The following is a 144,179-nucleotide window of genomic DNA, read 5'->3' as shown; positions in this document are numbered from 1 at the left end:
CCCTGTCTCTTTTTCTCTACCCTGTCTCTTTCTATCTACCCCTGTCTCTTTCCCTATACCCCTGTCTCTTTCTCTCTACCCCTGTCTCTTTCTCTCTACCCCTATCTCTTTCTCTCTACCCTCTTTCTATCTACCCTTGTCTATCTACCCCTGTCTCTTTCTCTCTACCCCTGTCTCTTTCTATCTACCCCTGTCTCTTTCTCTCTCTGTCTCTTTCTCTCTACCCCTGTCTCTTTTCTCTACCCCTGTCTCTTTCTATCTACCCCTGTCTCTTTCCCTATACCCTGTCTCTTTCTCTCTACCCCTATCTCTTTCTATCTACCCATATCTCTTTCTCTCTACCCTATCTCTTTCTATCTACCCCTGTCTCTTTCTCTCTACCCCTGTCTCTTTATATACCCCTGTCTCTTTTTCTCTACCCCTGTCTCTTTCTATCTACCCCTGTCTCTTTCCCTATACCCTGTCTCTTTCTCTCTACCCCTATCTCTTTCTCTCTACCCCTATCTCTTTCTCTCTACCCTATCTCCTTCTATCTACCCTTGTCTATCTACCCCTGTCTCTTTCTCTCTACCCCTGTCTCTTTCTATCTACCCCTGTCTCTTTCTCTCTACCCCTGTCTCTTTCTCTCCCCTGTCTCTTTTTTCTCTACCCCTGTCTCTTTCTATCTACCCCTGTCTCTTTCCCTATACCCCTGTCTCTTTCTCTCTACCCCTATCTCTTTCTATCTACCCATATCTCTTTCTCTCTACCCTATCTCTTTCTATCTACCCTGTCTCTTTCACTCTACCCCTGTCTCTTTCCCTATACCCCTGTTTATTTCTCTCTACCCCTATCTCTTTCTCTCTACCCCTATCTCTTTCTCTCTACCATATCTCCTTCTATCTACCCTTGTCTATCTACCCCTGTCTCTTTCTCTCTACCCCTGTCTCTTTCCCTATACCCCTGTCTCTTTCTCTCTACCCCTATCTCTTTCTCTCTATCCCTATCTCTTTCTCTCTACCCTATCTCTTTCTATCTACCCCTGTCTCTTTCTATCTACCCTGTCTCTCTCTATCTACCCCTGTCTCTTTCTCTCTACCCCTGTCTCTTTCTCTCTACCCCTGTCTCTTTCTCTCTACCCCTGTCTCTTTTTCTCTACCCCTGTCTCTTTCTATCTACCCCTGTCTCTTTCCCTATCTCTTTTCTCTACCATATCTCCTTCTATCTACCCTTGTCTATCTACCCCTGTCTCTTTCTCTCTACCCCTGTCTCTTTCTATCTACCCCTGTCTCTTTCTCTCTACCCCTGTCTCTTTCTATCTACCCTTGTCTCTTTCTATCTACCCCTGTCTCTTTCCCTATACCCCTGTCTCTTTCTCTCTACCCCTATCTCTTTCTCTCTCTATCTCCTTCTATCTACCCTTGTCTGTCTGTCTCTTTCTCTCTACCCCTGTCTCTTTCTATATACCCCTGTCTCTTTCTCTCTACCCCTGTCTCTCTCTTCTCTTTTTCTCTACCCCTGTCTCTTTCTATCTACCCCTGTCTCCCTATACCCCTGTCTCTTTCTCTCTACCCCTGTCTCTTTCTCTCTCTATCTCTTTCTCTCTCTATCTCCTTCTATCTACCCTTGTCTATCTACCCCTGTCTCTTTCTCTCTACCCCTGTCTTTCTATCTACCCCTGTCTCTTTCTCTCTACCCCTGTCTCTTTCTCTCTACCCCTGTCTCTTTTTCTCTACCCCTGTCTCTTTCTATCTACCCCTGTCTCTTTCCCTATACCCCTGTCTCTTTCTCTCTACCCCTATCTCTTTCTATCTACCCATATCTCTTTCTCTCTACCCTATCTCTTTCTATCTACCCCTGTCTCTTTCACTCTACCCTGTCTCTTTCCCTATACCCCTGTTTCTTTCTCTCTCTTCTCTTTTTCTCTACCCCTGTCTCTTTCTATCTACCCCTGTCTCTTTCCCTATACCCCTGTCTCTTTCTCTCTACCCCTATCTCTTTCTCTCTACCCCTATCTCTTTCTCTCTACCCTATCTCCTTCTATCTACCCTTGTCTATCTACCCCTGTCTCTTTCTCTCTACCCCTGTCTCTTTCTATCTACCCCTGTCTCTTTCTCTCTACCCCTGTCTCTTTCTCTCTACCCCTATCTCTTTCTATCTACCCCTGTCTCTTTCACTCTACCCCTGTCTCTTTCCCTATACCCCTGTCCCTTTCTCTCTACCCCTATCTCTTTCTATCTACCCATATCTCTTTCTCTCTACCCTATCTCTTTCTATCTACCCCTGTCTCTTTCACTCTACCCCTGTCTCTTTCCCTATACCCCTGTTTCTTTCTCTCTACCCCTATCTCTTTCTCTCTACCCCTATCTCTTTCTCTCTACCATATCTCCTTCTATCTACCCTTGTCTATCTACCCCTGTCTCTTTCTCTCTACCCCTGTCTCTTTCTATCTACCCCTGTCTCTTTCTCTCTACCCCTGTCTCTTTCTATCTACCCCTGTCTCTTTCTATCTACCCCTGTCTCTTTCCCTACACCCCTGTCTCTTTCTCTCTACCCTATCTCTTTCTCTCTACCCTATCCTTCTATCTACCCTTGTCTATCTACCCCTGTCTCTTTCTCTCTACCCCTGTCTCTTTCTTACCCCTCTCTTTTTCTCCCTGTCTCTTTCTTCTACCCCTGTCTCTTTCCCTATACCCCTGTCTCTTTCTCTCTACCCCTGTCTCTTTCTCTCTACCCCTATCTCTTTCTATCTACCCCTGTCTCTTTCCCTATACCCCTGTCTCTTTCTCTCTACCCCTATCTCTTTCTCTCTACCCCTATCTCTTTCTATCTACCCTATCTCCTTCTATCTACCCTTGTCTATCTACCCCTGTCTCTTTCTCTCTACCCCTGTCTCTTTCTATCTACCCCTGTCTCTTTCTCTCTACCCCTGTCTCTTTCTCTCTACCCCTGTCTCTTTTTCTCTACCCCTGTCTCTTTCTATCTACCCCTGTCTCTTTCCCTATACCCCTGTCTCTTTCTCTCTACCCCTATCTCTTTCTATCTACCCATATCTCTTTCTCTCTACCCTATCTCTTTCTATCTACCCCTGTCTCTTTTCTCTCTACCCCTGTCTCTTTCTATATACCCCTGTCTCTTTTTCTCTACCCCTGTCTCTTTCTACCCCTGTCTCTTTCCCTATACCCCTGTCTCTTTCTCTCTACCCCTATCTCTTTCTCTCTACCCCTATCTCTTTCTCTCTACCCTATCTCCTTCTATCTACCCTTGTCTATCTACCCCTGTCTCTTTCTCTCTACCCCTGTCTCTTTCTATCTACCCCTGTCTCTTTCTCTCTACCCCTGTCTCTTTCTCTCTACCCCTGTCTCTTTTTCTCTACCCCTGTCTCTTTCTATCTACCCCTGTCTCTTTCCCTATACCCCTGTCTCTTTCTCTCTACCCCTATCTCTTTCTATCTACCCATATCTCTTTCTCTCTACCCTATCTCTTTCTATCTACCCCTGTCTCTTTCACTCTACCCTGTCTCTTTCCCTATACCCCTGTTTATTTCTCTCTACCCCTATCTCTTTCTCTCTACCCCTATCTCTTTCTCTCTACCATATCTCCTTCTATCTACCCTTGTCTATCTACCCCTGTCTCTTTCTCTCTACCCCTGTCTCTTTCCCTATCTGTCTCTTTCTCTCTACCCCTATCTCTTTCTCTCTATCCCTATCTCTTTCTCTTACCCTATCTCTTTCTATCTACCCCTGTCTCTTTCTATCTACCCTGTCTCTCTCTATCTACCCCTGTCTCTTTCTCTCTACCCCTGTCTCTTTCTCTCTACCCCTGTCTCTTTCTCTCTACCCCTGTCTCTTTTTCTCTACCCCTGTCTCTTTCTATCTACCCCTGTCTCTTTCTATCTCTTTCTCTCTACCATATCTCCTTCTATCTCTTGTCTATCTACCCTGTCTCTTTCTCTCTACCCCTGTCTCTTTCTATCTACCCCTGTCTCTTTCTCTCTACCCTGTCTCTTTCTATCTACCCTTGTCTCTTTCTATCTACCCCTGTCTCTTTCCCTATACCCTGTCTCTTTCTCTCTACCCCTATCTCTTTCTCTCTACCCTATTCCTTCTATCTACCCTTGTCTATCTACCCTGTCTCTTTCTCTCTACCCCTGTCTCTTTCTATCTACCCCTGTCCCCTATCTCTTTCTCTCTCTATCTCCTTCTATCTACCCTTGTCTATCTACCCTGTCTCTTTCTCTCTACCCCTGTCTCTTTCTATCTACCCCTGTCTCTTTCTCTCTACCCCTGTCTCTTTCTCTCTACCCCTATCTCTTTCTCTCTACCCTATCTCCTTCTATCTACCCTTGTCTATCTACCCCTGTCTCTTTTCTCTCTACCCCTGTCTCTTTCTATCTACCCCTGTCTCTTTCTCTCTACCCCTGTCTCTTTCTCTCTACCCCTATCTCTTTCTCTCTACCCCTATCTCTTTCTATCTACCCCTGTCTCTTTCCCTATACCCCTGTCTCTTTCTCTCTACCCCTATCTCTTTCTCTCTACCCCTATCTCTTTCTATCTACCCTATCTCCTTCTATCTACCCTTGTCTATCTACCCCTGTCTCTTTCTCTCTACCCCTGTCTCTTTCTATCTACCCCTGTCTCTTTCTCTCTACCCTGTCTCTTTCTCTCTACCCCTGTCTCTTTTCTCTACCCCTGTCTCTTTCTATCTACCCCTGTCTCTTTCCTATACCCCTGTCTCTTTCTCTCTACCCCTATCTCTTTCTATCTCTATCTCTTTCTCTCTACCCTATCTCTTTCTATCTACCCCTGTCTCTTTCTCTCTACCCCTGTCTCTTTCTATATACCCCTGTCTCTTTTCTCTACCCTGTCTCTTTCTATCTACCCCTGTCTCTTTCCCTATACCCCTGTCTCTTTCTCTCTACCCCTATCTCTTTCTCTCTACCCCTATCTCTTTCTCTCTACCCTATCTCCTTCTATCTACCCTTGTCTATCTACCCCTGTCTCTTTCTCTCTACCCCTGTCTCTTTCTATCTACCCCTGTACCCTGTCTCTTTCTCTCTACCCCTGTCTCTTTTTCTCTACCCCTGTCTCTTTCTATCTACCCCTGTCTCTTTCCCTATACCCCTGTCTCTTTCTCTCTACCCCTATCTCTTTCTATCTACCCATATCTCTTTCTCTCTACCCTATCTCTTTCTATCTACCCTGTCTCTTTCACTCTACCCCTGTCTCTTTCCCTATACCCCTGTTTATTTCTCTCTACCCCTATCTCTTTCTCTCTACCCCTATCTCTTTCTCTCTACCATATCTCCTTCTATCTACCCTTGTCTATCTACCCCTGTCTCTTTCTCTCTACCCCTGTCTCTTTCCCTATACCCCTGTCTCTTTCTCTCTACCCCTATCTCTTTCTCTCTATCCCTATCTCTTTCTCTCTATCTATCTCTTTCTATCTACCCCTGTCTCTTTCTATCTACCCCTGTCTCTCTCTATCTACCCCTGTCTCTTTCTCTCTACCCCTGTCTCTTTCTCTCTACCCCTGTCTCTTTCTCTCTACCCCTGTCTCTTTTCTCTACCCCTGTCTCTTTCTATCTACCCCTGTCTCTTTCCCTATCTCTTTCTCTCTACCATATCTCCTTCTATCTACCCTTGTCTATCTACCCCTGTCTCTTTCTCTCTACCCCTGTCTCTTTCTATCTACCCCTGTCTCTTTCTCTCTACCCCTGTCTCTTTCTATCTACCCTTGTCTCTTTCTATCTACCCCTGTCTCTTTCCCTATACCCCTGTCTCTTTCTCTACCCCTATCTCTTTCTCTCTACCCTATCTCCTTCTATCTACCCTTGTCTATCTACCCCTGTCTCTTTCTCTCTACCCCTGTCTCTTTCTATATACCCTGTCTCTTTCTCTCTACCCCTGTCTCTTTCTCTCTACCCCTGTCTCTTTTCTCTACCCCTGTCTCTTTCTATCTACCCCTGTCTCTTTCCCTATACCCCTGTCTCTTTCTCTCCCTGTCTCTTTCTCTCTCTCTTTCTCTCTACCCTATCTCCTTCTATCTACCCTTGTCTATCTACCCTGTCTCTTTCTCTCTACCCCTGTCTCTTTCTATCTACCCCTGTCTCTTTCTCTCTACCCCTGTCTCTTTCTCTCTACCCCTGTCTCTTTTTCTCTACCCCTGTCTCTTTCTATCTACCCCTGTCTCTTTCCCTACCCCTGTCTCTTTCTCTCTACCCCTATCTCTTTCTATCTACCCATATCTCTTTCTCTCTACCCTATCTCTTTCTATCTACCCCTGTCTCTTTCACTCTACCCCTGTCTCTTTCCCTATACCCCTGTTTCTTTCTCTCTACCCCTGTCTCTTTGTCTCTACCCCTGTCTCTTTCTATCTACCCCTGTCTCTTTCCCTGTCTCTTTCTCTCTCTATCTCTTTCTCTCTACCCCCTATCTCTTTCTCTCTACCCTATCTCCTTCTATCTACCCTTGTCTATCTACCCCTGTCTCTTTCTCTCTACCCCTGTCTCTTTCTATCTACCCTGTCTCTTTCTCTCTACCCCTGTCTCTTTCTCTCTACCCTGTCTCTTTTTCTCTACCCCTGTGTCTTTCTATCTACCCCTGTCTCTTTCCCTATACCCCTGTCTCTTTCTCTCTACCCCTATCTCTTTCTATCTACCCATATCTCTTTCTCTCTACCCTATCTCTTTCTATCTACCCCTGTCTCTTTCACTCTACCCCTGTCTCTTTCCCTATACCCCTGTTTCTTTCTCTCTACCCCTATCTCTTTCTCTCTACCCCTATCTCTTTCTCTCTACCATATCTCCTTCTATCTACCCTTGTCTATCTACCCCTGTCTCTTTCTCTCTACCCCTGTCTCTTTCTATCTACCCCTGTCTCTTTCTCTCTACCCCTGTCTCTTTCTATCTACCCCTGTCTCTTTCCCTATACCCCTGTCTCTTTCTCTCTACCCCTATCTCTTTCTCTCTTTCTTTCTCTCTACCCTATCTCTTTCTCTCTACCCCTGTCTCTTTTTCTCTACCCCTGTCTCTTTCTATCTACCCCTGTCTCTTTCCCTATCTCTTTCTCTCTACCATATCTCCTTCTATCTACCCTTGTCTATCTACCCCTGTCTCTTTCTCTCTACCCCTGTCTCTTTCTATCTACCCCTGTCTCTTTCTCTCTACCCCTGTCTCTTTCTATCTACCCTTGTCTCTTTCTATCTACCCCTGTCTCTTTCCCTATACCCCTGTCTCTTTCTCTCTACCCCTATCTCTTTCTCTCTACCCTATCTCCTTCTATCTACCCTTGTCTATCTACCCCTGTCTCTTTCTCTCTACCCCTGTCTCTTTCTATATACCCCTGTCTCTTTCTCTCTACCCCTGTCTCTTTCTCTCTACCCCTGTCTCTTTTTCTCTACCCTGTCTCTTTCTATCTACCCCTGTCTCTTTCCCTATACCCCTGTCTCTTTCTCTCTACCCCTATCTCTTTCTCTCTACCCCTATCTCTTTCTCTCTACCCTATCTCCTTCTATCTACCCTTGTCTATCTACCCCTGTCTCTTTCTCTCTACCCCTGTCTCTTTCTATCTACCCCTGTCTCTTTCTCTCTACCCCTGTCTCTTTCTCTCTACCCCTGTCTCTTTTTCTCTACCCCTGTCTCTTTCTATCTACCCCTGTCTCTTTCCCTATACCCCTGTCTCTTTCTCTCTACCCCTATCTCTTTCTATCTACCCATATCTCTTTCTCTCTACCCTATCTCTTTCTATCTACCCCTGTCTCTTTCACTCTACCCCTGTCTCTTTCCCTATACCCCTGTTTCTTTCTCTCTACCCCTATCTCTTTCTCTCTACCCCTATCTCTTTCTCTCTACCATATCTCCTTCTATCTACCCTTGTCTATCTACCCCTGTCTCTTTCTCTCTACCCCTGTCTCTTTCTATCTTCCCCTGTCTCTTTCTCTCTACCCCTGTCTCTTTCTATCTACCCCTGCCTCTTTCCCTATACCCCTGTCTCTTTCTCTCTACCCCTATCTCTTTCTCTCTATCCCTATCTCTTTCTCTCTACCCTATCTCTTTCTATCTACCCCTGTCTCTTTCTATCTACCCCTGTCTCTCTCTATCTACCCCTGTCTCTTTCTCTCTACCCCTGTCTCTTTCTCTCTACCCCTGTCTCTTTCTCTCTACCCCTGTCTCTTTTTCTCTACCCCTGTCTCTTTCTATCTACCCCTGTCTCTTTCCCTATACCCCTGTCTCTTTCTCTCTACCCCTATCTCTTTCTATCTACCCCTATCTCTTTCTCTCTACCCTATCTCTTTCTCTCTACCCCTGTCTCTTTCACTCTACCCCTGTCTCTTTCTATCTACCCCTGTCTCTTTCTCTCTACCCCTATCTCTTTCTATCTACCCCTGTCTCTTTCTATCTACCCCTGTCTCTTTCTATCTACCCTTGTCTATCTACCCCTGTCTCTTTCTCTCTACCCCTGTCTCTTTCTCTCTACCCCTGTCTCTTTCTCTCTACCCCTGTCTCTTTCCCTATACCCCTGTCTCTTTCTCTCTACCCCTATCTCTTTCTATCTACCCATATCTCTTTCTCTCTACCCTATCTCTTTCTATCTACCCCTGTCTCTTTCACTCTACCCCTGTCTCTTTCCCTATACCCCTGTTTCTTTCTCTCTACCCCTATCTCTTTCTCTCTACCCCTATCTCTTTCTCTCTACCATATCTCCTTCGATCTACCCTTGTCTATCTACCCCTGTCTCTTTCTCTCTACCCATGTCTCTTTCTATCTACCCCTGTCTCTTTCTCTCTACCCCTGTCTCTTTCTATCTACCCCTGTCTCTTTCCCTATACCCCTGTCTCTTTCTCTCTACCCCTATCTCTTTCTCTCTACCCCTATCTCTTTCTCTCTACCCTATCTCTTTCTATCTACCCCTGTCTCTTTCTATCTACCCCTGTCTCTTTCTCTCTACCCCTGTCTCTTTCTCTCTACCCCTGTCTCTTTCTCTCTACCTCTGTCTCGTTTTCTCTACCCCTGTCTCTTTCTATCTACCCCTGTCTCTTTCCCTATACCCCTGTCTCTTTCTCTCTACCCCTGTCTCTTTCTATCTACCCCTGTCTCTTTCTCTCTACCCCTATCTCTTTCTATCTACCCCTGTCTCTTTCTATCTACCCCTGTCTCTTTCTATCTACCCTTGTCTATCTACCCCTGTCTCTTTCTCTCTACCCCTGTCTCTTTCTCTCTACCCCTGTCTCTTTCTCTCTACCCCTGTCTCTTTCTCTCTACCCCTGTCTCTTTCTATCTACCCCTGTCTCTTTCTCTCTACCCATGTCTCTTTTTCTCTACCCCTGTTTCTTTCTCTCTACCCCTGTCTCTTTCTCTCTACCCCTGTCTCTTTCTATCTACCCCTGTCTCTTTCTCTCTACCCCTGTCTCTTTCTCTCTCCCCCTGTCTCTTTCTCTCTACCCATGTCTCTTTCTCTCTACCCCTGTCTCTTTCTATCTACCCCTGTCTCTTTCTATCTACCCCTGTCTCTTTCTATCTACCCATGTCATTTTCTATCTACCCCTGTCTCTTTCTATCTACCCTTGTCTATCTACCCCTGTCTCTTTCTATCTACCCTTGTCTATCTACTCCTGTCTCTTTCTCTCTACCCCTGTCTCTTTCTCTCTACCCCTATCTCTTTCTATCTACCCCTGTCTCTTTCTATCTACCCCTGTCTCTTTCTATCTACCCTTGTCTATCTACCCCTGTCTCTTTCTCTCTACCCCTGTCTCTTTCTCTCTACCCCTGTCTCTTTCTCTCTACCCCTGTCTCTTTCTCTCTACCCCTGTCTCTTTCTATCTACCCCTGTCTCTTTCTCTCTACCCATGTCTCTTTTTCTCTACCCCTGTTTCTTTCTCTCTACCCCTGTCTCTTTCTCTCTACCCCTGTCTCTTTCTATCTACCCCTGTCTCTTTCTCTCTACCCCTGTCTCTTTCTCTCTCCCCCTGTCTCTTTCTCTCTACCCATGTCTCTTTCTCTCTACCCCTGTCTCTTTCTATCTACCCCTGTCTCTTTCTATCTACCCCTGTCTCTTTCTATCTACCCATGTCATTTTCTATCTACCCCTGTCTCTTTCTATCTACCCTTGTCTATCTACCCCTGTCTCTTTCTATCTACCCTTGTCTATCTACTCCTGTCTCTTTCTCTCTACCCCTGTCTCTTTCTATCTACCCTTGTCTATCTACCCCTGTCTCTTTCTATCTACCCCTGTCTCTTTCTATCTACCCTTGTCTCTTTCTATCTACCCTTGTCTATCTACCCCTGTCTCTTTCTATCTACCCCTGTCTCTTTCTCTCTACCCCTGTCTCTTTCACTCTACCCCTGTCTCTTTCTCTCTACCCATGTCTCTTTCTCTCTACCCCTGTCTCTTTCTATCTACCCCTATCTCTTTCTATCTACCCCTGTCTCTTTCTCTCTACCCATGTCTCTTTCTCTCTACCCCTGTCTCTTTCTATCTACCCGTGTCTATCTACCCCTGTCTCTTTCTATCTACCCTTGTCTATCTACCCCTGTCTCTTTCTATCTACCCCTGTCTCTTTCTCTCTACCCCTGTCTCTTTCTATCTACCCCTGCCTCTTTCCCTATACCCCTGTCTCTTTCTCTCTACCCCTATCTCTTTCTCTCTATCCCTATCTCTTTCTCTCTACCCTATCTCTTTCTATCTACCCCTGTCTCTTTCTATCTACCCCTGTCTCTCTCTATCTACCCCTGTCTCTTTCTCTCTACCCCTGTCTCTTTCTCTCTACCCCTGTCTCTTTCTCTCTACCCCTGTCTCTTTTTCTCTACCCCTGTCTCTTTCTATCTACCCCTGTCTCTTTCCCTATACCCCTGTCTCTTTCTCTCTACCCCTATCTCTTTCTATCTACCCCTATCTCTTTCTCTCTACCCTATAATAATAATAATAATATATGCCATTTAGCAGACGCTTTTATCCAAAGCGACTTACAGTCATGTGTGCATACATTCTACGTATGGGTGGTCCCGGGAATTGAACCCACTACCCTGGCGTTATAAGCGCCATGCTCTACCAATTGAGCTACAGAAGGACCACAACTCTTTCTCTCTACCCCTGTCTCTTTCACTCTACCCCTGTCTCTTTCTATCTACCCCTGTCTCTTTCTCTCTACCCCTATCTCTTTCTATCTACCCCTGTCTCTTTCTATCTACCCCTGTCTCTTTCTATCTACCCTTGTCTATCTACCCCTGTCTCTTTCTCTCTACCCCTGTCTCTTTCTCTCTACCCCTGTCTCTTTCTCTCTACCCCTGTCTCTTTCCCTATACCCCTGTCTCTTTCTCTCTACCCCTATCTCTTTCTATCTACCCATATCTCTTTCTCTCTACCCTATCTCTTTCTATCTACCCCTGTCTCTTTCACTCTACCCCTGTCTCTTTCCCTATACCCCTGTTTCTTTCTCTCTACCCCTATCTCTTTCTCTCTACCCCTATCTCTTTCTCTCTACCATATCTCCTTCGATCTACCCTTGTCTATCTACCCCTGTCTCTTTCTCTCTACCCATGTCTCTTTCTATCTACCCCTGTCTCTTTCTCTCTACCCCTGTCTCTTTCTATCTACCCCTGTCTCTTTCCCTATACCCCTGTCTCTTTCTCTCTACCCCTATCTCTTTCTCTCTACCCCTATCTCTTTCTCTCTACCCTATCTCTTTCTATCTACCCCTGTCTCTTTCTATCTACCCCTGTCTCTCTCTATCTACCCCTGTCTCTTTCTCTCTACCCCTGTCTCTTTCTCTCTACCCCTGTCTCTTTCTCTCTACCCCTGTCTCGTTTTCTCTACCCTGTCTCTTTCTATCTACCCCTGTCTCTTTCCCTATACCCCTGTCTCTTTCTCTCTACCCCTGTCTCTTTCTATCTACCCCTGTCTCTTTCTCTCTACCCCTATCTCTTTCTATCTACCCCTGTCTCTTTCTATCTACCCCTGTCTCTTTCTATCTACCCTTGTCTATCTACCCCTGTCTCTTTCTCTCTACCCTGTCTCTTTCTCTCTACCCCTGTCTCTTTCTCTCTACCCCTGTCTCTTTCTCTCTACCCTGTCTCTTTCTATCTACCCCTGTCTCTTTCTCTCTACCCATGTCTCTTTTTCTCTACCCCTGTCTCTTTCTCTCTACCCCTGTCTCTTTCTCTCTAGCCCTGTCTCTTTCTATCTACCCCTGTCTCTTTCTCTCTACCCCTGTCTCTTTCTCTCTCCCCTGTCTCTTTCTCTCTACCCATGTCTCTTTCTCTCTACCCCTGTCTCTTTCTATCTACCCCTGTCTCTTTCTATCTACCCCTGTCTCTTTCTATCTACCCATGTCATTTTCTATCTACCCCTGTCTCTTTCTATCTACCCTTGTCTATCTACCCCTGTCTCTTTCTATCTACCCTTGTCTATCTACTCCTGTCTCTTTCTCTCTACCCCTGTCTCTTTCTATCTACCCTTGTCTATCTACCCCTGTCTCTTTCTATCTACCCCTGTCTCTTTCTATCTACCCTTGTCTCTTTCTATCTACCCTTGTCTATCTACCCCTGTCTCTTTCTATCTACCCCTGTCTCTTTCTCTCTACCCCTGTCTCTTTCACTCTACCCCTGTCTCTTTCTCTCTACCCATGTCTCTTTCTATCTACCCCTATCTCTTTCTATCTACCCCTGTCTCTTTCTCTCTACCCATGTCTCTTTCTCTCTACCCCTGTCTCTTTCTATCTACCCGTGTCTATCTACCCCTGTCTCTTTCTATCTACCCTTGTCTATCTACCCCTGTCTCTTTCTCTCTACTCCTGTCTCTTTCTCTCTACCCCTGTCTCGTTCTATCTACCCTTGTCTCTCTACCCCTGTCTCTTTCTGTCTCTTTCTATCTACCCTTGTTTATCTACCCCTGTCTCTTTCTCTCTACCCCTGTCTCTTTCTATCTACCCTTGTGTATCTACTCCTGTCTCTTTCTATCTACCCTTGTCTATCTACCCCTGTCTCTTTCTCTCTACCCCTGTCTCTTTCTCTCTACCCCTGTCTCTTTCTCTCTACCCCTGTCTCTTTCTATCTACCCTGTCTCTTTCTATCTACCCCTCTTTCTTTCTCTCTACCCCTGTCTCTTTCTCTCTACCCCTGTCTCTTTCTATCTACCCCTGTCTCTTTCTCTCTACCCCTGTCTCTTTCTATCTACCCTTGTCTATCTACCCCTGTCTCTTTCTCTCTACCCCTGTCTCTTTCTCTCTACCCCTGTCTCTTTTTCTCTACCCCTGTCTCTTTCTATCTACCCCTGTCTCTTTCCCTATACCCCTGTCTCTTTCTCTCTACCCCTGTCTCTTTCTCTCTACCCATGTCTCTTTCTCTCTACCCCTGTCTCTTTCTCTCTACCCCTATCTCTTTCTATCTACCCCTGTCTCTTTCTATCTACCCCTGTCTCTTTCTATCTACCCTTGTCTATCTACCCCTGTCTCTTTCTCTCTACCCCTGTCTCTTTCTCTCTACCCCTGTCTCTTTCTCTCTACCCCTGTCTCTTTCTCTCTACCCTGTCTCTTTCTATCTACCCCTGTCTCTTTCTCTCTACCCATGTCTCTTTTTCTCTACCCCTGTCTCTTTCTCTCTACCCCTGTCTCTTTCTCTCTACCCCTGTCTCTTTCTATCTACCCCTGTCTCTTTCTCTCTACCCCTGTCTCTTTCTCTCTCCCCCTGTCTCTTTCTCTCTACCCATGTCTCTTTCTCTCTACCCCTGTCTCTTTCTATCTACCCCTGTCTCTTTCTATCTACCCCTGTCTCTTTCTATCTACCCATGTCATTTTCTATCTACCCCTGTCTCTTTCTATCTACCCTTGTCTATCTACCCCTGTCTCTTTCTATCTACCCTTGTCTATCTACTCCTGTCTCTTTCTCTCTACCCCTGTCTCTTTCTATCTACCCCTGTCTCTTTCTATCTACCCTTGTCTCTTTCTATCTACCCTTGTCTATCTACCCCTGTCTCTTTCTATCTACCCCTGTCTCTTTCTCTCTACCCCTGTCTCTTTCACTCTACCCCTGTCTCTTTCTCTCTACCCATGTCTCTTTCTCTCTACCCCTGTCTCTTTCTATCTACCCCTATCTCTTTCTATCTACCCCTGTCTCTTTCTCTCTACCCATGTCTCTTTCTCTCTACCCCTGTCTCTTTCTATCTACCCGTGTCTATCTACCCCTGTCTCTTTCTATCTACCCTTGTCTATCTACCCCTGTCTCTTTCTCTCTACTCCTGTCTCTTTCTCTCTACCCCTGTCTCGTTCTATCTACCCTTGTCTCTCTACCCCTGTCTCTTTCTGTCTCTTTCTATCTACCCTTGTTTATCTACCCCTGTCTCTTTCTCTCTACCCCTGTCTCTTTCTATCTACCCTTGTCTATCTACTCCTGTCTCTTTCTATCTACCCTTGTCTATCTACCCCTGTCTCTTTCTCTCTACCCCTGTCTCTTTCTCTCTACCCCTGTCTCTTTCTCTCTACCCCTGTCTCTTTCTATCTACCCTGTCTCTTTCTATCTACCCCTCTTTCTTTCTCTCTACCCCTGTCTCTTTCTCTCTACCCCTGTCTCTTTCTATCTACCCCTGTCTCTTTCTCTCTACCCCTGTCTCTTTCTATCTACCCTTGTCTATCTACCCCTGTCTCTTTCTCTCTACCCCTGTCTCTTTCTCTCTACCCCTGTCTCTTTTTCTCTACCCCTGTCTCTTTCTATCTACCCCTGTCTCTTTCCCTATACCCCTGTCTCTTTCTCTCTACCCCTGTCTCTTTCTATCTACCCCTGTCTCTTTCTCTCTACCCCTATCTCTTTCTATCTACCCCTGTCTCTTTCTATCTACCCCTGTCTCTTTCTATCTACCCTTGTCTATCTACCCCTGTCTCTTTCTCTCTACCCCTGTCTCTTTCTCTCTACCCCTGTCTCTTTCTCTCTACCCCTGTCTCTTTCTCTCTACCCCTGTCTCTTTCTATCTACCCCTGTCTCTTTCTCTCTACCCATGTCTCTTTTTCTCTACCCCTGTCTCTTTCTCTCTACCCCTGTCTCTTTCTCTCTACCCCTGTCTCTTTCTATCTACCCCTGTCTCTTTCTCTCTACCCCTGTCTCTTTCTCTCTCCCCCTGTCTCTTTCTCTCTACCCATGTCTCTTTCTCTCTACCCCTGTCTCTTTCTATCTACCCCTGTCTCTTTCTATCTACCCCTGTCTCTTTCTATCTACCCATGTCATTTTCTATCTACCCCTGTCTCTTTCTATCTACCCTTGTCTATCTACCCCTGTCTCTTTCTATCTACCCTTGTCTATCTACTCCTGTCTCTTTCTCTCTACCCCTGTCTCTTTCTATCTACCCTTGTCTATCTACCCCTGTCTCTTTCTATCTACCCCTGTCTCTTTCTATCTACCCTTGTCTCTTTCTATCTACCCTTGTCTATCTACCCCTGTCTCTTTCTCTCTACCCCTGTCTCTTTCACTCTACCCCTGTCTCTTTCCCTCTACCCATGTCTCTTTCTCTCTACCCCTGTCTCTTTCTATCTACCCCTATCTCTTTCTATCTACCCCTGTCTCTTTCTCTCTACCCATGTCTCTTTCTCTCTACACCTGTCTCTTTCTATCTACCCGTGTCTATCTACCCCTGTCTCTTTCTATCTACCCTTGTCTATCTACCCCTGTCTCTTTCTCTCTACTCCTGTCTCTTTCTCTCTACCCCTGTCTCGTTCTATCTACCCTTGTCTCTCTACCCCTGTCTCTTTCTGTCTCTTTCTATCTACCCTTGTTTATCTACCCCTGTCTCTTTCTCTCTACCCCTGTCTCTTCCTATCTACCCTTGTCTATCTACTCCTGTCTCTTTCTATCTACCCTTGTCTATCTACCCCTGTCTCTTTCTCTCTACCCCTGTCTCTTTCTCTCTACCCCTGTCTCTTTTTCTCTACCCCTGTCTCTTTCTATCTACCCTGTCTCTTTCTATCTACCCCTCTTTCTTTCTCTCTACCCCTGTCTCTTTCTCTCTATCCCTGTCTCTTTCTATCTACCCCTGTCTCTTTCTCTCTACCCCTGTCTCTTTCTATCTACCCTTGTCTATCTACCCCTGTCTCTTTCTCTCTACCCCTGTCTCTTTCTCTCTACCCCTGTCTCTTTCTCTCTACCCCTGTCTCTTTCTCTCTACCCCTGTCTCTTTCTCTCTACCCCTATCTCTTTTTCTCTACCCCTGTCTCTTTCTCTCTACCCCTGTCTCTTTCTCTCTACCCCTGTCTCTTTCTATCTACCCCTGTCTCTTTCTCTCTACCCCTGTCTCTTTCTCTCTCCCCCTGTCTCTTTCTCTCTACCCATGTCTCTTTCTCTCTACCCCTGTCTCTTTCTATCTACCCCTGTCTCTTTCTATCTACCCCTGTCTCTTTCTATCTACCCATGTAATTTTATATCTACCCCTGTCTCTTTCTATCTACCCTTGTCTATCTACCCCTGTCTCTTTCTATCTACCCTTGTCTATCTATCCCTGTCTCTTTATCTCTATCCCTGTCTCTTTCTATCTACCCTTGTCTATCTACTCCTGTCTCTTTCTCTCTACCCCTGTCTCTTTCTATCTACCCTTGTCTATCTACCCCTGTCTCTTTCTATCTACCCTTGTCTATCTACCCCTGTCTCTTTCTCTCTACCCCTGTCTCTTTCACTCTACCCCTGTCTCTTTCTCTCTACCCCTGTCTCTTTCTCTCTACCCCTGTCTCTTTCACTCTACCCCTGTCTCTTTCTCTCTACCCCTGTCTCTTTCTCTCTACCCCTGTCCCTTTATCTCTACCCCTGTCTCTTTCTCTCTACCCCTGTCCCTTTATCTCTACCCCTGCCTCTTTCTATCTACCCCTGTCTCTTTCTCTCTACCCCTGTCCCTTTATCTCTACCCCTGCCTCTTTCTATCTACCCCTGTCTCTTTCTCTCTACCCCTGTCTCTTTCTCTCTACCCCTGTCTCTTTGTACATTATATATCTGTCTTGCCTCTATTTCTCATCTCTCCCTCTCTCTCTCTCACCATTAAGCTATTCTTGCTCATAATCACAAACAGACCTCAGAAATCTCTATTTCATGAATCAGAGACTACGATGTGAGCCAGTCTATGGCGGGTGCCAAGACTGCTATTATAGTGAGCTCCAATGCTGACAGGCCGTATGGAGGGGGAGTGGTGGTTGGCCCAGGGTGTGTGCCGGGGTCATCTCTCAGTGTGCCACCCATTTTCCTTTCACCAATATAACACACTAATGAGGTTGTGTGTTTGAATCTGTTGAATTCTTTGGACCCCTGTCCCCGAACCATTATGAGATCCAGAATGGAGGGAGTGAATGAGAGAGAGACGGAAAGAGGGGAAGAGAGATAGCGTGTTAAAGGGAAAGGTGGACGGGCGTATAATCGGTTTGAATAGATACTTGTCACATCTGGATTTCACATTTAAGACACATCTGAGCCAAGGATCTGCTTAGGGTTCAGCAGACTGTGTCTGTACTTTGGCGTAAGTCACCCAACAAAGTGGGACCATCAGACATCAAATCAAATCAAATTTGATTTGTCACATACACATGGTTAGCAGATGTTAATGCGAGTGTAGCGAAATGCTTGTGCTTCTAGTTCCGACAATGCAGTAATAGCCAACAAGTAATCTAGCTAACAATTCCAAAACTACTACCTTATAGACACAAGTGTAAGGGGATAAGAATATGTACATAAAGATATATGAGTGAGTGATGGTACAGAGCGGCATAGGCAAGATACAGTAGATGGTATTGAGTGCAGTATATACATATGAGATGAGTATGTAAACAAAGTGGCATAGTTAAAGTGGCTAGTGATACATGTATTACATAAAGATGCAGTAGATGATATAGAGTACAGTATATACATATACATATGAGATGAATAATGTAGGGTATGTAAACATTATATTAGGTAGCATTGTTTAAAGTGGCTAGTGATATATTTTACATAATTTCCCATCAAGTCCCATTATTAAAGTGGCTAGAGTTGAGTGTGAGTGTGTTGGCAGCAGCCACTCAATGTTAGTGGTGGCTGTTTAACAGTCTGATGGCCTTGAGATAGAAGCTGTTTTTCAGTCTCTCGGTCCCAGCTTTGATGCACCTGTACTGACCTCGCCTTCTGGATGATAGCGGGGTGAACAGGCAGTGGCTCGGGTGGTTGTTGTCCTTGATGATCTTTATGGCCTTCCTGTGACATAGGGTGGTGTAGGTGTCCTGGAGGGCAGGTAGTTTGCCCCCAGTGATGCGTTGTGCAGACCTCATTACCTCCTGGAGAGCCTTACGGTTGTGGGCGGAGCAGTTGCCGTACCAGGCGGTGATATAGCCCGACAGGATGCTCTCGATTGTGCATCTGTAGAAGTTTGTGAATGCTTTTGGTGACAAGCCGAATCCCCTTTATTTATTTAGGATACGCTCACAGTGCAACACATCCCTCATATGTTGCATCCACCCCTAAAAGTAATTTCTGTATATATCTATTGGCCTACGACAGTGCCAATGAGTGATGCATGGGATCTTGTCTTTTCATTAGGCCTTTCTTTTGAGATTTGTCAAATGTATTAACTGGAAGGATCGTCGGGGAAATATTGCCACATACTGAACTTTTGTGGCTGTTGTGCAACAAAAATAGTAATTTCCAAAGAGATGAATCCCCAAAAGCCTGAATAAAACACTTTTCAATTTTCTTTTGTGTTCCAAATGCCCCCCTATTGTGTCCAAGATCCTCTATCATGTGAACCACATGTAAATCTATAGGCTTTATGTCTCCTCGTGGCATGATAAACGGTTGACATACCAAGCCTAACAAAAATCTTATGGGGGGGAAGGATGCGTTTGATTGATTGGTTATCATTTCCACTGACAGCACATCTGTGTGAGGAGGCAAGTTTAACTACATAGAGCTCATTATTATAGGGTGGTCTTATTACCAGTTTTTAGATTGGCAAGGAGGATGATGCTGTGGTCTGAGCTGCCTCCCTGCAACACGCTCAATATCCCTTTCTGGGCATCTTCACTCCTATGGCACGCGCTCATGTGGAATGTGCTTGGCTCCGCCAGTGTTAGCAGAGTGGCTAACCTCTCATCTTCTCCTCTAGATTTCCAGTATTTTTTTATGTTTTAGAGGACCGTTTTCACTCACTAAAGCTTTGTTTTTCTCCACAGGTTGTCTGGAATTTGAGGCGGTTTGTGGCTTTGCGATTGGTCTAGAACCAACCCTGTTAAATTATGTTGGGAGAGAAAGTGAGACATTTAATTTAGTTTTTCAAACATAAATAGGTTGAATACTACAGTAATTACCAACCAAAATATCTGTGCAACTGAGTTTCCTGTGAAATCTAATTTCAGTAAATTGGGAGCTTGATGTGGATCCATGGGCTTATTCAGTAGGGCGATAACATTACATACAAAGTGTTCAAATATTTAAATGACAGTAAAAAACGAAAAATTACATATGCTACATATCACAATGTCTCTATTGAAGAATACATTTTATATCAAAAAGAGAAGCCAGGAGAATATAGATCTGGCTGTCAACACAAAGCCAAGAAACAACGTTATATATTTTTTATTATTATAAATGAAAGTGGATGTTATTATTTTATTCACAGTCATCACTGGATTCTAACTCTGTAATCCTCTAGATGGAATGTGTGTGTGTGTGTGTGTGTGTGTGTGTGTGTGTGTGTGTGTGTGTGTGTGTGTGTGTGTGTGTGTGTGTGTGTGTGTGTGTGTGTGTGTGTGTGTGTGTGTGTGTGTGTGTGTGTGTGTGTGTGTGTGTGTGTGTGTGTGTGTGTGTGTGTGTGTGTGTGTGTGTGTGTGTGTGTGTGTGTGTGTGTGTGTGTGTGTGTGTGTGTGTGTGTGTGTGTGTGTGTGTGTGTGTGTGTGTGTGTGTGTGTGTGTGTGTGTGTGTGTGTGTGTGTGTGTGTTGTGTGTGTTAGTGTGTGTTAGTGTGTGTGTGTGTGTGTGTGCGAGCATCTATAAGCATGTTTGTGTCATACTCTATGGAGTCTCTGGCCATCTAATTTGACGGTTAACTACTAAAACAATATTCAAAGAGTAATAGATTAAAGCCTTGTTATGTGGAGGCCCCTGTGAGAAATCACACACTTCTCATTGCTGTACATTGTCCTCGCCAGGGACTACATGTTCTTGGGGATTTCTTCAGGACAAGGTCATTATTCACAGGGAAAGTGAGGACACAGTACAGAGGAACACCAAAAACCTCCAATGAATAGTGAGAGTGAGGCTCTACAAGCCAAGACAGCCAATCAAGTGAAAGGGTGACTGTAATTGTAACCAATCAACTGCTAGCTAGAACATGTAGTACAAGTCAATAGACTTTTTGAGAAAACAATTATTTTAAATTCAGTTTCTCTAATTGAATGAGTTGAATGAAATAACAACTTTACTTTTTTTGATTGATTCCTCTCAATGACCCTGTGTGCAAACTGAGCAGGCAGCAATTTTGTAACAGGCTGTTACAACAATGACCTAATGCAAAATATACAGTAATGTGTTGTAAGCAGTTTATTATTGAAAGAAAATAGGAAAAATATGTGTCCTCCCTAATGTTGCTCTTGGGAAGGTATTCCGTCAGGTGAGCAAACAAACATTACAGCCTGGCCAACATCAGATAATGTATTTCAACTAATCATAATGCAACAACACATTAACGGTTTTCAAACTATGCAAACCATGAACATGCTGCCATCTACTGTTTTGACTGTTAATTCAAGTCTGACAGCCTATATCTCCAGCTTGACTCACACATACACATGTTTGTGGTTAAATTGATTGAATCCATGTTTTCAATTACAGGAGGGTGAAAGAGTTTTTGTCTCCTAACATAATGGATGTAATAGTGGATGTAAATGCCAATTTCCTTTTAAATGTCCAGACATTACATTTAGAGGGTGAGAGCGGGATTTATCACTCAGGGTACAGTGCTTCACTAGGCCTGTTTGTGTACCCACATAGGTCAGAGGTTAAACAAGTAGGGAAATCAGAACATAACAGTGATTCCTGGAAATACTTACTGTACATTACAAAATGAGTGAATCGTGTTCGGTTTTTATTACATTTTACAGCCTGGTTCTGGCGTGAATAGGATTATAAACTCAAACACACAAATACAGACAAAGAAACACACACTACAAACACACACACATACACACAGAGTGAGTTTCCAGATCTCCATAGGGAGTGCATGAAGGTTTACTGGCATCAAACAGACGTTCACTGGAATGGGTCAACGCCCAGAGAAAGAGAGCCAGAAGGAAGAACTCCATCTTGTCTAACAAGGGAGTGCTGAAATTAATCAGGGGGTTAGTCAGTCTGTTTGGTGGCTCCCTCCTGGACTCATTTGTTTTGACCTCAACAACGTTCCCATCGTATCATGGTGAGGTTTTGACCTCTAGAAGGGATGGGAAGAGATATGACCTATAGATGACCAGTCAGAACTATGCACTATTGTTGTACAGTACTCAGTAGTAGTGGTGTGTGTGTGTGTGTGTGTGTGTGTGTGTGTGTGTGTGTGTGTGTGTGTGTGTGTGTGTGTGTGTGTGTGTGTGTGTGTGTGTGTGTGTGTGTGTGTGTGTGTGTGTGTGTGTGTGTGTGTGTGTGTGTGTGTGTGTGTGTGTGTGTGTGTGTGTGTGTGTGTGTGTGTGTGTGTGTAAGGGAAGTCAAGCCAGTAAAAAAGCCATATTACAACCTATGTTGTGATAATTGCATTGTTTGCCCTATAACGCATTCGTTCATACGCCACCGTGATATACAATAAGGCAGAGACAACAAAAAGACAACAGTCACACAGTGGCGGAATTAATTCAACTACACATATGTCTGTTTCATCACGACACCGCAAAGCAACATCTGTCCCGTGAAGTCCACAAAGCAAATATTTCATACCAACAGTTAAATCATGCGTGCGTGCACCCGCAGGTAAAAAAATACACATTTTGACTCGCCCTACTTGTAGACTAATTGAACTCCAATGCCATCCTCCTCTCTTTCATGTTGTCAAAACGATCTATGGCTCTGTCATACAGTACACTTTTAGTTTTTGTTGTCATAAGTTACCTAGCTAAAATGCTTGCTAGCCTGACTTCCTCGCATGGGCAACAATGAACCAGCTAACTTATCTAGCTAGCTACATATTGAACTTCAATCGTCTCAGGCCAGTGGCACAACATATTCATTTATGGTTCAGATCAGAATCGGCATCATAATCATTGGCCTGTACAGAGAATGAAGTCCAAATCCCCATCTCCATCCATGGTTTAGGATAGGGCCGATTTTGCAAGCTATCTACTGCAGGACATCAACACAAGCAGACCAGAAACAGATACTCTTTTCTGAAAATGACATTTTGCAAAGGAAGTGATTTGATTGGTATGCAGTCAATTCCAAACTGACCTCCCTTGGGGGGCATTCTGCTGCAACCCAGGGACAACTGATTGGCTAATTATGTTTTATTTCTTGTATCAAGGGAGACAAATGCTCGCTGGTATCAATCAATCAAATGCTACAGTGGCAACCTGTTATTCCTTTAGAGTCTCAGTATGTATTATGACACAAGATAATGGGAAAACATGCATAGGCCCTATGACATGAACGTTGTGTTCATCTGGAAAACATATTGTATTACTGCAATAGAAATACCTGTCATTAAATGTAGGCCATTACTACTGGTAAACAGAAACTTGATTATAATATTTGGCCATCAAATTGTCATTGCATACTGTAACAAAGAGACTATACACTGTGTCAAAGTCCCAAGCTGTGATCTTGTCAACCAATAACAACAGGTTGAGGAAAGGTCCAGAGAGCGCTAGCGTTCATCAGCCCTTGACTTCCGATTTCAGGTGTTGGGGATGAGCTGTTTGAGTGGGCTGGGAGATGGTGCAGTCACCAGCAGGGGACTTCCTAACACAGGCTTCCTTATGTATTGTTACAGATAGAGAATTGTACAATGCAGGTTCGTGGACAACTCTGCTAGGGGAGAAGCTTAAACAACATGTATTCTCTTTTCTGATTTACTGAAATTAGATACCATACTGTAGTGTTTGTTGTCTTTTTATTCCCCCGCCCCTATATTTGAAGCACGACTCTACCAGGGGACCTGCTGGGTCAGCACCCACAGTTCTGCCAGCGCCTGCTTCTGGGTCTGCTGTTCAGACTACTCCATTGAGGACTGCATTCAACTTGTTGTCATTGGTAAATATAAACTTCTTTGTCACAACATTTTCCTCAACTACAGTGGCTCTGCCGCAATGATAGAACACTGATTCAGAGAATCCTTTTGACAGGGCTCTTGGTTACCTCTGTTCATTGTGACTATGAGTTTTAAAAATATATATTTTGCAGTTCAAAAGGCAATGGTTTTGGGGGCTCTCATGTGACTGCAGCAAGAACAAACCTTAACTTGGCAAGGAAGCCTGCTCGGGTAAATTAAATGCAGGCTAAAAGCTTGGTTTGTGGTGCAGCAGTCTAAGACACTGCATTATAGTGCTAAAGGTGTCACTACAAGCCCGGGTTCAATCCCTGGCTTTATCACAACCGGCTGTGATTGGGAGTCCCGTAGGGTGCTGCACAATTGGTAGAGCGTCATCTGGACGTATGCCTCCCGAGCCCTTTGGGGAGTTGCAGCGATGAGACAAGATTGAAATTGTGGTGATTTTTTTGTTTGTTGCAAATCGGGGTTTCTATTGATCTGTGTTTATAACAGTATAACCTTAAATAATCTTCATGCAACTACATATTTTTACACACACAAACTGTCCGTAGCCCAGCCAAGTTGTCTACAAACTCTGTGAGTGCCTCAACCTATACTCTGGCCTCTGTAAGTCTGATATTGTGCCTACTACATCTTGCACTGTTGTCATTTTAGAACTAATACCTAGAACTTACAGTGCCTTCAGAATGTATTCAGACCCCTTGTCTTTTTCTCACTTTGTTACGTTAGTCTTATTCTCAAATGTATTAAACATATTTTTTTCCCTCATCAATCTACACACAATAACCCAGAATGACAAAGCAAAACAGTTTAAAAAATGTTTTGTCACGTCCTGACCTTAGTTCCTTTTTTTATGTCTCTATTTTAGTTTGGTCAGGGTGTGAGTTGGGGTGGGCATTCTATATTTTTGTTCTATGTTTTGTATTTCCGGTTTTGGCCTGGTATGGTTCCCAATCAGAGGCAGCTGTCAATCGTTGTCTCTGATTGAGAACCATACTTAGGCAGCCTGTTTTCTCACTATGGATTGTGGGTAGTTGTTTTCTGTCTTTGTATTAGTTACCAGAAGGAACTGTTTTGGTTTTTCTTTTAGTTGACTTTGTATTGTAGTGTTCAGTTCAGTTTAATAAAATGACGAACACTTACCACGCTGCATATTGGTCCGATCCTTCCCACTCTTCCTCAGAAGAGGAGGAAAACTGTTACATATTTGCTAATTTACAGATGGAAATTTTACAATTACATACGTTTCCAGACCCTTTACTCAGTACTTTGTTGAAGCACCTTTGGCCGCAATTACAGCCTCGAGTCTTTTTGGGTATGACGCTACAAGCTTGGCACACCTGCATTTGAGGACTTTCTCCCATTCTGCTCTGCAGATCCTCTCAAGCTCTTTCTATAAGGGCACAAGGCAAAACCCAGATGCAGACACGAGAGGCAGATGGTTTGAGTCTTGATATTTATTAAACAATCCAAAAGGGGTAGGCAAGAGAATGGTCGTGGACAGGCAAAAGGTCAAAACCAGTCCAAGAGGTACAGAGTGGCAGGCAGGCTCAAGGTCAGGGCAGGCAGAATGGTCAGGCAGCCGGGTCCAGAAAACAGGCAAGGGTCAAAACCGGGAAGACTACCAAAAGAGAATAGAAGCAGGAGTACGGGAAAAACGCTGGTTGACTTGAAAAACAAACCAGACGAACTGGCACAGAGAGACAGGAGAAACAGGGATACAATACACCAGGGATAATCAACGACACCTGGAGGGAGTGGAGACAATCTCAAAACAGGTGAAACAGATCAGGGTGTGACACTGTCAGGTTGGATGGGTAGTGTCGCTGCACAGCTATTTTCAGGTCTCTCCAGAGATGTTCGATCGAGTTCAAGTCCAAGCTCTGGCTGGGTCACTCAAGGACATTCAGAGACGTGTCCCGAAGCCAATCCTGAGTTGTCTTGGCTATGTGCTTAGGGTTTCCTGTTGGAAAGTGAACATTTGGCCCAGTGTGAAGTCCTGAGTGCTCTAGAGTAGGTTTTCATCAAGGATCTCTCTGTACTTTGATCCGTTCATCTTTGCATCGATCCTGACTAGTCTCCCAGTCCCTGCCGCTGAAACACATCCCCAGAGCATGATGCTACCACCACCATGCTTCACCGTAGGGATAGTACCAGGTTTCCTCCAGATGTGACGCTTGGCATTCAGGCCAAAGAGTTCAACCTTGGTTGCCTTTCAACAAACTCCAAGTGGGCTATCATGTGCCTTTTACTGAGGAGTGGCTTCCATATTGCCACTCTACAATTAAGGCCTGATTGGTGGAGTGCTGCAGTGAAGGTTGTCCAGCTCCACAGAGGAACTCTAGAGCACTGTTCTAAGCTTCTTCCATTTAAGAATGATGGAGGTCACTGTGTTCTTTGGGACCTGCAATGCTGCAGAAATGTTTTGGTACCCTTCCCCATATCTGTGCCTCAACACAATCCTGTCTCGGAGCTCTACGGACAGTTCCTTCGGCCTCATGGCTTGGTTTTTGCACTGACATGCACTGTCAACTGTGGGACCTTATATAGACAGGTGTCTGCCTTTCCAAATCACGTCCAATTGCATTTATCATAGGTGGACTCCAATCAGGTTGTAGAAACATCTCAAGGATGATCAATGGAAACAGGACGCACCTGAACTCAATTTCGAGTCTCATAGCAAAGGGTCTGAATACTTATGTAAATAAGGTATTTCCGTTTTATTTTTTATACATTTGCAAAAAAAATATCTATAAACCTGTTTTCACTTTGTCATTGTGGGGTATTGTAGATTGCTGAGGAAAAAGTAGTTTTTTAAAGCCTATTTTAGGGGAAGGCTTTAACGTAACAAATTGTGGGAAAAGACAAGGGGTCTGAATACTTTCCGAAGGCACTGTACATCAATCAAAACATGATGGAGAAAGAAAATTGTCGGTATTCATATCAATATTCTTCTGTATTTCCTTCATCATTTCAGCACGATGTGCCTAGAAAGCTTGTTCGTGTAAATGTTATATAGCTTAACCTGTCAATAGGGTGCGGCAGGTAGCCTAGTGGTTAGAGCGTTGGACTAGTAACTGAAATGGTTGCTAGATCAAATCCCTGAGCTGACAAGATAAAAATCTGCTGTTCTTCCCCTGAACAAGGTAGTTAACCCACTGTTCCTAGGCTGTCATTGAAAATAAGAATTTGTTCTAAACTGACTTGCCTAGTTAAATAAAAATAGCTTTTTTGATTACCTATATATTTGTTTTTAATACTGTTTACTCATAAATCATTCTCATATTAGGTTATATAATAATCAGCCATTTGCACTTTCTACCGGCCCCTCTCCAGCCCTGCTACGGGCCTCTATGAAGACCACCTCACCTTTCTCCCGGACCCCCTCTGTTACAGCCTTTGTGAAGACCACCTCACCTTTCTCCCGGACCCCCTCTGTTACAGCCTTTGTGAAGACCACCTCACCTTTCTCCCGGACCCCCTCTGTTACAGCCTTTGTGAAGACCACCTCACCTTTCTCCCGGACCCCCTCTGTTACAGCCTTTGTGAAGACCATCTCACCTTTCTCCCAGACCTCCACTGCTACAGCCTTTGTGAAAACCACCCCACCTTTCTCCCAGACCTCCTCTGTTACAGCCTTTGTGAATACCACCTCACCTTTCTCCCGGACCCCCTCTGTTACAGCCTTTGTGAAGACCACCTCACCTTTCTCCCAGACCTCCTCTGTTACAGCCTTTGTGAAGACCACCTCACCTTTCTCCCGGACCCCCTCTGTTACAGCCTTTGTGAAGACCACCTCACCTTTCTCCCAGACCTCCTCTGTTACAGCCTTTGTGAAGACCACCTCACCTTTCTCCCAGACCCCCTCTGCTACAGCCTTTGTGAAGACCACCTCACCTTTCTCCCAGACCTCCTCTGTTACAGCCTTTGTGAAGACCACCTCACCTTTCTCCCAGACCTCCTCTGTTACAGCCTTTGTGAAGACCACCTCACCTTTCTCCCAGACCTCCTCTGTTACAGCCTTTGTGAAGACCACCTCACCTTTCTCCCAGACCCCCTCTGCTACAGCCTTTGTGAAAACCACCACTGTCTCTGCTGTCTCTCAGGGCACCGCCAGCTCTAGTAGAGCTTCTGTAAGTGCTCTCTTCTGCTATAGCCTTGAAGAGGAACCTCAGTACATAACACACTGTCATTTCTTAACGAATAGCATTACATCCATTAAAACATGGCAGAAACAAAACTATGTGTCAGTGTTTTGATGAAGATATTGGAATCATATTCATTTATTTTTGTCTCGTTTTGCATTCTGTTGTCTTTTTCATTTTCAGGAGAGCTAATTGGTGTATGGACTATCTGCTCAGGCAGACTGAGAAGGCCATGCAGGACATGGACCCTGACTCGGAGGAGACTGGATGACTTCACCACCACTACTGCCGACATCTCTGCTGCAATCCCCACCCAGGCTGCTCCCACTGCAGTCCAACCTGCTTCCTCCAGTGCCAAGTCTGCTGCCACCAGTACCTGGCCTACTTCCCCCACAGCCCAGTCTGCTGCCACCAGTACCTGGCCTACTTCCCCCACAGCCCAGTCTGCTGCCACCAGTACCTGGCCTACTTCCCCCACAGCCCAGTCTGCTGCCACCAGTACCTGGCCTACATCCCCCACAGCCCAGTCTGCTGCCACCAGTACCTGGCCTACTTCCCCCACAGCCCAGTCTGCTGCCACCACGACCTGGCCTACATCCCCCACAGCCCAGTCTGCTGCCACCAGTACCTGGCCTACTTCCCCCACAGCCCAGTCTGCTGCCACCAGAACCTGGCCTACATCCCCCAGAGCCCAGTCTGCTGCCACCAGTACCTGGCCTACTTCCCCCACAGCCCAGTCTACTGCCAGTCAAGTACACCCATGCAAAAAACTTGATTGGTTTTATCAGTGGCAACGCGTCACTAGTTTCCAGATAGACTCTGCTGTACTCCAGCCCTTTTAATCTTTCTAAAATTAGGGTCTTGATTCAATCAGATTGAGCGTTACCCCGCGGTTGCTCTTGTGTGTCACAAACCACTCCCTTCCTTCCCACTTGGCACACACTGGTTGAATCAACGTTGTGTCCACATCAATTCAATGAAATGACGTTGAACCAATGTGGAATAGACATTGAATTGAGGTCTGTGCCCAATGGGTTATTATTCCTACCAAGTTAGAAGTTCAAAACGATGATTTGGGGGGGATTTAAAACCTGTCAATCTAGGGTCTATAACCTACAACAGAACATCACGCCTTCAAGTGTTTGAACTTGTAACATGGCTGCAGGAACTTCTAATGTCGCTGCATGGGATTTGCCGGATATAAAGTCGGGTAGTTTCATTGCATCCAATGGAAATGTAGGTGATAACATTTTCACAGAAAGAGTGAAATTGCTTTCAATACCTCATGCTAATTTGCATTGCGTAGCAGTGGGGGCAATAAAGCAGAGGCATCCTATTAGAAGAGTTGGAGGCGTGGCTTTCAGTGTGTGAATGTCATTACAGTTAAAGTGTTATGTTTTAATATTATCAAGCTTATACCTATACTCTGCCAGCACTGAATCACAAATGTATTTGTAGAAGTGCATGTGATATGAAAGACCATGGAAAGGTTTCCATTGTCGAGATTGCCACCAATTGGTTACAATAATGTAGCCAGTAAATTTTAACTATTATAAAGAATGTATTTGGTAAATCGTGAAATTAGTTCATGTTATGGAACCAAATTAATATCTTTATTTACAGGAAATGTATCTAATTCCTTGTAACCCAATTAAAGAAATGTGGATAGGTAACTCCAAAGTGAAAAATCTACTTTAATTTGTTTTACTTTTATTTATTAACCGTTATTTAACTAGGCAAGTCAGTTAAGAACAAATTCTTATTGACAATGACGACCTATCAAAAGGTAAAAGGCCTCCTGCGGAGATAAAAAATACAAATACATTTAAAAAATATTTTTTTAAATGGGTTGTATTAACATTAAATATTAGTTGGTATCAATGTTGTTTGTTAGGTTTAACCAAATGGGAAAGCAAGTTGAGTGTTGACATGAAATATAGATTTGTTAATAATAAAATATAACAGTTGGCATTTAATCATAAATTTGGTTTCAACAAATGTAGTTAGGTTTACTCAACAACAACAAATAACTTATTTACTTGTAACCAGTTGAAACATTTTTTGGGGGTACATATCAAAAACTGTGGTGATGATCAGGTGTACTTTGCATACCACTTGTTTGGTTCAACCTGGTCTTGCGCAAGACAGGATGGGGTTGTGTAATGTGTTTAAGCAGAAAGGTGAACACTCCCGCTTTAGTACGTGCTTGGGCAAGGCACGAGCTTGTTTGTACAGTAGAACATTGAATTGTTCTTACTTCGAGCTTCTGGACATTTGAGCACTGGATTGGTAACGTGGGACCCCTTTACATCCTGAATACAGTTTTGGAATGCCTGCTAGGGTAGTGTTTTGAAAGCAAAAACCAACAATATGACTAACAAAGGTGTAGATGCCACTAGAATTCTAGAGAAGGGTCCGGAATACCTTCGGAAACAGATGGAACTGGAGAGCGAAGAGACGGGACGCATGAGCGCAGTGGAGATGCTTGCCGCAAGTAAAAAACAGTATGTCAAAAGTCAACAGGTGTTCAACTCGATACAGGAGCCCGTGGTTAGTTTTGGATCTGCCTCTGTTAGTAGTAACGGATCGTCTAATCGGAGCTCCAACATGAACTGTAGGAACAGTGGGAGGAATTCGCCTGCGGGTACAAGCAGTGTGCAAGGAGGGCCTTCGCCGCCGGAGGACAAAAATGCGGTGCATCGGACGAGCTCCAAAAGAAGAGACTCACTTTTACTGTACCGACAGAAATGTGAACTTGTGAAAGCATCGACGCGTGAAAAAAATAAACTGAATTTGGGGCGCAGGTTGTTGCTCAGCTCACTGGATAAGGCAAGTTTACTACCTGAGGCATCAGGTAAGGAATGTGAGGCAGAGGAAATGTATACCAAATGTACGACACCCGACATACTTGCCAAGGAATGTGATTCAAAGGCTGGCTATTCGAAACCCATACAGCCAGAAACACAATCTCTATCCACAGATGAAGAATGGACGGACATAAAAGTGTCCCCAGGTGTGATGCAGAGACCCACTCACAAAAGACTAGCGGAAGTTCAGAGGAGGACTCGCAAAGGGGTTGGCCGTTCTCACTCTGACATCAGCTCAAGATATTCCAAAAACTTTGCCGACTTTGATGCCTTCTTCAAATACTGCGGACTGAATGGCGAAGTCATAGAGTCCCTGGGCAAAGAGAACTTTTCCGCATGTTCGGATGAACGTGTCAATAAAATCCGAAGCGTCAGCATCTCGACGTCAGATGACGGGTTCACAAGGAATAGTGGCGAGGACAGTAACGAAGGATTACTGGAAGAGGAGATGCATGAAACTGTTCGACAGGGGACATCGGTCATTGAGCGCAATGCCAGGATTATAAAATGGCTGTACAGCTGTAAAAATGCCAAAGAGTCTGGGAAGAAATTACGAGATCTAAACTGACTTTTCTGTATTCAACGCCTACATATAGGCTTATTTAGCAGTGTAGGCCTCTCTATTAGGTTCTGCCTATAGGCTGCCTGTTTTAGGCCTAGTCCTACAACATAACCTTAGCTATTCCTTACCCACTAAAATGTTAAACTGCGTCTGCCTCTGAAATACTACATGACATTCTTGGCCTTCACACAATGTTTTCATGGCTATTGCACAATAGGTTATATGTTTGTGTGTGTGTGTTTGTTTTACTATCCTTGTGCGGAACAGATGTCCTCACAAGGATAGTAAAATACGGACAATTCAGGTAAGTGGAGGAAATGTTGCTTGTTCCCACAAGAAAAAAGGCCATTTTAGACATAGGTGTTTGGGTTACAATTAGGGTTAGGGAAAATATTATTTTGAATGAGAATCAATTGTTTGGTCCCAACAAGGATAGTAAAAACAAACATGTGTGTGTGATTTCACGGATCACTACTTTGCTGATAAAACATGTTTATTGGTTGTGTGTGAATACTTATGTGTTAGTACAAATGTTACAAGTCCAAATAGTCAACCAAGACAATCTGTGAGGTCTATCTTTGGACTAGGTTTTATTATTGCTGTTATTTTTTATAGACAATGACCTGTATTTCTGGTGGAAATAGACCTTTGTACAGTATGTGTTCTTATGTCAATTAAACCGTTAACCTCTTCTGGAGTACAATTTCATGAACAGTTCTATTGGAATGCCAAAGCACATCTAGTTACTGCCACATTGTAGAATCATCAAACAGGTCACTCAATACTGGGGATAAATATCATTGTCTGAGCTCGAGGCAACCGGAACAAAAGTTTCTTGTCTCTAGTCATGAAGCAGCCATGAGAGAGTGCACCTGGTCATTTGAAAATGTATTAGGTTAAAGGTCAATGATGGAATGTAACTGAATATCTCTTCCTTTTTTTTTCTTGCACATTCCGTCACTAGCACTCGTCTCAATTTCCCTCTCTCTCTGTTCTCCTCTCAACCCTACCTTCTTCACTCCCTGTAATTACAGCTCACAGGCAGTAACATGACAGGAAGAAAAGTGAGGGAGAGAGAGAACACAGAATCACACACTCCTGTGTGTATATGGATTATACATTCTTTATACACATGTCCATCTGTTAGCACACACATCCCACTGGGCACAGGCTGGTTGAATCAATGTTGTTTCAATGTCATTTGTCAATGTATTGTGATGTGGAATCCATGTGGAAAATACATTTGATTTGAAAAAAGTCATCAACGTTAACTGTTGTTTTGAGGGTGAAATTTCAACCCCAGAATTATGTCATCATGGTAACCAATTTTTAACATAGACAAACCTTGTATTAAATATGTTGAAGTTGTACATTTGAAACAACGTCAGATCTTCAACGTTATATCCACTATCAAAAAACTAAACAATAGGCTGAGCAGTACCTCCTACTGGAGAATTGAGCTATCTACATCTATCCATTATGTCCCCCCTCCAGGGTTTTAACCAAGCCCTGCCCCACTTATCTTTGATTTGTCACCCACTACTACCAATGTGCTATCGTGAGATTGATTATTGAGAGATCTCTTAATAAGTGGGTGACAGGTAGCCTATCGGTTAAGAACATTGGGCCAGAAACTGAAAGGTTGCTGGTTCCAATACACCAGGTGAAAACTGTCAATGTGCCTGTTAAAGGACTAAAATGTAAATGTAGTGACTAGATTCACTGTAGCTATCAGAGTCATTCTAGAGGGAAGGCTTAACAGAGCAAATGAAGTGTAAGCAGACTTTACAAATCATCCAGTATTTCATCAATGATACTATTTTGGCCTATATACTGTAGCATTTGCAAAGTCATCAACAGCTCTTGTTTTTAAACCCCAGGGTTCAACTAAAAATAGACAATACATATACAGTGCAGTTGGAAAGTATTCAGACCCCTTGACTTTTTCCACATTTTTTTACGTTACAGCCTTATTCTAAAATGGATTCAGTTGGGTTTTTTCCTCATCAATCTACACACATATAGTGACCAAGCAAAAACAGGGTTAGACATTTTAGCAAATTTATTACAAATGAAAAATAACACTTTTACATATCACATTTACCCTTTTCTTTGTACTTTGTTGAAACACCCAAGATCTCTGGCTGGGCCACTCAAGGACATTCAGAGACTTGTCACTCCTGCGTTGTCAAACGGGCTGTCATGTGCCTTTTACTGAGGAGTGGCTTCTGTCAGGCCGCTCCACCATAAAGGCCGGATTGGTAGAGTGCTGCAGAGATGGTTGTCCTTCTCGAAGGTCCTCCCATCTCCACAGAGGAACTCTGGAGCTCTGTCAGAGTGACCATCGGGTTCTTGCTCACCTCATTGACCAAGGCTCTTCTGCCCTGATTGCTCAGTTTGGCCAGGCTGCCAACTCTAGAAAAAGTCTTGGTGGTTCCAAACGTCCTCCATGATGAAGGCCACTGTGTTCTTGGGGACCTTCAATGCTGCAGAAATGTTTTGGTACCCTTCCCCATATCTGTGCATTGACAAAATCCTGTCTCGGAACTCTACAGACAATTCCTTCAACCTCATGGCTTGGTTTTTGCTCTGACATGCACTGTCAACTGTGAGACCTTATATAGAAAGGTGTGTGCCTTTCCAAATCATGTCCAATCAATTGAATTTACCAATCAGGTTGTAGAAACATCTCAAGGATGATCAATGGAAACAGGATGCACCTGAGCTCAATTTCGAGTCTCATAGCAAACAGTCTGAATACTTATGTAAATAAAGTATTTCTGGGGGGGTTTCTTGTAATAAATTTGCTAACATTTCTAAAAACCTGTTTCGTTTTTTAATTATGGTGTATTGTGTGTAGATTGATGAAGATTGAATTTTATTTTATCAATTTTAGAATAAGGCTGTAATGTGGAAAAGATCAAGAGGTTTGAATACTTTCTGAATGCACTGTAAGCCTAGGGTTTTTATGCTTTGATTGATGTCAAATGTAATCCTCATGTTAATAATGAATATGTTGGATTCACATCTCCATTTCAACCAAAAATCTAAGTTAAAGAATAGGACTAAATCAATCAAACTTGATTTAAAATGCAGTTAAAGTTTGATTTGATTTATTCCTATTCTTTAACTTAGATTTTGGTTGAAATGGAGAATCCAATTGATCAAATATTATTTTGTAAACAAACTGGAATTAAAGTCAGACTAAGTCAGTGGCACATAATATACATCTTCTTCTTATGTTGATATTTGGTTGCGTTGACAACCAAACACAATTCAATATCACTTTTGCAATTCAGTAAACAGTTTATTAACTTGTCAAGAATTTATCAAATAATATGTTGGATTAACGGTCTCCAACTAAACCAAAAATAAAAGTTAAAGAATAGAATTAGGCCAGTGGCTCTGATGAAACTATTCAAGCATTAGATACATCGCCTTTAAATGTTGATATTTGGTTGTGTTGTAAACCTAGTGATAACACATTGGGAATTTTAAAAACTTCAGTCTTTTTGAGTGAGTGAATAAAGGTTTTAATCTTATTGATCAACGTCTCAACCACAAATGACACACATTTTCACTTTAAAATAAAGTGGTGTGCCAAGTGGGATGTTATTACACACGTTTATTTGCCAATTGTCCTAATCAGGCGATCATTAACGCCGCCTCCACTCACAAACGTGCTGTTTCCTGTCTGTTGTAGGAAGGTACACACTTTTCAGCCTCACCTATATTATGGGCACACCCATGACTCCTCCAGAGTTCCCTAGAAGGGGCTGACAGCAGCACAGGGACAAGTATCATCCTGCCTCTACACTCCCAAGCATTCAGAGGACTGCAACACTACTGTAAAAACCAATCCCACTTCCCTCCACTGTACCTGCACCCCACCATACCCCTGTCTGTACATTATGCCCTGAATCTTTTCTACCACGCCCAGAAATCTGCTCATTTTATTCTCTGTCCCCAACCTCACTAGACGACCAGTTTTGATAGCCTTTAGCCGTACCCTCATCCTACTCCTCCCCTGTTCCTCGGGTGATGTGGAGGTTAACCCAGGCCCTGCGTGTCCCCAGGTACTCTCATTTGTTGACTTCTGTAACCCGAAAAAGCGTTTGTTTCATGCATGTTAACATCAGAAGCCTCCTCCCTAAGTTTATTTTACTCAATGCTTTATCACACTCCGCCAACCCTGATGTCCTTGCTGTGTCTGAATTCTGGTTTAGGAAGGCCACCAAAAATTTTGACATTTCCATAACTAACTACAACATTTTCCGTCCAAAAGAACTGCCAAAGGGGGAGGAGTTGCAATCTATTCCAGAGATAGCCTGCAAAGTTATGTCATACTATCCAGGTCTATGCCCAAACAGTTCAAGCTTCTAATTTTAAAAATTAATCTCTCCAGAAATAAGTCTCTCACTTTGCCGCCTATTATAGACCCCACTCAACTCCCAGCTGTGCCCTGGACACCATATGTGAATTGATTGCCCCCCATCTATCTTCAGAGTTCGTTCTGTTAGGTGACCTAAACTGTTATATGCTTAACATCCCGGCAGTCCTACAATCTAAGCTAGATGCCCTCAGTCTCACACAAATGATCAAGGAACCCACCAGGTACAACCCTAAATCCGTAAACATGGGCACCCTCATAGATATTATCGTGACCAACTTCAAATACTGTTTTCAATCAGGATCTCAGCGATCACTGCCTCATTGCCTGCATCCGCTATGGGTCCACGGTCAAACAACCACCCCTCATCACTGTCAAACGCTTCCTTAAACACTTCTGCGAACAGGCCTTTCTAATCTACCTGGCCCAGGTATCCTGGAAGGATATTGACCAAATCCCGTCAGACGAGGATGCCTGGTCGTTCTTTAAAAGTAATTTCCTCACCATCTAAAATAAGCATGCCCCTTTCAAAGAATGTAAACTAAGAACAGATCTAGCCCTTGGTTCACTCCAGACCTGACTGTCCTTGACCAGCACAAAAACATCCTGTGGCGAACTGCACTAGCATTGAATAGTCCACTGCGATATGCAACTTTTCAGGGAAGTCAGGAACCAATACACGCACTAGCTTTTTCAAACCAAAATTTGCATCCTGTAGCTCTAACTCCAAAAAGGTTTTGGAACACTGTAAAGTCCATGGAGAATAAGAGGACCTCTTCCCAGCTGCCCACTGCACTGAGGCTAGGTAACACTGTCACCACCAATAAATCCACGATAACCGAGAATTTCAAGAAGCATTTCTCTATGGCTGGCCATGCTTTCCTCCTGGCTAGCCCAACCTCAGCCAACAGCTCCTCACCCCCCGCAGCTACTTGCCCAAGTCTCGCCCGCTTCTCCTTCACCCAAATCCAGATAGCAGATGTTCTGAAAGAGCTGCAAAATCTGGACCCGTACAAATCAGCTGGGCTAGACAATCTGGACCCTCTCTTTCTAAAATTACCTGTTCTGTGAGCGAGCTCACAGAACAGGGCTCCGGGCAGCCGAGCGGAAATGGAGGAAAACTCGCCTCCCTGCGGACCTGGCATCCTTTCACTCCCTCCTCTCTACATTTTCCTCCTCTGTCTCTGCTGCTAAAGCCACTTTCTACCACTCTAAATTCCAAGCATCTGCCTCTAACCCTAGGAAGCTCTTTGCCACCTTCTCCTCCCTCCTGAATCCTCCTCCCCCCCTCCTCCCTCTCTGCAGATGACTTCGTCAACCATTTTGAAAAGAAGGTCGACGACATCCGATCCTCGTTTGCTAAGTCAAACGACACCGCTGGTTCTGCTCACACTGCCCTACCCTGTGCTCTGACCTCTTTCTCCCCTCTCTCTCCAGATGAAATCTTGCGTCTTGTGACGGCCGGCCGCCCAACAACCTGCCCGCTTGACCCCATCCCCTCCTCTCTTCTCCAGACCATTTCCGGAGACCTTCTCCCTTACCTCACCTCGCTCATCAACTCATCCCTGACTGCTGGCTACGTCCCTTCCGTCTTCAAGAGAGCGAGAGTTGCACCCCTTCTGAAAAAACCTACACTCGATCCCTCCGATGTCAACAACTACAGACCAGTATCCCTTCTTTCTTTTCTCTCCAAAACTCTTGAACGTGCCGTCCTTGGCCAGCTCTCCCGCTATCTCTCTCTGAATGACCTTCTTGATCCAAATCAGTCAGGTTTCAAGACCAGTCATTCAACTGAGACTGCTCTTCTCTGTATCACGGAGGCGCTCCGCACTGCTAAAGCTAACTCTCTCTCCTCTGCTCTCATCCTTCTAGACCTATCGGCTGCCTTCGATACTGTGAATCATCAGATCCTCCTCTCCACCCTCTCCGAGTTGGGCATCTCCGGCGCGGCCCACGCTTGGATTGCGTCCTACCTGACAGGTCGCTCCTACCAGGTGGCGTGGCGAGAATCTGTCTCCTCACCACGCGCTCTCACCACTGGTGTCCCCCAGGGCTCTGTTCTAGGCCCTCTCCTATTCTCGCTATACACCAAGTCACTTGGCTCTGTCATAACCTCACATGGTCTCTCCTATCATTGCTATGCAGACGACACACAATTAATCTTCTCATTTCCCCCTTCTGATGACCAGGTGGTGAATCGCATCTCTGCATGTCTGGCAGACATATCAGTGTGGATGACGGATCACCACCTCAAGCTGAACCTCGGCAAGACGGAGCTGCTCTTCCTCCCGGGGAAGGACTGCCCGTTCCATGATCTCGCCATCACGGTTGACAACTCCATTGTGTCCTCCTCCCAGAGCGCTAAGAACCTTGGCGTGATCCTGGACAACACCCTGTCGTTCTCAACTAACATCAAGGCGGTGGCCCTTTCCTGTAGGTTCATGCTCTACAACATCCGCAGAGTACGACCCTGCCTCACACAGGAAGCGGGGCAGGTCCTAATCCAGGCACTTGTCATCTCCCGTCTGGATTACTGCAACTCGCTGTTGGCTGGGCTCCCTGCCTGTGCCATTAAACCCCTACAACTCATCCAGAATGCCGCAGCCCGACTGGTGTTCAACCTTCCCAAGTTCTCTCACGTCACCCCACTCCTCCGCTCTCTCCACTGGCTTCTAGTTGAAGCTCGCATCCGCTACAAGACCATGGTGCTTGCCTACGGAGCTGTGAGGGGAACGGCACCTCAGTACCTCCAGGCTCTGATCAGGCCCTACACCCAAACAAGGGCACTGCGTTCATCCACCTCTGGCCTGCTCGCCTCCCTACCACTGAGGAAGTACAGCTCCCGCTCAGCCCAGTCAAAACTGTTCGCTGCTCTGGCCCCCCAATGGTGGAACAAACTCCCTCACGACGCCAGGACAGCGGAGTCAATCACCACCTTCTGGAGACACCTGAAACCCCACCTCTTTAAGGAATACCTAGGATAGGATAAGTAATCCTTCTCACCCCCCCCTTTAAGATTTAGATGCACTATTGTTAAGTGACTGTTCCACTGGATGCCATAAGGTGAATGCACCAATTTGTAAGTCGCTCTGGATAAGAGCGTCTGCTAAATGACTTAAATGTAATGACTTAAATGTATCCGTCGGCATTGTTGCAACCCCTATTACCAGTCTGTTCAACCTCTCTTTCGTATCGTCCGAGATCCCTAAAAGATTGGAAAACTGCCGCGGTCATCCCCCTCGTCAAAGGGGGTGACACTCTAGACCCAAACTGTTATAGACCTATATCCATCCTGCCCTGCCTTTCTAAAGTCTTCGAAAGCCAAGTTAATAAACAGATCACTGACCATTTCGAATCCCACCGTACCTTCTCCGCTGCTCAATCTGGTTTCTGAGCTGGTCACGGGTGCACCTCAGCCACGCTCAAGGTACTAAACGATATCATAACCGCCTTCGATAAAAGACAGTACTGTGCATCTGTCTTCATCGATCTGGCGAAGGCTTTTGACTCTGTCAATCAACGTATTATTTTCGGCAGACTCAACAGCCTTGGTTTCTCAAATGACTGCCTCGCCTGGTTCACCAACTACTTCTCAGACAGAGTTCAGTGTGGAACACTGCAAAGTGTGGAACACACTCAAACCGGAGGGCCTGTTGTCCGCACCTCTGGTAGTCTCTATATGGTAGCACAGGGTTCAATTCTCGGGCCGACTATTTTCTCTGTATATATCAACGATGTCGCTCTTGCTGCTGGTGATTCCCTGATCCATCTCTACGCAGACGACACCATTCTGTAGACATCTGGCCCTTCTTTGGACACTGTGTTAACTAACCTCCAGACGAGCTTCAATGCCATAAAACACTCCTTCCGTGGCCTCCAACTGCTCTTAAACACGAGTAAAACCAAATGCATGCTTTTCAACTGATCGCTGCCCACACCCGCCCGCCTGATTAGCATCACTACTCTGGACGGTTCTGACATAGAACATGTGGACAACTACAAATACCTAGGTGTCTGGCTAGACTGTAAACTATCCTTCCAGGCTCATATTAGACATCTCCAATCCAAAATGAAATGTAGAATTGGCTTCCTATTTCGCAACAAAGCCTCCTTTACTCATGCTGTCAAACATACCCTCGTAAAACTGACTATCCTACCGATCCTCAACTTTGGCGATGTTATTTACAAAATAGCTTCCAATATTCTACTCAGCAAACGATACAGTCTATCACAGTGCCATCCGTTTTGTCACCAAAGCCCCTTACACCCCCCACCACTGCCACTTGTATGCTCTAGTCGGCTGGCCCTCGCTACATATTTGTCGCCAGACCCACTGGCTCCAGGTCATCTATAAGTCTATGTTAGGTAAAGCTCCGCCTTATCTCACCTCACTGGTCACGATAACAACACCCACCCGTAGTACGCGCTCCAGCAGGTATATATCATTAGTCATCCCCAAAGCCAACACCTGCTTTAGCTGCCTTTCCTTCCAGTTCTCTGCTACCAATGACTGGAACGAATTGCAAAAATCGCTGAAGCTGGAGACTTATATTTCCCTCACTAACTTTAAACATCAGCTATCTGAGCAGCTAACCGATTGCTGCAGCTGTACATAACCCATCTGTAAATAGCCCACCCAATCTACCTACCTCATCCCCATATTGTTTTTATTTACTTTTCTGCTCTTTTGCACACCCGCATTTCTACTTGCACATCATCATCTGCTCATCTATCACTCCAGTGTTAATTTACTAAATTATAATTACTCCTTTACTATGGCCTGTTTATTACCTTACCTCCTCACGTCATTTGCACACACTATATATAGACTATATATAGACTGTACTCTTGTTTATTCCATGTGTAACTCTGTGTTGTTGTTTCTGTCGCACTGCTTTGCTTTATCTTGGCCAGGTCGCAGTTGTAAATGAGAACTTGTTCTCAACTAGCCTACCTGGTTAAATAAAGGTGAAATATATATATATATATATATTAACTCCAGTTTAGAGCAAAGGCAGCACATTGCTACTAGTAGCAGCCTATTTGTGGTTTGATGTACATTTGAAGGCAGCCCCTAGGAGGCAGCATCAGATTGGAACTGGGTCTTGCTCTCCATAACAAACCTAAACAATATATGTGGCCAATGTCTTTCCTACTATTTGAGCTGCTTATCTGCGTGAAGTTAGTTCTCATGATATATCCCATAGTAATATCTGATTAAAGAAAATCTGACTAAAACGAGATCACAAAATAAAAATATATTATGTGAATTGCATCAGGGCATGCTTGCGGTCCAATGTAGAATGTTACTCACTCTGTGGAAGTGCCCTTACAACAAGGTGCCTGCTTGTGATCTGCTTCTCTGTCTATCTCTCTCACACACACACACGCACGCACGCATGCACACACACACACACACACACACACACACACAGATAGGGCCATTCTTTTATGTATTTAAAAAGGCCCGGAGTTTGTGTGTGCATGTGCTGACACCTAAAAAAAAGAGACAATGCTGATGTAGTTCATCAAAATATTTATTGATTTAAATGTGCAGTAGAAGAATAATACACTTTAAGGGGGCACGAAGCCCCCTTAAATCTGCAGGAATGAGTCTTAGACAGCCCCGGACGATGCCATAGGGTGGTACTGTGGTGTCATGTCAGAAGTCAACTCCCACTCGCAATGGGTCCTGGCGCTGTTCATAATGTTAGGACGATGTACGTCATCTAAGCACAATGGCGCAATCTACTGTGGCGTTTTGCTGTCGTCACATTGACACATGTTTTGTCATCATAATCGTTTAATTTACTTGACAAAAAATGTTCACGTCCACAAAAAAGAACACATAATTTAAAGCTAATTAACTATAGCTTCACCAATGGTTACTACTTATTGGCAAATAAAAACATATGAAAAGTATTCAGACCCCTTCCCTTTTTCCAATTTTTGTTACGTTACAGCCTTATTCTAAAATGGACTAAGTAAAACTAATTCTCAACAATTTACACACAATACCCATTCGTGACAAAGCAAAAACAGGTTTTTAGAAATGTTAGCAAATTTATTCAAAATAAAAAACAGAAATACCTTATTTACATAAGTATTAGGACCCTTTGCTATGAGACTCAAAATTGAACTTTTGTACATTTGACAGTGCATGTCATAGCAAAAACCAAGCCATGAGGTCGAAAGAATTGTCCGTAGAGCTCAGAGACAGGATTGTGTCAAGGCACAGATCTGGGGAAGGGTACCAAAAAATGTCAGCAGCATTGAACACAGTGGCCTCCATCATTCTTAATTGGAAGTTTGGTACCACCAAGACTCTCCCTAGAGCTGGCTGCCAAGCCAAACTGAGCAATCGGGGGAGAAGGGACTTGGTCAAGTAGGGGACCAAGAACCCAATGCTCACTCTGTCAGACTTCCAGAGTTCCTCTGTGGAGATGGGAGAACATTTCAGGCCTTTATGGTGGAGTGGCCTGATGGAAGCCACTCCTCAGTAAAAGGCACATGACAGCCTGCTTGGAGTTTATCAAAAGGCACCTAAAGGACTCTCAGACCATGAGAAACAAGATTCTCTGGTCTGATGAAACCAAGATTGAACTCTTTGGCCTGAATGCAAAGCATAACATCTGGACGAAACATTACATTTACATTTAAGTCATTTAGCAGACGCTCTTATCCAGAGCGACTTACAAATTGGTGCATTCACCTTATGACATTCTGGCACCATCATGATGTGGGGAAGTTCTTTCAACGGCAGCGACTGGGAGACTAGTACAGAGAGATCCTTAATGAAAACCTACTCCAGAGCGCTCAGGAATTCAGACTGGGGCGAAGGGTCACTTTCCAACAGGACAACGACCCTAAGCACACAGCAAAGACAACACAGGAGTGGCTTTGGGATAAGTCTCTGAACGTTCTTAAGTGGCTCAGCCAGAGCCTGGACTTGAACCCGATCGAACATCTCTGGAGAGACATGAAAATAGCTGTGCAGCGACGCTCCCCATCTAACCTGTCAGAGCTTGAGAGTATCTGCATAGAAGAATAGGAGAAACTCCCCAAATACAGGTTTTCCAAGCTTGTAGCATTATACTCCTATATCTATCCTACCATGCCTTTCTAAGGTCCTCGAAAGCCAAGTCAACAAACAGATTACCGACCATTTCGAATCTCACCATACCTTCTCTGCTATGCAATCTGGTTTCAGAGCTGGTCATGGGTGCACCTCAGCCACACTCAAGGTCCTAAACGATATCTTAACTGCCATCGATAAGAAACATTACTGTGCAGCCTACCCGCCTGTCCAACATCACTACTCTGGACGGCTCTGACTTAGAATACGTGGACAACTACAAATACTTAGGTGTCTGGTTAGACTGTAAACTCTCCTTCCAGACCCATATCAAACATCTCCAATCCAAAGTTAAATCTAGAATTGGCTTCCTATTTCGCAACAAAGTATCCTTCACTCATGCTGCCAAACATACCCATGTAAAACTGACCATCCTACCAATCCTCGACTTTGGCGATGTCATTTACAAAATAGCCTCCAATACCCTACTCAACAAATTGGATGCAGTCTATCACAGTGCAATCCGTTTTGTCACCAAAGCCCCATATACTACCCACCATTGCGACCTGTACGCTCTCGTTGGCTGGCCCTCGCTTCATACTCGTCGCCAAACCCACTGGCTCCATGTCATCTACAAGACCCTGCTAGGTAAAGTCCCCCCTTATCTCAGCTCGCTGGTCACCATAGCATCTCCCACCTGTAGCACACGCTCCAGCAGGTATATCTCTCTAGTCACCCCCAAAACCAATTCTTTCTTTGGCCGCCTTTCCTTCCAGTTCTCTGCTGCCAATGACTGGAACGAACTACAAAAATCTCTGAAACTGGAAATACTTATCTCCCTCACTAGCTTTAAGCACCAACTGTCAGAGCAGCTCACAGATTACTACACCTGTACATAGCCCACCTATAATTTAGCCCAAACAACTACCTCTTTCCCAACTGTATTTAATTTATTTATTAATTTTTGCTCCTTTGCACCCCATTATTTTTATTTCTACTTTGCACATTCTTCCATTGCAAAACTACCATTCCAGTGTTTTACTTGCTATATTGTATTTACTTTGCCACCATGGCCTATTTTGCCTTTACCTCCCTTCTCACCTCATTTGCTCACATTGTATATAGACTTGTTTATACTGTATTGTTGACTGTATGTTTGTTTTACTCCATGTGTAACTCTGTGTCGTTGTATCTGTCGAACTGCTTTGCTTTATCTTGGCCAGGTCGCAATTGTAAATGAGAACTTGTTCTCAACTTGCCTACCTGGTTAAATAAAGGTGAAATAAATAAAAAATAAATAAATACCCAAGAAGACTCGAGGCTGTAATCGCTGCCAAATGTGCTTCAACAAAGTCCTGAGCAAAGGGTCTGAATACTTATGTAAATGTCGTATTTCCGTTTTTGTTGAAATTGAAATTTGTTAAAAATAAAAAATAAACTGTTTTTGCTTTGTCATTATGGGGTATTGTGTGTAGATTGATGATGAGAAAAACGATTTAATCCATGTTAGAATAAGGCTGTGATGTAACAACATTTTGAAAAAGACAAGGGATCTGAATACTTTCTGAAAGCACTGTAGCTATCAAGCTGTTATTTTCATCCTATAGCTTACATTGACTAGTTGTAATGGTTGGTAGGTTACTCAGAGTTAAAGATGCATTTGAAACAAAAGCCCAATGATGAGTGAGTGACACGAACTGTACCACTTGGCAGTGTTGTGCATGATGCTATTGTTTGGTGATATCTCGCAGGTCCCCCCCATCCCCCCTACCCTCTTATGTCCTGTGTGTCCCGTGCCCGTGTCCCCTTCACAGATGCTGAGCCCACATAATGGGTGACTGTCCTCAGTGGTCACAAGCTGATGCTTCAAAACAACTCAGAACCGCCAAGTTAAAATTTGTGTTTTTTTTCCCCGTAAAGCTTCCAATTGAGTCTGAAACTTTCCAAGTTGGAAAATCAGAGTTTATTGGTTCCTTCAAGACAACTCGTAAACCTGGGACCGCCGAGTTGAAATTTGGGTACGTTGTTTTGCGTAGAACTTCCTATTGGTTGATTCTGATACTTTTCAAGTGGGAAACATGGAGCTCATATTTCTTCAACGATTTTCCAAATTGGATGCCGAGTTCAAGACCACTGGGAACTTGGAACTCTTGCGACATCTGATATATGACTTCGTTCAATGGTGCTTTAAAGACAACAATGAACCTCAGAGTTAAAATTTGCACATGTTTTTTTGCGTAGAGCTTCCTATTGGTTGATTCTTATACCTTCCAAGTGGAGTAGTGTAGTACTGTAGTAGTAGAATAATGTATTTGTTTCTCGCAGTCATAGACTGAATTATACAGCGATTTACAATCATAACACAAATCATAAATCATTTTCAAATAGTAAAATCCTAACTTAGCAAATCACTTTTAAGATAATACAATATTAAAATATGCAACATACACTGAGTGAACAAATCGTTAATAACACCTTCCTAATATTGAGTTGCACACACATGATCCATGTCTCAAGGTTTAAAAATCCTTCTTCAACATATTTCTTCTCCTTCATCTACACTGATTTAAAAAGTGACCATAGCTTTCATCTGGTCAGTCTATGTCTACGACCTGAAGATCACTGACGTCCCGATTTGACCTTGTTTCTTTTCGAGTTCACAGTTGTCGTGAACACAGCAACTGTCTATCCAAGGTCTCTCTCCGCACACAGGTTGCCATTTCGAGACCTTCGACTGTAAGATTCTATCTGCACAAAGCATAGTTCTGAGATATTGAGCATTGATGTTTTCATATCCCAGATCTCAGAATAATTTTTTTGTAAATTATTATTTCATAAGCCAATAAGATCCTCACCTTAAAGGTACCTAAAGTGCAGAGTTCCAAAATCCTAAAACATTTATAAATCAATCTTTTTTTGTTTTGTTTATGTTTAATTGTCACATACACCGGACAATTTTAGTGAAATGTGGGGGTGCAATGGCAGATATAATCGTATAGCTCAGAAATGTCAATCTGGGTTCAGCCATAATCCACTAGGCACACAGTGGTTGAATTAACCTTGTTTCCACGTCATTTCAATTAAATTACGTAGAACCAATTTGGGATTATCTTAATGATCTTTATTCCATTCCTATACATTTGTGTGTATTGTTGTGAAATTGTTAGATATTACTTGTTAGATATTACTGCACTGTTGGAACTAGAAACACAAGCATTTTGCTACACCCACAATAACATGTGCTAAACGTGTATGCGACCAATAAGATTTGATTTGATTTGAATAGATGTTGAGTTGACATCTGTGCCCAATGGGAAGGTTCTATCTGGCACAGAATGCTTAATCATTTAATGGTGAAATAATGAGAATACTATTCCTTCTTTTTAATCACATCATCAAATATATAAATGAATGTTCATCAAAACATTTGTTAAAGCGATAGTTCCCTAAAATGACAAACAGTGGTGTAGGGTGTGTATACGCCATATATACCCACTTCTTTTTCAGGGGCATTGTGTATACTCACTTCTTAATCCCCACGATGTGTATCAAATGAGTGTAGTGGAGGTATACGCATATCAATTAATAAGGCTGATGGAATAGATCCGAACGTTTAGCTTAAAATGTTGATAAACTATAATTTCTTCATATAGTTGCAGCAATGTGCACATGGTGGTAGGCCTACGCATGAATGTTCCAAAATGCAATTTGCGGCACAGCACATGCAAGGGGTTTCATGGACCGATATGAAAACATCAGTTCGAAATTTAGAAAGAGGGTAGATGTAAAGATGTAAAAACTATCCTGCATTGCAGATTGACTAGGATAATGCCAATATGTGCTGGACAATGAAAAAATGTTTAAAAATAAACAATAGAACAGGAGAATGTATACTACAGGTCAAAAGTTTTAGAACACCTACTCCTTCAAATGTTTTTTCTTTATTTTTACTATTTTCTACATTGTAGAATACTAGTGAATACCTTAAAACTATGAAATAACACATATGGAATCAAAGAGTAACCAAAAAGGTGTTTTAAAAAATCTTAATATAGTAGCCATCCTTTTCCTTGATGACGGCTTTGCACACTTGGCATTCTCTCAACCAGCTTCTGCTTTTCCAACAGTCTTGAAGGAGCTCCCACATATGCTGAGCACTTGTTGGCTGCTTTTCCTTCACTCTGCGGTAAGAGTCATCCCAAACCATCTCAATTTGGTTGAGGTTGGTGATTGTGGAGGCCAAGTCATCTGATGCAGCACTCCATCACTTTCATTCTTGGTAAAATAGCCCTTACATTGTCTGGAGGTGTGTTGGGTCATTGTCATGTTGAAAAACAAATGATAGTCCCACTGAGCCCAAACCAGATGGGATGGCTTATCGCTGTAGAATGCTGTGGTAGCCTTGCTGGTTAAGTGTGCCTTGAATTCTAAATCAATCACTGACACTGTCACCAGCAAAGCACCTCCACACCATAACACCTCCTCCTCCATGCTTTATGGTGGGAAATACACATGCAGAGATGATCTGTTCACCCACACCGCGTCTCACACTGGTTCCAACATGGCAGTTGGAACCAAAAACCTCCAATTTGGACACCAGACCAAAGGACAGATTTCCACCGGTCTAATGTCTCCTCTGAACAGTTGATGTTGAGATGTGTCTCTTACTTGAACTCTGTGAAGCATTTATTTAGGCTGCAATTTCTGAGGCTGGTAACTCTAATGAACTTATCCTCTGCAGCAGAGGTAACTCTGGGTTTTCCATTCCTGAGGCAGACCTCATGAGAGCCAGTTTCATCATAGCACTTGATGGTTTTAGCGAGAAACTTTAAAAGTTCTTGAAAATAGTCTTAAAGTAGTGATGGACTGTCATTTATCTTTGCTTATTTAAGCAATTATTGCCATAATATGGACTTGGTCTTTAACCAAATAGGGCTATCTTCTGCATACCACCCCTAGGTTGTCACAACACAACTGATTGGCTCAAACGCAAGAAGGGAAGAAATTCCACAACTGAACTTTTAAGAAGGCACACCTGTTAATTAAAATGCCTTCCAGGTGACTACCTCATGAAGCTGGTTGAGAGAATGCCAAGAGTGTGCAAAACAGTCATCGGATAAGGATGGCTATTTGAAGAATCTCAAATATAAAATATATTTTGATTTGTTTAACACTTTTTCGTTTACTACATGATTCCGTATGTGTTATTTCATTGTTTTGATGTCTTCACTATTACTCTACAATGTAAAAAAAAATGTAAAAAATAAAAAACCTTTGAATGAGAAAAACCTTTGAATGAGTAGGTGTTCTAAAACTTTTGACTGGTAATGCATGAGGAAGTCGTCATAAAAAAATTGCCTCCACATTTCTAGGGTAGGATTTTGTCGATAGGCTACTTTGAAGCAAGGTAAGACATGCCTAATAATATGAAGTTAAACATCCAGGTTTCAAACAATGAAGAAACAGGAAAAATATAGTGATGCTAATGATAGGCCTAACCGTCTTCTGGTAGATGGAAAGGCTTTTTCCCAGAAACCTTCTTAATTAAATGTTGACAAAGTAGCCTACCTGGCAGAACGATATCATGATTATTTGCATCAATCCAGTGGCCATTTGTTTTACGAACTCCATCTCATGTGCTACTGAAATGCTAAACTAACAACAATTAAAGGGTAACTACACTCAAAAAATCGAAATTGATGTCTCCTGATGTATTCAAAGCATTTTTATGGACATCCAATTGTGTTGTTTTCTAATAAAAAAGGTGTGACTTTGAGAGCGTGACAGCCTTATTTATCTATATCAACAGTGTGACTACTATTAGCCTACTGCACAGTACAGCTTGGGTAGGCCTGACCAATATGGCATTTATAGTTTTAGATCATTCAAAGTGTATGTCACTGTTTCTCATAAAATTTTTCACACAGGGCGCCTTTCCTTCAATGAGCAGGTCATTTGGGAAATGTTGGGCAAAATTAGAGTATGCCCACTTCTCCAGGCACCTCTACCATGGATAACTAGAAACATTGCTAAAGCATAGCTCTGGATGAGTAAACTGATATATTTTTCTGGTCTCTAACTCCCAAAGTCATTAAACTGCTTGCTAGTTATCAATAATCACTGCTTGCTAGTTATGTGGTCCTTCTGTAGCTCAGTTGGTAGAGCATGGCGCTTGTAACACCAGGGTAGTGGATTCGGTCCCCGGGACCACCCATACGTAGAATGTATGCACACATGACTGTAAGTCGCTTTGGATAAAAGCATCTGCTAAATGGCATATATTATTATATATTATTAATAACAATGTGGTTTGTAATTTTTATGAAATAACCTTTTCATCGAGGTTCTCATATTAACATAGATTTTAAAAAACAGTCACGGCTGGTTGTGACATAGCCAGACGTTGAACCTCAGGCTGTAGTGACACGGCACAACACTCCACTCAGGAGGCCCAATGTAGACATTTCTGACAGGTTGTAAATAGCTCTCTACGGTATGTAATGACTAACACCGCAAGAGGAACTGATGATGCACTACCTTGTGCATTCTACTGTTACCTTTCAAGAGTAAGTTTAAAGCCCTCTCTTCCGACCCCTGGGCACGCCCCACAGTTTGAGAACCACTGCTCCAAGGCAGTTTTTTTCAAATGTATTACAAATAAAAAACAGCCTAGAGTCTTCTTGTGTATGATGCTACAAGCTTGGCAAACCTGTATTTTGGGAGTTTCTGCCATTTTTCTCTATCCTCTCAAGCTCTGTCAGGTTGGATGGGGTGCATGGCTGCACAGCCATTTTCACATCTCTCCTGAGATGTTCGATCGGGTTCAAGTCCGGGCTCTGGCTGGGCCACTCAAGGACATTCAGAGACTTGTCCCGAAGCCACTCCTACGTTGTCTTGGCTGTGTGCTTAGGGTCGTTGTCCTTTTGGAAGGTGAACCTTCGCCCCCAGTCTGGGGTCCTGAGCACTCTGGAGCAGGTTTTCATCAAGGATATCTCTGTACTTTGCTCTGTTCATCTTTCCCTTAATCCTGACTTGTCTCCCACTCTCTGCTGCTGAAAAACATCTCCACAGCATAATGCTGCCACCACCATGCTTCACCGTAGGGATGGTGTCAGGTTTCCTCTAGACGTGACACTTGGCATTCAGGCCAAAGAGTTCAATCTCGGTTTCATCAGATCAGAGAATCTTGTTTCTCATGGTCTGAGAGTCCTTTAGGTGCATTTTGCAAACTCCAAGCGGGCTGTCATGTGCCTTTTACTGAGGAGTGGTTTCCTTCAGGACACTCTACCATAAAGGCATGATTGGTAGAGTGCTGCAGAGATGGTTGTCCTTCTCGAAGTTTCTCCCATCTCCACAGAGGAACTCTGGAGTTCTCTCAGAGTGACCATCATGTTACATTACATTACATTACATTTAAGTCATTTAGCAGACGCTCTTATCCAGAGCGACTTCTTGGTCACCTCCCTACAAATGCCCTTCAATTGCTCAGTTAGGCCGGGCAGCCAGCTCTAAGAAGAGTGTTGGTGCTTCCAAACTTCATCCATTTAAGAATTATGGAGGCCACTATGTTCTTGGGGACCTTCGATGCTGCAGAATTTCTTTGGTACCCTCCCCAGATCTGTGCCTCGACACAATCCTATCTCGGATCTCTACGGACAATTACTTCAACCTCATGGCTTGGTTTTTGCTCTGACATGCACTGTCACCTGTGGGACCTTATATAAATAGGTGTGCCTTTCCAAATAACGTCCAATCAATTGAATTTTCCACATGTGGAGTCCAGTAAAGTTGTAGAAACATCTCAAGGATGATCAATGGAAACAGGATGCACCTGAGCTCAATTTCGAGTCTCATAGCAAAGGGTCTGAAAACATACAGTACCAGTCAAATGTTTGGACATACCTACCTATTCAAGGGTTTTTCTTTATTTCACTATTTTCTACAATGTATAATAATAGTGAAGACATCAAAACTATGAAATAATACATATGGAATCACGTAGTAACCAAAAACGTGTTACATTTTAGATTCTTCAAAGTAGTCACCCTTTGCCTTGATGACAGCTTTGCACATTCTTGGCATTCTCTCAACCAGCTTCATGAAGAATGCTTTTCCAACAGTCTTGAAGGAATCCTCACATATGTTGAACACTTGTTGGTTGCTTTTCCTTCACTCTGTGGTCCAACTCATACCAAACTATCTCAATTGGGTTGAGGTTGGGTGATTGTGGAGGCCAGGTCATCTGATGGAGCACTCCATCACTCTCCTTGGTCAAATAGCCATTACACAGCCTGGAGGTGTGTTTTGGGTCATTGTCCTGTTTAAAAACAAATGATAGTCCCACTAAGCGCAAACCAGATGGGATGGCGTATCGCTACAGTAGCCATACTGGTTAAGTGTGCCTTGAATTCTAAATCAATCACTGACACTGTCACCAGCAAAAAACCTCCACACCATCACACCTCCTCCTCCATGCTTCACGGTGGGAACCAGACATGCAGAGATCATTCGTTTACCTACTCTGCGTCTCACAAAGACAGCGGTTGGAACCAAAAATCTAACATGGTGGTCCTTCTGTAGCTCAGTTGGTAGAGCATGGCGCTAAGTCGCTCTGGATAAGAGCGTCTGCTAAATGACTTAAATGTAATGTAATGCTTGTAACGCCAGGGTAGTGGGTTCGATCCCCGGGACCACCCATACGTAGAATGTATGCACACATGACTGTAAGTCGCTTTGGATAAAAGCGTCTGCTAAATGGCATATATTATTATTATTAACATTTGGACTCCATTTCCACCGGTCTAATGTCCATTGCTTGTGTTTCTTGACCCAAGCAAGTCTCTTCTCTTCTTATTGGTGTCCTTTAGTAGTGGTTTCTTTGCAGCAATTCATGCAGTCTCCTCTGAACAGTTGATGTTGAGATGCGTCTCTTACTTGAACTCTGTGAAGCATTTATTTGGGCTGCAATTTCTGAGTCTGGTAACTCTAATGAACGTATCCTTTGCAGCAGAGGTAACTCTATGTCTTCCTTTCCTGTGGCAGGCTTCATGAGAGCCAGTTTCCACATTGCTCTTGATGTTTTTTTTTTTATAAACTTTTTCAGATTGACTGACCTTCATGTCTTAAAATAATGATTGACTGTCTTTTCTCTTTGCTTATTTGATTTGAGCTGTTCTTTCCATAATATGGACTTGGTATTTTACCAAATAGGGCTGTCTTCTGTATACCTTATGTATACCTACCTTGTCACAACACAACTGATTCACTCAAATGCATAAAGAAGGAAAGAAATTCAACAAGTTCACTTTTAACAAGGCACACCTGTTCATTGAAACTCGTTCCTGGTGGCTACCTCATGAAGCTGCTTGATAGAATGCCAAGAGTGTGTAAAGCTGTCATCAAGGCAAAAGGTGGCTACTTTAAAGAATCTCAAATATAAAATATATTTGGATTTGTTTAACACTTTTTTGCTTTCTATAAGATTCCATATGTGTTATTTCAATGTTTGATGTCTTCACTATTGTTCTAAAATGTCGAAAATAGTCCAAATAAATAAAAACCCTTGAATGAGTAGCCATGTCCACATTTTTATTATGTATTTTTTCATCCATTTTAGAATAAGGCTGTAAAGTAACAAAATATGGAAAAGTATAGGGGTCTGAATACTTTCCGAATGCACTGAATATCACCTTACATACAATTATTTTTGATTGACAACCCAGAATTGTGTAATTGGATTGCTGATATAACCTTATGGCACCAAGTTAAAAGGTGTTTGCGCAGATATAACTTTCTGATTTAAAATTGTTTTATTGTCAATGTACTTTTTTTAAAACCAAAATGTCAGTTGGAACCTTATAGTCCCATGGTCACCATTTGTAACTGGGATATCATGACAGAGCTAAATAGCCTATAGTGGTATCAAAATAGTACATGTCTTAGAGCGAAGTCAACCCATACCGTTCAGTTTAGCAAGCTCGGCATTATATCCCTTCCCCATATCCAAACCAATACACTCGGATACATGTGCGAGGTTTCTATCACGTGTATACAAATTTCATAGCAAAACACAGTAGATAAAAAAGATAATGATTGACAATAGTGACAGCCAATCAGCGATATAATTCCGGGTAGCAACAAGATAAAGAAAGCCATACGTCCAATCACAGAAAGGTAGGAGGCGTGTCACATTCTATTGTACGATATGTTTACTTCCGTCAATATTTCCAGAGCAAAGCTGCGTTTCTCAATTCAACAACCTAATCGCTCTCGAAGTAAGTTTGGTTTGATTGTTTTATTGGAAATATATGTTTAACTAAGAAACACAATAGTCGTCTGTCTCTATAGTCTGATAATCTTTTTTTCCGGATAATCAGTTTGCCAGCTGTCATTTGCTCTGCCTTTTTCTAACTCGGCTCAACCAGAGAACTGTGCTTGACAGATATCCGCAATAGTAGTCAATATTTAACAATGACTTTATCTTTATTGTACATTCAACAGTGTTGACAACTGATGTTGATTTTTTTATACAAAACTAGAAATCGCTAAAATGTGTAATTTCTCTTACAGCGATTTATTTTAACCGTGGCAATACAACAATACACACACAGGTACAGTAACTAACTAGCAGCTAGCTACACAAACATCTCCTTGCACATTCCCCGGGTGAAGGATGCCTTTCTTGGGCCAGGACTGGAGGTCGCCAGGATGGAGCTGGATCAAGACCGAGGATGGCTGGAAGAGGATCGAGTTCTATGGGAATGAATTGAGGGACAACAACAACGGAATAGACTTGGAAGAGTAAGTGCCATTTACGTACGTGCCCTCATCGCTCTTAATAATTCACCTATTGATATATACATGCATACAGTAGCAGTCAACATTTTGGACAGACGAACTCATTCAAGGGTTTTTCTTTATTTTTACTATGTTCTACATTGTAGAATACTAGTGAAGACATCAAAACTATGAAACAACATGGAATCATGTAGTAACTGAAAAAGTGTTAAACAAATAAAATACAATTTTAGATTCTTCAAAGTAGCCTCCCTTTACCTTGATAACAGCTTTTCTACGCTCTTGGCATTCTCTCAACCAGCTACACCTGGAATGCTTTTCCAACAGTCTTGACGGAGTTCCCATATATGCTGAGCACCTGTTTGCTGCTTTTCCTCCACTCTGCGGTCCAACTCATCCAAAGCTTTTTCAATTGGGTTGAGGTTGGGTGATTGTTGGAGGCCTGTTCATCTGATGCAGTGCTTTGATGCAGCACCTCTGATGCAGGGCTCTAGCATCTCAGTGCTAGAGGTGTCACTACAGACCATGGTTCGATTCCAGGCTGTATCACAACCGGCCGTGATTGGGAGTCCAACAGGGTGGCGCAAAATTGGCCCTGCGTTGTTACTGTTTGGCCGGAGTAGGCCGTCATTGTAAATAATAATTTGTTCTACAAATGTACTTTTAACAAGACACACATGCTAATTGGAATGCATTCTAGGGAACTCCTTCAAGGCTGTTGGAAACACATTCCAGGTGAAGCTGTTTGAGAGAATGCCAAGAGTGTGCAAAGCTGTCATCAAGGCAAAGGGTGGCTACTTTGAAGAATCTCAAATATAAAATATATTTTGATTTGTTTAACACTTTTTTTTTGGTTACTACATTATTCCATATGTGTTATTTCATAGTTTTGATAACTTTGATATTATTCTACAATGTAGAATATCTTCCAAATGAAGAACCCTTGAATGAGTAGGTGTCCAAACTCTTGACTTGTACTGTGTGTGTGTATGTATGTATGTATGTATGTATGTATGTATATGTATATGTATGTATATGTATATGTATGTATGTATATGTATGTATATGTATATATATATATATATGTATATATATATATATATATTACTCTGCCTGTTTCTCATGAGTTGCTGTATGCTTGAGTTGATTTGTAGAACACACAAGGTATGCCACCTTTAAAATAAAAAATAAAAATGTATAATAGCGTTCATACACATGTCAGTAATATAACCATGTGAAATGAATCTAGTTCATGTAAAGTCTTATCATTCAGATCGATTACAATTGACGTTGACTTTGTTTTGATTGGTTAGTATTAAATCTAATAAAGTTGGCTATAGACTTTGCTTTTTGGCTCCATTGCAGATGAGAAGTATACAATGAATCAACTGATGCTCACATGCTTGAAATGATCCTCATTAAAAGCCCTGTGTCATGTAAATTTTATCACAAAAAATACAAAATGCTCAAAATAATAGATATTTACATGACACCCTGCACCATCTATGATATTGTCTTGTATTAGCTGCTCTGTACAGTCAGGCAGCATCTGGTAGCCTTTCTGTATGAAGAATCTACCATTGTTACTCCCAACACTCTATTTCATCATTTGGATATTGGTTTCCATTGAAAAACAGGGTTTTGAGCAGAGATGTAGTCTGCCATTTATTACTGATCTAATGGCTTTCCTCACTGAAATGTGTGCCGTGGTGAGGAAAAGTAGCCAAGTGTCATAGATGCACATGAGTAAAAGTAAAGATGCCTTTTAAAATAAAATGATTCAAGTGAAAGTCACCCAGTAAAATATTACTTGAGTAAAAGTATTTGGTTTTAAATATAGGTAAGTTTCAAAAGTAAATGTAATCGCTAAAATATGTCTAAAGTATAAATAATTTCAAATTCCTTATTAAGCAACCCAGATGCCACAATTGTCTTTATTTAAATTTAAGGATAGCCAGGGGGTACACTTCAACACTCAGACAATTTACCAACGAAGCATTTGTGTTTAGTGAGTCTACCAGATCATAGGCAGTAGGGATGACCATGGATGTTCTCTTGATAAGTGTGTGAATTATAAAATGTTCCTGTCCTGCTAAGCATTCAAAATGTAAAGAGTAATTTTTGCTGTCAGTGAAAATGTAAGGCATAAAATGTTAATTATTTTCTTTAGGAATGTTGTGGAGTAAAAGTTGTAGAAAAATATGAATAGTAAAGTACAAACACCCCAAAAAATGACTTAAGTCCTTTACACCACTGAACGTGTGTGTGTGTGCGCGTGGGTGGTTAGGAAACCGCTCTGAATCGGAGAGGTGTGGGGGGCTACCATAATCGACATTAGGGTTGGAAACTTTCCAGTAAATTTCAGGGATTTTTCTGGAAATTTTCCATGGGAAGTTAAGCCTGGGAATTTTGCTTAGGATACACAAGGCAATTCTAGGTCCTGTGGCATATTTTGGTTAAACTATCCCCAATTCAATGGAATTGCAACCCTCTGCATGCACAATGCATTCTTCCATCACATGTGCAGCTGATTCTCAAGATCTTGCACACTAATGAGATGCTATTGAGCCCACACTATTACACTGTCTGAGCTGAGGACTACATGCTTTCTGGTAAGTTTTGATTATGCTACTGGGTGAGGTGAATATATTTTATATGACATAAATTATTTTTTGTTAACTGGTATGTAGTAGCCTACAGCACAGTGTGTTTAAATCATTTATCACTTGTTAACAATTTCTGCTAGTTTGTTTTTGCTACCATTTGGGGTTTAGCTTGCATGAGCCTGCTAACTGAGTGTTAATTCACCTGTTTCCATACAGGTTTAATTTTAAAACATGTATCTTACAAAGGAGTTGTTTAATCTAGCTGCTTAACTATTTATCTGTACATGGAATTGTATTTTAACTAATTTATTTCCTAATCTTTACAGGAAAATGCCACGGGCACCATCTGATGTGTCCAGTGCAGCTAATGTATTAGGAAAAGCTGTGTACATTTGCATAAACTGTGCCAAATCAAATGTGAAGAATGCAACAAAAATGCACAATCATCTGGCCAAGTGCATACATTTCCCTCAGCGCTCACAACAAGCAATCTCTGACAAAAGTCCCTCTACTTCTATTGGAGGTGAAAATGATGAATCGGACACCTTATTGATAGCAACAGCTCATGGTCCTGGAATCTGAAGTCTTTTGACTCAACGGAGGAACGTAGTCAGAGAAATGCTGATGAATGTCTTGTTCGAGCTGATGCTCACAGACAATGTGTATTGGAAGATATTTCTGAATGTTCTCTGAATGTTCTTACACCCCTCCAACCAGACATTTATCAACTCATTTGCTGGATACAGAGTTCAGTCTTCAAGTGAAGGTCATGCAAATCATAGAGAAAGTAGACTGTATTGCAATCATCTGTGGTGGGTGGTCAACAGACACACTGATCTCTACATTGCAGATGAGCTGAAGGCAGTTATAAATTACTTTGGACCACAGAATGTATTTTCACTGGTGACAGACAATGCTGCGAATATGAAGGCTGCTTGGTCTAAAGTGGAGGGGTCCTACCCTCACATTACACCCATTGGCTGTGCTGCTCATGCATTGAATCTGCTCCTCAAGGACATAATGGCACTGAAAACAGTGGATACCCACCCATTTCCTTGGCTCTCTTGCAGAGTGTATGTGGAGGGTCATCAAGTTATAGCAGCAATCTACCTCACCAAGCAAAGAGAAGAATAAGAGCACCACATTGAAGCTGCCCAGCAACACCTGTTGGGGTGTTGCTGTCATCATGTTTGACAGTCTCCTGGAGGGGAAGGAGTCTCCAAGAAATGGCCAGATCACAGTCTGCCAATATGGACAGCCCCATCAAAAGGATCCTCCTGGGTGATGTATTTTGGGAGAGAGTGGTAAAGCAGCCTGAAACTCCTGAAACCTATAGCAGTGGCCATTGCACTGATTGAGGGAGACAGTGTCATTCTGTCTGATGTTCAGACTTTGCTTGCAGATGTAAGAGAAGAAATCCGTACTGCCCTGCCCACTTCACTGTTGCTCCAAGCAGAGGAAACTGCAGTTCTGAAATGCATCAAAAAGCATGAAGACTTCTGCCTGAAGCCCATACATGCCGCGGCATACATGTTGGACCCCAAGTATGCTGGCAAGAGCAGAGATCAGCGATCAACAAGGCCTATGGTGTCATCACTACCGTGTCTTGCACCTTGGCCTGGATGAGGGCAAGGTTCGTGGCAGTCTGGCAAAGTACACTTCCAAGCAATGGCTTTGGGATGGAGATGCAATATGGCAGTCGTGCCAACGTCTCATCAGCCACCTGGTGGAAGGGACTTTGTGGATCTTTCCCCTGTTGCCTCCATCCTCCAAACCCCCGCCTCAGAGCGTAACTGGTCCTTGTTTGGGAACACACACACCAAGGCACGCAACTGGCTGACCAATACAAGGGTTGAAGAATTGGTGGCCACTTGGGCAAATTTTAGGCTTTTTGAGCCTGACAACGAGCCATCCTCAAGGTTGGAAAGTGACAGTGAAGATGAGGCCTCTGATTCTGATATTCAAGAGGTGGACATTGAGGTCTAGGGAGAAGACATGGAAGACCACCAACGCTTTTGTTTCTCGACTATCATTTTACAGATGTATGTTGAAAATGTTATTGAGAGATGCGATGGATCATTGGGGAGCTTTCAATATTCCCTTTTGTTGTTCAGTGAAATCCTCCCTTGTGAAGAGTCAACTAATTTAATTAAAGTTCAGTTCATAACTAAATTGTTTTAAAATTTATATTGGAAGACTCAGAGTAAATGTTTATGTCTCCATATGATAGTAAATACATCAAATGCAAAAAACATCTCACCTGGAAAATGAATAAACCGTTAACTGCCTTACAACTGGTGAAGATGAAGCAAGACCAGAGTAAAGTGAGTCAGTCAGGATGATCCAACTGGTGAAGATGTGCCATAGGATGAAGGTAAACTGAGAAAGATCTCTGTTATCATCATCAGTGTGGGTTAAGGACTTTTTTTATTTTTTCTCCCCAATTTCGTACTATCTTGTCTCATCGCTACAACTCCCGTGCGGGCTCGGGAGAGATGAAGGTTGAAAGTCATACGCACTGCTTCTTAACACAGCGCGCATCCAACCCGGAAGCCAGCCGCACCAATGTGTCAGAGGAAACACTGTGCACCTGGCAACCTTGGTTAGCGCGCACTGCGCCCGGCCCGGCACGGGAGTCGCTGGTGCGCGATGAGACAAGGATATCCCTACCGGCCAGGCCCTCCCTAATCCGGACGACGCTAGGCCAATTGTGCGTTGCCCCCGGACCTCCCGGTCGTGGCCGGTTACGACAGAGCCTGAGCGCGAACCCAGAGTCTCTGGTGGCACAGCTGGCGCTGCTGCACAGCGCCCGTAACCACTGCGGCCACCCGGGAGGTCCTAGGACAGAGTGTTTTTAAACAGATGTGTCTGGTTCCTGTTTCTCCCACAGCCTGTCAGACAGTAAGTGTGAATACTGATAATAGTTGTTTGTTTGACTGATTGTCTGAGGGAACTGACTCCATACCCGCTAGCCGTCTCCAGCTATGCAACCTGTGGAGAGTTGTATTGGGAAATAGACATGACTGGCAGATTCATAAGTCAGTAGTGGGGTATCTGGAGCCTTTTTTTTTATTTATTTTTTTACCTTCATCACTACGTCAAGAGAATATTCTTTCTAACAAAGGTATCTACATATATTTCAGGATGTTGTGGATCCCTGGAAATAATTTGCATTAATGTAAAGAGCTTGTCTAAAAAAGTGGTCTCATCTCTTGGCACAACTTACCCTGGGTGTGGGGTAGCCTAAATTGTGTATAAGGACAGGGTAAGTTAAGGTAAAAATGTTCCACATCTGTACTGAATGAAATATTAACACCCTCTCTCACATCTGTTCTGACATGTGGTTCAATTTAACATTCACTAGCAAACCTATTGAATAAAGTTGCCAGGATTTTTCCTACCCTCCTCTCTCTCAGGTTTTGTGGCTGATTCATATTTATGGAATGCTATAATTGGGTGCATGGGTTTGACCCTGCATTGTATTGCCATATAAAGAGATTTAGAAGGATTTACTATGCAGGGTGTTCATCAAATCAGCATGGTATTTTATGCTATAGCAGTGGCTACAAACGAGTTACTTTTGTTTGTCTCTTGTCAGTTAAAATGGGGTTTTGGGCAGTCTGACTTCTCTCAGCAGGAGTGCTGGCCTGTTATCTGCAGGAAACATGTTCTGTTATGTCCTGTGGACTGTGGTGATAGTGAATGATGAGGCTTTTAGGCCAGGGGTTTTCCCATTCAGAGCTAGCTCTGTCTAACGCCTGTGGTGCTCCAGTCTAGACAAACAAAACGGATTTGGAAAAATAATAATCTTCTATTTTGACGTGGCAGAGTATTACATCTGATTGTTATGATTTGCTACATGTATTTTTTTTAAATCTCAGATGGTTATAATAGTATAGGCTAATCGCTGAGTACCTTTTAAAAAAATGTTTTTAATGGTGTCATCAAATGTAGAGTTGGCCATCCAGTACCTCACAGTACAACAGTTGACAATAAACATCCTACAAATACCTCACAGATAAACAGATGATGACATTGCACCACACAATAACCGATAACATAATTTCCTCTCAGTGATTCCTCCCAAAAACATCCCGACTCAAAGGCCAATGACATCATACAGTACCCCCCCCCCCCCCCCCCCCCCCACAGTGGCCATTGACTGCTAAACAAACACTCCCACAGACTGAAATCATTATGCCTGCTATTGTACTAATCCAAGTCCAACACAGTGGTTCAGCTCTCTCTCAGCCATTTAGCTGATGCCATGTAAAAGCTAAACATCGACTGTCAAAGCCCCACATTGACTGTACAGAGTATATTTCGAGTAGTTTGAGAGCCAACATTGCTCTGTTCCTCTTGTCTGAGGGTTTTTGTTTTTCCTTCTCTGTCCAGGCATGCTGCAGTGAGAATCCTCTGTGAAATGTTAGTTCATTGCATTCCTGACCTCTAATTCCCTGTTACTGATTGGTGTGTGTGTGTGCACGTTAGTTTGTGCGTGCTTTAAGCAGTGGGACCAGTCCATAAAACGTCCTGAATTAGCCTCCAGCCTGGATAAGCTGCATGTGTCACATGCAAAAATGTTTTATCCACACCAATGAATTGCTTCATCTCCAGCCCCCTACCTGTGGTCAGTCTGTGTGGATCTGAGACAGGCTGGAGGGAGAGTCTCAGAGCTCTGCTCCTGAGATGGTCACATGATAAGGCTGAACACATGTATTACTAATGCATGGAGAGCATCAGTGGACCACTCACTTTGATCTAGCAGCCAGTCCTCATTAAACCTGCTGATTGTCTGTGTAGAGCGAGAACGCAACACCCATAGAGATCAGAGCAAGGTGATGGTCAATGAAGTTCCAGATGCACTATGTTCCAGATAACAGTAGCAACAACCACAAAAGCATGTAGGAGCAACAACATGGACTAGGGGTTAAAGAGGTAGTTCACCCAAATTACTATAAACTCATTTTATGGAGAACATGTGACTATTTAATCTGGGAAATATTTTTTACAGTCTTTAAAATATATTTCAAAAGCCTGTCTGATAGAGCCAATACATTTCCCTGTGTTACAGGTATGCTGTTGGACTGAGGATTAAAGCCTGTTGCCATATATTTGAACTGTAATGAAGTCCAGTGGGAGTAATGAAAGCTCTGCTGATACAAAGAGGGCAAACCAATCTCTGTCAAGGGCAAGACCAGAAGTTTTATTTATTTAACCTATTTATTTTCAGTTCATTCCTTTGGCCTACATGGCAGTGCAGGAATATTATCATATGGTCTGTCTGAGTTGAGCAAAAAGTGCATTCATAATTTGTGTTTTAGTATACTGGAGAAGTGCATTCATAATTTGTGTTTTAGTATACTGGAGAAGTGCATTCATAATTTGTGTTTTAGTATACTGGAGCCCTCAGAGATACAGGCCTCGAGCCATACTTTCACAAACCTGTTTGAAGATGTAATCTGAAATTTGTCCGAGTACTGAAACGTCCCCTAAGGGTAGCCCCAACAGAAGTATCACTATGAATTGTAGCCATGAATGCAAAACAAGACATAGTCTGCCACTCCACCCTACAGGCAGCCGTGTAGCCACAGGTACACACGGAACATAGACCTAAACAGGACTGTAGGAAGTTGATAGTTGCGGTATAATCTGATAGTTGCGGTATAATCTGGATTTTGAGATTAGCTGCCTGTGATGGGAAGTTGATTTGCTGCTAGATATCTTATGCTTGCCTCAATGATACAATGACAGTGATATAACCTCATGGATACAAGCTGTGATCTGTGACCTATTGGCATACAGTCATATACACACCCTAGCATCAATGCAAGTCAGAGATTTTCGGAAATCTGAAGTTAATTGTTTATCCGAACGTGGTTTCCTAGATAAAGAGATTAGCCGATCTTGTCCAGCATTAGAGCTGATGTTATGGTCGGAAAATAGTCCCTGACCTTCTCCATGAGTCTTTCTGAGAAACAAGAGGTCAGCCAGGTCAGATCAGGGCTGTGCCAGTCTTAATCACCTCAGAGGGGTAGTCAGGCAGTCATCTGGGCATGGCCAGGCTGTGGCCTTCTGCAGTGTGGACAGCCACTTAGTTTGTTACATAAATAGACTGACGTCCAACATGCCAACACTCATAAACAATGCTATTAATGCTCCTTTCATGTCTACCTTGTCTTTCTGAAACAGGCTGTGCGATGAAAACAAAGAGAATCTGTTTACTGGAAATGTGTGTGAGGTAGACGCCAAAAAGAGGAAAAAAGACTTCTACAATAACAACACCAAATCACAGTGTGAGTAGCACTGACCGCAGCCATCTTATTCCCATTAAAGGTCTTTGGGGGAAAATGGCCAACCACGAGCTATTAGGAATGCTAGCCAGCTAGCATGAGGTTTGGCAACTGTGGTTTAACAAAACAGTTCTGATAAATAGCAAAGTAAATCTCTCTCTTTTCCCAGTTGTTTACCAGGAGAAGTGGATCTATGTTCAGAAGGAGAGCACAAGAGAGGTGAGGAAAGTTTAGGTCAACCGCACCATATAACAGTGCAACCCAAGACCTGGAATGTGGATACACAGTTTATGCTAAATTTAATGGACAGTAAATAATACTGAGAATGTCCACTAGATTTTGTTTATTGCCCATTCTACTCTTTACCATACATGGTATGTGTTTTGGTAATTAAGTTTGTGTTATTACCTTAGAGACATGGATACTGCACACTAGGGGAAGCCTTCAACCGTCTAGATTTTTCCAGTGCCACTCAGGACATCCAGAGATTTACCTATGTGGCAAAAGTAAGCTGTTGGTTAACTATCTGAATTATAAGCATGATTTAGCTTGATCACTAAAACTGCGTGTATCAATACTACTGGATATGTGTTGATACTAGTCCTTGGTTTGTGTCCTGTCCTCTCACTCTTTTACTTCCCTCTCTCTTACCCTCTCCCTCTGTGCAGCTCCTCCAGCTCATAGCCAGGTCTCAGCTGCCGTCCCTCAGTGGAGCAGCTCAGAAGAACTACTTCAACGTGCTGGAGAAGATCGTACGGAAGGGTGAGCGAGACTGAGAGGGATATGTCCTCATCATGCTGTACCTCCCTGGTCTGTACTCAATGGCCTGTCAGAATAACACCGTATAACCACAGCACATTGCCTAATGGCACAGCCCCTGGTTTTAGCTCTGAGCCATACTTACATTAGTGTTGGCACTGCTCCCTGGTTGGAGAAGTGAAATGCAGCCTCATGCTTTCTCTGAGAACAACACGTCTCTCTGTTCTCAATTCTATGCCCTCAAACTGACAGTCTAATACTGGGTTTCTTGGCATTGTTTGGTCTCGTCAATGTGGCAGTAGAACCGGTCCCACTGCTGCTGTGTCAGTGATTGTCCCGCCACTAAACCACACAGCTGTAGTGCCCCGTCATTACTGAGCTGCTGTTGCCGGGCGGATCAAAGGAGCCATCAGATCTAAGCTTTAGGTCACACAACCACACGCCTCAGGAAGGAAAACATGAATTCGCTGCAGTATATAAAGACCTATTTTGCTTTGGCTTCATGCATGCCTTGAGAGTACAGTACGTTCTTCAACTGGTGGTTTTGCTTTTGGAGTAATGGTAAAATGCTTCGACTTTTGATAAAGATTTTCCTGTACAGTTAAAAAAAATATATATATATATTATTGAATTTGACTACATTATTTCCATTACAAAAAACATAACATTTATCTCGAGAGAGAGACCTGGTATGAACGACAGTGAATATTGATGTAGTTATAGGGTGTTTTTTTGACACTGTTTTAACGTCTTTGTTCTCTCTTTGTGTCCAGTTCTGGAGGACCATCATAACCCTCGCCTTATCAAGGAGCTGCTGCAGGACCTGAGCTCCACCCTGTGCATCCTGACCCGAGGCATGGGCAAGTCTGTCCTGGTGGGCAACATCAACATCTGGGTCTGCAGGCTGGAGACCATCCTCAACTGGCAGCAGCAGCTCAACAACCTGCAGATACCCAAGGTAGAGTATTGGGGGGGGGTCCTTTTTTAAACGGCTGACTATGGGCCTAAAAGCCCTCACACCTTATAGTTCAGCCATGGCTCTATAAGGGAAGTCTACTGCTGACCTGGGTACTGACCTGGGTACAGTTCCCACATGCTTCAAGATGGCCACCATTGTTCCTGTACCCAAGAAGGCAAAGGTAACTGAACTAAATCACTCGCCCCATAGCACTCACTTCCGTCATCCTGAAGTGCTTTGAGAGACTAGTCAAGGATCATATCGCCTCCACCTTACCTGCCACCATAGACCCACTTCAATTTGCTTACCGCCCCAATAGATCCACAGACGATGCAAACGCCATCACTCTGCACACTGCTCTATCCCATCTGGACAAGAGGACTACCTATGTAAGAATGCTGTTTATTGACTATAGCTAAGCATTCAACACCATATTACCCTCCAAGCTCATCATTAAGCTTGAGGCCCTGGGTCTAAACCCCACACTGTGCAATTGGGTCCTGGACTTTCTGACGGGCAGCCCCCAGGTGGTGAAGGTAGGAAACATCCCCTTCAGTCCGCTGATCCTCAACACTGAGGCCCCACAAAGGTGCGTGCTTAGCCCCTTCCTGTACTCCCTGTTCATCCATGACTGCAGGGCCAAGCACGCATCCAACTCGATCATCAAGTTTGCAGACGACACAACCGTAGTGGGCTTGATTACCTACTATGACGAGACCGCCTACAGGGAGGAGATGAGGGCTCTGGGAGTGTGGTGCCTGGAAAACAACCTCTCACTCAACGTCAACAAAACAAAGGAGATGATCGGGTGGTGCGGTCTGCCCAACGCATTACCGGGGGCAAACTACCCGCACTCCAGGACACCTACAGCACCCCTTGTCACAGGAAGGCCAAAAAGATCATCAAGGAAATTAACCACCCGAGCCACTGCCTGTTCACCCCGCTATCATCCAGAAGGCGAGGTCAGTACAGGTGCATCAAAGCTGGAACCTGGAGACTGAAAAATAGCTCCTGTCTCAAGGCCCTCAGACTGTAGCACATTAGAGACTGCTGCCTATAGGTATAGACTAGGAATCACTGGCCACTTTAAGGAATGGAACACTAGTCACTTTAATAATGTTTACATATCTTGCATTACTCATCTTGTATGTATATATTGTATTCTATACTATTCTATGGTATCTATTTCACTTAATGTTTACATATCTTGCATTACTCATCTCATGTGTATATACTGTTTTCTACAGTATCTTAGTCCGTTCCGCCTTGAAATCGCTCGTCCATATGTATAGAGTCTTAATTCATTCCTACTTAGATTTGTGTGTATTGGGTATGTGTTGTGTAATTTGTTAGATATTACTTGTTAGATATTACTTCACTATCGGAACTAGAAGAGAAAGAATTTAGCTACACCCGCAATATCTGCTAATTACGTGTGTGACCAATAACATCTGCTAATTACATGTGTGACCAATAACATTTGATATGATTTGGCATGGTGACAGTGTTCAGTCATCGGGTCCTCTCAGTGTTGTATTGTGTATTGGAATGCTGCAGCCCCAGCCAGCCTGGGTTATCCTTAACTAGGTGTCAATCTGGTTCTGCTTTAGCCAACTCTTGTTCTGATGTTTGGCTGAATCCAAATCAGACTGGCTAGGCTTCAGAGATTGACTGGTTCGTTTTCTGTCTCATTATCAAGGTGGTTAATGTTTGCTTTGTAAAAAGTTGTAACTTCCGTACTTAGACGTGTGTCGTCTGTTTAGTTTTAAGAGACGAGAGACCCTCTGCTTGGAGGATAATTGACCTGGTAGTTATGTGACAGTCTTTCCATAGTTTCAACATGCGTATATTTCTCCCCCCGACCCCCCCCCCCCCCCCCCCCTCAGCAAATGTCCAATGGGATGACGCTGCGTGACCTGCCGCTAGACATGCAGAACAACATCCTGTACAAGTTCTCCGACGCCTGTGACATCATCAACTTGGGACAGGCCACGCCCACTCTTCACATGCTCAGTGAGGACCGGCACCTGTGGAAGAATCTGTGCCAGTTTCACTTTGCAGAGAAACAGGTAGAAGTCCAATTTGTAAGTCGCTCTGGATAAGAGCGTCTGCTAAATGACTTAAATGTAAATGTAAAGTCACTGGCTATCTAAACATGGCATTCAATGTAATCAGTGTCACAAACTGCTTGAATACAGGGTCATGTTCATTGAGTAGTACACAGTGACCACCAGAGTGCAGTGTTGTCACATTTAATATAAGGGAGGCATTCTACATAAGGTCTATGGAGTTGAACATGAAATGGTGGTCATTTAGAAAATAACTCCGGAATTACCCTTCGAAGTTACCATAGCATCTCTTTCTTTCCTTTCCCCCTGGTGTCAACCGTGTTTTCTCCTTGTGTGTGTAGTTCTGCAGGCATCTGATCTTGTCAGAGAGGGGCCATGTGGACTGGAAGGTCATGTACTACACCCTACAAAAATACTACCCCAAGAGAGAGCAGTACGGAGACACACTGCACTTCTGCAGACACTGTAGCATCCTCTTCTGGAAGGTAAGAACAAGAAGACACTAGACAATATGATAGCATCTCAAATGGCACCCTATTCCCTACATAGTGCACTACTTTTGACCTGGGCCCATAGGGAATAGGGTGCCATTTCGGACACGTATTATTATGGGTTACGTAGCTGCATATCAGGGGGGACTCCCATAATACATATGCCTATTTTTAGGTTGATATTAATAATAGATTTATTAAGCATTTTTCCAAGTTCGCAATGTGCTTATCAAGAAGGAAAAGTAAACTAAAATGTAAAATAAGAGGGAAATGCCCCGACTATCTGTGTTAATACGCCTCACTTGTGATACGGCTTTGGAAACATTTGGAACTTGTCTTTCATATCAGCAAGACATTATTTTTCAAGTCCAAAAGATACACTTACTGTATGCAGTTTTAGCACAGTTGCACATGACTGTGCTGTGAATAATGCATGCTTCCAGAAAGACACATCCTCCCTTTGCCATTGGAAATGTGAGCGCAAGGTGGGAGGATGTCGGCTGGAGGCTGTTATATGTGCTAAAACTGCGTACAGTAAGTATATTTTGTATTTGAAAGATTATTTCTCGCTGATATGAAAGTAAAGTTCCAAAAGTTTCCAAAACTGTATCGCCAGCAAGGATTATTAATGTGTCTGGGTCTTTCTATAAACAATGGGGACAATGTGTGACATTGGGATCAACATTTCAAAATCGTATGACACAAAAATCTAAAAGATTTTCATGTAGTTTCATGTGTTCTTAGAGGAATAAAAGTGAATATATGCAAATCGCCCCATAACCACCTATACAACAACCTATCAAATGTATTTATAAAGCCCTTTTTACATCAGCAAATGTCACAAAGTGCTATACAGAAACCCAGCCTAAAACCCCAAACAGCAAGCAATGCAAATGTAGAAGCACGGTGGCTAGGAAAAACTCCCTAGAAAGACAGGAACCTAGGAAAAAATCAGCTGAATGGATAACAAATGAGCATCTAACAAGTATTATGCATAATTATTGAAGAAGCACATTAATGATAGTATTGATTTTAAGTATAAAGGAAAGGTGGCTCTTTTTTTGTTAGAAGCATTTGATTTTGCAATGCATACATTATTTTTGATTTGTGTGCCCATAAACTGTTTTCACTAAACGTAGTTTCACATTTCTGAGATCTCTATAGAAAAAACTCTTGACAGCTAGGTCCAGGATTCTTACAGGGTTCAAATACCATGTCTAATTTAACCGATTTAATGATTAACATATGATATAACGACAGCTTACACTGCCATAAATGCAAGGAGAGAAGTAAGTTGTCACACGATTTTGGACAAATCCGTCAAGATACCAACCATGATTAAGGGTTAAACATAGGTTGGCTATATAGCTATGACCCCCCCCCCCCCCCTATATTTAATGTAATGACATGAGAGAAAAAAACATCCTCACTGGTATCCTAGTTTATAGAAAGACCCTTCTAAGCGTTAAAACGGAGCGTCGGGATTGTAGTCCACATGTAGCCAGCGGTGGTCCATATACATTCACCTTAGAACCCTAGGGATGGCTGTATGCCCCCGTTGGGTTCTCGAGAGCTGGACAGGGATGTACTGTGAGGAAAATGTACAGCCAAAACAATCTTTATCAGTAATGTGTAGTCACAACCACCGGCCAAAATATTCAACATAGTCTCTCTGTCTTATGCTGTTAGAAGTGATTCATCATTTGGGTAGAGAAAACCAGCCTCTTTTCCAGAACCAACAAACTGCTTAACTGCCCCTCCTTTTTGCTAGCAGCATGTAACTTTAGCACATTCCTCTTACCTCAGCCCTTAGTCATTTTCATGATTTTAGTTTTTTTGATTCATTTTTTAAAAAAGTCATTCAAAAGCCAGATGTTTTAGGCTTAATTATAGTGAAGCAAGTCAATTTTGGTCTTCATATATACAGAACAAAAATATAAACGCAACATGTAAAGTGTTTGTCATGATTCATGAGATGAAATGAAATATAAGATTCCAGCAATGTTCCATATGCACAAAATATTATTTCTCTCAAATTCTGTGCACAAATGTTTCTTCATCCCTGTTACTGAGCATTTCTCTTTTGCCAAGATAATCCATCCAACTGACAGGTGTGTCATATCAAGAAGATGATTAAACAGCATGATCGTTACTATGGTGCACCTTGTGCTGGGGACAATAAATAGCCATTCTAAAATGTGCAGTTTTGTCACACAACACAATGCCACAGAGTTCTCCAGCTTTGAGGTAGTGTGCAATTGGGATGCTGAATGCAGGAATGTCCACCAGAGCTGTTGCCAGGGAATTGAATGTTAATTTATCTACCATAAGCCGCCTCCAACGTAATTTTAGAGATTTTGGCAGTACGTCCAACTGGCCCCGCAACCGAAGACCACGTGTAACCGCGCCAGCCCAGGACCTTTTAAATTTGAGTTACCCTTTTAAAAACCTTTTCAGTTGAACCCAGAACATGAATAATTCACGTTTTCTACACTATAAATGGACTATTCCCTGGGGATCTACAGGTTTAGCATGTTGGTTGGGCTTTAGTTTGCTAACGTTAATGCTTATGACTGTGCTAATCCCGAACCTAAGGAGGAAACTAATCTGTGAAACCAGACAAATTATTCACATGCGGCTCAAAGATCAATGAATGAACTGACTAACCCTCATTGACAGATTTGACCTATTTTCTCTATAAGAAACCGACCACCCATTTCATTCAAAAGCATGGATTATAGCAAGGTTATTGTTAATGACTGTTATGAATATTTGTTTCACCTTTATAACCCCACTTATGATGCTCATGAATAGAAGGACTGGTCACACCATTGCTATTAAGACTCAAATGTGTGAGCAGGCTGAGCACATATGAGTACATCACCTTGCCAGCTCCTCTCACCACTAACTAGTGTTATGATGCAGTACTAGACTCTAAACAACCTGAGTATTGTTCTGGGCTCCTCCTGCAAGTACTGTAACTCTCCTAAATTTAGAGAAATGTGCCTTCTATTTCTCCTCTGGCATTGTAGATTGACCCCTCTTTCCTCTCAGTGCCAACCAAGGCTTTGTTAGAACCAGACAGCCTCCCATCCTTCAGTTTCTAATCTTTTAACCTTTCTGCATCCCTCTCCATCCCTCTCTTGTTCCTTACTTCCTGCCTCTCTTCCTGACTCCCCATGTACTTGTCCCTGACCCCTAAAGGACTGCCACCTGGCCTTATTATTGAAGGTACTTTCCTTCCCCTCATGTCTGACTCTCTGGCCACCATTTTTTTTTCTGTTGTCCTGGTGATGAATTATGTTTTAGACTCTGCTTGTTGTCACTCATCTTCTGGTTTGTTATGCTTTTTTGCTTTGAAAATGACTAAGGTTGTTTTCTTTGAGAAAATGTATTTTAGGCACTGTTGGTCCTGTCTGACATGGAACTCGTATGAATGTGTGATGCTATAGTATAGTAACAATGGCTCTCCCTCCTATCTCCTAGGACTCTGGACATCCTTGTACAGCCAACGATCCCAACAACTGCCTCGTGCCTGTTTCACCTCAGCACTTCATAGACCTCTTCAAATGTTAGACCTCCTTTTGATACTCCAGACCAGGAGAGGGGTGACTTACCCCCTCCTCGCCTTGCCTCTCCTCTCCGTGTATAGTGTGTGTAAAAACAAAGGGCTCAGAGGAAGAAGACGTTTTGTTGTTTTATATTTTTCTGCATATATTTGACTCTGACTGAAAACAACAGAGAGGAAAAGAGGAGATATGTTTTTGAGTGTGAGGCATGGATGGCATGAAAGAGAACTGCAGTGCTCATTATTGACACCTTGTTGGGAAATAACAACTGATTATTCCATGTGATGGCTTGGTGGCCATTTTGCCTACCGTTTAATTTTTTCCTTCTTGGTAACAGAATGTATGTCCAATGTAGATGTAGGTCTCTGTTTATGTACAGTATATCTCCTCCTGTGTATTTTCGCCATGCATATTTGAGGCGTCAACACTAAAAATAAATGTACATGTTTGCTGTAACAATGACTATTTACGATACACCTTTTGTCAGAAATTTCAAGTAGACAGTAATGAAATGTGAACATGACTTTATGGGGGGTTGTAATATTGCTTTAACATTCCAACTGAGATGTAACTTGGAGTTGGCTACTCTTGTTGGTATAATCATTCATTTCCTGTGATGGAAGCGAACTAATTACAATAAAGGCATTCATGGCTGTGGTTGCTATGGGAATCATCTGACCTTTTGTCCTTTTAAAATCCACTACAATATGACCTAGAGCCTTAACACCCATGCAGATCACGGCAGCACAGGAGACCGAGCAGAGTATGTTCGGCAACATTCACACGAACCCTCCGTCTGAGGTTAAGGTCATGCATAGAGCATTCATAACAGGAGTCCTAAACAGTCATGACAGCCAATGTAAGCTAGTTGGCTAGCAAGCGGCTAGGCTGTATGAAGGAGAGTGTTCCTGCATGTTTCTCCACATTGTGAACTATTCTGTTGTTGAAGTCTGACACAGTAAATCTGACCATGCTTTTACCTAGGAGTGAACACAACGACACCTTGTTGAAATAAGCAGAACCAAACAATCCAGGCAGGGCAGGTCTTTATTCTTCTGAACAAATGGGACCCTTCTTTTTAGTAAATACAGAAGCTCTAACAGCCATCTTGGCAAGGAACCCATAACTGTGCACAAATGTGGTTGTGGAAGAAGGGACTAAGTGGATTGGAAAATAAAGGCACATATTTAAATGAAAGGATTGTCCAAGTCGAACCACTTTCCATCAGGAAAGCCTGATTCTGTTTGGAATTACAATATACAATTGCAATCACACACAAAACAATCAGTGTTTTTGCTATGAAAACGAAATAAAATGATTCTTCAATAACTCACTGCTATTCTATTAAAGCACCAACACACATTTACATAGGCACATACAACAACAGATCTCATGTTAACGATGCCTGTTGAATTAGTTTTTGTCACAGTCCCAAAAGCACCTCGGCTGCTGGCAAAATTGTTGGAAACCATAACTGGAATACAGGAAGTTTCTTATGGCCATGAATGAGAAGGGAGGGGTGTGGCTAGATGGTATACTAGATGGTATATTTTCTAGTTGTATGTTCTAGTTGTATTTTCTAGTCGTATGTTCTAGTTGTATGTTCTAGTCGTACCGGGAGTTTTTGCATTTTTGCTAACCCTAAACCTTTTCCTAACCTTAACCTAATTGTCCTAACCTGCTGTGTGAGTTCTCCTAGCCTGCTACACAAAGTCAAATCTGTCCGTAGCTGAAAACCATTTAGTCAAAACCAGGGAGGGGTGCAGCAGTGATGCATGCTGGGATTGCCCATCACATTATTTGATCCTCATGGTGAGCTTGGTCTAGTAGTAGTCTATTCCAAAATGGTGAGCAGAGAAGCATGCCACAACACATACTGTAGAAAAAGGCACATCACGGCTTTTTGTCTAATCGGGGAAACAGCACACAGACTGCATGCAGAAAATGGCGCTCAGTCCTCTTATTGCATGGAAAATGTTTCTTATCATTAGATTTGAATGTACAGTATTCATGACACTCCAACAGAGCGCCATCTGCTGGGCTTGTAACAACATTTAGATCATATCATCATTAACAATACTCCAGATTCAGCAGCCTATATTCGCTAACACACATTTGCACGTATGGTTCAGAGCCTGGAAGGCTTATTACACATTATTGGACAAAGCATTTTAAGCCTTTTAGCTATGCTTATTAGGAGCTAAGACTTCTGACACATTCCTCTCCCAGTAGACATTTACTGCAGGGCCAGGGAGGGCAAACAACATGGAAAATGTATAATTAAATAAGGCCTACAGTAGCATAGTTGGTCTTGTTCTCAAACTACACTCTAGCATAAAACATGAATGCCTATGTTACAATACAAAATCTCCTTTGGAAATCATTCTCTTGGCTTGATAATATAAAATGGTCAAAGGCCAGTGGATAGCACAGTTTAAGATAGTGTAAGGCCTTCATGTGTTTGCTTTTTTACTTTCCAACCTCTTATCTATGACATCCTTTTCAAGATGGTGACCCTTTTCTCTACACTGCCAAACCAGTCCACTCAGATCAACCTAGCATAATGTGTTCCCAGGCTCAATGTCTCTGCAACATTAAAACACAGTTTCAACACAAAGTCAATAATAATAGATTTTAGTGACCTTGTCTGCTTTGTAAGTTCATCTGCTATGTTGTGGAGTGAACAGTCAGGGATATATGGGCTGTGTTCGTCTATGCTGTACAGAAAAGTCAGGACTGCACTCAGAATGTCAATGGAGGAATACAAAATCAGTTCTTTATGCAGCACAGAGACAGACAGGCATGTCTTTTTCCCTCCTCTTAATTTGAGGAATGAGCTGAGGGGCAGGGATTGCTGGCAGGTAAGGGGTAAAGCTTTTATTTAAACCCCTCCCATGTCTCCGAAACACTCCCTCGGCTCCGTCTCCTGATTCCGGCCAGCTTGCCTTTGGCGCGGGCTGTCCACCTGACGGCCGTGGAATCCCGCGATTCTGACAGGTTGGCGTAGTGCGACGAGTCTTCCTCTAGACCCAGACCTGTCCAGGAGGGCAGCCCCAGCGGGAGCCCCAGGGCCTGGGGGAAGGACACAGGCGAGTCCCTGGTCCCACTCTGAGCCTCCATTGCCTCCTCGGTGGGTGTTTCGGTTTGGTCGGGCAACTGCGGCGGCTCCCAGCCCTCCAGCTTGTCCAGTTTCCTGGTGGGCGTGATCTGCCTCATCGTCATGGTGACGCTGTCCCAGAAGCAGTGGCCCTTCTCTGTGATTGGCTTGTTTTTCTCCTTCCCTTCCTCCTTGTTCTTCTTGTGGGACCTTGATCAAAGACAGAGAGAGGGGAGGATGAAGAGGACTATGAGTACAAAAAGCAGTAAGAACATACTACAATACATGTATCATTGTTCCTTGAAGTCCAATGTAGTTGTGTATATGTACGCATGGGTACTCCCCTGCCCACATCCTAAACACACTATTAGAAAAAAAGTGCTATCTAGAACCTAAAAGGGTTCTTTGGCTGTCCCCATAGGGGAACCCTTTGAAGAACTATTTTTGGTTCCAGGTAGAACCCTTTACACAGAGGGTTCTACATGGAAGACAACCTGGAACCAAAAAAGCTTATCCTATTGGGACAGCCGAAGAACCCTTTTGGAACCCTTTTTTCTAAGCGTGTAGAACATGCAGGATACTAGGACATGAGGGTGTGGGATGGTAAAGTAGACATTTTTACCCCTACTTTATATTTACAGCTCTGCTTATCCAGTAGAAGTATGCATGACAACGGGGCATCCTAAGCCCCTACACCTACTCCTTTAGAGACATATTTTCTTCCCCTCCCCCTCACTTCCCCTACTGCATCGGTAGGACATTAAAGTAGGAGTCTGGTGCGTTCCCCATTGAGAAGGGCATTGTATAGGGATACCAGAGGTATTGTACTTCTGCCACTGAATGATGATTTACCCTCCATACATTCCACACCCTGTGGAGACAGGATGTTGACATGAGCCAGACTGTCTGTCTCACTATCTGACTCTCTCTCTCTTTGTCTGTCTGTCTGTCTGTCTGTCTGTCTGTCTGTCTGTCTGTCTGTCTGTCTGTCTGTCTGTCTGTCTGTCTGTCTGTCTGTCTGTCTGTCTGTCTGTCTGCATGTCTGTCTGCACGTCTGTCTGCATGTCTGTCTGCACGTCTGTCTGCACGTCTGTCTGCATGTCTGTCTGCATGTCTGTGTTCAGGAGGCTCTATCCAGGATTAGGTGGTTTTGGGAAAGCAGCAGCGCCAGCAGAGCTTACTATAGGCCTCACCTTCTCAGAGAGGTCAAATGAGACAGGACATTCATCTCACTGAAGGAGGGAAGACAGAGTGCTCACCTCGCCCTTTCCCTCTGAGCTCAACTAAATGTTCTATGGGGCCAGCCCTATTGCACCTTGTAGCTAGTTGGGGAAATAAGAGTTATAGTGGGGCGAGGTAGCAAAAGTATGACATACAAATACTTGCCTGCACTTTGTTATATGTCATGATGGTAGTACAGTATATGATCAATCTCACCCTCTGCGGTCGGCCAGTGTGACCCCTGTCAGTAGGAAGTGCTCGTCATCCTGAGAAGAAAACATCTTCTTATCCCTCCTCTCCTTCTTGGACTTGACTTTCTTCACTTTCACCTCCTGGGAGACCAAAACAAACAGAGCACCACTGTAAACTACAGCCTGACCAATATGTTTTTTTGGGTCCAAAACAGATTAAAAACTTACCGGTACCAATATATCTGCCAATATACTGTTTACATCAGCAAAATTAAAAAGTGTCTTTCTTCCACACTGAATTCTCGTAAATTGCCATCCAAAATAGCAATTTTCCAATAACTATGCTGTTGATTTCATCATTTCAATGACACATCATGAAAATGGCCGCAAACGTTCAGATAAGCATGAGATTCCCCTTTTCATTTATAGGTGGATTTATCGGACGATGCCGATATAGCGCTTTAAAGGTCAATATCTGTGAACCGATATATTGGTTGGGCTCTACTGTAAACACGACTGTAAATCCTAAATAGCTTTTCATAAGCTCTAGAATGATAATCATAACAGTTCTGTGGTGTTTTATGACTATTGACTTCCACCACCAGAACAGTCTGTTTTTAAGTGATAAAGATTAACTCAAATGAATGGATTCAATGGAGATTGAATACAGGTATTGGCCATTTATGTATAAAATGGAGTAACAGTTACAGCACAGTCATCTCGGCTCCAGCCCTGGCACTGAGGAGAGAGAGAGCAGTCACTACTCGCTTGGCTGGTCAGTACATTCCAGTGGAATACCCTCCCACCTAACCCCCACTCATCTGTCACATCGGAATTCCAGCCTTATTATTTTCAAATAATGTGGCCGAATTCAACTACTTCTATTTTAAGTATTTTCAAATAATGTCCTATAAAACTAGGCTATTTGAAACTATTTTCAAATGTTTCCAAATACATTATAAATACGCATAGGACCAAACAGACATGGGTTCAAGTGCATGGAGCATTTAAATATTTGTATTTGAAAACTGTATCTGTGTATGAGTATTTTCAAATACATGCCAATACTTTCAACTACTTGTATTTTCAAAGAAAATGTGTTCAAATATTTACATTGAAATGTGAAAGTAATTGAAATACTTAAAATAGTATTTGAACACAGGTCTGCTATCCGCACAGGGAACTCCCATCCTGATTCTGGCCCTTTAGCAGTCGTTGGCTCATGTCCCTCTTTTTGTTCTTATCCCACTTTATTCCAATGTCAAATATCAAGGTCATGTCGTTTACACCAACTCACATCTGACCTGTTCTTTTCACATTAGTACATTCCTGGCATTTCTGATAAATAGTCTCGTAATAATTCTCGTAATAGACGGATTATTTGGACTCTAAATTATCTGTACCCTCGTAACGTTTGAGGTTACCTGTCAACAAGCCACTGTGTAAGAGGCTGTTTCTATGGAACTAAAACACACACACACCCTTTTCCCCAGTTCAGACCTTGTTGTTCTGGAACACAGGACAGAGAACACAGGACAACACAAACAAACAGAGATCTGCAGACTAAAGAAGCCAACCAAAATATAAACAGAAACACAAAGGGCCATGAAAGCTCTTCTAATCCCAGATCGTTGAACCCAGAGACCTCCATTTAATAAAGGCAGGGTCCTATTTGCCCTCTTTGCTGTGGAGTAGGCAACAGACAGGCACACTCTCTAGAATGCCACACACACAGACATGAGCCCTCTAACACTGCATAGTTGGCTGCACCCCTCCACACTATATCCTCTGCTCACTTCACTTCACACACATACACGCACACACACACACACACACACGCACGCGCGCGCACGCACACACACACACACACACACACACACACACACACACACACACACACACACACACACACACACACACACACACACACACACACACACACACACACACACACACACACACACACACACACAGCACCACCGTGCACATGTTGTACAGTAAACCCATACACACTCTGTGTGATTTGTTAAGTCTATGGGGAATGCCATTGGTTGTATTTACAGTTTGATGAAGATGTCATTAAAATACCTTACAGTCTAAAGACCCTAATAAAGTAGGGGGGTTAATAAATATCAGATATGATTACTTCTCATCCTCACTTTCTTTCCTCCACATACCAGAGGGGTTGAGGTTGAGGAGGGGTTGAGGTTGAGACATCCCAGCAAGCACATTACATTCTGAGAACAACATAACATTCTGAGCGTTTCAAACATGATCCATTTTTTGAAAGATGGGAAACAGCCCTTTAAAATGATATGACATGCAATAAAGAGTGGTAATCAGTGAACCTGTCAGATTCTAAGCCCTGTCTAAGCAGGGGAGGGGTTCTACTAAGCTATATGAAATTATTTTAAGATGGTCACCAAGGATCATTTAGCTATTTGAGTTAGAATTTTAAGACCCCTTGAAGTATCAAAAATATATATATACACTACTGTTCAAAACTTTGGGGTCACTTAGAAATGTCCTTGTTTTTTAAATAAAAGCACATTTGTTGTCCATTAAAATAACATCAAATTGATCAGAAATACAGTGTAGACATTGTTAATGTTGTAAATTACTATTGTAGTTGGAAATGGCTGATTTTTGGCAGCTTCATTCAATAGTATCTGCAAAACAGCAATATTAACGTCAACAGTGAAGAGGCGACTCTGGGGTCCTGGCTTTCTGGGCAGAGTTGCAAAGAAAAAGCTATATCTCAGGTTGTCTAATAAAAAGAAACGATTAAGATGGGCAAAAGAACACAGACACTGGACAGAGGAACTCTGCCTAGAAGGCCAGCATCCCGGAGTCGCCTCTTCACTGTTGATGTTGAGACTGGTGTTTTGTGGGTACTATTTAATGAAGCTGCCATTTGAGGACTTGTGAGGTGTCTGTTTCTCAAACTAGACACTAATGTATTTATTTTCTGGCTCAGTTGTGTACCGGGGCCACCCACTCCTCTTTCTATTCTGGTTAGGGCCAGTTTGCGTTGTTCTGTGAAGGGAGTAGTACACAGCGTTGTACGAGATCTTCAGTTTCTTGGCAATTTCTCGCATGGGATAGCCTTAATTTCTCAGAACAAGAATAGACTGACAAGTTTCAGAAGAAAGTTATTTGTTTCTGGCCATTTTTTGCCTGTAATCGAACCCTCAAATGCTGATGCTCCAGATACTCAACTAGTCTAAAGAAAGCCAGTTGTATTGCTTCTTTAATCAGAACAACAGTTTTCAGCTGTGCTAACATAATTGCAAAAGGGTTTTCTAAATGATCAATTCACTTTTTAAAATTATAAACTTGGATTAGCTAAAACAACGTGCCATTGGAACACAGGAGTGATGGTTGCTGATAAAGGGCCTCTGTATGCCTATGTAGATATCAGCCGTTTCCAGCTACAATAGTCATTTACAACATTAACAATGTCTACACTGTATTTCTGATCAATTTCATGTTATTTTAACGGACCAAAAATGTGCTTATCTTTCAAAAACAAGGACATTTCTAAGTGACCCCAAACTTTTGAACGGTAGTGTATATTTTTGACCTTACTGCTATTAGCCCATAGAAATGCACTGAATAACATGGTCTGACAAACACCGCTCTGTTACTTTTCACCGCAGAAGCGGAAGTGCGACATCCTGTGGATGTGGTCGATTGAGACTCATCCAATGAAAAAAAACGATATCTCTAGCTTAAACTGACAGATTTTTATAGGGATTTTTTGTATTATGCTAATTTGATTTCTGTGGGGGAAAGTTAGCCCAAAAATGATTGTGGGGGTACACCGGTTACACTAATTAAACATAGATTACAAGAAATCCGTAGGCTACAGTGCATTCGGAAAGTATTCAGACCCCTTGACTTTTTCCACATTTTTTTACGTTACAGCCTTATTCTAAAACTGATTTTTTTAAAGCATCAATCTACACACAATACCCCATAATATCAAAGCAAAAACAGGTTTATTTATTTTTTGCAGATTTATAAAAAATGTAAAACTGAAAAAAACGTATTTACATAAATATTCAGACCCTTTGCTAGTAGAATAAAAAATTAGCTCAGGTGCCTCCTGTTTCCATTGATCATCCTTGAGATGTTTCTACAACTTGATTGGAGTCCACCTATGGTAAATTCAATTGATTGGACATGATCTGGAAAGGCACACACCTGTCTACATAAGGTCCCACAGTTGACTGTGCATGTCAGAGCAAAACCAAGCCATGAGGTCGAAGGAATTGTCTGTAGAGCTCCGAGACAGGATTGTGTCGAGGCAGAGATCTGGGGAAGGGCACCAAAAAATGTATGCAGCATTGAAGGTCCCCGAGAACAAAGTGACCTCCATCATTCTTAAATGGAAAATGTGTAGAACTACCAAGACTTTTCCTAGAGTTGGTCGCCCAGTCAAACTGAGCAATCGGGTGAGAAGGGCCTTGGTCAGGGAGGTGACCAAGAACCTGATGTCACTCTGACAGAGCTCCAGAATTCCTCTGTGGAGAAGGAAGAACCTTTCAGAAGAACAACCATCTCTGCTGCACTCCACCAATCAGGCCTTTATGGTAGTGGCCAGACGGAAGCCGTGACAGAGGTACGTGTCAGTGCGCTTGGAGTTTGCCAAAAAGCACCTAAAGGACTCTCAGACCATGAGAAATAAGATTTTATGGTCTGATGAATCCAAGATTGAACTCTTTGGCCTGAATGCCAAGCGTCACGCATGGTGTTAGCAGCATCATGCTGTGGGGATGTTTATCAGTGGCAGGGACTGGGAGACAAGTTAGGTTCGAGGGAAAGATGAACGGAGCAAAGTACAGAGAGATACTTGATGGAAACCTGCTCCAGAGCATTCAGGACCTCGGACTGGGGATAAGATTCACCTTCCAACAGGACAACAACCCTAAGCACACAGCCAAGACAACGCAGGAGTAGCGTTGGGAAAAGTCTCTGAATCTCCTTGAGTGGCCCAGCCAGAGCCCGGACTTCAACCCGATCTAACATCTCTGGAGAGACCTGAAAATAGCTGTGTAGCAATGCTTCCCATCAAACCTGACAAAGAGGGTCTGCTTGAGAGGGTCTGCAGAGAAGAACCGGAGAAAATCCCCAAATACAGGTGTGCCAAGAAGACTCAAGGCTATAATCGCTGCCAAAGGTGCTTCAACAAAGTAGAGGGTCTGAATACTTATGTAAGTGTGATATTTAAGCCATCTGATGCAATGAAAGATGGAGTTGAATTTGTCTTTCTGCCCATAATTTCATTTAAAGTACTCAAGTACTTTGAAGAATCTAAAATCTAAAATATATTTTGATTTGTTTAACACTTTTTTGGTTACTACATGATTCCATATGTGTTATTTCATAGTTTTAATGTCTTCACTGCTTTTTTACCATGCAGAAAATAGTAAAAATAAAGAAAAACCCTTGAATGAGTAAACTTTTGACTTTTGACTGGTACTATAAATAAAGTATTTATGTTTTTTAATTTTTTTATACATTTTCGCTTTGTCATTATGGGGTATTGTGTTTAGATTGATGAGGGAAAAATGTATTCAATCTATTTTAGAATAAGACTGTAAAGTAACAAAATGTGGAAAAAGTATTTCTGAATGCACTGTATGTGTACAGTACAGTATTGTAACTGATAAATGCACACACACACACACCAGATGTTCATGTTTTTAAATGTATGTAAATTGTAAAGTATTTTGTCTGTAATGTCTTTTTCATTATGTGTCGGACCCAAGTAAGACTAGCTGTCGTCATTGGCGTTGGCTAATGGGGATCGTAATCAATGTAAATTGAATCCCATACCACCTCTCTCTCTCCTTCTCCCCCCAAGGCTGTTCTCTTATTTATTGGAGTAGTCTCTCCCTGTGTTGTCTGGTGTAAACTGTGGATCAGGTTTACTACACTCCAAATCCATGCAGCAACACTGAGACCAGCAGTGACGCCAAAGCTTTGACCCTGACCCAGGTATGCAGCTGTGTGTGTGTGTGCGCGTGTGTACCATAGTATACAGTAAGCTACTCAGCGATCTCCTTAACCTTCACCTCCAGGACACCAAAGCCAACATAGCAGCCACAGCCCAGTGTAATCTCCATGCAGCCCAGCAAGCAGGCTATTCACCTCAAGCAGGCTATTCACTGCACTAAGCTCTCTGTGTGTGAGATGGCAACTTTTCCCTCCATGCCACACAGAACAATGGACGTCTTATTGGAAATAATTTATTTCATCCATACCTTGGTATTACTGCAGTCTGCATGATCAAATGGGTATACATCAAGTTCTACAATTTAATATGTTTTTTTAATCATACAAAGTAATGAAGGCATTATGCTGAAGCGTATAACTCTGTCTAATCATAAAACTGACCCATGCTTTTGGCGATTCTAATCATGGCTTTCTATCCGGACAATTCTTGCTATTTTCAGCCTTGCTTTGTTTCACACCGATTACTCCCCTCCAAATCCTGACTCCTCGAAAGAATGTTCGGCTTCCTTCCCCCTCGTACCAACCCAGCCGTCCCCCATCCTCACTTACAAGCAGGTTATGAAATACCACCACGTCTTGTCCACTGAACAGTTACAGTAACAGTTAGCACAGCTCCTGGGGTATCTACGCACAAACACCACATGGAAGTATGGTGGTTTAGCAAATTGTACACATTCCAGCAGCATCTCATCAAAACAGGTTATGAAATACCCCATGAGATCACACACACACACACACACACACACACACACACACACACACACACACACACACACACACACACACACACACACACACACACACACACACACACACACACACACACACACACACACACACACACACACACACACACACACACACACACACACACACACACACACAGTAGGGGAGAGCAACAAACTTTTGTTGACAGAAACCACAACGGACACCTGTTTATCGTACCACAACAAACAGATAACAAAAGCTAAGACACAAAAACACACCAAACACACACACAGATCTAATAACATCACCACAAACAGATATGAAGGTGACCTGGGCTGATAAACAGAGCAGAGACACTAAGGGCTGAGCTGAGGGATGATGAGGGTTGAAGGTGGAGGTGGACGGATATCTACTGTGTCATAATATCTGGCCAGTGGATGGGGGTTGGGGGGGTTTGATACAAGGGTATGATGTGTACATACACTCCTACATATTTATTTGGACAGTGAAGCTACAACTAGGGCTGTTACAATGACCATATTACCGCCACGCCGGCAGTCACAAGTCATGACGGCAGTCAAATTCCATGTGACCGTTTAGTCATGGTAATTAGGCTTCTCCAAGCTCTGATGCTGCTGATGGTCATTAGTATCCTACTAAACTTGCTAACTGCCTGGTACTCAGCACTCTATTTTCCCTCTAATCACTCTGACATCAATGCAAATGTAATCAAAAATCTAATCAAACACTTCATGAGAGCCCATGAGCTTATGTTGCACAACATTTCTATAGGCTATGCAATTGCGTGAGAAAACAGTGATGGCCTCTATTAAAAAGAGGAGGATCCCATCAGCGTTCTATAGGCTAGGCTTACAATATTTATTTCTCAACTTTCCTAATATTAAGCACACTGATTCTCTTTAAAACAGGACTTCAGCCTACCTGGCTGGCATAAGAATTAACCATGGGATTTATGTGCATAAAGAACATGTATTTTGTTCCCACTCCTGTTTCGAGACAGTGGCATGATAATGGTTCATTCTATATCAAAACAAATTTCACACATACAGTATGTTATTTAGTAAATGTAAAGACAAGATTAAATCAAGAACAGTCTAATGGGTGACAATATTCGCCTATCACTTGCGAATGATATATTATCATTTGTGAATGATGCCCAGTTTGTGTGCAGTAAGAAACAGTGCATGCCTTTTTTTGCAACTTTTTCAAATCATAGTCACATACCTCATGTAGCCGAGCCCATAAGGTGTGTATATCAACTTAAGTGGCCAAATAACTTTGCAAAATTAAGCACATTAATCCACTTTACAACAGGTGAAGAGTCTATCTGGCATCCATATGCAATGCCTGAGTTTCACGTTTGGAGAAGATCATTTTCACCATAAAAAATGCACCTTCATAATAAAAGCATTACATGCATAATCACATTTGCAGTCACTTTTGAGAATGGTGTTTTCCCGCTAATTGATTGCATTTTGGAACATTCAGACTTATAGCCTACTGCTGTGTGCGTATTGCTGCGCTTATAATGTGAAGAAATAGCCTAACAGTTTATCAACATGTTAAGCTAAACGTTCTGATCTGTTGCGTCAGCATCATTGCTTAAAAATGTTTTTTTTCTGATGCTAGTGGTTGTATTAATTTGGGCTCTATCGCATCGCACAACTGTCCTAGACTATGTTTGGAATATTTATTTATCGCACAGAATAGAATAGGTTAAGTATTGTACTATGCGGGATAGTACATTGACATAGGCTTTATCAAGAGCTTATCCAATTGTGAATGAGAGACTGATGAAGTGTGTGCAGCCTGTGCAAAGAACAAAGCAGAGCTCATTGCCTTTCATGCAATTTTTTTCAAATTAGAGTCGCATAATGCAGCCTTAGCATGTATTAAAAATCTAAACAAATAGCCCAACGTTGCATCACAAATAAGTTGCATAAATTACTCTAAATTAAGCATATAGGAGGACCTGTTTCTTTGTTAACCTCTCAACAGAGAATATCGTTTGGAGAAAATATACTTTCTATTTTATTCAGTTATGTTCAATTGTATTCGTCATACTATAAAATAATATAAAATAATGTATCGGAATTCTAACCAAATCTTGTCTGCTAAATGAACTAGTGTAGCCCACTACCATATAGCATAGCCAGATCAGGGCGTAACATGACAACTCAGAGTATGCTATTCTGTTCTATTATGTCTCTGAACACTTCTACATTCATGTCGATTCTACCATGATTACGGATAATCATCAATGAATCCTGATTAGGTTAGCATGTCTTGAAGGTATGGTATTTATGACACTAACTTTCTCACTCATCATTATTCACGATTCATTCATGATTATCCAAAATCATGGTAGAATCCACATGAATGTAGAAGTGTTCAGAAACATACTGTATTATATTCTTATTTACAATAAAAACGACTAAAAAATGACACAATGCATTAGTGACCATTAATTTCTATTAGGCACAACATAACCCAAAACACAACCAAAACAGACTGCAAAAGCGTCCAACAAGTTTGTAGAGACACAAGCTTGATGTAGTCATTGAATGCTAGGAATATTGGACCAAATACTAAACTTTTGACTAAATGTAATACACTATAAGTGCATTTGTCCTTCAAATGGGGGATCATACCTTCAAATGGGGGGATCATACCTTCAAATGGGGGGATCATACCTTCAAATGGGGGATCATACCTTCAAATGGGGGGGGGGGGATCATACCTTCAAATGGGGGGATCATACCTTCAAATGGGGGGATCATACCTTCAAATGGGGGGATCATACCTTCAAATGGGGGATCATACCTTCAAATGGGGGATCATACCTTCAAATGGGGATCATACCTTCAAATGGGGGGATCATACCTTCAAATGGGGGATCATACCTTCAAATGGGGGATCATACCTTCAAATGGGGGATCATACCTTCAAATGGGGGATCATACCTTCAAATGGGGGATCATACCTTCAAATGGGGATCATACCTTCAAATGGGGGATCATACCTTCAAATGGGGGGATCATACCTTCAAATGGGGGATCATACCTTCAAATGGGGGATCATACCTTCAAATGGGGATCATACCTTCAAATGGGGGATCATACCTTCAAATGGGGGATCATACCTTCAAATGGGGGGATCATACCTTCAAATGGGGGATCATACCTTCAAATGGGGGGATCATACCTTCAAATGGGGATCATACCTTCAAATGGGGGGGTCATACCTTCAAATGAGGGATCATACCTTCAAATGGGGGGATCATACCTTCAAATGGGGGATCATACCTTCAAATGGGGGATCATACCTTCAAATGGGGGATCATACCTTCAAATGGGGGATCATACCTTCAAATGGGGGATCATACCTTCAAATGGGGGATCATACCTTCAAATGGGGGATCATACCTTCAAATGGGGGATCATACCTTCAAATGGGGGATCATACCTTCAAATGGGGGATCATACCTTCAAATGGGGGATCATACCTTGAAATGGGGGGACTAGATACAATTAATTTTAAAATGGTAAAACATATATGAAAATACCATCAATTAAAAGCTGAAATTCTGTACGATTGCCTCATGTAAAACATTTGATCTCAAAACCTAAATGATGAAATATAGTTTTAGATTCACTGTCCAAAATATATATGTAGGGGGGTGTACACGTGAAGGTAGAGTGAGTAAGAATAAGGTTTGAGCAAGAAGGGTTTGGAGTGAAGGGTGGAGTGGGGTTGTGGGAATGATGTGAAGATAAGGGAGAGGGATATAGGAAAGTAGGAATGAAAAGGGGTTGAGGTTGACACATAGATGGTCTAGGGCTAGATACTGGAGGTGTGTTAGTTTGAGATGGAATAACTAAACAGTTGTGGTGTTTGGAGGGATTGGGCTGTTTACCTTGGATACAGGGCTCACTGCCTCTTCCTCGTCCTCCCCCTCTGGGTCCTTATCCTGAAAAGCAACAAACAGCAGGGTCAGTAACCAGAGGCAACACACACACACACACACACACACACACACACACACACACACACACACACACACACACACACACACACACACACACACACACACACACACACACACACACACACACACACACACACACACACACACACACACACAGAGAGAGTTAACAAAAGAGATATAACATACACATAGTGGAACATCATACAGCATACTCAGCATACCCTATTACTCTGGTCCCTGAGGCTGACAGCCACAAACTACATCTCAGAGTTTGTACTACCTCCTACACAACCCCCCCCCCCACACACACACACACACACTGTTGTAGACATGTTCATAGACACACACCGGAGCTGAGTCTAGAGCAGTGTGTGCAGGCCTTCCTGTAAGGCAGAGGTATTTATGGAACAGTAACATCAACACTGCCCTGGGGGGGAGAGGAAGGCCTCAGATCTCTCCCTTTACTCAGAGAACAGAGAGACCACCTAGGGGAAGTGACACAGGAGAGGATAAAGACGACAAATAGGGGTCTTCTGTTCTGCTCTATAACATGTATCAGTCTGGACTTAAAAATAGATATGGTCATTGATAATAGTCATTTATATTGATTGAGTGTGAATGTTGCATTATAAAGTTGCATTGTAAATCTTGTTGATAAAATATTTTTGGGTTTTACATGGCTGCCCCTAAGGACAGCTGACTGTGTGTAAGGTAAATGATTGGGTTTGGCAGTGGGGTGGGAGTGAGGCGGTGGTTTGACGTGTCAGGGCAGAGCCTTCTGGGACACAGCCACCTCAAGAGATCAAAGACAACACAGTCACAACAGGCCCAGTCTAATTACTACTATTTATGGATGCAGAAAGCATTAACGACACACAGACAGAGAAGAGAGGGAGAGGAGGGGAGAGAATGATGAGAGGTAGATGGACAGAGAAAGGGGGAGGGGAGAGGAGGGAGACAGAGGAAGAAAAAGAGAGTGCGATGTAGAAAGATGACAGGGAGACAGAGAGGGGGAGAGAGGGGGAGGACAGAAGAAAGAGAGTGAGATGTAGAAAGATGACAGAGAGGGGGAGAGGGGGGGACAAAAGAAAGAGAGTGAGATGTAGAAAGATGACAGGGAGACAGAGAGGGGGAGAGAGGGGGGGACAGAAGAAAGAGAGTGAGATGTAGAAAGATGACAGGGAGACAGAGAGGGGGAGAGAGGGGAGGACAGAAGAAAGAGAGTGAGATGTAGAAAGATGACAGGGAGACAGAGAGGGGGGAGAGAGGGGGACAGAAGAAAGAGAGTGAGACGTAGAAGGATGACAGGGAGACAGAGAGGGGGAGAGAGAGGGGGACAGAAGAAAGAGAGTGAGACGTAGAAGGATGACAGGGAGACAGAGAGGGGGAGAGAGAGGGGGACAGAAGAAAGAGAGTGAGACGTAGAAAGATGACAGAGAGGGAGAGAGAGAGAGAAAGAGGGAGAGAGAGGGGGAGAGATCGAGTGAGAGAGGAGAGTGGGGGGAGAGTTTGGGTGAGAGATAGAGGAAAAGAGCAGAAGAGGGAGAAATAGAAGGAGAATGCTGTGATTAAGTAAAAATGTCCCAACAACAGGAGAGCGGCAGAGAGAGGTTGGTTGCCGTCCTCAGGGCTTTAATCTCTATCTATCTGCATCTCCCTCGCTCTGTGTATCTGTCTCTATCTCTTTAGGTGTTTGAAGCTTCCATTTTTGGCACTGAGTTGTTTGATGAAAGCCCGATATCCAGGCGAAGACACACACAACTGATTTTAGCACTGCAAATTCAGAAAGTCACCTGTAATGATTTAGAGGCATCATTCAAGATAAATGCTCTTACAATCCTTCACTTCGCTAAAATAATCAACATCATATTGCAATAGGGAACACATTACTGCAATATGACAAAGATTTTTTTCTGTTTGTATCAAGGCATGATTATTACATTTGTATAATTGGGGCCTACGGGGCAGAGGCAGTGTTTGATCCCCAACAGCAGGATTAGCTCTCCTCTCCTTTATTATCCTCCACCGTTCATGATTAAATGAGTAGAGGTGAAGTCCTCTGAAGTCAGTATTTAGATTCAAAATCTGGTAATCCCGCTTCCCAGGGAGCAGTATTACAGTGGTATTACAGTAGTATTAAAGCAGTATGATAGTTTATACACTCAGTGCCCTGCAAACACTACCCCCCCCCTCTCACTCCGGTGAACCTTCCTCCCACGGTAACATCACAGAGACAGTCAGGACTAGGAGGATCTTGTTGCGAGGAGAGTGGAGGGAGAGCAAGCTGTAGCATGGCCCCGGAGCCCTAGAGCACGGTGGAGAAAGAAGATATTAACTTCCAATCTATTCTCTCTCCTCCTTACCCCCTAAACACTCTCTCCCTGTCTACAAACAGTTGTCTCTCCTTCTTTAATGCCTCTCTCACTTTTTCTCTAACTCCTTTCTCTCTACCGCTGTTTTCTCTACCTTCTTTCTGTCTCTTACTGAGTGCATCTCTCACTCTCTCCCTCCCTCTCTCCTTCCATCTGCCCTTCCCTCCCTTCCTCTCTTTGGGTGAGGCAGATCTGCCACCTGGCCCTCTCCCAATAGAACCTGTTTTGCCCAGGGACCTAAACTGAAGGAAGGAAAAAATCTCTTCTCAGAGAAAATAAAGAACAGAACATTCAGAGACTCTCCTGTCAGACCTTGTTCTGGTATCCATTTTTCCCTGATATGAGGGGAGAAAGCTTCTGTAAAAACATTTTATGATTAGACCTCTGACCCTGGATGCACTTTAATGCCATGCATGGCTTCATGAGGAGACCTCTCTGATGACTTTCCCAGGCCCCAGGGATAGGTTATAACTAAACCTGGACTGGGATCAGTTTTACTCATAACATTCACAATCTGGAATGATAACATAAAACTAACCTTGAATCAGTTCTTATGGGTAACCTCCACATATAGACTTTCCCAGGGCAGCATCAGGGACCACCCAATAAGGCAGGGGCCATGATTTTCCTTTGGTGATTTACAATATTTAACAGACCAACCGTTTCTCTCCACGCGATCAATCCCACATTAGAGAACACTGAGATTGATGTAGTGTAAATATGCCCCTGATGGTTAGAAAGCTTGGACACTGTTTTGGGAAAGCAGAAATGCCCTCTAAAGATAAGCCTTCAGATAGTGTACCTCAGTGGAGGCTCCTCAGAGGAAGAATGGGAGAACCATCCTCCTCAGTGAATTTCATACAAATTTTGATTTTAAAACATTAAAAAAGTTATCCTTTTTTTTGGAAACACTATTTGCAAATTAGGTCTACAGTAGTCTCAGCAGCACTCTGTAGGGTAGCACCATGGGGTAGCCAGAGGACAGCTAGCTTCCGTCCTCCTCTTGGTACATTAACTTCAATACAAAACCTAGGAGGCTCTTGGTTCTCACCCCCTTCCATAGACTCACACAGTAATTATGACCATGTCCGGAGGACTTTCTCCAGCCTATCAGAGCTCTTTCAGCATGAACTGACATGTTGTCCACCCAAAGGATCAGATAATTAATCTAGTACTGGAAGCATAAACTACAGCTAGCTAGCACTGCAGTGTATACAATGGGGTGAGTAGTTGACTCAAAGAGAGAGAAAGACAAGAGTTGAACAGTTTTGAACAAATTAATTTATTCTAAAATGAAGAAGAATCAAGAGAGAAATAAAGAGAGAGAGATTTCATAATTGTTTTCACTTACTTAGCCTACTGAAACACCCTGCTCAAACATAGGGATGATATGTTAGTTAGCTGGCTATCACTTTCCAACACAACACTGGAACTCTTTCAAGTCAAGCTGAGTTTTAAGTATTACTAATTTATTGCCACCGAGGCCTATGGGTGTAACTGCTTACTGACTGTACACAAACATTGCTGCATGATTGTAGCCGACTTACTAATGCTTTAGTTATATTATACATGCTGACTATGACGTTACTTTAATGGTGACAATGATCTAGGCTGTGTGTAGCGGTTTGGCTTGGAAAGTTTTTTTTTTGCCTGGTTAGATACAACTGATATGTTGTGCATTGTATTCACAAGCAAAGTGAAGAGAAGGAATACAACGTAACTGCTATGAAGGTTAACTCTATTTAAGTGTGATCAGGGGTGTTGTACTCATTCCGGAGATTCTGTTGAAAAACGTTTCGCAAACGGAACAGTGCAGTATTTGGCCTCATCCTCACCATAATAGGCCTGAGTGTGTGTATGTATGTGTGTGAGAAAGGGGATGTTCTCTCCTATCTGGGGCTCTCTCGCTGTCCCCAGCAGCCTGACAGAGGCCAGCTGCTTGGGCAAATATGGGGGATAGAAGAAGGACCTCTTAGGCCCCACAAATGTTGCTGGTAGTCAGCTAGTAAATAGGCTAGAAGGGAGCAGAGTGTGTCTGCATGTGTGTGTCTGCGTGCGTGCGTGCGCGCGTGTGTGTGAGGCAGTTTTGTTAAGGGGATCTTAACTGAGTAGCTGATGTGCTATTTTATTTTTGTGTGTGAGGATCTGTCATGTTTGTCATTTATTATCATGTCTTGTCCCTGTGCTCCCCATGCTATTCGTTTCCCTCTGCTGGTCTTATTTGGTTCTTTCCCTCCTTCTATCCCTCTCTCTCCCCCTCCCTCTCTCACTCTCTCGCTCTCTCTTCTCTCTATCGTTCCGTCCCTGCTCCCAGCTGTTCCTATTCCCCTAATCATCATTTAGTCTTCCCACACCTGTTCCCGATCCTTTCCCCTGATTAGAGTCCCTATTTATTCCTTTGTGATCCGTTCCTGTCCCGTCGGTTCCTTGTATTGTATTCACCATGCTGTGATTGCGTTTCGCCCTGTCCTGTCGTGTTTTTGCTATGATTGTGTATCGCCCTGTCCTGTCGTGTTTTTTGCCTTCATCAGATGCTGCGTGTGAGCAGGTGTCTCTGTCGACTACGGCCTGCGCCTACCCGAAGCGACCTGCAGTCTGTGGCCGCTTCTCCAGTTGTTTCCCCTCTACAAGTCTAGAGGATTTCTGTTATTCCGTTTTGGACTTAAATAAACTCTGTTTCTGTTAAGTCGCTTTTGGGTCCTCTTTCACCTGCATGACAGAAGGAACCGACCAAGGAATGGACCCAGCGACTTCAGACGCTCGTTACACTGCCGTCGAGATCCAAGGAGCCATGCTCGGCAGACACGAGCAGGAATTGTCTGCTGCTCGCCATGCCGTGGAGAACCTGGCTGCTCAGGTTTCCGACCTCTCTGGACAGTTCCAGAGTCTACGTCTCGTGCCACCTGTTACTTCCTGGCCTGCCGAGCCTCCAGAACCTAGGGTTAATAACCCACCTTGCTACTCCGGGCAGCCCACTGAGTGCCGCTCCTTTCTCACGCAGTGTGAGATTGTGTTCTCTCTCCAACCCAACACATACTCTAGAGAGAGAGCTCGGGTTGCTTACGTCATTTCACTCCTTACTGGCCGGGCTCGAGAATGGGGCACAGCTATCTGGGAGGCAAGGGCTGATTGCTCTAACAAATTCCAGAACTTTAAAGAGGAGATGATTCGGGTTTTTGACCGTTCAGTTTTTGGTGGGGAGGCTTCTAGGGCCCTGGCTTCCTTATGCCAAGGTGAACGGTCCATAACGGATTATTCCATTGAGTTTCGCACTCTTGCTGCCTCTAGTGAGTGGAACGAGCCGGCGCTGCTCGCTCGTTTTCTGGAGGGACTCCACGCAGTGGTTAAGGATGAGATTCTCTCCCGGGAGGTTCCATCAGATGTGGATTCTTTGATTGCTCTCGCCATCCGCATAGAACGACGGGTAGATCTTCGTCACCGGGCTCGTGGAAGAGAGCTCGCATCAACGGTGTTTCCCTGCTCCGCATCGCAACCATCTCCCCTCTCTGGCTTTGAGACTGAGCCCATGCAGCTGGGAGGGATTCGCATCTCGAATAAGGAGAGGGAACGGAGGATCACCAACCGCCTGTGCCTCTATTGCGGAGTTGCTGGACATTTTGTTAATTCATGTCCAGTAAGAGGCCAGAGCCCATCAGTAAGCGGAGGGCTACTGGTGAGCGCTACTACTCAGGTCCCTTCATCTAGATCTTGTACTACTATGTCGGTCCATCTACGCTGGACCGGTTCGGGTGCTACATGCAGTGCTTTGATTGACTCTGGGGCTGAGGGTTGTTTCATGGACGAAGCATGGGTTCGGAAACATAGCATTCCTTTCAGACCGTTAGACAGGCCTACGCCCATGTTTGCCTTAGATGGTAGTCATCTTCCCAGTATCAAATTTGAGACACTACCTTTAACTCTCACAGTATCTGGTAACCACAGTGAGACTATTTCTTTTTTGATTTTCCGTTCACCGTTTACACCTGTTGTTTTGGGTCATCCCTGGCTAGTATGTCATAATCCTTCTATTAATTGGTCTAGTAATTCTATCCTATCCTGGAACGTTTCTTGTCATGTGAAGTGTTTAATGTCTGCCATCCCTCCCGTTTCTTCTGTCCCTACTTCTCAGGAGGAACCTGGCGATTTGACAGGAGTGCCGGAGGAATATCATGATCTGCGCACGGTCTTCAGTCGGTCCCGAGCCAACTCCCTTCCTCCTCACCGGTCGTATGATTGTAGTATTGATCTCCTTCCGGGGACCACTCCTCCTCGAGGTAGACTATACTCTCTGTCGGCTCCCGAACGTAAGGCTCTCGAGGATTATTTGTCTGTGTCTCTTGACGCCGGTACCATAGTGCCTTCTTCTTCTCCGGCCGGGGCGGGGTTCTTTTTGTTAAAAGAAGGACGGTACTCTGCGCCCCTGCGTGGATTATCGAGGGCTGAATGACATAACGGTTAAGAATCGTTATCCGCTTCCCCTTATGTCATCAGCCTTCGAGATTCTGCAGGGAGCCAGGTGCTTTACTAAGTTGGACCTTCGTAACGCTTACCATCTCGTGCGCATCAGAGAGGGGGACGAGTGGAAAACGGCGTTTAACACTCCGTTAGGGCATTTTGAGTACCGGGTTCTGCCGTTCGGTCTCGCCAATGCGCCAGCTGTTTTTCAGGCATTAGTTAATGATGTTCTGAGAGACATGCTGAACATTTTTGTTTTTGTCTATCTTGACGATATCCTGATTTTTTCTCCGTCACTCGAGATTCATGTTCAGCACGTTCGACGTGTTCTACAGCGCCTTTTAGAGAATTGTCTCTACGTAAAGGCTGAGAAGTGCTCTTTTCATGTCTCCTCCGTTACTTTTCTCGGTTCCGTTATTTCCGCTGAAGGCATTCAGATGGATTCCGCTAAGGTCCAAGCTGTCAGTGATTGGCCCGTTCCAAGGTCACGTGTCGAGTTGCAGCGCTTTTTAGGTTTCGCTAATTTCTATCGGCGTTTCATTCGTAATTTCGGTCAAGTTGCTGCCCCTCTCACAGCTCTTACTTCTGTCAAGACGTGTTTTAAGTGGTCCGGTTCCGCCCAGGGAGCTTTTGATCTTCTAAAAGAACGTTTTACGTCCGCTCCTATCCTCGTTACTCCTGACGTCACTAGACAATTCATTGTCGAGGTTGACGCTTCAGAGGTAGGCGTGGGAGCCATTCTATCCCAGCGCTTCCAGTCTGACGATAAGGTTCATCCTTGCGCTTATTTTTCTCATCGCCTGTCGCCATCTGAGCGCAACTATGATGTGGGTAACCGTGAACTGCTCGCCATCCGCTTAGCCCTAGGCGAATGGCGACAGTGGTTGGAGGGGGCGACCGTTCCTTTTGTCGTTTGGACAGACCATAAGAACCTTGAGTACATCCGTTCTGCCAAACGACTTAATGCCCGTCAAGCTCGTTGGGCGTTGTTTTTCGCTCGTTTCGAGTTTGTGATTTCTTACCGTCCGGGTAGCAAGAACACCAAGCCTGATGCCTTATCCCGTCTGTTTAGTTCTTCTGTGGCTTCTACTGATCCCGAGGGATTCTTCCTTATGGGCGTGTTGTCGGGTTAACAGTCTGGGGAATTGAAAGACAGGTTAAGCAAGCACTCACGCACACTGCGTCGCCGCGCGCTTGTCCTAGTAACCTCCTTTTCGTTCCTGTTTCCACTCGTCTGGCTGTTCTTCAGTGGGCTCACTCTGCCAAGTTAGCGGGTCATCCCGGTGTTCGAGGCACTCTTGCGTCTATTCGCCAGCGCTTTTGGTGGCCGACTCAGGAGCGTGACACGCGCCGTTTCGTGGCTGCTTGTTCGGACTGCGCGCAGACTAAGTCGGGTAACTCTCCTCCTGCCGGTCGTCTCAGACCGCTCCCCATTCCTTCTCGACCATGGTCTCACATTGCCTTAGACTTCATTACCGGTCTGCCTTTGTCTGCGGGGAAGACTGTGATTCTGACGGTTGTCGATAGGTTCTCTAAGGCGGCACATTTCATTCCCCTCGCTAAACTTCCTTCCGCTAAGGAGACGGCACAAATCATTATTGAGAATGTATTCAGAATTCATGGCCTCCCGTTAGACGCCGTTTCAGACAGAGGCCCGCAATTCACGTCACAGTTTTGGAGGGAGTTCTGTCGTTTGATTGGTGCGTCCGTCAGTCTCTCTTCCGGGTTTCATCCCCAGTCTAACGGTCAAGCAGAGAGGGCCAATCAGACGATTGGTCGCATACTACGCAGCCTTTCTTTCAGAAACCCTGCGTCTTGGGCAGAACAGCTCCCCTGGGCAGAATACGCTCACAATTCGCTTCCTTCGTCTGCTACCGGGTTATCTCCGTTTCAGAGTAGTCTGGGTTACCAGCCTCCTCTGTTCTCATCCCAGCTTGCCGAGTCCAGCGTTCCCTCCGCTCAAGCGTTTGTCCAACGTTGTGAGCGCACCTGGAGGAGGGTGAGGTCTGCACTTTGCCGTTACAGGGCACAGACGGTGAGAGCCGCCAATAAACGCAGGATTAAGAGTCCAAGGTATTGTTGCGGCCAGAGAGTGGGCTTTCCACTCGCAACCTTCCTCTTACGACAGCTTCTCGTAAGTTGACTCCGCGGTTCATTGGTCCGTTCCGTGTCTCCCAGGTCGTCAATCCTGTCGCTGTGCGACTGCTTCTTCCGCGACATCTTCGTCGCGTCCATCCTGTCTTCCATGTCTCCTGTGTTAAGCCCTTTCTTCGCACCCCCGTTCGTCTTCCCTCCCCCTCCCGTCCTTGTCGAGAGCGCACCTATTTACAAGGTACATAAGATTATGGACATGCGTTCTCGGGGACGGGGTCACCAATACCTAGTGGATTGGGAGGGTTACGGTCCTGAGGAGAGGAGTTGGGTTCCGTCTCGGGACGTGCTGGACCGTTCACTCATCGATGATTTCCTCCGTTGCCGCCAGGATTCCTCCTCGAGTGCGCCAGGAGGCGCTCGGTGAGTGGGGGTACTGTCATGTTTGTCATTTATTATCATGTCTTGTCCCTGTGCTCCCCATGCTATTCGTTTCCCTCTGCTGGTCTTATTTGGTTCTTTCCCTCCTTCTATCCCTCTCTCTCCCCCTCCCTCTCTCACTCTCTCGCTCTCTCTTCTCTCTATCGTTCCGTCCCTGCTCCCAGCTGTTCCTATTCCCCTAATCATCATTTAGTCTTCCCACACCTGTTCCCGATCCTTTCCCCTGATTAGAGTCCCTATTTATTCCTTTGTGATCCGTTCCTGTCCCGTCGGTTCCTTGTATTGTATTCACCATGCTGTGATTGCGTTTCGCCCTGTCCTGTCGTGTTTTTGCTATGATTGTGTATCGCCCTGTCCTGTCGTGTTTTTTGCCTTCATCAGATGCTGCGTGTGAGCAGGTGTCTCTGTCGACTACGGCCTGCGCCTACCCGAAGCGACCTGCAGTCTGTGGCCGCTTCTCCAGTTGTTTCCCCTCTACAAGTCTAGAGGATTTCTGTTATTCCGTTTTGGACTTAAATAAACTCTGTTTCTGTTAAGTCGCTTTTGGGTCCTCTTTCACCTGCATGACAGGATCAGCTTATCTGTTCTTATCCGTTGTTTTCCATAACAGAGGGCTGACTCCATAGCTTCAAATTTGACCCCTAGAACACTTCCCATGCCGGTGTACAGATGTAGGATCTTATTTTGATACCCCTGTTGCAGGAGAACTTTCCTACAAAGCAGGAAATATAAAAATGTGTAGTGTATTTAAGGTTTAAAAGGGCTTCTGAAGTTTGTAATTTCCACTTCGACATTTCAGACATGATTTTCAATTACATAAAATGTAGCAACCCCTACAGAAATGTCCATTAATTATAATCCACTGGCTCAAATTACGATCGACACCTGTACAATGATATTGAAGCTAGTGTAGGCTACAATTCAACTCCATGTAATTAATGTCAAGGAACTATATAAATAGTTAAAAAGGATTATGAAAAGGACTGAGATAAATTTCTTTGCTTGACAGATATTTCATGATGTCACTTGAACACATTTTCATGTTCAATCAACAGGCTACACTGTAAAGGGGTTGCCATGCATTTGACAGTATCTTACTGGCAGCACGGCGGCAAGTAAAATTCAGTATTTCATATTACAGTATACCTACTGTTGCCAGTCAAAAGGGTGGATACACCTACTCATTCAAGGGCTTTTCATTATTTTTTACTATTTTCTACATTGTAGACTAATAGTGAAGACATCAAAACTATGAAATAACACATATGGAATCATGTAGTAACCATAAAAGGGCTCGATTTGATACACCTGTCAGTAACGGGTGTGGCTGAAATAGATGAATCCACTAACTTTTGGAAATGTAGTATATTGGAAACAATTTAAAAGTAGGCTACAGCCCACACTTCAATGCAAAGGACGAATTGTTGCTCAATATTTAGTTTATCAATATATTCTTGGGTTTCTATGTCCTGCCTTGGTATTGGCTGAGATTAAATAGGCAATGTTGTCGCACTCCTATCGCACAGAAATACTGTCGCCTACACATACTGTCACATATTTGACATAAGCTAATGTTTACACTGTATCTGACAAAGGACTGTGACAGAAAGAGAAAACAACGCCAAATAGTTGTGGACCTGTTAATTCAACAATGTTTTGCATCGACTTTTCCCCCAACCTAAATATGCTGCACTTCCCGCGAATACTGAAACATTGTTTAGGCTACTAACAACAAATCAAAATTACAGCAGGCTACATACTAGCATACATACAGTACCAGTCAAAAGTTTGGACACACCTACGCAATCAAGGGTTTGCCGTTAATGAGACGAGTGAAAATCAAGTGCTTTACTTTTGGAATCTAAATAATTAGACATAAGAATCTATTTCCTATTTATTTTTTATAACCATTGCAGAATATATTCCTCACCTTTTCCGTTCGTGATGTGTTCATATTCCTGAAGTAGCCATACAACAAATTACCATGAAAATCTCTCTTTTAATTGGGCCTATGTAATAGATAGGCTGTGTACTTCAATTTTTGTTGTATGTGATCCAATAGGCAGCGTGGTTTATAGCCTACATTTAACAGGTGAACATCAAGACAGTTGATCTTTTACTTTGAAGTACAATACCCGTCAAAAGTTTAGACACACTTACTCATTCAAGGGGTTTTCTATATTTTTACTATTTTCTACATTGTAGAATAATAGTGATGACATCAAAACTATGAAATAACACATATGGAATCATGTAGTAACTAAAAAAAGAGTTAAAGAAATCCAAATATAATTTATATTTTGCACTCTTGGCATTTTCTCAACCAGCTTCACCTGGAATGTTTTTCCAACAGTCTTGAAGGAGTTCCCAGATATGCTGAGCACTTGTTGGCTGCCTTCCCTTAGTTAACCAAGATCATCTCAATTGGGTTTAGGTTGGGTGATTGTGGAGGCCAAGTCATCTGATGCAGGACTGCATCACTATCCTCCAAACATTTGACTGGTACTGTAAATACTGTATCAAAGCAAGTACAGTGTAATGACACACAGTACAATATCGTAAAATGTACTGTATTATACTTAATCAGAACGAATTGATGAATTAATGGAGGAATGAATGAATGAGTTGTTTGCATTTCACAGTATTTTAATGTAATTACAGGGGGTTGGTCCAATCGGTAGTTACAGTCTTGTCCCATCGCTGCAACTCCTCTACGGGAGAGAGAGAGAGATAGAGAGAGAGACGAAGGTCGAGAGCCATGCGCCCTCCGAAACAGGACCCTGCCACGCCGCACTGCTTCTTGCACTATTATAGGCCTTAACAAAGGCTTCTAAACTGGCAGCGACTACAGGACCAAACAGACCACAATGACAAAATGTTAAAATGTTCAACCATTTAAGACTTGCTGCCACTCCAAATCTATCCCCTATACATTTTACATTTCATGGGGCACTATAACCACATAGGAGCTAAATTGGTACATGATTCTCTCATAAGGGTGCAACAAATATAGACTCTAACAAGGCACGCCTCAAAATATGTTAATAAGCTAGAAACAACAATACCACGCACCCAGTAGTGGTCAAAAGGTTTTTGGTACTCCAAAGATATGGTACGGTACTGTATTCTGTGGGGTGGAATTACAGCACCATTCAAAATACAGTAATTTCCACACAATGCACCATAATTTACAGTGTGCTTCAATAAAACATGTTGCACAATTGGACAGCTTCAGTGATGACCTTAAGGGTTGTATATATTACTAAAGTGTATTGAAATCCACACTCCCCTTACCTATTTATTTGGACAGTGAAGCTCAAACCTTTTGTTTGGCTCTTTACCCCAGCATTTTGGATTTGCGATAAAATGTTTTTTTATGAGGCAACATATTTTCATATATACTTTTTTTGGGGGGGGGGTATGCTATTTATGCTTCTATAACTTTCTCACATCATTATTCACAATTAATTAATTATAATACCTAATCATTATCTGTAACCACGTTTAAGAATCGTTTTGCAACAGAATCGGCGGAATCACCAGCACACACAATTCACTTTCATCGCAGCCATCATCACTTTGCTCGTTGTATAATTCCTTCTCCTTCTCTCACCATTTCACTTTGCTTGCATTCCACTCTGTTTGAGGTTGTTGAGTAGGCTAAATTATCTGCATTCACTACCTAAGTAAGTGAAAGGTAAACTAAGAAGGAGAAAAAATACAACAAAATATAGATAGCTCTCCCTCTCTGCTGCTTCTCCTTAATTTGTGAAGAAATGAATTTCTTTGCTAGGTAGCCGTTTTGTTGCATCGAGACATTATTCTAGCTTTCTACAATGATCATGAAATGATTTGAAATTATGAAATGATTTGCCCGAGACAGAATTAATTTGTTCAAAACTGTTCAACTATTGTCTTTCTCTCTCTTTGAGTTAACTACTCAACCAGACGTATGCACTGCAATGTCAGCTAGCTGTAGCGTATGCTTTCAGTGACAGTTCATGCTGCAAAAACTCTGATAGGTTGGAGGACGTCCTCCAGAAGTCATCATAATTACTATGTAAGTCTATTGAAGGGATTGAGAACCATCAACCTCCTAGGTGTGGTATTGAAGACACTAGCTATCCTCATTTTTCTTTTTTTGGAATTCACTGAGTAGGATGATCCTTCCATTCCTCCTCTGAGGAGCCTCTACTCATCCACATTAACACAGAACATTTAAGAAACATATTATATTCTTATTTACAATAAAAGTGACTTCAAAATGACACAATAGGCCAACATGATTTGCCCTTCATTTCTATTGGGCACAAAATAATACTGAACACAACCTAAACAAACGATCTAGAGTCAATCACAAGCTTGATGTAGTCATTGCGTGCTGGGAATATGGGACCAAATACGACACTTTCGACTAAATGTAATACTCTTTCGACACCTTCAAATGGGGGGACTACATACATAAAGTGCATTTATTTATAAACGGCAAAACAGATATGTACGAGAATATACCCTCTAAAGGTGACATTCTTTACTATCGCCTCATATAAAACGTTTGATCTCAAATCCAAAATTATAGAGTATAGAGCCAAATTAAAAGTTTTAGTATAACATATGATATAACCTAGTTACTATTCCGATAACAAATCAAAAATTTAGGACTGTGCTCTATGTGTGTTTCAGGGACAAATGATTTGGACCAGGCCTCAGAACTAACTGTTGATCATAAGTACACGAAACGAAAACACCGGCTAAAACAGCTACGTGAACCCCTGCATCATATGTGCGCTATAATCCCTCTACTTTATTTGTGCCAGCTGCTTGGCTGCTCTCCTTACCTTGTAAGTGTGTTGATGATGCCAGGATATTTCGTCCTCCTCCGACACATAGTCCACCAACACTTTGCTTTTGCTTTTCTTGAACATCTTTCCAAATTTATCTTTAATCAATCTGGACGCGCTCACATCAAAACGCAGAGTTCGTTCTGTCAAACTTTTTTTCCGTTTCTCGACAGATCGCAAGTACGCACCACCGCTGTAGTTACTACAACAGATCTTGGAGCCTTTCCATGAAAAAGGCTTTTTAGGCAAGCGACTTTATGCAGCGCCAAACTCCAGTTCAAAGACGTTTTGGTGTAGGCCTATTTGATGTAGCCTATGTCTGTTTGCGGAATCTCGACCACCACCTGGATCTCCTCCCACGTCGCTCCGCCCATATCCCCCCACACGAGTCCCGTTTTATGGTTGCCATGGTACTTTGAGGGGTGTTGTATTTTCCACCTTTGAAGTCACTGGGCTGAGATTAGGCAGAAGTGTTGGGACTTTTTCTAAAGTAAAAACTAGGATTTGTAGAAATCTAGTATGGCAGTGCTTCTGAAACCTTATATTTAGATTCAAACCAATCAACCAGTATATGCATTCATGTAATGATTTGGGAGCTTTAGGACTGATTTGGAAATGAATTGGGCATTGTGGCTTGGTTTAGTAGCCCATAGGCCTAGTTGAACAAATGAGGTGTCAAGACAGCACACAATGTTTTCCAACTCAGTGGACTATGCCCTATCATCTCTTGAAGTAATTTGAATGTAAATGTAATATGCAAATACTTCTCATCATCTCAGAGATTATGTTCTGTGTTATCAGGGGTAGTGGTGGGGGTGCAGGTTGCATCACAATCATCCCTATTGGAAGATCAATAGATGTAAGGAAATGCAAATAAACCAACAAAAGCAATGTGATTTCATGACTCAGCATAACAGCCAATATGTAACTCAGAAAAACAATTGGAGTACAGTTCAGTGGTGTGAGTATGCATGAAACCAGGCAGCTCTGATTAAAGTTAGCCTTGTGGTTTAACAGAGTGGGCAAAAAACTGGGCTCCTGCTTCTCCCCCCGCCCTCTCCTTCCTTCCAGTCCTCCCTCCTCTCTGAATAAAGAAAGCCTGAGGCCTCGGGAACAAATTACACATTATGCTGCTGACTGGTCCCTAAAATAGCCTTGCTAACACTGTTCACCTGATCCTCAGGATCTGGATACATTTCTATGGCTGCAACTTCACAGCTAAATCAATTAGGATTGTAAGATTGTTGAATAACTATAACAATTAGGGTTTCAGAGTTTCTGCATCTTCTTTTAGATGTACCTCTAAACAATGTATGTTGTTCCTTTGATGACACTCTACTAGGGATCTGTGATGGTTGAGCATGTGGAATTCACATCTAAAGCAATTCAATTTTTGATCACTTGTGTACATTATGGAAGCAACTTTCTGGATGTTGTTTGGTCTTTACAGAAAGAGGTACTGTGTAGGTTGAGAAATTCCCTGAAAGTGGTGTATTGAGAGATGTCGTTATCTGGTCATGCGTGCGTGGATTAATGGAAGTGCTTTCAAACCATACATGCAATCTTAACCTCTGACACTAACTTTAACCCCCCTAGCCCTAGATTAGGAACAAATAGCTCATGCGCTTGCTCAATGCCTTAGCTCTGACGACATCCCCACTTTTGTGAGTTCTGTATGGCAAGCTGGTGATGTGTTGTACTGTAAGTGAGGTTTAATGTCCAATCATTAAGGTCAGTGCCTCGCCTACAAAGTGGTGTGTCAACAACAAGAGTGACCTATTAAATTAGGTAGATCATTTTTATTGACCAATCACTGTGGATCACAATAAGAGCAAGTTGCCACAAATGAACATTTCCAGGAGTTGTATACATATGTAAATGAGGGTTTAGTGTTTCCCTTGGACATGACCCAACTGGCCACTTGTAGAACAAGTGTCCATAATCGTCATCAGACAGTAGGGTAATTGTTTAATCGTCTCTGTCCATAGACAATGACGACTTTGTCAAAGGTCAGAGTTCTCACACCCCACCCAAACTACCAATCACACCATGATCTGCACTCAATGGCCTCTCACTCCATCCACTGGGAAGACCCCTGTACTGTGTGTGTGTGTGTGTGTGTGTGTGTGTGTGTGTGTGTGTGTGTGTGTGTGTGTGTGTGTGTGTGTGTGTGTGTGTGTGTGTGTGTGTGTGTGTGTGTGTGTGTGTGTGTGTGTGTGTGTGTGTGTGTGTGTGTGTGTGTGTGTGTGTGCGTGTGCATGCGCGTGCGTGTGCATGCGTGTGTGTGGTTAATTATAGCTCTCTCCCACAACACTAATAATAATGATCTGTAACTGCTCCCAGGGTTTCAGGGTTAACACAATGTTAGAAGTCTGATATGGGACTACCCTAACTCAGCATCTATCTGATTGGATTTTATTCACCATGATGACCTGAGGGACCACCATAAGTCTCTTTAGCCAAGACCTGGAAGGACAGTCGCTATGATGCGTTCTCACAACTGAGTAGGATCAAGTTCAAAACCATTTTCCTTTTATTTTAAAATGTTTTCCCTCCTCCTCAAGTCAAAAACATCCATTTATCATAATAACCGCAGGAGAATGTCACAGAGAGATACTGCAGTTGTTGATTCTCTCAAGGGTCTTCCTCCTGCTCTCTCTCTCCCTCTCAGAGTCTCTGGCTCCCAACAATGGCTGTGTTTGTGAGGGGTGTTTGTCAAAGCAGATTGTTAGCGGCAGGCTCGTTAAAGAGTACCAAATAAAAAGGGACAGTGGGGAATGGAATGTGAGACTAACAGAAGGGGTCAAAGGTTAGAGATTGAAGGGGGAAAAGGGGATGTTCAAAACATGTTCAAATAACTTGTTTTTTTTTTAACTAGTCAGAGGGTCTAATGGTGCTGAACAGGCATTTGAGTGTAGTAGGGCAACCTGCCTGTTTTTGCAGCAACTGCATCATCAGTTACACTTTAACACTGAAACCAGCGGAAAATACGTGCCCTTCCTCAAAAATGAAGACATGGTGCTTTGAATGAAGCAGCTCAAGTTTTTATTTCCATCTCCACTTCTTGCCCCAGGGAAGGCGGTTGTGAATGGGGTTTGGGCTTCTGGCAATCCAGTGTACCAACCAAACTCATCTATGTTAGAATCATCCTCTCTACCTACAGTATGACATCCTGTCAGTATCTGATTAACTCTTCCAATGAGGCCGGTCCATTACCATTCAGAACAAGATCCATTCAAGACATGTTGTCAACTCTGTACCACCATAACCTGCATGCTAACAGAGCCCGAAAATAGCACGGATGTGTCTTTACATGAAACCTATCTGTTAGTGTGTAAAAGTGGTCAGCTATCTTCTGTCCAGAGATCAATAGCTGACCTTTCAGGTTACGATTATTCCTGTCCTTTCCTACTGTGTGAAGTGTATGGGTTCAGTGTCTCGCTGGTGTGTGTGTGTGTGTGTGTGTGTGTGTGTGTGTGTGTGTGTGTGTGTGTGTGTGTGTGTGTGTGTGTGTGTGTGTGTGTGTGTGTGTGTGTGTGTGTGTGTGTGTGTGTGTGTGTGTGTGTGTGTGTGTGTGTGTGTGTGTGTGTGTGTGTGTGTGTGTGTGTGTGTGTGTGTGTGTGCGTCTGTGTTCATATGTGTTCGTCTGTGTGAGTTTGTGTGCGTTTGTGTGTGTATGTTATGGGGGAGTTGGAAAAAAGTCCTTACACAGGAGATAGGGTTTAATGAGATCAGAAGAAGAGGACACACTGAAACCAGGCTAAACCATTCCACAGTTAAAGAAGGACCACCACAGGAATGTGCTGCATCACACTGAGCACACACACACTCTTCAAAGAGTTTAAAAAAGTGTGATTCATTGTTTGAACCTTATGTCCTAACAAAAGCAGGATACTGAACAGTGTACACTACCTTCCTTACTAATGTGTAATTATTCCTGTGTTACAAGTGGCTATGGCTAAGGTTGGGGATGGGGTTGAGCCGGTGTGTGGACTTGAAGTTAGAGTTAGGGTTTGGTTTAGGGTTGAGGCTAGGGTTATAGCTAATGTTAGTATTAGTGCTGTGAGCACAGTGTAATAATGAGTAATTACAATATTGTTACACTGTAATTACATGAGTATTGAGTGGATACACAGTAATAGGGGTACTGTAATGTAAAGTGTATCCATCTATTCTGTTGAACCTTAAATTCATCAGTTCTCATTTTCAGACGGCCAAAATTCAGAGTAACTCCATGTGGCATCAAATAAAATCCAGCCGATCTGTCTTATCTTACAGGCACCAACCAGGCAGACTCTACAGGTATATGGGTTTTTAACAATTTAGTTTGTTTTTAAGGCTTTATGCTATTATATAAAATGTACTGATTCTCTACAGGCCCTTAGGTCCCATTGGACTGTATTAGCCTGTGTGTCTGTTCTCTTTTGACACAGGTATGTTGTGTACTGCAGTGTGATTAGGATAGCTCAGCTCAGGGGGAAAGACACACACACACACACACACACACACACACACACACACACACACACACACACACACACACACACACACACACACACACACACACACACACACACACACACACACACACACACACACACACACACACACACACACACACACACACACACACACACACACACACACACACACACACAGACTTGTACAGCTAACCTTGTGGGGACAAACAGTCCCATTCAAAATCCTATTTTCCCTAACCCCTAACCCTAAATCTAAACCTAACACTAAACCTAGCTCCTAACCCTAAACCTAGGTCCTAACCCTAAAACTAACCCTAGTTCCTACCCTAACACTAATCCTAGCTCCTAACCCTAAAACTAAACCTAGCTCCTAACCTTAAAACTAACCCGAGCTTCTAACCCTAAAACTAACCCTAGCTCCTAACCCTAAAACTAACCCTAGCTCCTAACCCTAAAACTAACCCTAGATCCTACCCCTAACACTAATACTAGCTCCTAACCCTAAAACTAAACCTAGCTCCTAACCCTAAAACTAACCCTAGCTCCTAACCCTAAAACTAACCCTAGCTCCTAACCCTAAAACTAACCCTAGCTCCTAACCCTAAAACTAACCCTAGATCCTACCCCTAACACTAATACTAGCTCCTAACCCTAAAACTAAACCTAGCTCCTAACCCTAAAACTAACCCTTAACATAGTTCTAATTCTAACAGTAATTCTAACCTTAACCCTAAACCCCCTAGAAATAGCATTTGACCTCGTGGTTACTAACAAAATGTCCCCAGTTGGTCAAACCTTTGTTTGTTTACTAATAGTTAAACACACACACACAGACACGCACAAACGGTCCTCAAAGACCTCAGGCATGGTATAGGAGGGATTGGCTAGATCTCATTCCCTCTCTCTTTCCTTCTCTCTTATCCCTGTCCTCAGTTGCAGAGACATTCATCTCTTTGTTACTGGCTGTAAGAGAGTGTAACAAGAGCCACCAAATACTGACACAGACACACAATGGAGTAGTGTGTGTGTGTGTTTGTGTGTGTGTGTGTGTGTACGTGTACGTGTGTACGTGTGTGCATGTGCATGTGTTTTTCAGTAGAGTAAGTGTTACAGCGAGTGTATGTACGAAGCTATGTAAAATAGAGAGTATTAATGTGCGTCTGTCTCCTGTCCCTAAGGCCTATAGTGACCTCATGAAAGCCCAGGCAAGCATGTGTGTCTCGCTGATGTGTGTGTGTGTGTTTGTGTGTGTGTGTGTGTGTGTGGGTGTGTGTGTGGGTGCGGGTGCGTGCGTGTCTGTGTGTGTGTGTGTGTGTGTGTGTGTGCGTGGTACTTTGTCATTCCTTGTTTTTTTCGGTCCATTTCTCACTGGAAAGCTCCTCAGCTCTAAGCTGTTGTTTGTATGAAAGCCCTGGGCGGATGGCGTGTCGCCGTAACCTGTACTAGCCGTTACTGGGATGGATTTTGGAGCGGGCTGGGCCCCTAAAGGAGCTTACCGCTAACTGGGTCAGTTCTTAGCACCGGGCGGCCGTGCAGCCGTAGCCTTGACCGTGAACAGCGTTGTGCTTAACCACCAGTCTGAGTCGTTGAGCACTTTACTGGGACCGCAGCAATCTGCTTACTGAGCTCATTGTTCTTACAATCTTAGCGGTACATGAAATGGGCTTGTCTAGTTAAATAAAGGTGAAATAAAAAAATAATACATGAAATGGGAAATTGGGAAAAATGTGGGCCTGCAAAAGTAAAACCATTACTGACATCTAGTGAGTAGAATCAGCATTTCATTGTAATCTGTGCTTCTTCTTTTTACTGCCAAACATGACAAGAAAGGTGAAGAATAGAGGGACAATTTAATCCGTTTATAGGTTTTTATTCATAGTATTGATACATGCTGTATCATAAAAATAAACATGAATAGACATTCAAGGGTGCTTTGTGAAGCAGTCATAATTCTTCAGTTCACTATGGCATTCCTAAACAACATTGTTACATTTAGCAACAATACAAAGATAGGCCTATTGTAAGCCTTTTGGTATGAAATGTAACCGTGTAAAACAAACAGCACTGTAGTGTACTATACCTATTAAACAGCAATGACCCTTTACACTGTGTATGAGATAACATCACTCCCCCATTGCAGTTTTCAATATCAATCATGTTCCGAATTGAATTCTGTCTCAGTTCTTCACCAAGTTCATGTAACATTACATTGACTAAGATAAACTAGGGGTTTCAGAACTCCTACTATGTTCCTCTCACTGGTCTGGGTCTCTATTTAGGGTCACTATTTAGGGTCACTAACCCTTTATACTGGTGAAGCTGGACATAAAAGAGACACTTCTCCTAATTGGATCACTGGAAGTTCACTGGATCACCGGAAGACTACTGGATCACCGGAAGACCACTGGATCACTGGACAACTACCAACGGCATGGTAATCTGTTCTATTGGAGAATCCAGTGTAAATCTAAGGTCTGGTTACATCCACTGTTTCCCCTAAACCAGACTAGTGGGATCCCATGGTTATGACACAGTAACCTACAGTACGTTCATGTTTACAATTACAGTATACCACTAAGAAACATTCATTGTGTCGGTGATACATTCATATGCTGTCGTGTTAAAGTTATTTCCCTTATTACAAAGTGTGTACTGCATGTTCTGAATCTAAAGGAAATATAAATAGTATTTCATGCTAGCTATGTTAAGAGACCATATGGCCATTAATCTAAACATCCCAATTCTGACAAACATGGAGGACAACTTGGAGGAATCTCGGTGAATTCACACATACGGTGGCATTCGTCCAGTGAGGTCCATCCAGGGTGGCTGTCCTGGATGCCTGATACCAAACTGTGGTGCCGTGTGTGAATCCAGCTGGATTCCACCCAGACTAGTTCTCAAACCAATCTGGCGTCACTTTCCATGTCACTTAACCATCTACTAATCTCTTCAATCTTGAATAATTCACATATGTACATATTATGTACACACACATACATTCTTTAAAAAGTGCAAAGTGTCAGAGTGTTTTGGTGAAAAGAATGTATGTAAAAATATCAATCTTTTCACTGTGCAAAATCAAAAAGGTTCAATGGAAAAAAAGTTGGGCTTGATCAAATAAAAAAAGACATTAGAAAATACAATTGGAAGCAGGTCGGTTGAGTACATTTTGAATCTTGGTCAAAGGATTTTTCCTGTATTTCTTTGCATGCAAACATAGCAGACAAAGAAAGTAAAGCAAGTACCAAATGAAGGAATCTTGTCTCCAGAATCAAGAGCATTGATGATAACAGACAAAAAAAAAAACATTTTTATAAACCCTATGACCAACTGGATTCTCCGAGTTCCAAGATTCTACCATTTTGATTTCGCTCTCCTTCCCTGCCACTCGTGACATTATTCAGGAAAACACTGGATACCTTTCCCTAAAACAGAGGGGCTAATCTCTGTCTACATGCCTTGCCAAACACAGACAAGAGAATGGCAATAAACAGGCGGACTGGGGAATTTCGGCAGGTTTTGAAAAATATTTGACATATTTAATATTTCTCCATTGCGATGTCTTTATTTCTTGGGTTTTGGTCTTCTTGGGTTAGCGTGAGGTAACACCATTTGGTGTTTTAAACTGATTTTAATGGATCGCTCCCTTTAAGGCACAGAATTACAAAAATAAAATGGGTGGTTAAAGTTGAGGATGTTACCAGCTCAAGAAAACATTAAGAGCTCAATAAGAATGTATTGATGTATGTTGGATGAATAACACTTTAACTGGTTTGAACGGGAGAGGTAGTTTAAAAGAATATAGATTTTTTTAAATGGAGGGATAACCTTATATGGTCATAACTGTGCATGTGGAACCTTAAAGTATCGATCTTCAATATTAAACTTTTCAGAATAAGAATCTGAACTTGGTTCGTCCCAAACTTCAACCAGAATGGGGGAAATCAAAACTCAACTAAAACAAAACCTTTTTAGGAAACAGAGACTAATTATTCTTACATTTACATTTACATTTAAGTCATTTAGCAGACGCTCTTATCCAGAGCGACTTACAAATTCTTGTAGTGTAAGTGGAATCCAGGGGTATTGGATATGCTCCAGTGATCAATCTTATCCATGTTGTCGTCTTCAAGGTGGAAGGTCAGAGGTGTTGTGTCTTGCCTCATCTCAGCAGGTTAGCGGAGGGCTTGCAGTGCAGGGTGAGCTGTCGTGAGCTGTACCCAGACATCCCAACTCCCATCAGTCCTAGCAGCATGGCCACCCTCGACATCATGGGCCCTTCCCGGCTCTGCAGCACGGTCTGGGCAGCTTGAGTCTGAAAGGTCAAGAGAGAGGGGTCGTCACCATGGCGACGGCAGAGAAACCTTCCATCTGGCCTGTGCTGTTCTGGAGTCCTTAAATATGTGACAGTGGTCAAGCATATTTTTCATCCCCGTGTTGGTCTTACCATGGGGAAGATCCGGGCTACTGGGGGGGGGGGGGACATAACTACAAATAATTTGTAAACTGCAAATTGACTGCAAGAAGCCCAAACAGATATAATATTTGATTAAAACTTAATAATTTCAAACCTTGATTACATTTATATACGATCAGATATATCTCTCCATTATGGGTGGGAATACTTTGGAACAGAATTCAAAATTAAAATCACTTGGAGCTGATTTGCTGGTGTTTTTACAGTCTTTTATGTTCAACAATAAATAATAAAAAATGGTTCAAAAAAATATTTGCTCCGAAAACGTGGGGGGGGGGCCAAATAAAATCATATATAAATTGAGTTATTATTTTATCTTAGCTCTATGTTGTTAGATTATAGAAAAGAGCCTTAAAGTCAAATATATATATACTTTTTTTACGAGTAATTGCACATTTATGACACCACTCAGCTTCTGTGACTGAGGATGTTTATTTGAATCTAACCTGTGAGTTATCTAACTTAGCTAACTGGTGAGCTCAAAACACAGTTAATCAGGCTTGACACTTCTCGACCTGAAAAACGAAATAGGCTTCTAAATCTAGCTGCATGGTCCTAAAATACCCTTGGGGCGATTGAGAGCATGGATCTCAGGTCATTTGACTGTAGATCTTACTAAGAGGACATTAACTTGACCCTGAAGCAGCTTGTGTCATCAATGCAGATCCATTCAAAGGCTGCAGGGGGGACTAATCCTGCTTATCCTGCTCACCCGGAAACACACCGGACACCCGCTGGGCTCTGGACGGTGACACTGTCAAGACCCTTTTAATAAGCCATTTTAATAATGGGAATTGATGGGAAATGATGTAAATATATCACTAGCCACTTTAAACAATGCTACCTTATATAATGTTACTTAACCTACATTATTCATCTCATATGCATATGTATATACTGTACTCTACATCATCGACTGCATCCTTATGTAACACATGTATCACTAGCCACTTTAACTATGCCACTTTGTTTACTTTGTCTACACACTCATCTCATATGTATATACTGTACTCGATACCATCTACTGTATGCTGCTCTGTACCATCACTCATTCATATATCCTTATGTACATGTTCCTTATCCCCTTACACTGTGTATAAGACAGTTTTGGAATTGTTAGTTAGATTACTTGTTGGTTATCACTGCATTGTCGGAACTAGAAGCACAAGCATTTCGCTACACTCGCATTAACATCTGCTAACCATGTGTATGTGACAAATACAATTTGATTTGATTTGATTTGATTTAACTAGTCTATACAATAAAATACAGGATATGGCCAGATAGATGTACAGGTAACTGACAAAATAAAGGAAACATCAACATAAAGTGTCTCGGGCATTGGGCCAACACGAGCCGCAGAACAACTTCAATGTGCCTTGGCATAGATTCTACAAGTGTCTGGAACTCTAATGGAGGCATGCAGAACTCTTCTTCCACAAGAAATTCCATCATTTGGTGTTTTGTTGATGTTGGTGGAAAATGTTTTTTTTTCTGATGCTGCTCCAGAATCTCTCATAAGTGGTCAATTGGGTTGGGATCTGGTGACTGAGACACACACACACACACACACACACACACACACACACACACACACACACACACACACACACACACACACACACACACACACACACACACACACACACACACACACACACACACACACACACACACACACACACACACACCCTACGCTTCTTTAAGACCCCTCTTTCAAAGTCACTTCTAGCCATGATAGCTAAAATAATGGGCAACAGGGCATTTGTATACATGACCCTAAGCATGATGGGATGTTAATTGCTTAATTAACTCAGGTGTGGAACCACACTCACCTGTGTGGAAGCACCTGCTTTCAATATACTTTGTATCCCTCATTTACTCAAGTGTCTCCTTTATTTTTGCAGTTACCTGTACATCGTAAAATACGGTAAACATGCACTCAATATCAAACAGTTTTGCTTCCATTCCATATTGTTGAGTCACACAATATAGCAAAACAGTGTCAATTAATAGGTGATCGAATTATTTTGTTATTAATGTGTAGAGTTCTATTTGATTGACAGGCTCTTCTAGACTGTGCTCTAAAGGCATATTTATCTAAGCATCTATTACCACACTCATGCTGCTTACGCACCTGCAAGTATCTGATGTATCCAGGGGTCAGTCGAGGGATGCGGAAAAACATCTTAGCGGTCTCTAGAACCTTTTCCCAGTAGAAACCAGATCAACTCTCCAACAACCCTGAGGAGTTTATTTTTTAGCAACCTGGCTCTATGTCCCTTCTCTCTCTCCTTCTCTCACTCTGGCCTTGGTGTCCTCGACTGGGCTGAGTGCGGCGGTGGCAGCTCTCTCCTGTGTCCGAAGAACACACACGCCTGCTCAAAAACACCAACACACACCTGCACTGTCAAGGGCTGTTTTGATCTCTCCTGAGAGACTCATCCCTACAGGTGATATATAAAGCCTGGGATTGGTTGTGTAAGGAGTCACATGGTTAATGTGTTGTGTGTGTGTTGCCATTTCTCTCCCTCCCTCCCCCTCTCTCAAAGAGAGAGTATTAGGCCATTGGCACAGAAGGAGAGAGCTAATATGGTGGGTTAACGTACCAAGAGGGATGTACCTTACCTTACTGTCCCTGGGCCACCCTCTGGGGATCAATGGGTCAGAAAACAATGCTGCAATGACATTACTGGGAGAGCAGGTTAACAATTAGTGGCAAATTAGTGGCAATACAGATGATCCCATTGGGGCATGTTTTGCAGTTGTCGTTGTTGGGGAGATGACACGCATGGACATGTGATCTTCGCTGTACTTGAGAACAAATCTGAAGCAAAATATATAGAGCACCAGTCAATCGTTTGGACACACATACTCCTTCAAGGGTTTTTCTTCATTTTTTACTATTTTCTACATTGTAGAATAAGAGTGAAGACATCAGAACGATGAAATAACACATATGTAAATCATATAGTAACCAAAAAAGGACACCAACAAGAAGAACAGACTTGCTTGGGCAAATAAACATGAGCAATGGACTTGTGGAAATCTGTCCTTTGGTCTGATGAGTCCGAATTTGAGATTTTGGGTTCCAACCACCGTGTCTTTGTGAGAAGCAGAGTAGGTGAACGGATGATCTCCACATGTGTGGTTCCCACCTTGAAGCATGGAGGAGGTGGTGTGATGGTGCTTTGCTGGTGACACTGTCTGTGATTAATTTAGAAGTCAAGGCACACTTAACCAGCATGGCTACCTCAGCATTTTTCAGTGATACGCCATCCCATCTGGTTTGAGCTTACTGGGACTATCATTTGTTTTTCAACTGGACAATGACCCTAAACACACCTCCAGGCTGTGTAAGGGCTATTTGATTAAGGAGAGTGATGGAGTGCTGCATTAGATGACCGGGCCTTCACAGTCACCGGACCTCAACCCAATTGAGATGGTTTGGGATGAGTTGGACTGCAGAGTGAAGGAAAAGCAGTCAACAAGTGCTCAGCATATGTGGGAACACCTTCAAGACTGTTGGAAAAGCATTACTCATGAAGCTGGTTGAGAGAATGCCAAGAGTGGGCAAAGCTGTCATCAAGGCAAAGGGTGGCTACTTTGAAGAATCTAGAATCTAAGATATATTTTGATTTGTTTGACACTTTTTCAGTTACTACTTTGTTATGAATCCATATGTGTTATTTCATTGTTTTGATGTCTTTACTATTATTCTACAATGTTGTTGTGTCCAAACTGGTAATGTATGTCATTCACAGTTATTGATCTGAACTCGCCAACTGTTTCAGTTCATACAGACAGCCTTTGACAGTCAGTGATGCTGTCAGTGATGCTGACAGTCGTTAGCAATAAGATCCCATCCACAGGGCACCGGTTGAGATTGTTTCCCACTTTTACCCACACCATTCAGAGCAGAGGTCGTTTGGCCTCTCATTTGGACTACCAGAGGTAGGCATCTAGATTCAGCCATGGGTCGATTGGCTAAATCTAGATTGTGGATGGATGGTAGAGGGGGGGGGGGGGGGGGGGGGGGGTTGGGGGCATGATTATAATAACTTGTACACTGCAAGTTGACCACGCCTAAGTCCAAAAATATATTATATTTTAAAAATTACAATAATTTAGTTCCTTGCTCACATTGAGACACAATCACAAAAGTATGTCTCGTTTTTTGTGTGTGTGAACACATGGGAGTTTTCCTAAATTAAACACATTTTTAGTTGAATTCCTGGTTTCTTTTGACCCCCCCAAAAATAAATAAAAATCACTCAAAATAAAATAAAATGTATTTGTCACATGCGCCGAATACAACAGGTGTAGACTTTACCATGAAATGCTTGTTTACACTCGTAAACTCGTAAACAAGCATTCCCAACAATGGCAATAATTATAAATATAAAAATAGTAACACAAGAAGAACCTCTTAAGGATTGGACCCTTTTTACATTTTTCTTTGCCAAAAACAACATACCCAAATCTAACTGCCTATAGCTCAGGACCTGAAGCAAGGGTATGCATATTCTTGATACCATTTCAAACACTTTGAAGTTTGTGGAAATGTGAAACTAATGCAGAACACATTAGATCTGGTAAAAGATAATACAATATATATATTTATTTTTTTGTATTTTCTTTGATCCATCATCTTTGAAATGCAAGAGAAAGGTCATTATCTGATTTAGGACTATAAGCGCAATTTATATTTTGGCAACTAGATGGCAGCAGTGTATGTGCAACATTTTAGACTGTTCCAATGAACCATTGCATATTGATCTGGTACAGGTACTCCCTGTATATAGATTCATTCGGTATATAGATTCATTATTTTGTATTGGGGGCCAACTGTTGCCGACCCATGTTTTAGTAATTCCCTATGAACAAAATGAACAACTGAGAAGTGTTGACACGCTTTCATTTACATTTACATTTAAGTCATTTGATATGTATTATTAATTTTCAATAGATGTAAAAGCCTACAATAAAAATGATGTGTCACACAATGTCAATAGGCCTGAAAAACCTCTGTGCAATGTGAATGGCCTGGTGTTGGATCACATTGGTAAATTCCAAGAAGAAAATAGTTACCTTCGTTTATTTTCATGTCACGGAGATAAGATGGACTAAATTCAGAAGTACAGGTTGAATGTCACCAAAGCTCACGACACGTGCACTTCATATTGGCCTGCTAAACTTCAGAGGAAGGGATTTCCTAAAGCGCACGAGGCCTTCACGCTTGTTTACAGGACAAAATGACATGGAATTTAATACAGGACATAAGCAATTCATCTTAAGGTCGGGACTCAGGAGTGCGCATTACAAGTAGCTCACGAACGTGATGCCAGTAGGAGTATATTGAGAATCCCTATCTAAATCAGTTTATCACCTCGACGATGCAATTGACATGAACTCCATCAATAGCAAAACAATACAATTATTGCATTTGTTGACGTGGGTTCCCTATTATAAGAAACAAAACTATACTGACTATATATAGAGATATATATTGTATTGTTTTCTTTCTTTCTATCAAAACAACACAAAACTCCAAAATAGATTTGGATATTATTTTCAGAACATTGCGATTTAGCTGACAACCACAGAGGGGCGCTATTGATGTGAACTTGTGTACTGTTTCTCCAGACTACAATAATACAACTATGAAGCGGGCATGGCTGTAAATGTTGTAACTATTTAATAAATAATGTTGTTTAAATTATTAATGCTTCAGCAGTTGTTGTCCGGTTGTTGTTTTGCACACTTCTGAATCAGGCACTTATCTTGAGCCCCATGCCACCAAAAGCGTCACTAACTTGCGTCATACATATTCGAAGGACCTTTACGATAATTCAGAAAACAGAAATTTGAACGCGCATTAACGTTGACCTCGTTTTATGCGACATTAATCACACTTTGTGCATGGAAATGAATTCTACGAAGACATAAAACGTTAATGGATATATTCTAATAAAGTGTGTCGTTGCAATGACAAGTGGAGGTTCTCTAGCAGAGAAGAAAATATTTCACGTAGCTAGCTGGTAAACAACTAGCTAGCCCGCTCACTTACAGAGGGTGAAATCGACACTTTTCACGTCAGAGTGGTGTCGAACTCAGTTTCGTTTCAGATATTTATATCAGAAAAGTGGTGAATCTTCCCATTTGTCGTTGCTAGTAGCTAGCTTGGTGCTCGTGCTGAGTCGGCAAGCAGGAGAGTAACGTTAGGGCTGTGGAATGGTCCGACTTGTTAACGTTAGTTAGCCAAACACAGCAAACAAGAGGTAAATACCTACTTCTCTTAGAGCTACCTGTAATTGCCAAGGAATTACGTAGTATAATATCTCCAATGAGGTAGCATATTACTGCAAAATTAAAACAGATAAAATGCAAGCCAATGCATTTAATCATAATCAAGACAATACACGCTAGTGACTTCATGTTATTTGTATATGCATTTTATTTGATGGATAAGCCACATCATTGTGGCCCTATGTGATTCTATCATAGTAGAATCAAGCAATTGTTTTTTAGCGTCCAACGATATCTGGGCTATTGATGGAGAATAGGCATTTACACTGAATTACTTAATTAACTTCCCTTACATCGTATTACAATGTCCAAGCAAATGTAATCAGTGGGTTTGAACTCTGTAGTGGATTACAATGAAGCAAATGCATCCCCACAGTATTGAATGAAGAAGTGTGTGAGCTATCTTTGTCTTTGCCCCCCCCCCCCCCATCACCCCTCCTCAGCCATGATGAAGAGAAGGGGCGAGGCGGCCTCCGAACCGCTGAAACGGATTAAGAAACAACGTCTTGAGGAAGCTAGCTCAGATGAGGAGTCGCCGCTACTGACAACCAGTCAGTGAAATCACCATCACATTGCCTTGTATATAGTTCTCACTGTGCAATGAGATATTCAGGATTTGGCAGAATGTCACAGGACATGACCTGTGTTTTTGTTTGTGTGTGTGCCGCCTCCTCTCAGACTCTAGTCAGAGTGACTCCCACAGTGACTCGGAGGACCATAGACCAGGGTTCTCTATGCCCATTGTATCCCAGAATGCATCGGCCACAGACGATGCCAAACAGAGCAACGCCAACAAGTTCACCATGTACAACACCGTGTCGCAGAAACTCATGGTAAGATGACACTCACGTGTCCCATTGACTTACAAAGATAAAACTACGAGCGATCATGGATCCCAGAATGTTCCATCCCTCTTCTCATCTCTTTAACCCTCTCTCACATTTTATTCTGTGTTCCCTTCTTCCACCTCTAGGCCAAAATGGGTTTCCGGGAAGGTGAGGGTCTAGGTAAGTTTGGCCAGGGGCGCAAGGAGATCATCGAGGCGTCCACTCAGAGAGGGAGGAGGGGTCTGGGACTCACGCTGCAGGGCTTCCAGGGAGAGCTCAACGTTGACTGGCAAGACGAAATTGAGGTATTACACAACAACATCATCACAGACATAAGCAAGCAGATAGCTTTGTCACACTGTCATCTCATAAGATTAAAATAGGCTGTTAGTATGGGATATTTCCCAATTCTATGTACAGTCTACAGGAGAAAAGAATGCGCTCACCAATGTAAACAACACCTTTTTTCTCTCTCTCTAGCCCGGTGCTGTAGAAGAGCTGAAGTGGTTCCCAGAATGCTCCACAGAGATCCCAGATGCAGATGAGCTGAGAGGGTGGATGGCTGTGGGACCGGTACACACATCCGCGTGCACTCACTTTTAACACACATTCTTCTCGATCTGTCATTCTCACTTGTGCACTATATTTTTTGGTCTATCTCAGAGGAAACTGAGGATTGAGGATGAGACAGAATTTTGCACAGAGGATCTTCTACACAGCCTTCTGAGGTGCAAGGTGAGCCACCTAAAGAACAACCCTCTATTCAACTGCAAACAACTCATCATCAGGATATTGATTCTATAATGGCATAAGTAAGTTATGGCAGTAAAAAGTGTGTGTGGTCTGCAGACGGTGTTTGACGATCTGGAGGGGGAGGAGATGAGGCGAGCTCGAACACGCTCCAACCCCTACGAGACTATTAGAGGAGCCTTCTTCCTCAACAGGTAGCTGAACTTACTGAATAACCCACTAATGTTCTAGCATCACACAAACACATGCTAGCTCACACTGCTAATGAAGCACCTGGGGCCTCATTTATTAACTGTGTACAAAATATATCCCAAAATATGCATGTGATATGCAGTTTTCCCACGTGGTAATTTGTTGTATGGCTACTTCAGAAATATGAACACATCACGAACAGAAAAGGTGAGGAATATAATTCTGCAATGGTTATACAAATAAATAGGGAATGGATTCTTATGTCTAATTGTTTAGATTCCAAAAGTAAAGCACTTGATTTTCACTTGTCTCATTAACGGCAAACCCTTGATTGCGTAGGTGTGTCCAAACTTTTGACTGGTACTGTATGTATGCTAGTATGTAGCCTACTGTAATTTTGATTTGTTGTTAGTAGCCTAAACAATGTTTCAGTATTCGCGGGAAGTGCAGCATATTTAGGTTGGGGGAAAAGTCGATGCAAAACATTGTTGAATTAACAGGTCCACAACTATTTGCCGTTGTTTTCCTTTGCCAGATACAGTGCAAACATTCTGCCAATAAAGTAAATAGACTGGTAGCTTATGTCAAATATGTGACAGTATGTGTAGGCGACAGTATTTCTGTGCGATAGGAGTGCGACAACATTGCCTATTTCATCTCAGCCATTACCAAGGCAGGACACAGAAACCCAATAATCTATTGATAAACTAAATATTGAGCAACAATTCGTCCTTTGCATTGAAGTGTGGGCTGTAGCCTACTTTTAAATTGTTTCCAATATACTACATTTCCAAAAGTTAGTGGATTCATCTATTTCAGCCACACCCGTTACTGACAGGTGTATCAAATCGAGCACACAGCCATGCAATCTCCAAAGACAAACATTGGCAGTAGAATGGTCTTACTGAAGAGCTCAGTGATTTTCAACTGGCACCGTCATAGGATGACACCTTTCCAACAAGTCAGTTCATCAAATTTCTGCTCTGCTAGAGCTGCCCCGGTCAACTGTAAGTGCTGTTATTGTGAAGTGGAAACATCTAGGAGCAACAATGGCTCAGCCGCAAAGTGGTAGGCCACACAAGCTCACAGAATGGGACCAACGAGTGCTGAAGCGCATAGCGCGTAAAACTCATCTGTTCTTGGTTGCATCACTCACAACCAAGTTCCAAACTGCCTCTGAACGCAACGTCAACACAAGAACTGTTCTTCTGGAGTTTCATGAAATGGGTTTTTATGGCTGAGAAGCCACACACAAGACACCGGTTGGACTGGTGTAAAGCTCACCTGCCGAATACATAGTTGCCAACTGTAAAGTTAGGTGGAGGAGGAATAATGGTCTGGGGCTGTTTTTAATGGTTTTGGGCTAAACTCCTTAGTTCCAGTGAAGGGAAATCTTAATGCTACAGGATACAATGACATTCTAGATGATTCTGTGCTTCCAACTTTGTGGTAACAGTTTGGAGGAAGGCCCTTTCCTGTTTCAGCATTACAATTACAATGCCCCTCTGTACAAAGCGAGGTCCATACAGAAATGGTTTGTTGAGATCAGTGTGGATGAACTTGATTGTCCTACACAGAGCCCTGACCTCAACCCCATCGAACACCGTTGGGATAAATTGGAACGCGGACTGCGAGCCAGGCATAATCGCCCAACATCAGTGCCCGACCTCACTAATGCTCTTGTGGCTGAATGGAAGCAAATCCCTGTAGCAATGTTCCAACATCTAGTGGAAAGCCTTCCCAGAAGAGTGGAGGCTGTTTTAGCAGAAAAGGGGGACCAACTCCATATTAATACCCATGATTTTGGAATGAGATGTTCAACGAGCAGGTGTCCAAATTAGAGGTTGACCGATTTATGATTTTTCAATGCCGATGCTGATTATTGGAGGACCAAAAAAAGCCGATTTAAAAAATAAATAAAAATGTATTTGTAATTATGACAATTACAACAATACTGAATGAACACTAATTTTAACTTAATATAATACATCAATAAAATAAATTTAGCCTCAAATAAATAATGAAACATGTTCAATTTGGTTTAAATAATGCAAAAACACAAAGTGTTGGAGAGGAAAGTAAAAGTGCAATATGTACCATGTAAGAAAGCTAAAGTTTAAGTTCCTTGCTCAGAACATGAGAACATATGAAAGCTGGTGGTTCCTTTTAACATTAGTCTTCAATATTCCCAGGTAAGAAGTTTTAGGTTGTAGTTATTATAGGAATTATAGGACAATTTCTCTCTATACCATTTGTATTTCATTAAACTTTGACTATTGGATGTTCATATAGGCACTTTAGTATTGCCAGTGTAACACTATAGCTTCCGTCCCTCTCCTCTCTCCTACCTGGGCTCGAACCAGGAACACATCGACAACAGCCACCCTCGAAGCAGCGTTACCCATGCAGAGCAAGGGGAAAAACCACACCAAGTCTCAGAGCGAGTGATGTTTGAAACGCTATTAGCGCGCACCCCGCTAACTAGCTAGCAATTTCACATCGGTTACACCAGCCTAATCTCGGGAGTTGATAGGCTTGAAGTCATAAACAGCGCAATGCTTGGAGCATTGCGAAGAGCTGCTGGCAAAACGCACTAAAGTGCTGTTTGAATGAATGCTTATGAGCCTGCTGGTGCCTACCACCGCTCAGGCAGACTGCTCTATCAAATCATACTTAATTATAACATAATAACACACAGAAATACGAGCCTTAGGTCATTAATATGGTCGAATCTGGAAACTATCATCTCGAAAACAAGACGTTTATTCTTTCAGTGAAATACGGAACCGTTCTTGATTTTATCTAACGGGTGGCATCCATAAGTCTAAATATTCCTGTTACATTGCACAACCTTCAATGTTATGTCATAATTACGTAAAACTCTGGCAAATTAGGCGGCCCAAACTGTTGCATATACACTGACTCTGCGTGCAATGAACGCAAGAGAAGTGACACAATTTCACCTGGTTAATATTGCCTGCTAACCTGGATTTCTTTTAGCTAAATATGCAGGTTTAAAAATATATACTTCTGTGTATTGATTTTAAGAAAGGCATGGATGTTTATGGTTAGGAACACATTGGAGCAACGGCAGTCCTTTTTCACGAATGCGCACCGCAACGATTATATGCAACGCAGGACACGCTAGATAAACTAGTAATATCATCAACCATGTGTAGTTAACTAGTGATTATGATTGATTGATTGATTGTTTTTTACAAGATAAGTTTAATGCTAGCTAGCAACTTACCTTGGCTTACTGCATTCGCGTAACAGGCAGTCTCCTCGTGGAATGCAATGTAATCAGGTGGTTAGAGCGTTGGAATAGTTAACTGTAAGGTTGCAAGATTGAATCCCCGAGCTGACAAGGTAAAAATATGTCGTTCTGCCCCTGAACAAGGCAGTTAACCCACCGTTCCTAGGCCGTCATTGAAAGTAAAAATGTGTTCGTAACTGACTTGCCTAGTTAAATAAAGATGAAATTAAAGGTGTAAAAAAAAATGGCCAAATCGGTGTCCGAAAATACAGATTTCCGATTGTTATGACAACTTGAAATCGGCCATTCCGATTAAACGGTCGACCTCTTGTCCAAATACTTTTGTTCATGTAGTGTACAGGCAATCTTGCAGACTGGCACTCGCTAAAGGTAGCATGCATGTTTAGTTTGAAAAAGTCACTGCAAAAATATTCTGGCTGCACCTCTACAGAAATGTGATCAAATGCCATTGCTCTTTCTTTTACAAACTGGTGTGGCCTAATTCCAATAGTGACAAATTATACAGCAAATAAAGGGTGCTAGTATCACCATAAAATGTGAATGCAGGGTGTTTTCCAGGCAGAGCTTTATTGCTGCGTATGTACAGTCGTGGCCATAGGTTTTGAGAATGACACAAATATAAATTTTCAACTGCTGCCTCAGTTTGTATGATGGCAATTTGCATATACTCCAGAATGTTATGAAGAGTGATTTGATGAATTGCAATTAATTGCAAAGTCCCCCATTGCCATGCAAATGAACGGAATCCCCTCCAAAACATTTCCACTGCATTTCAGCCCTGCCACAAAAGTACAAGCTGACATGTCAGTGATTATCTCGTTAACACAGGTGTGAGTGTTGACGAGGACAAGGCTGGAGATCACTCTGTCATGCTGATTGAGTTTAAAAAACAGACTGGAAGCTTCAAAAGGAGGGTGGTGCTTGGAATCATTGTTCTTCCTCTGTCAACCATGGCTACCTGCAAGGAACCACGTGCCGTCGTCATTGCTTTGCCCACAAAGGACTTCACAGGCAAGGATGTTGTTGCCAGTAAGATTGCACCTAAATCAACCATTTATCGGATCATCAAGAACTTCAAGGAGAGCTGTTCAATTGTTGTGAAGAAGGCTTCGGGGCGCCCAAGAAAGTCCAGCAAGCTCCAGGACTGTCTCCTAAAGTTGATTCAGCTGCGGGATCAGGGCACCACCAGTACAGAGCTTGCTCAGGAATGGCAGCAGGCAGGTGTAAGTGCATCTGCACCCACAGTGAGGTGAAGACTTTTGGAGGATGGTGTCACAATTTTGCCTAAGAACACAGCCATGAATAAAGAATGGTACTAACACATCCTCCGAGAGCAACTTCTCCCGACCATCCGGGAACAGTTTAGTGACGAACAATGCCTTTTCCAGCATGATGGAGCACCTTGCCATAAGGCAAAAGTGATAACTAAGTGGCTCGGGAACATCGATATTTTGGGTCCATGGCCAGGGAACTCCCCAGATCTTAATCCCATTGAGAACTTGTGGTCAATCCTCAAGAGGCGGGTGGACAATCAAAAACCCACAAATTCTGACTCCAAGCATTGATTATGCAAGAATGGGCTGCCATCAGTCAGGATGTGGCCCAGAAGTTAATTGACAGCATGCCAGGGAGGTTTGCTGAGGTCTTGAAAATGAAGGGTCAACACTGCCAATTTTTACTCTTTGCAGCAACGTAATTGTCAGTAAAAGCCTTTGACACTTATGAAATGCTTGTAATTATACTTCAGTATTCCATAGTAACATCTGACAAAAAATATCTAAAGACACTGAGGCAGCAGACTTTGTGAAAGTTAATATTTGTGTCATTCTCAACTTTTGGCCACGACTGTATAGTGTGCGCCAAGTTTATAAATCTCAATATTTTTGGACGTACGTATTCTTTTCAGAAATGGCACACGCCGATATTAAGTGTCAAATTTACGCCACGGTTCTAAATGAGGCCCCCGGCTTTTTACTTACAGTAGCTGATAATAATGACTGTCTTATCTGTTTGTTTTCTTTCTAGAGCGGCTATGAAGATGGCCAACATGGATCACGTCTTTGACAGCATGTTCACCAACCCAAAGGATTCACAAGGGGTGAGTGACCCTTTCCATTCACACTTGATCTAGTCAATGAAAGTGACATTTAGCAAATGCATATTTAGTAGATATTTGTGACTGGTGTCCAGGTGTTAGGTGATAAAGGTGTGTTTTTGTCCGTGTCTCTCCCCATGCAGAAGCCCCAGACGCGAGAGCGCGAGGGGGAGCTGCTGTATTTCGGGGATGTGTGTGCGGGGCCGGGGGGATTCTCAGAATACATCCTGTGGCGGCGGCGCTGGCATGCCAAGGGATTCGGTATGACCCTCAAAGGACCCTGCGACTTCAAACTGGAAGACTTCTACGCCGCACCCAGCGAACTGTTTGAACCCTACTACGGTATGTACCATGATGGATCCCATGTGCTGATCGTCAAATATGGTTGAACAAATTGGAATAAGATCTTATGGTCATCGTCTTCGCTTTTCACCCTCCCTGTGGCTCAGGGGAAGGCGGGGTGGACGGGGATGGTGACATCACTCGTCCGGAGAACATCAGTGCCTTCCGGAATTTCATCATGGAGAGTACAGAAAGGAGAGGACTGCACTTCCTCATGGCTGACGGGGTGAGTTGGAGTCTTCATGGCACTGTGTCATCATTGGCCAAAGGCTTAGTGAGATGTGTTATGATTGGTAGGGTGTGATGTTGAGCACATCTTTGTTTCCTGATTGGTAGGGGTTCTCAGTGGAGGGGCAGGAGAACATCCAGGAGATTCTGAGCAAACAACTACTGCTCTGTCAGTTCCTCACCGCAATGTCTGTGCTCCGGACAGGTACGTCTGTCTGTCTCTTACTCTCCAGAAGTGTAAGGACAGTGAGTGACTTGTGTTCTCTGTCTCCCCCAGGTGGTCACTTTGTGTGTAAGACCTTTGACCTGTTCACACCGTTCAGTGTGGGGCTGGTGTACCTGCTCTACCTCTGCTTTGACCGGGTGTCCCTCTTCAAACCCATCACCAGCAGGCCCGCCAACTCCGAGAGGTGTGTGTAAATGCTGTTGAGGCCAATACTATTTACTTTGACCAATACCGATTAGCTATGTTCTAACATTATATCCTTGGTTTTCAGATACATTGTGTGTCGCGGTCTGAAGCCTGGTTCAGATCCGGTCAGGGAGTACATGTTCACTGTCAACCTGAAGCTCAACCACCTGAGGAACTCGGAGTCTGACGTCAACGAGGTGATGCCCATCGAACTCATCAAAGGAGACACTGAGTTCTACAACCACATGATCAACTCTAACGAGAGGTAGAAAGACACACACACACACACACACACACAAATAAACAAAGGCTTTATAATCATCCATGTCTCCCTGCAGCCACTGTGTAGTCCAGATCAAAGCCCTGGCTAAGATCCATGCCTACGTCTTAGACACGTGAGTTACCTACCCTCTCCCTTCTACTGTTCCAATCAGTGTAAACGTGTTGGAATGTAGTGTACCTGCATGTGCAAGTACAATCTGACTGTGTTGTGTATTGTCAGGACCCTGTCAGAGGCCAGGCAGGCTGATATCCGGAAGGAGTGTCTGAAGCTTTGGGGGGTGAGTAGTACTGAGGAGTTAGTGAGGGGTAGTCAGTGTGTATAGAGACTGGTATCTGAGCAATTCAATCATCTTGCTTCATAGCACTCACTAGTTATTTGTTTATTTATGTCTCTCTCTCTCTCTCGCTGTGTGTCTCTCTCTTTCTGTCTCTTTAGATCCCTGATAAGGCCAGAGTCACTCATGTCTCTTCAGACCCCAATTCCAAATTCTATGAGCTGATGAAGGTGAGATTATGCCCTCCCATCCCTTACCTAGTATCAAGGAAAGGGTGTGTTTGATACGGTAGTACATAGTCACACTGAACTGTGTGCATTTAATTGTCTGTATGGTGATGGTGTTTTTATCACCATGTGTTTGATCATGTATTCGTAGAATTTAACGCTCTCTTTTTTTCTGTCTCACTCTCTCTCTTTATCTCTTATCTATGTCTCTCTCTTTGCCTATGTCTCTCAGGGTTCTGACATCGAGTTGTTGAACTCCAAGCCCACCCCTCTGAGCTCCACCACTCTGGATAAGGTGCACCATGTCCTGGACTACCGGTGTATTGTGGGAGGAGGGGAACAGCTCTTCCTGTTAGGTCTTGGGGTGAGAGAGAGCAGACCACTCTGGACTTTGGACCTGGGCCATGATCATCTCAGCAGAAGTTCTCGTTATTCACAAATAGACATGGGTATGCCACTCTTCTCATGCTTCTTTCTCTCTCTCTCTACAGAAGTCTCAGATCTACACCTGGGACGGCAAGCATCCTCTGCGCTGGAGGAAGCTGGAGAACTTCAAGCTGGAGCTGCCGAGAGAGACCCTGCTCAGTGTAGAGATTGTCCAGGAGCTGAAGGGAGAGGTGAGAGAGGAGAGGACGAGATGGGGGAGGTTGAATAGGGGAAGGCAAAAGAAGAGAGTAAGTAATTACTATGGTTGTTTACCTTTTAAAAAATGTTTGTTGAACACAGGGTAAAGCCCAGCGCAGGATTAACGCGGTACATGTGCTAGATGCCCTGGTTCTCAACGGCACTGACGTTCGGGTCCAGCACTTCAACCAACGGTGAGGCAACAACCCTAACCATCACCCAGGGGTGAAAGTAGATTTAACGGAGTGGCTACGGATCGGACTTTTCTGGACCCCTCTTTCCCACAGCTAAAGTCCTGAAGCTTCTGCACATGTGTGGGATTCTCTACTTTCTGACTCTGCTCTACTCGTAGAGAACCGGCAACTCCGCTATGGTGCTCATTTACTAAAGTTAGATCAGCACATACAACGTTACTGTAAAATTAAAAACACCACCTAATTTCTTATGAGATTATAGTATGATTGTGCAAATGGTGAAATGTTTCTCTCATGTGGCCTAAACTCAATAGCGCGCCACTAGGCAAAATGTGTGCTTACAGTTACTTTATCCACATGTTGTTACATTACAGCCTTATTCTAAAAAAATACATCCTCATTAATCTACACGCAATGCCCCGTAATGACAAAGTGGAAACAGGTTTTTAGAAATGTTTGCAAATTTATTTTAAAAAATACTAAAACGGAAATACCTTATTTATGTAAGTATTCAGACCCTTTATTATGAGACTCGAAATTGAGTTCAGGTGCATCCTGTTTCCATTGATCATCCTTGAGATGTTTCTACAACTTGATTGGAGTCTACCTGTGGTAAATTGAATTGATTGGACATGATTTGGAAAGGCACACACCGGAACAAAATGTGGGAAAAGTCGAGACTTCGAATACTTTCAGAACGCGCTGTATATTTAAAATAAACCCAGGTAGGCTATGCTACAGTTTACCATCTGCTCTAAAATACTATCATTTTACATTATTCAAAACAACACTGGGCTACTTCTAATCAACACTGTATAACACAAGAAGATCTAAATGCATATCCCCATGAAACTGATTGAGATCAAATGGTTGGTATGCAGATGCTGCATGGACGTTTCACCAGTAAAACAGTCAACAATTATCTTTCACCATTGACATTGAGAAATATAAAGGGAGGGTGACCATACAAATGTGTGCTTAATGTAGTGTGTAAACGTGTTAAACGTGATTTGGATCTTCGGCTCAGGGATCCATGGAGCCGCAGCCTCTGCCTAGATTAACATTTTGGATAGAAGATTCTGGGCCTAATAGTACCAGACCGTACTGGCTTACTTTCACACCTGCCTTTACTTTATCTGGTGATTACATGTATTGTTGCTGAACTGTGGTCACTGTCTCCAGAATTCAGATGGCGGAGAAGTTTGTGAGGGCCGTGTCCAAGCCAAGCCGACCAGACATGAACCCTATCAGGTAACAACCCTACACTCTAACTTTTTTTTCTGCTTGAATAAGCATAAATATGAAGAGAAGATCTGGAGGAATTTTTGGGAAGTCCTAATGTTTCTCTGCTTTTCTCCTCAGAGTGAAAGAGGTGTACAGGCTGGAGGAGATGGACAAGATCTTTGTCAGGTATGAGAAGGTTAATGCTATTGCCATAGTCCACTTTTGAGACGGAGAACTTTGCATTAGTCTAAGAATGTATAAATAAATGAATGAATATTCCTCAACCGCCTAGACTGGAAATGAAGGTGACTAAGAGTTCAGGAGGAGTCCCTCGTCTGTCCTACACTGGCCGGGACGACCGCCACTTCCTCCCGAATGGCCTATACATCATCAAAACTATCAACGGTATGTACTGTCGCTAAGGTGACATACATTGCATTCGGAAAGTATTAAGACCCCTTGGCTTTTTCCATATTTTGTTATGTTACTGGCTTTTTCCATATTTTGTTATGTTACTGGCTTATTCTAAAATGGATTAACAATTTGTTTTCTCATCAATCTACACACAATACCCCATAATGACAAAGCAAAAACAGGTTTAGATTTTTTCAAATAAACTGATATCACATTTACATAAGTATTCAGACCCTTTACTCAGTACTTTGCTGAAGCACCTTTGGCAGCGATTACAGCCTCAAGTCTTCTTTGCTATGATGCTACAAGCTTGGCACACCGGTATTTGGGGAGTTTCTCCCATTCCGCTCTGCAGATCCTCTCAATCTCGTCAGGTATGATGGGGAGCTTCGCTGCACAGCTATTTTCAGGTCTCTCCAGAGATGTTAGTTTGGGTTCAAGACCGGCCTCTGGCTGGGGCACTCAAGGACAAACATCCCCACAGCATGATGCTGCCACCAACATGCTTCACCGTACAGATGGTGCCAGGTTTCCTCCAGACATGACGCTTGCCATTCAGGCCAAAGATTTCAGTCTTGGGTTTCATTAGACCAGAGAATCTTGTTTCTCATGGTCTGAGAGTCCTTTAGGTGCCTTTTGGTAAACTCTAAGCAGACTGTCTTGTGCCTTTTACTGAGGAGTGGCTTCCGTCTGGTCGCTCAACCATAAAGGCCTGATTGGTTGAGTGCTGCAGAGATAGTTGTCCTTCTGGAAAGTTGATTGCTCACTTTGGCCAGGCGGCCAGCTCTAAAACTAGTCTTGGTGGTTCCAAACTTCTTCCATTTAAGAATGATGCAGGCCACTGTGTTCTTGGGGACCTTCAATGCTGTAGACACTTATTGTGTCCTTCCCCAGTTCTGTGCCTCAACACAAACCTGTCTCTGAGCTCTACAGACCATTCCTTCGACCTCATGGCTTGGTTTTTGCTCTGACATGCACTGTCAACTGTGGGACCTTTATATAGACAAGTGTGTGCCTTTCCAAATCATGTCCAATCAATTGAACTTACCACAGGTGGGCTCCAATCAAGTTGTAGAATCATCTCAAGGATGATCAATGGAAATAGGATACACCTGAGCTCAATTTCGAGTCTCATAGCAAAGGGTCTGAATACTTAGTCAAAAGTTTGGACACACTTAATACATTTTATTTTTTATTTTTTACTATTTTCTACATTGTAGAATAATAGTGAAGACATCAAAACTATGAAATAACACATGCAATCATGTAGTAACCCAAAAAGTGTTAAACAAATTAAAATATATTTTTGATTATTTGCCTTGATGACAACTTTGCACACTCTTGGCATTCTCTCAACCAGCTTCACCTGGAATGCTTTTCAAACAGTCTTGAAGGAGTTCCCACATATGCTGAGCACTTGTTGGCTGCTTTTCCTTCACTCTGTGGTCCAACTCATCCAAAACCATCTCAATTGGGTTGAGGTCAGTGATTGTGGAGGCCAGTTAATCTGTTGCAGCACTCCATCACTCTCCTTGATCAAATAGCCCTTACCAGCAAAGCACCCCCACACCATCACACCACCTCCTCCATGCTTAAAGGTGGGAAGCACACATGTGGAGATCGCCTACTCTGCGTCTCACAAAGACAGAGCAGTTGGAACCAAAAATCTCATATTTGGACTCATCAGACCAAAGGACAAATTTCCACTGGTTTAGTGTCCATTGCTCGTGTTTCTTGTCCCAAGCAAGTCTCTTCTTATTATTGGTGTACATTAGTAGTGGTCTCATTGCAGCAATTCGACCATGAAGGCCTGATTCACGCAGTCTCCTCTGAACAGTTGCTGTTGAGATGTCTCTGTTACTTGAACTCTGTGAAGCATTTATCAATTTCTGAGTCTAGTAACTGTTCTCTGCAGCAGAGGTAACTCGGGGTCTTCCTTTCCTGTGGCGGTCCTCATGACAGCCAGTTTCATCATAGCGCTGGATGGTTTTTGTGACTGCACTTGAAGAAACATTCAGACTTCTTGAAATTTTCCAGATTGGATGACCTTCATGTCTTAAAGTAGTGATGGACTGTTGTTTCTCTTTGCTTATTTGAGCTGTTCTTTCCATAATATGGACTTGGTCTTTTACCAAGTAGGGCCATCTTCTGTATACCACACCTACCATGCCACAACACAACTGACGGCTCAAACGCATTAAGAAGGAAAGACATTTCACAAATGTATTTTTATCAAGGCAAACCTGTTAATTGAGAGAATACCAAGAGTATGTAAAGCTGTCATCAAGGCAAAGGGTGGCTACTTTGAAGAATCTCATATTAAATATATAGTTTTGATGTCTTCACTATTATTCTACAATGTAGGTATGTCCAAATGTTTGACTGATACTGTATGTATAAAAAATTATAAACAGAAGTACCTTATTTACATTAGCAAAAACATTTTTTTTTTTAAACGTTTTTGTTTGTTATTATGGGGTATTGTGTGTAGATTGAGTAATTTAAAAAATTTTTTAGAATAAGGCTGTAAAGTAAAAAAAAAAAAAGGAAAATGGAAAGTAGTCTGAATACTTTAAAAATGCACTGTATATTATCAAAGAGCATCGATGGTAGGAGAGTGTGGATTTATGTACACTGAACAAAAATAAAAACGTAACATGTAAAGTCAATAATGCCAGACAATTTACATGTGCACAAAAAGGTTATTTCTCTAAAATGTTATGCCCAAATTGGTTTGTTATCCCTGTAAGTGAAAATTTCTCCTTTGCCAAGATAATCCATTCACCTGACTGGTGTGGCATATCAGTAAGCTGATTGAACAGCATGGTCATTACACAGGTGCTCCTTATGCTGGAGACAATAAAAGGCCACTCTAAAATGTGCAGTTTTGTCACACAACACAATGTCACAGATGTCTCAAGTTTTGAGGGAGCGTGCAATTGGCATTCTGACTGCAGGAATTTCCACGAGAGCTATTGCCAGATAATTACATTTTAATTTCTCTACCATAAGCCGCCTCCAACATCGTTTTAGAGAATTTGGCAGCCTCACAACCGCAGACCACATGTAATGGAGTTGTGTGGGACCTAATGAATTTATTTCAATTGATTGATTTCCTTAAATGAACTGCAACTCAGTAAAGTCTTTGAAATGTTTGCATGTTGTGTTTATATTTTTAGAGAGAGAGAGAGAGAGAGAGAGAGAGAGAGAGAGAGAGAGAGAGAGAGAGAGAGAGAGAGAGAGAGAGAGAGAGAGAGAGAGAGAGAGAGAGAGAGAGAGAGAGAGAGAGAGAGAGAGAGAGAGAGAGAGAGAGAGAGAGAGAGAGAGAGAGAGAGAGAGAGAGAGAGAGAGCATTTCTGCTCTAGGATACAGGAGTCTGGATGTTTTCTCACAGACATTTCTCTTCCTCTGACGTGCAGATCCCTGGACGATGGCGTACAGTAAGAACACCAAGAGGAAGTTTTTCTTCAACAAGATGACTAAACAGTCCACTTACGACCTGCCAGCCAACTCTGTGGCCCCGTTCCAGTGCGTACCACTATGCACCGGTCTCAAATCTGTGTGGTAGACTAGGATATGTGCGACAAGGAATTGTCTGCATGTTTTTGCATCTGAACCTAGTCTACTCTAGACAGGGGGTCTCAAACCTCTCCTCTGGGACCTCCAGACATTTCACAATTGTGTTGTAGCCCTGAACTACCCCAACTCAAGTGCTTGATGATTAGTTGAGAAGTTGGATCAGGTGTGCTAGCTTCCATCAAATACATGGAATGGCTGGACATCCCCAAGGAGCGGTATGAAATTGATTGAAAGGTTATTGAACTGAATATGTCATTTCTAATTTGTGTGTGTGTGTCTCCTCAGCGTCTGCCATACAGAGCGTCTGTTCTGGGCGTGGGAGGACGGGGTCAGAGTTCACGACTCCCAGACGCGGGTTGACCCTGAGAAGCTGTCTAAGGATAATGTGCTTTCCTTCATCCACCAGCACTACCAGCCCTGAGCCACCAGGGGGAGCCCCCCAGACACATATAATATTGCCATAGACAGATAACAGTACCCTGCACATGGTTTGGCAAACTGGCATTCATAAAATGTTCATGGGCCCTATTTTGGCTTGAAAAGAAAATGGCGGTTAGAAGTGGATTATAATAAAATGTTTGGTGCCAACATGAAGGACAGTTTGCCTAACTCTATGGCTCTTTGAGACAGCTCTCCCTGTAATGATGTTACAAAGACCACTCTCTCCTCTCTCTACTGCCCCAAGCTCTATGTATCAGATCAGATCCACTGTACAGAATGCAGCTTAGAAGTGATTTTAATACTTTATGAAAACCAACATTGACAAGCTGTCACATTACGTGTTGCATTGCATGCTCCTGTTTTTTCTATTGATTCCATGCCCCCCCATCCCTTTGCTTGTATTCATGCCATGCCTCCATGATTTGCAGTGTGTTTGTGTACAAGATGCGGTGGTGTACTCTAATTTAGAACCTCTCCGAAGCTCAAGCACTACATATGTTTTTGTCTGAAACTGAAAACCTCCCATTGTGCCTTTTTTAAAGGGATACTTTGGGATTTTGGCAATGAGGTCCTTTTCTACTTCCAGAGTCAGATGAACTCATGGATACCATTTTTGTCTCTGTGTCCAGTATGAAGGAAGTTAGAGGTAGTTTCCCTTTAAGGCACTGCACTATACGTCCTGGTATGCCTGACTTTCAAAACGGAGTCCAATCATCTCACCCACCCAGCTTGTTTTTACCCTCCAAGATCTTTACTGGAGTGCCTAGCCAGTCAAGATCTTCTCCTTTCAGCAACAACTAAACCTTTGTACACATGGGGAGTGGTGAGATGTAGCATAACTAGTGCCCAGAGCAGGGTTGGGGTCCAATCCATTTCAATTCAGAAAGTAAACCAAATTCCAATTCCACATTTTCCTCATTAAAAATAATTGGAATTGCAGTGTACTTCCTGAATTGACTGGAATTTACCACAACCCTGGTCAGGGAAAAACTCCTGGCCTTCATTGAAAAACGGGGTTATATCAAATACATCCTTCCATGCATTCTAGCCTGTCCGTCTAGGGGATTCATGGGGATTTCAGGTTTTGGGCCTTACTTTCTACTCGTCGTCACCGTGTTTATTATGTTGCATCCTGTTTCCTTGCTCCGCTGTCCTAGTTTTGTTTAGTTTGTAAAATTTTAAGGGGATGAGGTAAACATTTTCTTTGTTTCAAACCCTGTTGATGATAATGTAGTAATAAAAATAAGTTTGTTCTTCCCAGAAACCTTTTCCCCGGGCCCAGTTGTCCTCCACACACACAATCACTCCTGCCCTCTACCATAACTTATGTGGTGAATGTTCTGCCACAAAATGTCTGGATGCTACATATTGGCAGTGACTGAGTAATCCTACTATGCATCATGATACATAAATATGATCCATTATATCACAGGCTTGTAGAAGAGAGCTTTGCCTCTATGTCATAGTTGATTCTGAGTAGCAATAGAATGGTCAACCAGAGAAAACAGATTTAGAGATGCATTTATTTTGTTTTTTGGATGTTCAGACATAATTACAAAAGAACAATGTACATACATGCCAAGCATGTAATTATCTGAATTAATTTACAGTAAATATATATAAACTTGTTGCCTTGGGTGAGGGATCAAAATGATGTGAAGCTGTCTGCATGTAGGAAGGCCTTAATGCATGCATGAGTAATCAAACATTCTCAATGTAAACCATTTAGATGCATAGGCACTGCTAAACATGCAATCCCTGAACAAAAAAAGGCCATGGGGAGATTCATTTTGGCACCAAAGGCTTGGAATTAATTAAGATGTGGACAAAAACACATATACACCCCTTCCTTATTCTAATGGTATACAGTATATGTAGCCCTGTGCCCATATTGACAAAGCATCTCTGAGTAGGAGTGCTCATACTCCGAGATGCTTTGTAAATACAGACCCTTGCAAAATTATGTCAAGTGATAAAGCCCAGTCAAGTCTCAGGTGATTTAACTAACAGACAGGCATAGTGGTTATTGACCACAATGAGAACTAAAGCATCATTTTAGCAACAGTCTGAGAACGCAATCCCAAGGTGCACTATGCAAACCCATTGAGAAGTACAGTGTCTTCATACCCTCATCATAGCACTACGGAGCACAAATTGCAATGAAGTCAAAGGAAGAATTGTATACTATGTCACGCTTGAAGAGTTTATGATTTACATAAGCATTGTGCATGATTTTGCTTTGAGTGGTCCTTAAGTGGTCCATGAGTGGTCCTTAAGAGCATCAGTAACCATTGAAGTGTAGTAAAAGTATACCACAGTCTGTATGAAGGGGAAAGCAAAGCTCAGCCCAGGAGTTAGTTGATGATGTGGATGACTTCACAACGAACATCCAATTTGTAGTGGCTCAACAAATTAGGCAATTTGAGTACCAAAGCTTGACAGAGCAGAGGTACCTATGAGCAGAGTGTGAATTACAAGTGGGGATAAACCCTGAAAGAGATATGAGCCCCCCTAAATTAAACAAGTCATAACTTTGGGGGGGTCTCTAATAAATAATGCTAATTTACCCATTATCTTATTTGTTTAAAATGAAACGTGTACTGCTATAGTGGTAAATATGAAAATAAAAGCTTATCCCACATGAAACCAACACCCCCACCTCTGTATTCTGTGTTTTTTTTATCCCATGTGGCTGCACTTGTCATGCGGGACTGTTACATATTTCAGCCCCGTTTCAAGTGTCCCGACTTCTCTTTCTACAGAAAAGGTCATGTTGTCAGCAAGACACATCAATTCAGGCTACTGTAGACCCAATGACAACTGCCAAATGTCATTATACTTTTTTGGTGTTTTGTAACAGATTTCACTTTCCATTCATCAAATGACACGAGTGTACAGTGCACTGATTGGATGCAGGAATTATTTTGGAGTGGATGAACATGGGCAGGTAGCCTACTTTTTAAACTGATTTGTTTGACAATAAGATGACTTGTGTTCATGCCAAATTAAAAAGGTAATACAAAAAAAATGACTGGGTAATGACATGTCTTTACTATTTGTCCCATGAAAAAAAATGACTGGGTAATGACATGTCTTTACTATTTGTCCCATGAAAAAAAAAGTAAACACTCGCATGCAGGTGCAAATATAGAAGGTTAAGTGAGAAAAAAAAAGAGACCCCAGAATGTTACCGTATAATTCACACAAATGGCTGCATTAAGGCTTTTAGCTGCCAAAGCAGTATTTGGTCCTGATGAAGATGTAACATAACACAGTCAAATGTGCTAAAATGAGCTAATTCTTAAATCAGTAGTGGATAAAGGCGTAGTAGAAGAGAGCACTGACAGCCAATAGAGCAACAGAGAGCATCATATTCCTCCTGTTCTCTCCTCTCAACACCTCCAGCTCTTTATCTAAATGAGAGGGAACAAGCCAGTAAGTCCACAATCATTCAGGATCCAGTTTCATCATTATTTCATCATCATTCAGGATCCAGTTTCACAATAACACTTATACTACAATTCTACTATATGAATTGCGTAAAACATTTTCCACGAAACAAACGTCTTCCTTACCATACTTTTGCATCCTATCGTTCATTATCGTCATTTCATCCTCCAGCGATTGTCTGTCGAATAGAGGGAGATTAGGAATTGTGCTCTCATCACCATTATCATCGTTGTCATCATAATCATCACCTGTCTTGATCCGAGAGCTCCTCGCGCCGCCGTCTGAACTCGGCCCTCTCGATACTATCGTGACATCGCAACCGTCGCTCCTCAACACGATCAATCTGTGTAGGGGACATATAAACTATGAAATATCTCTGGCAATAACATTGGGTGACACCTGTGAATTGTCACAAACGTGGCTCCCTAAACAGGGTAGCAATATACTTCGCCTCTTCCTCTCTGGCTAAGGTGAGCTCACGCATGGTATCCAACGTTTGAATGAAGCTTGTTAGTTAATGTAGCTAGCTAAGATAAACTTGCAAATTCCAGAGCAACGAAACATTATTCCACGTCACGTAAGAAACTTTCAAGTTACAGAGTTTGTGTCTTACCTCGCTAGCAACGCTGACTTTCTCTCGCTTGTCCTTAGATTTGGTCATTTTGTGAGAAAAAAAACACACCAAAGTAAACGACCTGCTGAGGGTACAAAAATTATTATTCTTGGGGTTACTGCGACTCTGTGTGAGGATCTAATCTCGGAAAATGCCACCTCTAGCTGTGTGGAGGCGATAGTGCACGAAGGTGAATGTTGTGCACATGCGATACAAACCATTATTTAATGTAAACTACGATTGCACGTTTAATCTATATTCTAGAGCTGCCGTGCGTATAAAATATCAAATAATATTGTTGCCTTTGATGCCCCTTGTGATATTGTCGTCAATTGAGCCGACACTCGTACAACGCAGTCATCCATTCGCGTGTTAGTTGCCTGAATTGGGATGCGCGAATACACCACACTTTACGGCAACGAGTAGGGACGCATTCTCAGCACAGATATATAGTTGTATGTCACATACACATGGTTAACGGATGTTCATGCGAGTGTAGCGAGATTCTTGTAGATAGACGATAGCTGCAAACAGTTTGAAGCACACTTATTCAATCTTCCACGATACCAAATAGTTTATTTAATTTTCTTGCTTTATCAAAAATCACTGATATCACGGGTAGAGTGAGATTGCAGAGGCAGCCAATCGGATGTGCCGTTTTAGCAAACGTGAAATTGTGAAAGCAAGACGTGTCATGACATACAATCACAATACACACACAGCAAGATCTGAGTGAGCTTGATATGTTTTTAATTGTATTTCATTAGATTATATATATATATTTTTTTAAATAAGAAACCCACACACTGCTCTTGCTAGTATCACTGCTCTTTAATAAGCTGTACGTTTCGGCCTTCGTCAGAGCTTTTGTGAGTTTTTTTTATTTGCACGGTTATATAGACATAGATCCACCCACATCCGTTCAATGCATCGAATGAGGTTGGAGTCGAGGGAAAATAAGTAACACGGAGCCCAAACCGGCTGCGCGCGTGCATACATTTATTTTGTCCCCCTACACCAAACGCAGGTTAAAATATCAAAACAAACTCTGAACCAATGACATTAATTTGGGGACAGGTCGAAAAGCATTAAACATGTATGGCAATTTAGCTAGTTAGCTTGCTGTTGCTAGCTAATTTGTCCTGGCATATAAACATTGAGTTGTTATTTTAACTGAAATGCACAAGGTTCTCTACTCCAACAAATTAATCCACACATAAAACGGCCAACCGAATTGTTTCTAGTCATCTCTCCTCCTTCCAGGCTTTTTCATCATTGAATTTATATGGTGATCCATCTAAACTTTCATAGTATTACCACGGCTACCTGCAAAACAGTTCGTCTTTCAATCTCCTCATTGGGTATAACCAATGAGGAGATGGCACGTGGGTACCTGCTTCTATAAACCAGTAATGAGATGGGAGAGGCAAGACTTGTAGCACGATCTGCGTCAGAAATAGAAAGGACTTCTATTTTAGCCCCTGGCATCGCAGAGTGCTCGTTGGTTCGCGCAATAATTGAATAACATAAATTTCTAAATGTATTTTGCGAAGCACTCAACATGTCTGGTCTGGTCAGCATGTTAGTGTTGCCAAATATAACGATGTGCATTTCATAAATATTCTAATGAAGTGTGTACATAAAACGTATTAAACATGTCTGTAAAACCACAATGAGGACATGACCCATCAAGCAAGTTTTCATAAATCATTGGGTACAATGTTTTATGAAGCTGCCAGCCACAAAATAAAAAGTGCCAGGCTCTTTTACGCCCTCTTCCGAATGGTAGCTACAGTGGGGCAAAATAAGTATTTAGTCAGCCACCAATTGTGCAAGTTCTCCCACTTAAAAAGATGAGGCCTGTAATTTTCATCATAGGTACACTTCAACTATGTCAGACAAAATTAGAAAAATAAATCCAGAAAATCACATTATAGGATTTTTTATGAATTTATTAGCAAATTATGGTGGAAAATAAGTATTTGGTCAATAACAAAAGTTTATCTCAATACTTTGTTATATACCCTTTGTTGGCAATGACAGAGGTCAAACGTTTTCTGTAAGTCTTCACAAGGTTTTCACACACTGTTGCTGGTATTTTGGCCCATTCCTCCATTCAGATCTCCTCTAGAGCAGTGATGTTTTGGGGCTGTTGCTGGGCAACACAGACTTTCAACTCCCTCCAAATATTCTCTATGGGGTTGAGATCTGGAGACTGGCTAGGCAACTTAAGGACCTTGAAATGCTTCGTACGAAGCCATTCCTTCGTTGCCCGGGCGGTGTGTTTGGGATCATTGTCATGCTGAAAGACCCAGCCACGGAAGGAGGTTTTCACTCAAAATCTCACGATACATGGCCCCATTCATTCTTTCCTTTACACGGATCAGTCGTCCTGGTCCCTTTGCAGAAAAACAGCCCCAAAGCATGATGTTTCCACCCCCATGCTTCACAGTAGGTATGGTGTTCTTTGGATGCAACTCAGCTTACTTTGGACGACGAGTTGAGTTTTTACCAAAAAGTTATATTTTGGTTTCATCTGACCATATGACATTCTCCCCATCTTCTTCTGGATCATCCAAATGCTCTCTAGCAAACGTCAGACGGGCCTGGACATGTACTGGCTTAAGCAGGGGGACACGTCTGGCACTGCAGGATTTAAGTCCCTGGCGGCGTAGTGTGTTACTGATGGTAGGCTTTGTTACTTTGGTCCCAGCTCTCTGCAGGTCATTCACTAGGTCCCCCTGTGTGGATCTGGGATTTTTGCTCACCGTTCTTGTGATCATTTTGACCCCACGGGGTGAGATCTTGTGTGGAGCCCCAGATCGAGGGAGATTATCAGTGGTCTTGTATGTCTTCCATTTCCTAATAATTGCCCCCACAGTTGATTTCTTCAAACCAAGCTGCTTACCTATTGCAGATTCAGTCTTCCCTGCCTGGTGCAGGTCTACAATTTTGTTTCTGGTGTCCTTTGACATCTCTTTGGTCTTGGTCATAGTGAAGTTTGGAGTGTGACTGTAATAAATTCATGAAAAAATCCTACCATGTGATTTTTCTGGATTTTTTTTTCTAATTTTGTCTGTCATAATTGAAGTGTACCTATGATGAAAATTACAGGCCTCTCTCGTCTTTTTAAGTGGGAGACCTTGCACAATTGGTGGCTGACTAAATACTTTTTTGCCCCACTGTATAAATGCAGAGGTTGCGCCACAGTGTAAATATTTCTGCCACCCACAAACAGGAAAACGGTTCCAAATAAATGACATTATTATGAGCTCCACCACCCATGTCATCTACATGATTAAATGTCTACATGGGCTGTATTATGTAGGTAAAACCTCTCATTCTCTTAAACAGAGAATTAGTGAGCATAACATTTAAATCAGGAAAAATGACAGGGATTATCCAGTCATAGAAGATTTTAATTCCCAAAAACATGACATTTCTACCTTTATATTTTGTGGCATAGAGAAAGTTAAGATCAGACAGGGGAGGTGATATAAATAATGCTCTGAGCAAAATATATACGTATATATTTTTTTTTCACCCTCCAGACATTATTTCCTAAATGTCTTAATGATGAAATGTAGATGTATGTTATGTTGTGAATGTGGGTTAGGGTTAGATTACAATTACAGATTACAATGATGTTTTTCTTGCTCTGTACCCAATGTGGTTTACAGACGTGTTTAATACGTTTCATATACACACTTTATTCGAATATTTATGAAATGCACATTGTTATATTTGGTAACACTTATTTTCCCTCGACTCCAACCCCATTCAATGTGTTGAACGGATGTGGGTGGATCTATGTCTACATAAGGGTGCAGTGGCGGTCAGTGCCGTTTATGATTTATTTTCATGAGCATTGCGTTTCTATTACAACATGTTGGATGACAGTTATTCATATTCCATTCACCCAGTTCAATGTAACATCAATAGGTTTAGGTTACTACATGATACTCAAATGTTGCTTATACCCATCATGATGTTGTTACAACCTAGCCTATGAATGAAAGTTTACAACATAGGTGCACACAGGTAGAGAGAAATTTGAGATGACAGACAGTGACACATTCAATACCGCCTTGCACACTCTTGCTTGCATCAGCCTTATCTAGTGTGTAATCATTAATCCAACAGTTGCAATCAAGAGTTTCTATTGGACAAATTCAGCTATTTTATCCCCTTTTTGTTTGCTTCCATTTATGAAACATTTTTAATCGGTGGGAATGCATACACCCCTGATCACGCATAAACACAGTTCACTTTCATAGCAGCCACATTATATTCATTCTAGCCTCTTTGCACTCTCCTCCCCTCACCTTTTCCCTTCGTTTGTGGACTTCAATGAACAACACATCAGCTGCATGTGGCCAAGCAAAAAAACCTTTCCAAACCATGTCATAACCGCTACACACAGCCTACATCATTGTCCCCATATTCGCTAAAGTAATGTCCTAGTCAACATAGCTAAGCTACAATCATGCAGTAATGTTACAGTGAATAGTGTATAGTCAGCAAGTAGTTACCCTAGGCCCTAGTAGCAATAAATTAATAAAACCAAAAGCTTATCTTGACTTGGAAGAGTTCCAGTGTTGTGTTGGATAGCCAGCTAGCTAACATAGCATGACTCTGTTTGAGCCGGGTGTTTGAGTAACTAAACTAGCCAGCTTAGTAAGTGAAACTGAAAGTGAAGAAAAATGACACTCTCTTGCTTCGCCTTCATTTTTGAATAAATTAAACTATTGTCTTTCTCTCTCTTTGAGTCAAATACTCACGTAATTTTATGCACTGCAGTGCTAGCTAGTGGTAGCTTATGCTTTCAGTACTAGATTCATTCTCTGATCCTTTGATTGGGTAGACAACATGTCAGTTCATGCTGCAAGAGCTCTGATAGGTTGGAGGACGTCCTCCGAAAGTTGTCATAATTACTGTGTTACTAAGTCTATAGAAGGGGGTGAGAACCAAGAGCCTCCTAGGTTTTGTATTGAAGTCAATGTAGCAAGAGGAGGATGGAGGCTAGCTGTCCTCCGGCTACACCAAGGTGCTACCTTACAGGTTGCTGTTTTGAGGCTACTCTAGACCTTCATTGCAAAACAGTGTGTTTTAATAAATTATTTGGTGATGTGAATATATTTAGTATAGTTTTATCTAGAAAGGATAACTTCTTCAATGATTTACAATTTACATTTTTATGAAATTCACTGAGGAGGATGATCCTCCCCTTCCGCCTCTGAGGAGCCTTCACTGTAAGGGTGATAATTTAAAAAAAACTCTGACGAAGGCCTTGAGGCCGATACGTAAAGCTTATTAAAAGCAGTGATACTAGCAAGAGCAGTGTGTTGTTTCTTCTTTTTTTCTTATCTTATTCAAATGTTACCATGCACCTGCAACAAAAGATAGCTCAGATGTGCAAGTGCCTTTTGAATTAGATTATATTTACACTACTGTTCAAAAGTTTGGGATCACTTAGAAATGTCCTTGTTTTTGAAAGAAAATACATTTTTTTTTGTCCATTAAAATAACATCACATTGATCAGAAATACAGTGCAGACATTGTTAATGTTGTAAATGACTATTGTAGCTGGAAACAGCTGATTTTGTTATGGAATATCTACACAGGAGTACAGAGGCCTATTATCAGCAACCATCCCTCCTGTGTTCCAATAGCACGTTGTGTTAACTAATCCAATTTCATCATTTTAAAAGGCTAGTTGATCATTAGAAAACCCTTTTGCAATTATGTTAGCACAGCTGAAAAATGTGTTGATTAAAGAAGCAATAAAACTGGCCTTTAGACTAGTTGAGAGCTGGAGCATCAGCATTTGTGGGTTCAATTACAGGCTCAAAATGGCCAGAAACAAAGAACTTCCTCCTGAAACTCGTCAGTCCTATTCTTGTTCTGAGAAATGAAGGCTATTCCATGAGAGAAATCCCCAAAAAACTGAAGATCCCATACAACTCTGTGTACTACTCTCTTCACAGAACAGCACAAACTGTCATGCAGGTGAAAGAGGACCCAAAAGCGACTTAACAGAAACAGAGTTTATTTAAGTCCAAAACGGAATAACAGAAATCCTCTAGACTTGTAGAGGGGAAACAACTGGAGAAGCGGCCACAGACTGCAGGTCGCTTCGGGTAGGCGCAGGCCGTAGTCGACAGAGACACCTGCTCACACGCAGCATCTGATGAAGGCAAAAAACACGACAGGACAGGGCGATACACAATCACGGCAAAAACACGACAGGACAGGGCGAAACGCAATCACAGCATGGTGAATACAATACAAGGAACCGACGGGACAGGAACGGATCACAAAGGAATAAATAGGGACTCTAATCAGGGGAAAGGATCGGGAACAGGTGTGGGAAGACTAAATGATGATTAGGGGAATAGGAACAGCTGGGAGCAGGAACGGAACGATAGAGAGAAGAGAGAGCGAGAGAGTGAGAGAGGGAGGGGGAGAGAGAGGGATAGAAGGAGGGAAAGAACCAAATAAGACCAGCAGAGGGAAACGAATAGCATGGGGAGCACAGGGACAAGACATGATAATAAATGACAAACATGACAGTACCCCCCCACTCACCGAGCGCCTCCTGGCGCACTCGAGGAGGAATCCTGGCGGCAACGGAGGAAATCATCGATGAGTGAACGGTCCAGCACGTCCCGAGACGGAACCCAACTCCTCTCCTCAGGACCGTAACCCTCCCAATCCACTAGGTATTGGTGACCCCGTCCCCGAGAACGCATGTCCATGATCTTATGTACCTTGTAAATAGGTGCGCTCTCGACAAGGACGGGAGGGGGAGGGAAGACGAACGGGGGTGCGAAGAAAGGGCTTAACACAGGAGACATGGAAGACAGGATGGACGCGACGAAGATGTCGCGGAAGAAGCAGTCGCACAGCGACAGGATTGACGACCTGGGAGACACGGAACGGACCAATGAACCGCGGAGTCAACTTACGAGAAGCTGTCGTAAGAGGAAGGTTGCGAGTGGAAAGCCACACTCTCTGGCCGCAACAATACCTTGGACTCTTAATCCTGCGTTTATTGGCGGCTCTCACCGTCTGTGCCCTGTAACGGCAAAGTGCAGACCTCACCCTCCTCCAGGTGCGCTCACAACGTTGGACAAACGCTTGAGCGGAGGGAACGCTGGACTCGGCAAGCTGGGATGAGAACAGAGGAGGCTGGTAACCCAGACTACTCTGAAACGGAGATAACCCGGTAGCAGACGAAGGAAGCGAATTGTGAGCGTATTCTGCCCAGGGGAGCTGTTCTGCCCAAGACGCAGGGTTTCTGAAAGAAAGGCTGCGTAGTATGCGACCAATCGTCTGATTGGCCCTCTCTGCTTGACCGTTAGACTGGGGATGAAACCCGGAAGAGAGACTGACGGACGCACCAATCAAACGACAGAACTCCCTCCAAAACTGTGACGTGAATTGCGGGCCTCTGTCTGAAACGGCGTCTAACGGGAGGCCATGAATTCTGAATACATTCTCAATAATGATTTGTGCCGTCTCCTTAGCGGAAGGAAGTTTAGCGAGGGGAATGAAATGTGCCGCCTTAGAGAACCTATCGACAACCGTCAGAATCACAGTCTTCCCCGCAGACAAAGGCAGACCGGTAATGAAGTCTAAGGCAATGTGAGACCATGGTCGAGAAGGAATGGGGAGCGGTCTGAGACGACCGGCAGGAGGAGAGTTACCCGACTTAGTCTGCGCGCAGTCCGAACAAGCAGCCACGAAACGGCGCGTGTCACGCTCCTGAGTCGGCCACCAAAAGCGCTGGCGAATAGACGCAAGAGTGCCTCGAACACCGGGATGACCAGCTAACTTGGCAGAGTGAGCCCACTGAAGAACAGCCAGACGAGTGGAAACAGGAACGAAAAGGAGGTTACTAGGACAAGCGCGCGGCGACGCAGTGTGCGTGAGTGCTTGCTTAACCTGTCTTTCAATTCCCCAGACTGTTAACCCGACAACACGCCCATAAGGAAGAATCCCCTCGGGATCAGTAGAAGCCACAGAAGAACTAAACAGACGGGATAAGGCATCAGGCTTGGTGTTCTTGCTACCCGGACGGTAAGAAATCACAAACTCGAAACGAGCGAAAAACAACGCCCAACGAGCTTGACGGGCATTAAGTCGTTTGGCAGAACGGATGTACTCAAGGTTCTTATGGTCTGTCCAAACGACAAAAGGAACGGTCGCCCCCTCCAACCACTGTCGCCATTCGCCTAGGGCTAAGCGGATGGCGAGCAGTTCACGGTTACCCACATCATAGTTGCGCTCAGATGGCGACAGGCGATGAGAAAAATAAGCGCAAGGATGAACCTTATCGTCAGACTGGAAGCGCTGGGATAGGATGGCTCCCACGCCTACCTCTGAAGCGTCAACCTCGACAATGAATTGTCTAGTGACGTCAGGAGTAACGAGGATAGGAGCGGACGTAAAACGTTCTTTTAGAAGATCAAAAGCTCCTGGGCGGAACCGGACCACTTAAAACATGTCTTGACAGAAGTAAGAGCTGTGAGAGGGGCAGCAACTTGACCGAAATTACGAATGAAACGCCGATAGAAATTAGCGAAACCTAAAAAGCGCTGCAACTCGACACGTGACCTTGGAACGGGCCAATCACTGACAGCTTGGACCTTAGCGGAATCCATCTGAATGCCTTCAGCGGAAATAACGGAACCGAGAAAAGTAACGGAGGAGACATGAAAAGAGCACTTCTCAGCCTTTACGTAGAGACAATTCTCTAAAAGGCGCTGTAGAACACGTCGAACGTGCTGAACATGAATCTCGAGTGACGGAGAAAAAATCAGGATATCGTCAAGATAGACAAAAACAAAAATGTTCAGCATGTCTCTCAGAACATCATTAACTAATGCCTGAAAAACAGCTGGCGCATTGGCGAGACCGAACGGCAGAACCCGGTACTCAAAATGCCCTAACGGAGTGTTAAACGCCGTTTTCCACTCGTCCCCCTCTCTGATGCGCACGAGATGGTAAGCGTTACGAAGGTCCAACTTAGTAAAGCACCTGGCTCCCTGCAGAATCTCGAAGGCTGATGACATAAGGGGAAGCGGATAACGATTCTTAACCGTTATGTCATTCAGCCCTCGATAATCCACGCAGGGGCGCAGAGTACCGTCCTTCTTTTTAACAAAAAAGAACCCCGCCCCGGCCGGAGAAGAAGAAGGCACTATGGTACCGGCGTCAAGAGACACAGACAAATAATCCTCGAGAGCCTTACGTTCGGGAGCCGACAGAGAGTATAGTCTACCTCGAGGAGGAGTGGTCCCCGGAAGGAGATCAATACTACAATCATACGACCGGTGAGGAGGAAGGGAGTTGGCTCGGGACCGACTGAAGACCGTGCGCAGATCATGATATTCCTCCGGCACTCCTGTCAAATCGCCAGGTTCCTCCTGAGAAGTAGGGACAGAAGAAATGGGAGGGATGGCAGACATTAAACACTTCACATGACAAGAAACGTTCCAGGATAGGATAGAATTACTAGACCAATTAATAGAAGGATTATGACATACAAGCCAGGGATGACCCAAAACAACAGGTGTAAACGGTGAACGGAAAATCAAAAAAGAAATAGTCTCACTGTGGTTACCAGATACTGTGAGAGTTAAAGGTAGTGTCTCAAATTTGATACTGGGAAGATGACTACCATCTAAGGCAAACATGGGCGTAGGCCTGTCTAACGGTCTGAAAGGAATGTTATGTTTCCGAGCCCATGCTTCGTCCATGAAACAACCCTCAGCCCCAGAGTCAATCAAAGCACTGCATGTAGCACCCGAACCGGTCCAGCGTAGATGGACCGACATAGTAGTACAAGATCTAGATGAAGGGACCTGAGTAGTAGCGCTCACCAGTAGCCCTCCGCTTACTGATGGGCTCTGGCCTCTTACTGGACATGAATTAACAAAATGTCCAGCAACTCCGCAATAGAGGCACAGGCGGTTGGTGATCCTCCGTTCCCTCTCCTTCTTCGAGATGCGAATCCCTCCCAGCTGCATGGGCTCAGTCTCAAAGCCAGAGGAGGGAGATGGTTGCGATGCGGAGCAGGGAAACACCGTTGATGCGAGCTCTCTTCCACGAGCCCGGTGACGAAGATCTACCCGTCGTTCTATGCGGATGGCGAGAGCAATCAAAGAGTCCACATCTGAAGGAACCTCCCGGGAGAGAATCTCATCCTTAACCACTG

At 42.9% G+C, this 144,179-nt stretch overlaps 5 protein-coding genes and 1 long non-coding RNA gene across 9 annotated transcripts; 3 read left to right on the top strand and 3 right to left on the bottom strand.

Moving 5' to 3' along the window:
* The first annotated feature begins 29,543 nt into the window (after nucleotides 1-29,543).
* On the top strand, nucleotides 29,544-31,477 carry fam110c (family with sequence similarity 110 member C). Its single transcript, XM_046299347.1, has one exon. The coding sequence runs from the start codon at nucleotides 29,728-29,730 to the stop codon at nucleotides 30,790-30,792; it is 1,065 nt and encodes a 354-aa protein (XP_046155303.1). The 5' UTR covers nucleotides 29,544-29,727; the 3' UTR covers nucleotides 30,793-31,477.
* Nucleotides 31,478-52,423: 20,946 nt separating this feature from the next.
* On the top strand, nucleotides 52,424-70,450 carry fbxo25 (F-box protein 25). 2 transcript variants are annotated; one of them, XM_046298634.1, is made up of 10 exons: nucleotides 52,424-52,525; nucleotides 52,821-53,051; nucleotides 61,847-61,950; nucleotides 62,117-62,166; nucleotides 62,361-62,453; nucleotides 62,616-62,709; nucleotides 63,480-63,664; nucleotides 65,551-65,733; nucleotides 66,075-66,218; nucleotides 69,711-70,450. In XM_046298634.1, exons 2-10 carry the CDS (start codon nucleotides 52,924-52,926, stop codon nucleotides 69,798-69,800), a joined length of 1,071 nt encoding a protein of 356 aa, XP_046154590.1. In that variant the 5' UTR covers nucleotides 52,424-52,525; nucleotides 52,821-52,923; the 3' UTR covers nucleotides 69,801-70,450. The 2 variants fall into 2 exon arrangements, with proteins under 2 accessions (XP_046154590.1, XP_046154591.1); XM_046298635.1 differs by having other exon boundaries at nucleotides 52,437-52,525; nucleotides 52,862-53,051.
* A 372-nt stretch (nucleotides 70,451-70,822) lies between these two features.
* si:ch211-225h24.2 (uncharacterized protein LOC564539 homolog) lies at nucleotides 70,823-99,581 on the bottom strand. 2 transcript variants are annotated; one of them, XM_046298636.1, is made up of 5 exons: nucleotides 99,238-99,581; nucleotides 87,238-87,345; nucleotides 84,969-85,022; nucleotides 74,328-74,443; nucleotides 70,823-73,100 (listed from the first exon to the last, which is right to left on the bottom strand). In XM_046298636.1, the coding sequence occupies exons 1-5, from the start codon at nucleotides 99,322-99,324 to the stop codon at nucleotides 72,671-72,673; spliced, it is 795 nt and encodes a 264-aa protein (XP_046154592.1). In that variant the 5' UTR covers nucleotides 99,325-99,581; the 3' UTR covers nucleotides 70,823-72,670. The 2 variants fall into 2 exon arrangements, with proteins under 2 accessions (XP_046154592.1, XP_046154594.1); XM_046298638.1 differs by lacking the exon at nucleotides 87,238-87,345.
* Nucleotides 99,582-105,575: 5,994 nt separating this feature from the next.
* LOC123995488 lies at nucleotides 105,576-110,628 on the bottom strand. Its single transcript, XR_006831855.1, has 2 exons — nucleotides 110,339-110,628; nucleotides 105,576-108,039 (listed from the first exon to the last, which is right to left on the bottom strand). It is a non-coding gene; the product is annotated as an uncharacterized LOC123995488 (long non-coding RNA).
* A 3,412-nt stretch (nucleotides 110,629-114,040) lies between these two features.
* Nucleotides 114,041-131,162, top strand: cmtr1 (cap methyltransferase 1). Its single transcript, XM_046298630.1, has 24 exons — nucleotides 114,041-114,482; nucleotides 114,954-115,061; nucleotides 115,189-115,343; nucleotides 115,484-115,642; nucleotides 115,818-115,910; nucleotides 116,001-116,072; nucleotides 116,187-116,281; nucleotides 121,582-121,654; nucleotides 121,795-121,993; nucleotides 122,101-122,219; nucleotides 122,330-122,426; nucleotides 122,499-122,631; nucleotides 122,719-122,898; nucleotides 122,972-123,028; nucleotides 123,136-123,193; nucleotides 123,352-123,420; nucleotides 123,650-123,781; nucleotides 123,909-124,034; nucleotides 124,144-124,235; nucleotides 125,418-125,486; nucleotides 125,598-125,645; nucleotides 125,752-125,864; nucleotides 129,293-129,401; nucleotides 129,738-131,162. The coding sequence occupies exons 2-24, from the start codon at nucleotides 114,956-114,958 to the stop codon at nucleotides 129,871-129,873; spliced, it is 2,490 nt and encodes an 829-aa protein (XP_046154586.1). The 5' UTR covers nucleotides 114,041-114,482; nucleotides 114,954-114,955; the 3' UTR covers nucleotides 129,874-131,162.
* Nucleotides 131,163-131,398: 236 nt separating this feature from the next.
* Nucleotides 131,399-134,387, bottom strand: ccdc167 (coiled-coil domain containing 167). Of its 2 annotated transcripts, XM_046298633.1 has the most exons (5): nucleotides 134,259-134,387; nucleotides 133,957-134,038; nucleotides 133,592-133,686; nucleotides 133,469-133,521; nucleotides 131,399-133,306 (listed from the first exon to the last, which is right to left on the bottom strand). In XM_046298633.1, the coding sequence occupies exons 2-5, from the start codon at nucleotides 134,002-134,004 to the stop codon at nucleotides 133,200-133,202; spliced, it is 303 nt and encodes a 100-aa protein (XP_046154589.1). In that variant the 5' UTR covers nucleotides 134,005-134,038; nucleotides 134,259-134,387; the 3' UTR covers nucleotides 131,399-133,199. The 2 variants fall into 2 exon arrangements, with proteins under 2 accessions (XP_046154589.1, XP_046154588.1); XM_046298632.1 differs by lacking the exon at nucleotides 134,259-134,387 and having other exon boundaries at nucleotides 133,957-134,224.
* Between the last annotated feature and the right edge of the window lie 9,792 nt (nucleotides 134,388-144,179).

This window comes from Oncorhynchus gorbuscha, linkage group LG14, assembly GCF_021184085.1.
Source record: "Oncorhynchus gorbuscha isolate QuinsamMale2020 ecotype Even-year linkage group LG14, OgorEven_v1.0, whole genome shotgun sequence".
Classification (NCBI taxonomy): domain Eukaryota; kingdom Metazoa; phylum Chordata; class Actinopteri; order Salmoniformes; family Salmonidae; genus Oncorhynchus; species Oncorhynchus gorbuscha.
The sequence above is the reverse complement of the archived record's forward strand: the minus strand, read 5'-3'. Positions and strand labels throughout refer to the sequence as shown.

Bases quoted from the DNA above. Each gene is read 5' to 3' on its own strand.
- fam110c (XM_046299347.1), top strand. From the start codon at position 29,728: ATGACTAACAAAGGTGTAGATGCCACTAGAATTCTAGAGAAGGGTCCG.
- fbxo25 (XM_046298634.1), top strand. From the start codon at position 52,924: ATGCCTTTCTTGGGCCAGGACTGGAGGTCGCCAGGATGGAGCTGGATC. The intron at 62,710-63,479 runs GTGAGCGAGACT...CTTTGTGTCCAG, and splicing joins GGAGAAGATCGTACGGAAGG to TTCTGGAGGACCATCATAAC. The intron at 63,665-65,550 runs GTAGAGTATTGG...CCCCCCCCTCAG, and splicing joins ACAACCTGCAGATACCCAAG to CAAATGTCCAATGGGATGAC.
- cmtr1 (XM_046298630.1), top strand. From the start codon at position 114,956: ATGATGAAGAGAAGGGGCGAGGCGGCCTCCGAACCGCTGAAACGGATT. The intron at 122,899-122,971 runs GTAGAAAGACAC...GTCTCCCTGCAG, and splicing joins ATGATCAACTCTAACGAGAG to CCACTGTGTAGTCCAGATCA. The intron at 125,646-125,751 runs GTATGAGAAGGT...TCAACCGCCTAG, and splicing joins ATGGACAAGATCTTTGTCAG to ACTGGAAATGAAGGTGACTA.
- si:ch211-225h24.2 (XM_046298636.1), bottom strand. From the start codon at position 99,324: ATGTTCAAGAAAAGCAAAAGCAAAGTGTTGGTGGACTATGTGTCGGAG. The intron at 87,346-99,237 runs GTAAGGAGAGCA...ACCGTGCTCTAG, and splicing joins ATCATCAACACACTTACAAG to GGCTCCGGGGCCATGCTACA. The intron at 73,101-74,327 runs GTGAGATTGATC...TCTTTGATCAAG, and splicing joins ACACTGGCCGACCGCAGAGG to GTCCCACAAGAAGAACAAGG.
- ccdc167 (XM_046298633.1), bottom strand. From the start codon at position 134,004: ATGACCAAATCTAAGGACAAGCGAGAGAAAGTCAGCGTTGCTAGCGAG. The intron at 133,687-133,956 runs GTAAGACACAAA...TCCCCTACACAG, and splicing joins AAGTCAGCGTTGCTAGCGAG to ATTGATCGTGTTGAGGAGCG. The intron at 133,307-133,468 runs GTAAGGAAGACG...CCTCTCATTTAG, and splicing joins CGATAGGATGCAAAAGTATG to ATAAAGAGCTGGAGGTGTTG.